The sequence below is a fragment of the Monodelphis domestica genome, chromosome 3, assembly GCF_027887165.1.
Source record: "Monodelphis domestica isolate mMonDom1 chromosome 3, mMonDom1.pri, whole genome shotgun sequence".
Taxonomy (NCBI): domain Eukaryota; kingdom Metazoa; phylum Chordata; class Mammalia; order Didelphimorphia; family Didelphidae; genus Monodelphis; species Monodelphis domestica.
The window spans coordinates 170,522,654-170,661,284 of NC_077229.1; the positions used below are offsets into that span (position 1 = coordinate 170,522,654).

At 37.1% G+C, this 138,631-nt stretch overlaps 1 protein-coding gene across 6 annotated transcripts; it reads left to right on the forward strand.

The window, feature by feature from the left end:
* The first annotated feature begins 44,360 nt into the window (after nt 1–44,360).
* Nucleotides 44,361–121,247, forward strand: RNF19A (ring finger protein 19A, RBR E3 ubiquitin protein ligase). 6 transcript variants are annotated; one of them, XM_007488160.3, is made up of 12 exons: nt 44,361–44,499; nt 47,948–48,106; nt 77,069–77,216; nt 88,599–89,361; nt 100,930–101,138; nt 106,587–106,731; nt 107,644–107,806; nt 112,808–112,922; nt 113,325–113,486; nt 116,523–116,736; nt 118,205–118,348; nt 118,997–121,247. In XM_007488160.3, the coding sequence occupies exons 4-12, from the start codon at nt 88,769–88,771 to the stop codon at nt 119,676–119,678; spliced, it is 2,427 nt and encodes an 808-aa protein (XP_007488222.2). In that variant the 5' UTR covers nt 44,361–44,499; nt 47,948–48,106; nt 77,069–77,216; nt 88,599–88,768; the 3' UTR covers nt 119,679–121,247. The 6 variants fall into 6 exon arrangements, with proteins under 6 accessions (XP_007488222.2, XP_056679241.1, XP_056679243.1 ...); XM_056823266.1 differs by lacking the exon at nt 44,361–44,499 and adding an exon at nt 44,864–44,975; XM_056823267.1 differs by lacking the exon at nt 44,361–44,499 and adding an exon at nt 44,996–45,275.
* The last annotated feature ends 17,384 nt before the right edge of the window (nt 121,248–138,631 follow it).

Consider the following 138,631-nt stretch of genomic DNA (forward strand, 5'->3'; position numbering starts at 1 on the left):
CAGAATCTGACCATAAGGCATCCCAAGCTGAGAAGTTAACCAAAGTAGCTGAGTCGTTGGTTAATCTGATCCATCCATAGCTGTAACTAGCATAGTACAAATAGGGCTTTTCCTCAGGGTGCCAACATCCAGGAAGGTGCTTTTCCTTCCCTCTCTCACCTTCCTTGGGCCTCAAAATGTGGACAGCTAGTTGCATAGGGTACATGCATCCTAAGACCATCACCTTATCACAGAATCTTAAATTTGGAAGGGACCTGAGTAGCCATCTAGTCCTTATTGTCGTTATTGTTGTTCCGTCATGTCTGACTTTCTTTGCCCCCATGGACTATTCGTGGGGTTTTCTTGCCAAAAATACTGAAATAGTTTGTCATTTCCCTTTCCGGAATATTAAGGCATAGGTTAAGTGACTTGCCCAAAGCCACACAGTAAGTGTCTGAGTTCAAATTTGATCTCAGGCTTTCCTGCCCAGTATTCTATCCACTGAAGCATCCTAAGCAAACAGAGGTTAAGTGATTTACCCAAGGCCATACAGGTGGATTTCAACTCAGTTCTTCCTGACTCCAAGGCCATTACTCTATTCACTGAACCATCTATCTAGGTACCCCTCATGTAGCCCTACCCGTATCTAAACAAGGATCTGTTGTAGTACCACTCCAGGGTTATCAAAGTAGTAATTCTCAGAGCCTTGCCACGGTAGCTTTTCTCTGATCCCTACCTCACATCAGCGAGTCTAGTTTTTCCTTTACAAGCACATAAACTGTCCTTGAAACTTAATTATCTAAGGCAACTAAACTTTGGGACACTAACAAAACTTCCTAGTCACAGGACTACAAAAAGGGGCACGAGGAGCTCCAAGGGTCCCCTCAGGCTTCTGAGCTATCACTGGCAATTCAGACAGGAAAGCTGCTTCTCAAAGGAACCAAGTTTGGATCCTTGTTGAATATCCTTTACATGCTTTGGCTAAGTGAACTTCCTTTTGTTCACTGCTTCATATTCCCCATGTAGCTCATTTTATTCTAATTTGAAGTCTGGGGTACCTGGCTGGACCAGTTAGGCTTGGTTTGTTGCCAGTTTGTGTTCCCCTCCCCCTTCTTTTTGAAGTCCTCCAATAAACGCCTCCCATTCCGCTTTTTGGATGATTGTTAAGAATTTCCCCTGACATCAAACCTACATTTCCCCTTAAGACAAAACTAAATCTACCACTGATAGTGGTACTCATCCTCTGGAGCCCCCTTCCTACTTTCTCCAAAGGGTTTAGATAACTGAGCAGTAGAGGTGACAGAGTCAGTCAATACATTCCCCTGCCTGGCCCCAGAAGAACAAAAGAAAAAAACAGTGATGGGGGTCAGAAAAATGGACACTGTACCTTTCTGAAACGGAATTGGGCAATCTCCCTCTTTTTGGACTCTGAACCATCCTTTGAGGGCAGAGAACCTACTGGTGTTGAAACAGGAATACCAAGCCTATTGTGACCTCCTATAACCTGGTCCAGAAGTTGCTATCAGAACCTGTTCAAACTTGCCAGAACTGGACCTGTCCTGCCTCCAGAAACCAGCCCTTCTGCTCTGGGTTCATATAGACATCCTCCTCACCCAACCCTAGCATTTCAAATGACTCCACAGTTAAAGCAGCAAACAACTTATGACCTGCTGTTCTGTCGACATAGCCAGCCACCCCTCCGGAGTTTTTAGAATCCTTGTTTTAGCTGGGTCTTTGGACACTTGGATACTCAGGTTCAGTTCAGTGTGCCAGCTTTCAAACTCATGACCTTAATTAAAGACATCTTTTTCCCTCTGGGAGTTGAATTTCACTTTCAGGATTGACACCTTGGTCATAGACGCTTGCCCTTCATGGCTTGAACTTCTGACTAGGAGAACATTCCTCTTTGGGGAATTAACTGAATATGGACAGAACTGTCCCTCTCTTAGGAAATGAGAAAAGTCAACAAGATTTCTCCCTTCTTCCCACTCTGCTCAAATCTGCTTGGTCAGGATCAGTCATCCTTTTGCAATGCTTTTCCTAAGCTATTCCTTTGTACTGAATTTGCTCTCTCTCCACATAAGATTGGGATTGACCCAGAAATGTGTATTTTTGTCATCTTCAAAGGGTTCAAATGGGGAAGCTTTTGACTCTTCGGCTACACAGAATTTAATTCTCTGGGAAGTTTCTTTTCTAGCTTGGCAGCTAAGGTACAACCAAGGGGTGTGACAAGCTGCTATTTTATTTTATTGATAATTCTACAAACTTCCAAGACTTTAAGCTAAATCATTAAAAACAGGGCTTTAAATTAAATCTGGAAACTCTTCTTTTTCTTCTAAAGGAATTATCCTGTTGTTGTAATATAGGTATAGTTGAGTCTCCCATGGTCCAAAGAAGAAGAGAATATGGTGTCCTTGGGCAAAAATAACGTCTCTGCCTCTCCCCTGAAAGGAGGGGCTTAAAGAAAGAGAGCTGGATAGCAGAAAGGAAGGTCCTGAGTGGAGACTCAGCTTCTAAGTGGTTGTAGGTGTGATCTGAAGGATTCAATTCCTCCCTCTCCCAGAAAAGAGGAAGGAAGTAAATACTCTCTTCAGTCTTCCAACCTTGACCTCCAAAGCAACACTTGCAGATCACAATACAATTACTATCCTAGACTTGTAAGATGGTTTACCTCATCACTCACCATCCTGCTTAAAGATAAAAGTTTGCCCTACAAGTACACATTTACAAAGACTGGAATATGGATAGACAGGTTCTTATTAATATAACTTTGACATTACATGGTAATTTCATATAATTATCTTATAGTAAAGCAGATCATAAAATCTGTAAACCAAAGACTATAAAACAAAGGGGGATACAAATGTATCCAAAGGTAAAATTGTCTGGACTAGAGACCTCACTTTCATACTGTAACACTCAAGGTTATTCTAGTTGATAGATCAAGACACTACTTACCACTCTGTATTCTAATTCAGACCTGTGGGTGCGTGCCCTTGCCAACGATCTTTCCCACCTTTCCATATCTAGGGCTGCCCAAAATACTCCCGACTCTGCCCATGTTCCCTGCACCTCTTCCTCTCTCCCATTTCCTTTTTTCTTCCTATTCCCACTAGCTCTACTCTGTTCAGAGCTATGCTCTCCCCAACAGACTTCGCCAGGAAATACCTCGATATTTTATTTCCCCCTATTTTCCACAAATATCCATGTCTCTTCTCATCATAGCTTTTCTATGGACTCCCCTGTGCTTAGGGATACCCAGTCCACTACTGGGCCAGACTTCACAAAGCTGCTCTCTCTGGCTTCACTAAATTTAGCTCAGGTCTTCTTTTAAGTCCTGTTTCTTAGAACTGACCTAACATTTCAGCCCAGGGGAACTGATCTCCCATTTATACTGTATAATTTGTTCCTGTAGAATTAGTCACTGTATTCTTTGCATTCTACTCATGACTCTCCACAGTAATTAATCTACCATGCCTTGGTAACCTCTTCACCCTGGAAGCTCCCTGGACTACTCACATTTGAAGTACCCTCCACCCCATGGCCTCTCTCTTTGATTAACTGGCTTCTCTCAGAAGCTCCATTTAAAAGAGGATGCCAAGGTCAACCTTGGAAAGAATGTCTTCTTTCCTTTCAAGGTTTGTCTACCATGCCTCACATCAAGTACCTTCATTTCCATCCTCCCTCACCCCCCACACCCTACCTTTCTCAGCTCCCTCTTAGTTTATCTTCCCCCTTTAGAATGTAAGCTTCTTAAGGGCAGGGATTCTTTGTTTCTGCTTATATTTCTATTCCTAGCCCTAGCATAGTGCCTGGTACATAGAACAAATTTTTTCCAATATAGAAAATTCTTAATAAGTACTTATTGACTTGACTTGACCTGCACTCACCTAACATTATGGCTTTATGGAACCATTCAGTGACATTACTTGCAGAGTGCCTGCCACACACTTTTCTAGTCAGATATCAGTAGTGCTCTAAAATATATGTTTTTACTTTGGGCTGTTGTTGTTCTATTCATCCATATATTTTGAACAAGAATAAGAGCAGCGTATACACAAACAGAGGTAGATATCTGTCAAGTCAAAATTGATCACCTTTAGAAAACAACAAAGCAAACACCAGATGTTAAAAGCCTTGGCCTGTGAAGTGTCCAAGATGGGTCACTTTTCATGTTTAAGATCAGAACTTGGAGTTGAGTACAGCAGTAACTAATCACTTCCTGTAAACAACAAAGACAGCTGGAACAGGAGAGGGGTGGGGGGAAGAGGTAGAGAGAGCCTGAGAAGAGCAAGCTGCAGTTAACTAAACCAATATTCAAATGGAACAGAAGAAAAGTGCTGATACAGCTCTTGGGAGATGGAATCGAAAATTCAAATGTTTTATCCATCCCTTTTCTCCTATTATCACAAGAGACAGTAGAAAATATCTTGTAATAACCTAATCACCATGACAAATTAAGCAAATCAATCATATATTTATTGAATATCTCTTGGAGTATGTAAGATATATCATTTGACCAGCATGATGATGGATCCTATGGAATACAGAAGTAGATAGCACATTCCTTCCTTCACAAAACTTCCATTATTAAACTAACACACATGAAGGATTTTAGGAAGTAAGTATAATACGGATTACAAGCGGGGGGAAGTGGAGCTCAGGACAGGGAGAACAGCACAGGTTAGAATTATTTAAACCCAAAGGACACCAGGATTTGAGGGGTTAACTGAAAGGCTGTGACAGCTGGGGCCCAGATGGGGACAGCAGAGGTCTGTACCTGCAAAGTCCTGATAGCTTCAGTTATTTTCAGCTTTATGGTGTCCACCATGGGAAAGGGAATGGATTATTACCAGATGTAGATGTGGCCAGACTAAGCAAGATCCATGTGCATCAAAGTTGCTCTTGGAGAACTGGGAGATCAAGCTATGAGAAAGGAGAAAGAATCTGAGTCATCAAATCTAAGAGACAAGTCTGAAGAAGGAAATGTGAGTCAGTATGTCAGAAATCAACCTGGAAGAGGCTAGAGGAAAAGATGCGGGATCCTGAAGTAAGAGCAATCAGAAGCAATTGACACTGTGAACACTACATATGGCGGCCATCTATTGCCTGCAAATGAATGTCAGGAAAACAGGAGAAATGGAAAATTGAGGATGTATGTTCCAAGAAGGGCCTGTTCATTAGTGGAAAGTGGACAGTTGGTGCAAGATGATGGCCCATATGGACAAGATCTGAACCATGATGGTGATAGAGGAAGTGCATAATGGTGCTCCTCTGGGAGGGAAATACCTGTCAAGACTTGGGGTTTAATATTTTAGCTGTGGAGCTTCCAAGAAAACAGTGTCCCCTGTGCAGAACTCTTTAGAGGCTAAAGATAGCAATCAGCCCTGACCTGTCCACAAAGCCAGATTGGGAACTGACTGCAGACAGATGAATCAGAGGAAACTAAGGGTAACCTAGAGAGGCTCTCTACTTCGGAAATGCTATGCCTGTATCTGGCCAGGACTCAGGCTGATAGATCATGCTCCATGGGTAATAAACAAATAAGTTAGACGTGTCGTCAGATATATGATGGGAGTTGGAAGGTAAATGAAAAGCAGCACATGTATTCATCCACCAGCCTAAGGAAGATTCAGAGGAGGGACTAGAATGTGTCCTGCAGCATACAGCCTATACTCTGGGCTAGGGAAGAGGTGAAAGGAATTCACTCTGACCCAGATAAGAGTGAGGAATTAGGAACTTTCTGCAAGGAAGAGAGGGGGTATTGGAGAACCCGGGTCTTAACAACCACTTGGCAGTGCTTTTGTGTATCAGCTATGTATAGTAGGGGCCTACTGAACTTAAGAGTTAAAGGTATGTTGGCTGGAGGTATGTTGGTTCCTACCTCAGGGCAGAGATGGTTCAGAGGATAAAGCACTGGGTCTGGAGATGGGAAGATCTGAGTTCAAACCAGACTCAGACACTTATTGGCTATGTGATCCTGGGCAAGGCCCTTAACCCTATTGGCCTTAGTTTCCTCATCTGTCAAATGAGCTGGAGAAGAAAATGGCAAATCATCCCAGTATCTTTGTCAAGAAAATCCCAAATGGGGTCATGAAAAGTTGGACATGACTAAAATGACTCAATAATAAGATCAACAGAATCCGTCAGTGAGCGATGGTGAAGTTGTAGATACTATTGGGTCATCAATAGGTATGGTGAAATGCTGAGGATGTTAGGGATTGAAACAGAGCAGAAAAGCATGAGCTGTATGTTCAAAGACAATACATAAAAGTAGAAATGAGTTCTGGGATGAGGTATTGGGGAGGAGTAATAAACAACCAAAGGATGGCAATCCAAGAGTTAATAGAGTTAAGATAAAGCTGAGGTGGGGGTAGCTAAGTAGCTCAGTGGATAAAGAACCAGGTTTGGAATTAGAAGGAGTCAGGTCAAATCTGACCTCAGACACTTCTTAACTGTGTGACCCTGAGCAAGTCACTTAACCCTCATTGCCTAGCCCTTACTGCTCTTCTGCCTTAGAATCAAAACACTGTATTGATTCTAAGACATAAGGTAAGGGTTTAAAAAAATAAAGCTGAATTTATCATACAAAAAATCATACAAGAGCTAGAATTGCCCAGGCTATAGAGAGAGGGTACAAGTACAGAGACAAGGGATAAGGTAACCATAAGTGTGAATGGAATGTGAAGATAGTGGTGGGAATCAAGTAAAGATAGCAGCACTGTGAGATACAGATATTGGGAAAGAAGGCTGCATTTGTGTGGAAACCAAATGGAAGCTCTATCAGAGGAGTGAGAAATTGAGGAGTGAAGATGTTCTGCAAGGTCAGAGTTGCCTCAGTAGCCACCTAATTAGTGTGAAACAGTATTAGAGTCAGATAAATAAACTGGGACTGCAGCAATTCATTTCATGTCTAGTTTGTGACTGCTATTACTTTGCCCTTAAAGCTATACTACTTGCTTTTTAGGATTTTTATAACAGCAGGTAAATGTAAATATTGTGACGCTGCTTTCTATTATATGTACATTTATACACACATTAGCTATTACTTACTGGCCCATCTCACTGATACACAACACCCCAGTACATGAAGCCCTAAACAAAAGACCCCAAATGAATGTCAGCCTCTTCACTACACCTTTTTTATTGCTTTCATGTCTAGAGATTGGCTCAGGAGAGTTGAGTAAAATCAGAAATTCAAGCCAAGAACAAACTTAAGGGCATTTTGAAGCCCCTTTATGCAGAGCAGTGAGTCTCTAAACTCTGGAAATATTTCAGAGTTCAATTGTGGTGTGAGATTAGACCCTAATTTCTATGACTTCAATACAGTTTCCTCTATTTCCCTTTCTCCTTCTAACATTTTGAAAACCAATTATAATTTTCAAAGATTCCCAAAGTATAGATCTGAGAATAGAGATAACAGATAGCACTTTAGTTTCCCACCCATCATGGCCCTAAAACCCCTAAGGGATGAGAACATCTTCCTAGCAAATGTCCAAGATAAGACTGGTCGTATATAAAAAAGGGAAAGAGAAAGTTTTTGAAAGCCAAACCCATGGTCTCCCAAAGTGCAGGGTCCTTCTGACTAGGTGGAGCAGTCAGGTGCATAAGAGATAAGAGACAGAGAAGACTGAGTGCTCAATCCTGTGCTTAGACATCATTCAGTCACTCTGCCATAGCATGAGGGTTCATTTATTTTATAGCTTTAGTGAGTACATGCTTTTCTGGCACACAATAATTTTTCAACACATATGATCTTCTACAGATAATTGGATATGTCATTAACATTAACAAATCACTTAATCAACATTCTGTGATCATTCACTATGTTGCTACAACAGAATGGTTTGTGATAGAGATGAATGACATGGACAGGGTAATCTGGAGGTTAGTTCCTCCTGACCTGTGGGATGACCAGCTAGGAAAATCATTGTTGCTTTTGATCAGCTTTTACAATCAATCACAATTACTTAGGAGATGGGTAAACAAAACATTCCATAGCTAGGTATGGGGTTAGAGGATAATTTAAGACAGATCAGAATCAGGAATTTCTTCAATTTCCAAGTTACATTTTTCTTGTGTTTCATTAGGGCACTTTGGCAATGTTGCCTGGTTATTGTAAATTTAACAAACCAGCAAAGTGTGTCAGTAACTGTTTCTAGAGAAGTGATGGATTGAGACTTGTGTGTTTGGCTAACAGTGGGTATGGGGCCTCTGAGTGTACCTCTGCTAAGAGGGAAAAGGAAGGGGTAATGGGTGATGATCTTTGGGTTTTAATTCTGTGAATGTAGTCTTTTTAGGGTAATAATCTGGTAATAATCTGGGATTAAAGTGGGGCATTTGTGGGCATATGTGTGTTAACCTTGTAAGTATTTGCTCTTATGTTATTTTTCCTGTACTGGGAAGAGAACAATAATCATAACAATTCCATTAGTAAGGGAAGTTAGAGGGAGAAGTCACACAGGGGAGGGGGTTCAGTGAATGCCACATCTTTTCTGAAGGCTGCTCTGCAGCTTTCATCATCCCAGACTGCGACTCTGTCAAACAGTGGGGGTATGATGGCTCCCCACAGAAAGCCAGGAAACTATTTTGGAAGCTGCTATCACTCCAAGTTGATTTGATATAAACCTAAAGAGTTACAATATTCCTTCCTTAGATATCTATTAGCTATAAAATATATTCTTCAATTCCTTAATAAATCTCATTTGGATATATAAAGTTAAATGTCTAGATTCTCTCTTTTTCTTTCCTAGGGTAGAAAATTCTGAATTGGCCTAAAGGGGCCATTCCATGCCCAGAATTCCCCCTGGAAATTTCTAGGGACTCCAAAGACATGATGACTCATTGTTTGAGCTTTTAGGGAATGACAAGCTTCATAACAGTGTCTAGTCATGGGTGGCCCTGAATTGAAAGAATCTAACATTTTAATATGATATGGAAAACCCATTCCTTGGTTTTTTCTTGAATCATGACAGGCACAGCAAAATAAGATGCTACATCTTTTAAAAGAAGAAATAGCTCCTGGTTGGTCATCTAGGCTGTAACTCTTCACTGTTATGAGTAGTGTACTCTATGTCTAGATTCCCTGAAGGGGACTGGGAGATGGGCAATAGACCCCCTACATAAAGAATGGGCATACCTAGGCAACCCTGGCTTCCTTTTCTGCTTTATGTTTTCCTTTCCTAAGATGGAAAAAGAACATGACTCTTAAGTGAACATGTCCAGACTTGGAAATGATATTATGAGTTTAAAAGGTCCAGAGGTCCTAGATCCAATGATATGAAAAGTTGATTTCAATAGATATGGAAATGGTTGAATGCAAAATTCAAAGGAAATTAGAGTTCAGAGTGAATTGATAGTGCAGAGTTGAGGTAAAATATTTTAAAAAAATCTATTATCTTAAAAAATGCTTTCGGCTCTAATGAGATTTGATAAGGCAGCCAGACAGCTCAGTGGATTGAGAGCCAAGCCCAGAGAGGAGAGGTCCTGGGATCAAATATGGCCTCAAACACTTCCTAGTTGTGTGACCCTTGGCAAATCACTTAAACCCTATTGCCTAGCCCTTAACCACTCTTGTGCCTTAGAGTATTGGTTCTAAGACACAAGGTAAGAGTTTTAAAAAATTGCCTAGGATGGATTCATGAGTGAATTCTGCCAAACATTCAAAGAACAACGAATTCCCATACTCTATAAACTACTTAGAAAGATAGAAGAAGAAATCCTTCCAAACTCTTATGACACAAATATGGAACTTAGTATACCGAAACTAGGAAGAGCTAAAACAGAGAAAGAAAACTATAGGTCAATCTCTCTAATGGACATTGATGGAAATTTTTTTTAACAAAATACTAGGAAGATTACATTATATCACAAGACTCTCACCATGATCAGGTGTGTTTTATACCATGAATGTAGGGATGGTTCAATATTAGGAAAGCCATCAGCATAATTGACTATATCATTAACAAAACCAACAGAAACCACATGATTATTTCAATAGATGCAGAAAAAAATATTTCACAAAATACAACATTGATTCCTTATTTAAAAAATTAGAAAACATTGTAATAAAGGGAACTTTCCTCAGAGTGACAAATGACATCTATCTAAAGCCATCACAGGCATTATCTAAAGTGGGAATAAACTAAAAATCTTCCCAACAACATCAGGGATGAAGTAAGGATGCCCATTATTAACACTTTATTTAATATTATTTTATTTTTATTTATTTAATAATATTTAATATTAAATTAAATAATATTATTTAATATTATTTTAGAAATAGAAATAAGAACAGAGAAAGAAATGGAAGGAATTAAAATAGACAATGAAAAAAAGCACTCTTGGCAGATAATATATGTTATAGAGATTCCTAAAGAAATTAACCAAAAAACTAATAGAAATAATTAACAACTTTGGCAAAGTCTCAGGAGACAAAATAAACCTGAATAATAATCAACAGTATTTCTATTTACCACCAACAAACTCCAACAACAAGGAAAAGAAAAGGAAATTCCATTCAAAATAACTCTACACAATATAAAATACCTGGGAGTATACCTATTAAAACAAACCCAGCAACTATATGAACACAATTATAAAACACTCTTCACACAAATAAAAATCAGAACCTAAACAATTTGAAAAATGCGGGAAGTCAACAAATCCCCACTGGCTGGCAAAGTCACAGTTTGGGAGATGGGCGCTGCAAGGCAGCTCCCTGAAAATGAGGCCCCCACTGATCCCCCTCTGTGACTTCTCTCTCTCTCCAACTTCCCTTACTAATGGACTTGTTATGATTATTGTTCTCTCCCCAATACAGGAGAAATAATATGAGAGCAAATACTTATAGGGTTAACATACATATATCCCACTTTAATCCTCCTATATTATTACTCTAAAAAGATTGCATTCACAGAATTAAAGCCTAAAGATCATTACCCATTACCCCCGCCTTTCTCTCTCAAGGCCCCACTGGCCAAATGCTTAAGCACCGTAATAAATCTTTCCTCACGCACTGATGAATTTGTTGGAGGACAGAAACCAGGCAACATTGCCAGGCACTTTAAAGTAACACAAGGAAAACAGAACTTGTAAATTGAGGAAAATCCCAAATCTGGTCTGCTTTAAGTTATCTTTTAACCCTGTACTTAGATACAAAATGTTTTGTTATTCATCTCCTAAGTAATTGTGATTGATTTTGAAAGCTGATTAAAAGCACAATGATCCTCCCAGAAGGTCAGGGGGTACTAACCTCCAAACTACCCTATCCATGTCATTCATCTCCATCACAAAGTTTCTGTTGTAGTAACATGTTAATGATCACAGAATCCTTTGTTGTAGTAACATCATAAGATTATTGATTAAGTGATTTGTTAATGTGTGACATATCCAATTAGATATAGAAGATCGTGTATGTAGAAAATTGATTGTGAGCCAAAGAAGTATGTACTCACTAACCTATATAATAAATGAACCTCCATGCCATGGCAGAACACTATGTGATGCCTATGCATGTGGGACTGAACACAAAGTGCTTCTCACCCCATTATTCAACCAAAATCGCCACATCTGGATAAAGTGGACTTCAGACCCTCAGAGAGAGACTACTGCATGGCTCTCAAAAGAAAAACATTAATTGCTTATGGATAAGCTGAGTCAATATAGTGAAAATGATAATCCTACCTAAATTAATTTGCTTTTTCAAAACCATACCAATCAAACTACTCAAAAGTTATTTTATAGAATTAGAAAAAATAACAACAAAGTTTCATCTAGAAGAACAAAAGGTTTAAAATATCAAGGGGAAAATGAAAAAAAAAATGATAGGAGACCTGGCTGTACCAGATATCAAACTATAGTATAAAGCAGGAATCATCAAAATCTGATACTGGCTAATATGTAGATTGCTGCATTAGTGGAATAGATTAAGTAATCAACACATGACCATTAATGTCCATAGCAACTTAATGTTCAATAAACCCAAACCCAAAGATCCAAGCTTTTGGGTAAAGAACTCATTACTTGACAGAGACTGCTTTAAAAATTAGAAAGCAGTATGGCAGAGATTAGGCATGGACCAACATCTCACACCATATACCAAGATAAAGTAAAAATGGATATTTAGACTAGACATAAAGAGTAACACCATAAACAAATTAGAGGAACACTTAAAAGTGTATCTTTCAGACTTATGAATAAGGGGAGAATTTATGACCAAACAAGATATAGAGAACATTACAAAAAAATAAATAAATAATTTGATTACATTAAATGGTTTTTATGCGAATAAAAGCAATGCAGCCAAGATTAGAAGGGAAATAACAAATATGAAAAAAAAGTACAGCAAATGTCTCTGACAAAAGCCTCATTTCTCAAATATATAGAGAACTGGGTCAAATTTATAAAAATACAAAGCATTTCCCAATTGAAAAAATGGTCAAAGGATATGGGCAGGCAGTTCTCAGAGGAAGAAATTTAAAATTATCCATAGTCATTTGAAAAAATGGTCCAAATTGATATTGATTAGAGAAATGCAAATTAAAACAACTCTGAGGTGCTACCTCACACCTACCAGATTAGCTAACATGAACAAAAAGGAAAATGATAAATGTTGGAGGGATTGTAAGAAAATTGAGACACTAATACAGTGCTAATAGAACTGTGAACTAATACAGCCATTCTGGAGAGCAATATGGAACCAAGCTCTAAGAGTCACAAAATTATTTATATCACTGACCCAGCAGTACCATTACTGGGTCTGAATCCCAAAGAGATCAGAGAAAAAGGGAAAGGACTTACCTGTGCCAAAACATTTTTAGCAGTTCTTTTTGTAGTGGAAAGATCTGGAAACTTAGGGGTTGTCCATCACTTGGAGAATGGCTAGACAAGTTGTGGTATATGGTTGTAATGAAATACTATTGTGCCATAGGAACAATGAACAGGATGAGTTCAGAAAAACCTAGAAAGACATATTAGCTGATACAAAGTGAACAGAGAACTAAGGACAACAATGTATATAGAAACAGAAATATTATATAATGATCAACTGTGAAAAACTAAACCATTATTGGCAAAGTAAGTCTCTAAGATAACCACAGGGGATTCATGATAAGAATGCTATCCACAGCCAAAGAAGGAATTATTGAAGTCTGAGTGCAAACTGGAGCATGCCATCTTCTACTTTATTTTTTTCATCAGATTTCTATTATATGTGTGATATGTGTCTTCTATCATGCCATGAGTAATATGGAAATATGTATTACATGAAAGTACAGGTATAACTATATTAGACTATTCCCTGCCAGGGGAAGGGAAAGGGAGAAAATCTGAATTTTAAAATGTCCAAAACAATTATAAAAAAAAAGTATTTCTACATATAAAAGAAAAAATTAACAAATAAAAATTTTTAAAATTTTAAGTTGCCTAAGGGGTCCAGAGAAATTAAGTGACTTGCTCAAAGCCAAGCAGGTGATATATTCCAGAGATGAAAATTGGATCCAGGTCTTTCTGGCTCCACAGCCAGGCTGTCTTTTTATTGCATCATGTTGCCTCTCTCTACCTCTTCTAATCCCTAGCTTACACTCTAATGATACAAGCCAGTTAGAGATGAAGCTCATTTTGTTGAGGGGTGGGAGGGAGATATTTTTTGTTGTTCAGTCTTTACATTTGTGTCCAATTCTTCATGACCCCATTTGGTGTTTTCTTGGCAGACTCTGGAGTGATTTGTCATTTTGTTCTCCAGCTCATTTTACTGGGAGAGAGATAGGTACATAAATATAGCTAGAGTGACTGTATCTATGACTGTAGCCCCTGACTCCAAAGTTATTCTGCCAACTCCCCTGGGCAGCCTTATCTGACAGTGGTCAGGCTATGCTCACTTTTCATACATGTGTAGCTTCATTTCCCCAGGCAGGCTGGTCAAAGAAGGATCCAAGAAATCAGCAGCAAATAGGTTCCCAGTATTGTAATATGTTCACATAGTCTATACATTATTTCTTAAATTCTGTAGATAGACTCTGCCTGAGTATGAAACTTTGTTTCTTATTTCTAATCAGACTAGCATAAATGTTGGCACCCTAAGTGACAGCAACTAGGTTCAGCATAAAGCAGAATCCTTTTTTTGCTGTAACTTGTTCACTACCCTGAAAAAACATTTTAAAATGTAAGGGTTAAAGTTATCTCCCTCCTGCCCTGCATCAGATATTACAGCTGAGAACCAAAGAAGCCACCATCATCAACATGAAGGACAATGGAAATTAGTTCATCACCCAGGAAAACTGACTCCAATCCTCTCAACTGCACAGATTCCATTACCTAGCTCTGTCACATCTCTAGCATCTCTGCAATCAAATAATTTTGGGTTGTAGCAGCAGAATGTGTCCGCACCACTGGCTCAGACATCCTGATTCCCTAGGCAGATCTAAGGCAGATGATAAAAACAGATCAATTGGTGATGCGATTGTCAACTTTCTGAATTTGTTTAGTCTTATGTCTATTCTGATTGCTTAAAAAAAGAAAAACCAGATGCTTTCCCTGAGAGAGGTATTTGCCACTCTCCTCCCTCTGACATGAAGCTACTAAGATATTATGAGATCTGCTTAAGATTTTGCAGAGATTTTGACCATAATGAAAAAATGATTGGCACTGACATATTAGAGAAAGCTGATAAAGAACAACATACACTAAAATCCCAGTACTTTACCCAATTAGTACAAATTCAGTGGATTCAATGATAAAACATAATTTATTTTTCATATACCTCACTCAGACCAAATATAAAGATGGACAATCCAAGTAAGACTGGATGTGTGGGACTGTTTCAGGAAGGAAAATGAGGGAGCTGACATCTAATAGCTTTGATCTCAATAAAGCAAAAATCAAGATCTTTTCTTCAGAATGAGAGGGACTAGAGCAAGAATATGGGCTTGAAAAGATAAAAAAGAGTTGGAAAACTCATTGTGGGGGGAAATATACAAAAGAATGATCAAGACATCAATAGTTGAAATTTTAAGTAGCAATGAGGGCCCATTTGAAGTTATAAAGCATGTACTTATAATAGGTTGGTAAAATTCCCTCACTTTCTCCTGGCAATGCTCTTATCCCAGAAAAATGAAGACAGAAAACAGATGATTGGAGTGATCCAGTTTGGAGATTTACACAGAGGGAAGTTTAATCTTTTAGGAGTATATTGGGGTAGCTATGCGGTTGAGTGGATAGAGAGCCAGGTCTGGGGTCAGGACAACATGGGTTCAAATTTGACTTCATACACTTCCTAATGTTTGACCCTGGGCAAGTCACTTAACCCCATGTGTCTGACCCTAGCCACTCTTCTGTCTTAGAATTGATACTAAGAAGGAAGATAAGGGGTGTGTGTGTGTGTGTGTGTGTGTAGTTTATGATTACTGATACAATCCCCATATGGAAGAGACTACAGAGAATGATGATGTATTATGGAAAGTCATCAAGCATTTATTAACTGTGTTAAGCTCAATGTGAAGTACAGGAAATGCAAAGTAAAAGAAATACAGTCCTTTCCTTTGAAAGGTTTACATTCCTCTGGAGGTAATCTGTAGATTCTTTTGGCAATTTTGTTTTTGTGTAGATGTTCTAAGGCAACTTTCTTGTATTGTTTCTTGATAATAGATTTCAGATTTTTTGACTTGTCATGTCCTTCTGGGAGATCTATCATTTTTAATTCCTTTCTTCCTTCAAGATCTGTGTGCTTAGCTTGTAAGAATATCATGTTTTCTTCTAAAGTTATTGCTTTTTGCCTTTCTTCTTCCAGATTGCCCTGTATTTCTGTATATTTTCATTCCCAAAAAGTTTTTCTCTTTTTAGTTTCTTTGGTGATATTTGCCACTATGGATTCAAGTTTTTCTACACTGCCAATTATGTATTTTGGGCACAAAACAAAATCTGTTTTCACGATGAATATGCCTCCACAATGTGGACCACAATGATTATTATGCTTTTTTTTTTCTTTTCTAGATTTGTGATTTCATCAGCATAGGGACTAATGAAGCTCAGCCACTAATCTGTAACTTATGCTGGTTTCTTCCAGGTAGTAGGCTTGAAACCAGGTCTTTCCTGTTCCAAAGCCAGGCTGCCTAGATATGAAATCACATAGCCTCTCCTTTCCTTTTCTAACCCCCAGCTCATGCCCTAATGATTTAGGCCAGTCAGAAATAGGATCCATTTTGCTGAAGGGAGGGAAGAAGTTATGTACATAAATATACTTAGAGTGACAAATGACTATCCATGATCGTACCCTTAATCCAAAGTAATTCTACCAACTCCCTTGGTTAGCCTTATCTGACAGTGGTCAGGCTATCTGGACAGAACTGGCTCCTGTCCAATGCTGGGTTCTTTCCCTGAGGCTTAGTAGAGTATAGCTCACCCAAATACAAGTCCTGCCGCAGCTCTCTCTTCCTCAGTTCTATGATTGCGCTCCATTATAGCAAAGTACCACCATATTGCCTCTCAAGCAGAGCAAGTTCCCACCTTTTGGATTTCTCTGGCAATGGAAGAAGGGAGGAGTTATTATCTGTTGCAAGCTTACTTATGTAGATCTGCCCAAGGGATTGAAGGAGCTGAAGGGGAAAGTTACAGGTTAGGAATTAGTCTTCTCCCCTGTTAGTTCATCAACTTACTACTTCATTTGGTTCTTGGTGTTCTAGACCATAGAGATAACTGAAATTGTTTTATTTCTTGCACATGATTCCGACTTTGGAGAGATAAAAGAAACTGTAAAGATCAGAGAAAATATCTATTCCTCTTTATTTGTCATATATTGATGAACTTGCATTCTGATGGAGAAAGACAGCACTTAAAATTGAGTTGAAAAACAGGGAGCCAAGTAGGAGAATGGTGGAGTCAGAAGTCTAAAGTCAGTAATTGAGCCTCTAGAAAGGAAGGAAGGGAGGAAGGAAGGAAGGAAGGAAGGAAGGAAGGAAGGAAGGAAGGAAGGAAGGAAGGAAGGAAGGAAGGAAGGAAGGATGGAAGGAAGGAAAGAAGGAAGGAAAGAAGGAAGGAAGGAAGAAAAGAACGAAGGAAGGAAGGAAGGAAGAAAAGAACGAAGAAAAGAACGAAGGAAGGAAGGAAGGAAGGAAGGAAGGAAGGAAGGAAGGAAGGAAGGAAGGAAGGAAGGAAGAAAGGAAGGAAGGAAAGAAGGAAGGAAGGAAGGAAGGAAGGAAGGAAGGAAGGAAGGAAGGAAGGAAGGAAGGAAGGAAGGAAGGAAGGAAGAAAGGAAGGAAGGAAGGAAGGAAGGAAGGAAGGAAGGAAGGAAGGAAGGAAGGAAGGAAGGAAGGAAGGAAGGAAGGAAGGAAGGAAGGAAGGAAGGAAGGAAGGAAGGAAGGAAGGAAGGAAGGAAGGAAGGAAGGAAGGAAGACAGTTTGGGGCCTGGGACTTTCTTTAAAATGGAATTTCAGGATGAACTGCCAATTAGAGGACAGATCCCCAGGGGCAAAGTGATCTTCCAGGGTGAGAAGATTTTTGTGGCATGGTGGAGAAAAAAGTCTGGGGAGTTAAGAATAGAGCCTAGAGATGAATGAAGCAGTAGAAGTTTATGTATAGAATAAAGGAATGGAAGAGTGAAGATGTATAGTGTAAAGGCCTTGCTCCCCAAATTGAGGAAAAACGTCCTATAACTGGCTCCAATCTGCTGGCCTTGTGATAAAAAGTAGTCTTTTGGAATGGCTGCATAGCTAGAACTGGGGTGCATTCAAAGGGCATTGGTCAGTAAGAACAGTCTCTAGATGAGAGCTTTTCCCAGGCTCACCTACATTGAAAGGCTGAAAGGCTTTGGATATGTGGGTCTGGAAGGGTATGGGAGGTCTTCAGGGCCTTTCATTTAGAGTTGGCATAAAGCAAGAGTATGGATATGGCCCTGCTATTATTTCTATCACTGTTTCTATCTTCTTGTTTTTTTAATGAGAAATTAAGGGACTAACTCCAAATTACACAGATAGCAAATGTCAGAAATAGATTTGGGACACAGATCTTTGGACTTCAGAGCCAATATTCTTTCCACTGTTCTACAGGGCAAAGGTTTTACCATTCTTTTATAATCATGGGAGTTAAGAAGAACAATACCTATGTGGTAATTTTCCATTACATCAAGTTTTGTTAAGGAAAGGATGGAATGGATATGAATTGAACTGTGCTATAACCAGTTCCATATAGTAATTAAGCAGTGATATTTTCTATTTAATCCAAGTGCAGAATGTGTAATCTAACGAGTAGAATACTTGAGGGGGGAAAATCACGATGAGCTTTCTTTTATCTCTTCCTATTTAAAAAAGAAAGGCATCTTGTTTTAGTTGCCCAAATGTTCTTTTTTCAATTATTCTTCTTGAGTTTTATTATATACATGTAGCAAGTTCTGAAATTGGAGGTACTTGACTAAAGAAGAAAATCTTCCCTTTGGCCCCAACTCTTGTGCCAGCAAAGCCAATTCTTTCCCAAGTCCTCCCTTCAGATTTCTCCTATGCCAAGGGTGACTTTCCCAGAGTTAATGGCTTTATTCTTCCCCTCCAGGAGGGGAATTTCTTTGACTTGGAGGCGGGAGTAGACAACAGAGGGAAAATTTGCCTGAGGGCTGCTGCTTGGAAGGAAGCTTCCTCCTACTTCTAATCATCAAACCTCCCACCACTTAAAACTGTTTTCTCTAGGTTCAAGTTTTGCCTAAGGTTACAGGTACAGATTCACTTAATCTTTCTCCTGCTTTGGGGAAGTTATATAATATAAATAAGATTCTCTTTCATTTAGCTCCAGAGCTCCCAGTTGGGAAGATCTTTCCAATTTCAACAGTCTATTTTCTCTTTTTATGTCTCTAAATAATAAGTGAGTTACTGCCTTCCTCTAACACATACTATTCCCAATAAGGAGACATATACATATCAGATATTGACATGGCTGGCCACACTTTTATATTGTCTTTCAATATTAAACAGAAATGTAAAAACCATTAAGGCAGAGGTAAGCTTTGGACCTAACATAAACTCTCTTAAGCAGGGAGAGAGGGGAGGAGGGATGCCTATTAATTCTATGGAAAATTTAGCAATGTCTGGTCTACCCAAATATATCTCTCATCATTGGCCTCAGGCTGTTCTCCCACCAGTTGAAATAAGCACATCTGTATTCAAGTTCTAGTGGATGAGCAAACACCTGCTGCCTTGCCCATCTCTACTCATTCCAGTCGTCTTCAAAATCTCTCCAAAACATGTCAGAGTTCTACCTCAATACGCTGTATACATCTCACCTTTCATATAAGGCACAGTCCCTTTTAATCAGTGGATCAAAACAAACTGAATGTCTATTTCAAACATCAGGCTTCATCCCAAAGCTCCAAATATTTTGGTAGAGGGTGGAAAAGGGGGAGCTGCATTCAGAATAACTAAGACTGTTTAGCTTTCTCAGAGGGAAATTCTTTATGTGAGAAAATCAATGAAAAGATGTGCTAAAAACCACATTAAAGACAATACTGTCTTATTGTATAAGCAGGTTGAAATAGAACTGAAAGAAACCTCTTAGGTTTCCTAACCTGTCATCGTAAATTGCATGAAAAATTAATACTAATTTTAGAGAAGAAAAATGCCATATTCCTTTTCCTGCAAAGCGTGTAATCCAGTAAAATGTTGAGAAGGCACAAGAATCATCTAATCAGGATGGATGGTCTACTTAACATATCTAAATTCCTGAATTTGATTATGATGCAGTTTTTTTCTATTCAAAATAGATTCATTTAAGTATACAGCCCAAGTCCCAAAATCTTTGTTACTAAATTATTTTGCTGAAGGTTTAAAGAGGGTAGATAGACTAAAAAACAAAAAATGATTTTTATGAACCCTCACTGGCTTAGCTGTAGGAACAATGGATTCCTCTTTCTGGTTTAAACTATGATCTTGATGTTTGGGGTAAGTAGGAGTATTCAGGGAAGACTGGTACCTCTGAGGTAAAGGCCTGTCATGCCCTACCCCACACCCCCACACCTTTAAGGTTGCTTTCTTTCTTTAGTGTCCATCTGCCAGCCAACTCTCACCTGTGGCTCCAAGAAGCTGTAGCATGCACAGCAGCCACTTCCCAGGAAAAGTGTTTTGGCAGGTGGACTAGACCAGGGTGAGGATTCTCAGCTTGGTAAAAAGGCAGACGAAATTCAGTTTTGCATTAAATGATCCTGGAGAGATGGACCGAACATTTCTATGGTATTCTCAGCAGATCATCATCAATTAATGCTGAAGCCACTGACTAAATAGAGAGATAGGTAGATGGATAGAAAAAGATAGAGATATACCACAGATTAAAGTCAATCCCTCTTTAGCTGAACTTTCAACCAAAAAAGAGGTTTTAAATATCATTAGGCTCCTCTAGTGTGATAAAGTGCCTGGTGCTGATCCCATTCTAATACAGATTTATAAGGCAGAGGGTCCAGTGCTCATATAAAAGCTGACTAAAATCCTTCAGGTTATATGGCAAGAGGAGATCATCCCTAAGAGATCAAGGATGTCCTTGATTATCTATCTCTATAAAAGAAAAAAAAAATAGGTTGTTCTGTAACAATCATACCTGGGAGAGAGAGGGGAGAGGGAGATGTCTCTACCTTAGTCATTGCTGGCAAGATTCTTGCCAAACTCCTCAATAGGCTGATCCTTCACCTGGAAGATGGTCACCTACCAGAAAGCCTATGTGGCTTCATAAAGGGACAAGGAACAGCCAATATGGTGTTTGTTGTCCTACAACTCCAGGAGAAATGGCAGGAACCGAAAAGATGTCTGTAACCAATATTTGTTGATCTGAACAAACATCTTTGATACTGCCAGTAGTGAGGACTTATGGAAGATCATGGCAAAATCTGGTCACCTGGAGGAGTTTGTCAATCATGTATGGCAGCTCCATGACAATATAGTTTCACAGCAGAACCAGGAGAACATTAAACACAGTAACAGCAATTTTGTATGATGATCATCTGTGAAAACTTGGGCTATTCTCAGCAATGCAATGAGCTGGAAAAAATCCTGAAAGACATGACAGAGAATGCTCTCCACCTCCAGAGAAAGAACTGTGGGACTTGAATGGATATAAATAAATATATATATATATTGTTTTTCACAGAAGGGTATTCATGGTTTTATTTAGGGGGTTAGTTTTTTATATGAATGTGCTCTTATAACAATGACAACTATGGAAATGTGTTTCACGTGGTAATGAAATAATTTTAAAAATAATAAAAATAACAATATGCTTATACAAGTTCTAGATAATGAATAAATGTTCTTGTGTTTTCCCAGTCATCAGTGGAGTGAAGCAGGGCTGTGTACTTGCTCCCATACTTTTTAGCATGATATTTTCAGTGATGTTGTAAATGAGGATGAAAATGGTGTCAATGCACTGATGGCAAATTATTTAACTTGAAAAGACTACAAACAAGACTAAAGTGGAGGGACAGTTAATACACAGCTTTCAGTTTGCAGATGAATACGTACTTAATACAGCCTCTGAGACGGAGATGCAATAGAACATGGATTGACTTTCTACTGCTTGTGAGAATTTTGGTCTGACAACACAAAGAAAACAAAGATTTTCCACCAGCCAGCACTGCATTATCCACATATTGGTAACAGCAAATGGAAAAATTCTGAAAGCTGTGGAAAAACTCACGTACTTTAGCAGTAAACTTTCCAAGGATGTCCACATAGACGATGAGATCGATATATGTATGCATTGCCAGAGATAGTTAAGTATTTAGGAGGCTCTGAAGGAAACTGTGGGAGAGGAGAGATATTGACCAAACAGAAGGTCTACAGAGCTGTTGTGTTGACTTCATTCTTATATCACTGTGAAACCTGTACACTATACCAATGCCATGCCTGGAAATTGAATTGCTTACATTTGAATTGTCTTAGGAAGAGTCTGTAGATCATATGGCAAGATAAGGTACCAGAAACTCAGGTCCTTTCTTGAGCTGAAATGTCACAAATTCAAACTCTACTTCAGTGAACACAACATTCATGGGAGGGTGAGCTACATTATTTGAATGCCAAATGTGTATTTGCCTAAAAGACTTATTTGAGAAAGAACCCACACAAGGCAAGTGCTCATATGAAGGTCAGAAGAAGTGATACAAGGACACTCTCAAGATGGCTCTAAAGAACTTTAGAATCATTGATGAGACATAGGAGACACTGGCACAGGATGCAGTGTGCCCGCCACAAAGAAGGCTGAATGTTACTCTATGAGCAGAGCAGAATTTTAGTAGCTCAAAAGAAACATGAGATGTGCAAATTAGAGACATCTCTATCCAAAATGTTCCCATGGACTTTTGGGGTAGAGACTTCAGAGCTCATATTGATCTGATCAGTCACAGTTGGGCACATTATACATGGACCCTGACATAGTAATGTAATTTTGAGTACCAAGGACAACAACCACCACCATGGTACTGATGTTTATTGCTTATGAAAGTTTAATTCTATAAAAACCAAGGAGTATTCATGTTCAGGTGATCAAAGCACCTGGGTGATTACACTGAAACTCTCCTAGTTTTCTTAAGATGTCATTTGAGAACTAAAAGCTTTTTTTCTTTTGTTTTTAACTTTCTTAGAATAAGGATCTAATAACGTAAAATGGAACTATATATATCTTGAATGGAATTCTTTAGGAGCTTTAGATTCTAGAGACATCTTCTAGTTATTGCTTATCTACTTAGTGTTATGTATGACTTTGGACTCATTTAACTTTTATGAGCCAAAGATGATTTAATTTTAAGTTTCCTTCCAGAAATAAAATTTTATTATTCTAATAATAATAGCATTTATATAACACTTTAAGGTTCATAAAGAACTTTTAAAATATTGTTTTGTCTTCATAACCACCCTGAAAGGCAGATGCTACTATTATCCCTATTTTACACATGAGAAAGATGAGCCAAACAAAGGTTAAGTGACTTGCCCACATTCACACAACTAGTTAAGTGTCAGAAGCTAGTTTTAAACTCTATTTATTGTGCCACCTAGCTGCCTCATAGATGAGGTCACTGATGATGTTTTCCTCTTATACAACTAACATCTTGTTCACTTTGATCACTGATTGATAAGCTTGTTGGCTTAGCACACTATTTTTTGTTCCAAGCTGGTGATACTTTTCTGTAACTACCAAATCTGGATTTCCCCCAAGTCTACACAGAGTTTTGAATTCTCTATTCTAATACTAAATGTATCTATTATTGCATCCATAGTATTTAAAGTCATCATCTGCCCCCTTTTTAATTGCATGAAGACCTTCAATATGCTGTACTGAGACGTGAACACATTTTCTGGGAAGTGACTGTTTAAACATGTGTTCCCTGGAGACATTTATAATGGGATTCCCCTGGCAAAAGTGGATGGGTTTTTTTTTAAAATTGGAACAATTCTAGAAATGAAATTACTTTGGGGGGTTTGCAGATGCATTTTCCTGAATGGTAAGGATGGGGCTAAAATGTCAATCAAAATGAAAAAGGGAAAGCAGGTGAAGAAGAGGGAAAGATGATATCTTTCCAAAACGTACTCTATTGTATCAGTTGTAAGTAGTTTCTGAGTTGCATTTTTCTTTCCTACTTTCCTCATTCTACTTAAATATTTCATGGCTCCTCTGTTTCAACCCAGTGACTGATGCTATGGTTTAAGATATATACATATATATAAAAATAAAAATTAGAAAATAAAAATGATGTTATCATATATTTGGAGATAGAACAATAATTCACAATGCTTTAAAGTTTACAAAATATTTTATAAACATTATCTCATTTTACCCTCAACAACTTAGGGAGGTAGGCAGATGTTTTTTCATTTTCCCCATTTTATTGATAAGGAAACAGATAGATAGAAGCTAAATGACTTGTCCAACTAGCGAGTATCTGAGGTCACATTTGAACTCAAATATTTCTAATTCCAGGCCCAACTCTTTATCCACTGGGCCACTGACCTGCTTCCCAGGCTCTCTAAGGATTTTTCTAGCAGCAGATATTCACATAAGGGACATCTGTTGGTATTGAAGTGCTAGGCTATTTATAGAAAACTTTTGGTATGGAAAATAATGTAATAGGGATTAATTCCTATAGGATTTCTGTAATATAATTAAGCAATATTAAAACTGGTATTTAAAATTCACTCTACAAACTACTTGTTTCATATAGAAAGACTGCTATCATTTTATAAAAATTTAAATTCACATGTTTCCAGGTATATAATCTAAAAACTAACATATCCATAGCCTGTTCCAGTTTGCAAAAAGCTTGCATAAATTAACTCATTTCATCCATCCATAGAATAATCCTTTGAAGTAGATACAAGTATTATCATCATTTTACAGATGAAGAAACTGGGGTTCAGAGAAATTTAATTGTATCATTGGCAATTGGCATCTGAATTTGATTTATTTTTCTTGCTTTTAAAGCAATACAAAACAGAACATTCATAAGCTGTTTCCAATCGGCACAAAGTTTTCATGAATATGGTAAATAATATAGATGGCTATGTCTCCAAGTTTATGGGGAGAATGTTTTATAGTATAGTATAAGCATAAATAGTAGTGTAGACAGATAGTAGTATATAGTACAGTAGTCTCTTGCTATATTGTGATTCACTTATCGCAGCTTCACTGTATCACTGGTTTTAAAAAAATCTAATTCTGTATCACAGAGTTTTCTCTATATCATGGGATTGTACAGATGAATATGTACTATACACAAGAGAAATGCAGTACACCACTGCTACTTGCCCAAGTTTGCCAACATGAGATTGTACAAGGCTGAACACTGTTAAATTTATTTGTGGTTGGACACTACATATTTAAAGTGGTGGTTGCCAGGGATTTAATTTCCAAATCCCAAAATTAATTACTAAAATAAATGAAATTTATGGTAGTTTATTTACAACAGAGGGAAGATATTAAGGAATGAGAGACAGAGAGAGACAGAGAGAGACAGAGAGAGAGACAGACAGAGAGAGAGAGAGAGAGAGAGAGAGAGAGAGAGACAGACAGAGAGAGAGAGAGAGAGAGAGAGGAAAACTCAGGCTTCCTCTGAGCCAGGTAGAAATACTAAGTGGGGTCACTAAGACAGCCTTTCACTCACCAACGGTGACCTTCTAAATGGAAAGAAGTCTGGGTGTCTGTCTTCCGGTCATGCCTCAAGTGTCTGTCTTCCAGTTTCTCCTCCAAGTCAGAGAACTCTTAGATCTCCTCGAATCGAATATATCTTCTTCTGGCCGCTGATCCTCTTTTTAAAGATCTTTTTCTCTTGTGTCACCTCCCCTAAATTTCATGTCTACCAATCACAGGAGACACTTTTTGCCAGGACTGCCCACTCTTTAGTTCACACCTTCTTTGGTTAGATTATACCTTTTTGGGTTACTTCAACACCTTTTTTTCACCTTTTGTACTTACTTAATACCTTTTTGCAGTTAAAATGGGTAGAGCTACTTACAATACTGAGTTATCACCTTTTTGGGGATTAAAATCTAAAAATGGATTGTGGATTACAATTTAATCTTCACAATAAAGGAAGAGCTAGGTATCTTCATTGTTACAATCAGAGGAGAGCTAAATCCAATCTTCACAATCTCCCCTGATGATCATTGGGAGACTAGTCTCCCCACTGATCATTTAGCAGAATCATCTTGTAGTCCTAAAACCTTCTAAAAACAAATGTATACAATATTTTACCTTCTAAGAGGAATTACAATACTTAGAGATAAATATAAAAGAGAGAAAACAAAGCCAATGTTTTCCTAGGCACCTTGACAAAAAGCCAATTTGGGGGCAGTTCCCTTTGGCATAAAAGTACACATTTACAATAAATGTTCAATCCCTTCTTGTTCAATTGATTTGCACCCAAAAGTTCATTCTTGATCTTCTTGATGCAGTGTAGGTTTCTGTAAGCATCTTTTTTCGAAGAGTTTATTCTCTGGGTTCAAGGAGTTAGCAAACTTCTTTTCCTGAAATTCTTCTTAAACAAAATTTTAAATCTTGGATTTTTAAAATAAAAATACAATATAATCCCCCCCCCCCGAAGAAGGTGTTCATCAACACCTAGATTAACTCAAAATGGTTGAGTTATGGGTGTATGAGTCAATTATCAAAAGAAAAAATCAAAAACATAAAAGAAAAATAGAGGAAAAAATTAAGCTTTTTTAGAAAAATAAAAAGTCAAAATCCAAATCAAAATATCAAAACTATGTATATAAAATTTCTTAACTAAAAAAGAATAAATTTATAACAGGCCCTTGTTATTAGGGTCCAATTAAAGTAAATTTCTATCCCACAAATCTGTAGAACAGAATACAGTAATATTTCACTTACCCATTTGCAGCCAAGACTACAGGAAGTTGTCATACTATAAGAGAGAAAAAGAACTAGATTTTTGTGTAAAAAGGGAAATGTTATTTTCTGGTCTGATATTTTTGTCATTTTTCAGGGATAGGGGAGCCAGACTAGCCAATTATTAGGTACTTTCATAGAAAATATTTTACAAGGAGTGTAGTTCAAAGAGTCCTGTGTCTTAACATATGTCAAGCGCTGCAACCTTGAATCTCACATTAGGTTCAAGTTCATTCATATTGGAGTAGAAGTTCATCAATACTGCACGGATTGGTTTCCTTTTGACCTGTGTGCTCTTTTGGCACTTTTCAGGTTAAATCTGAGCTTCTATGGCACTATATAGATAAAGTCTGTGCTCCTTTTTGATCCCTACAATAAGACACAATCATTAATAATAGTCCCATAACATTTATCAATAAATGGCAGGTTTCCATAGTCTAACGCTTTTGGGGTACACATTTTTAATGCTAAGCAAATAGATATCTTAGCTTATTGAAAAACTCAAAAATCATTAAAAGAAAATCTTTTCAACACAATTACATGTGCTTCAAATACAAAAAAAATGAGAGAAAGAAAAAAATAAAATACTGTATGGCACAAAGTGCAATAAAATATTATAGATCCATCAATAAGGAAGTCTTATCCTAATCAATTTCATTGTCATTGTTTTCATTATCAACAGAGGGTACTCTTTTTACATGGCTACAATGAATCCATGAGTCCCTCTCCCCAATTTTAATAGTTGTAGGACTTGGAATGGTCCTTCATAAGCAGGTTCAGTTGTCCCAGTATGTTTGAAATTATTTATATGCACACTATCACCTGCGTTTAAATCATGAAGCAAGAAAGAAGTCTATGAGGCCTGCTTGAACAGCAGCTCCAGAGTCATGTAGTTCTCACAATTTTGTTTGTAATTGTCTGATATATGTAGCAATGGTTATATCTCCTCCTAACAATGAAGTATAGGCAAGGGTAAATGGTTGTGTCTGAATAGGTGGATGTCCAAATAGCATCTCAAATGGTGAGATGTGTAAATCACTCTGGGTCTTCTTCTGAGATAAAATAGGGCCAGAGGTAGAATTTCAGACCATTTCAAATAAGTCTCCATGCACAATTTTCCAATCATAGTTTTAAGTTCTTTATTCATTTGTTCAACTTGGCCGGGGCTCTGGTGAAAATATAGTATATGAAATTTAGGAGTTATTCTCAAACATGAATAAATTTGTGATGAGACTGAATCAGTAAAATGAGTTCCTCTATCTGAGTCAGTACATGTTAGTAGGCCAAAGTGGGAAATAATTTCTTTTAAAAGGACTTTGGCAACAAAAGCAGATGTGGCCCGAGCAGTAGGGAATGTTTCAGTCCACCTGGTCAGCTGATCAACTCTGACCAGACAAAATTTATACTCTCTCCAGCTTTCGGCATAGAGATAAAATCAATTTGTATATGTTCAAATGGTGTGTAGATGAGAGGACATCCATCAAAAGCTTTACCACAAAAGGCATGCTGATTAAAGGCCTGGCAGGCAGGGAAGGCTGTACATACTTTAGAGGCTATAGTAGTTATACCAGGGGCTATTCATACTCTTTTAACAGAGTCCGTGATGCCCTGGATGCCAAAATGACCATTTTAATGAATAGATTGGCAAATTTGTTGATAAAAACTTCTAGGGAGCAAGGGTTTTCTTTCAGATGACACCCATACTCCATTAATCTGTTTTGCTTTAAATTTTTGTTTCAATTTTTCCACTTCCTTTTCATTATAGGAAAGTGATAAATTTAAGTCATCAGTGGTTGTTAATGTTAAAAATAATTCAAGCCCTTCTATGACTGCTAGCTTTGCAGTAGAATCTGCCTGGTCATTTCTCCTAAAGACAGGGTCATTGCCACCTGTATGTGCAGAACAATGAACTACAGCTATGGCTTCATGGAGCTGGAGAGCAGAAAGAACTTCATTAATACTTTCTGCATTAGCTATAGATTTTCCAGCTGAGGTTAAAAATCCCCATTGGAGCCATAGCATGCCAACAGCATGACATATGCCAAAGGTGTAGCAAGAGTCTGTGTAGATTGTGACTCTTATCCTTTGCAATGATACAGGCATATCTCAATGCTGTGAGTTCTGTACCTTGTGTGCTTACATTTGAGGGTAAGGAAACTGACCAAAGAATTTCAAATTCAATAACTACTGCAGCTCCTGTATAGCGCACTCCATTTCTCATAAATGAAGAACCATCTGTAAATAATATTAAATCCAAATTATCCAATGGGGTGTCCAATAAATCATTACGAGGTTTATCAACAATGGACACTAAAGATGTACAATAGTGTTAAAGGTTCTCCAGAAGTTAGCAAATCAGGAAGTAAGGTTGCAGGATTAAGTGTTCCACAGCATTTTAGTATGATGTGTTCATTGTTTAGTAGTGTTATTTCATACCTAGTAATCCTTTGGTCAGTAAATGCTTGTGTCTTATGACTTAATAACAATGTCTCAACCTTGGGTGGGCACATTATGGTGAGAGGGCATCCCAATACCAGATCTGCTGATTTAGTTACTATTAAAGCCACAGCAGCTACTCCTCTAAGGCATGGTGATGCTCTGGCAGCTACTGGATATAGCTTGGCTGAATAATAGGCTACTGGGCATTGAGTAGGTCCCAAAAGTTGAGTTAGAACACCTGAAGCTACCCCTTTTTGTTTATGTATATATAGGGTAAATGGTTTATCATAATTTGGGATGCCTAGAGCAGGGGCAAACAAGACAGTCTGTTTTAAATTTGAAAGAGCTGTTAGGTGTTCCTTTTCTAATTTAAGTGGTTAGGGACCAAGTTTTTTGTAAGAGATACAAGGGGCTTAGTGATCTCTCCATAACAAGGGATCTACTGTCAACAAAATCCTATTGCTCCAAGAATTGCCCTTAATTGCTTTTTAGCAGTAGGAGCACTTAATTTTTTAATGTTCTCTATGCGCTTAGGAGAAATTGTGTGGGCACCAGCAGTTAAAATAAATCCCAAGTATTCTACTTTTGGGAGACACCACTGAACCTTTTCCTTTGAAATCTTGTATTCTCTTTTATATAGTTCTAAGACAGTGGTTCTCAACCTGTGGGTCACAACCCTGGCGGGGGTCGAACAACCAAAACACAGGGGTCGCCTAAAGCCATAGGTAAATACATATTTCTGATGGCTTTAGCTGCTGAGAAATCGCACTACTTTACAGCAAGATCTCGGAAAGAACGGGGACCCTGCTGCCCGCACATTGTACTAATAGTAGTTACCTATCAGCAGCCCTCCCCCTATGAGGGGCGATGGGTTTACCCTGTTGCCTGGAGACCGGACTCAAACAGAGACCCAGAGAGAGCATCCGGGCACTGCCTCCGGGGTGGGGGGGGTCGTTATGAAGGAGTCCTGGAGCGGATAACTCCTGGAACTGATAATGGAGCCAAGTAACCCCAGCAAAGTGAAGCCTCAGCTCAAGCTGGAGGGAGACGACAGGAAGAAGGCAGCATCTGTGGACCCCCTCCCATGGCAGGATTTACCTCCTGCCCAAGCACTCAGGCTGCCTCCTGCTGGATTAATATTTCTCAACATATAATTAAATATTGTTTTTGTGATTAATCACTATGTTTAAATTATGTTTGAATTGTAGCAATGGGAATACATAGTGCATATCAGGTATTTACATTCCAAATCATAACTGTAGCAAAATTACAGTTTTGAAGTAGCCACCAAAATAATTTTTTGGTTTGGGGTCACGGCAACATGAAGAACTATATTGTGGGGTCACATCATTAGAAAGGTTGAGAACCACTGTTCTAGGAGGAGGTGCTTACTATCCTCTTGGCATGCTTTAGTATTTGTTGAAGCCAAGACTAGATCATCTACATATTTTATTAATTTGCTGTTTTAAAATTTTATATTGTCAGTGTCTTGACTTCAAATTTGTGCAAAAAGTCCTGGACATGGGGACAGCTGGGTAGTTCAGTGGATTGAGAGCCAGGCTTAGAGACTGGAGGTCCTAGGTTCAAATCTGACCTCAGATATTTCCCAGTTGTGTGACCCTGGGCAAATCACTTAACCCCTCCATTGCCTAGCCCTTACCACTCTTCTGCCTTGGAACCAAAAAAAAAAAAAAGACCTGGACTTTCCACCTAACCTTGAGGTGGACTAGTCCATGTTCTCTGAGAGCCCTTCCATGTGATGGCAAAAATGTGCCTGGAGTTCTCATGTATGGGTATGGAAAAGAAGGCTTTTAAGTCTACTATTGTAAAGTATGTAGCTGTGCTAGGAATGGAAGAAATAATACTATTTATATTAGAAACTACAGGGTGTCTCTTTATAACATGATTGTTCACTGCTCTCAGATCTTGTACAAATCTATAGAGGTGATTGCCATTGGGCCCCAATTTTGGTTTTTTAATGGGCAGGATGGGTGGGCTGTATTCAGATTTATAGGGAATTATGATTCCCTGGTCAATTAAAGAGTTTATTACCAGGGTAATACCCTCAATTGCCTCCTTTGAGAGGGGATACTGAGGAATGGAAATAGGTGGGTTAGATTTAGTTTTTATCTGCACAGGAACAGCCGACTTAAGTAAGCCTACATCAGAAGAAGATGTGGCCCAAAGAGATTCCAGTATATCTGCAGGTATTACAAAGGTGGGATGCTCTTTCCCCTCTTAACTCTCTGAGAGAATTCTAAGGAGTAAATTTAAAGATTCCTCAGGTACTTCCAATGATAAGGAACCATCTGGAGCACAAATTATTGTGGCCTGTAGTTTGCATAGTAAATCCCTCCCCAGCAAGTTTGTGGGGGCATTCAGGCATTAAAAGAAAAGAGTGTTCAATGGTTAGGGGTCCCACACATACCATGCAAGGAGAAAGTTTTGGGACCTTTTGAGATGTTCCTGATACACCTACTGCATTTATAGAGCCAATAGAGTCACATTTTGCATCTGGTTTGGTTATCAAGACTGACCTACAGACTCCAGTGTCCACAAGACAATCATAGTATAAATTCCCCACCTTTAAGGTGACATAAGGTTCCTTACTATGTAAGGAATGTAAGGGGGGAATGTACAGGGATAATTGGCATTAAAATATCACAGTCTAGAAAAATCAAAGAGTTCATTCTTTGATTCCAAGGCCCTTTCCCCCCATCACACTATCAGAAAGATGCTTAGGCAATTTTCTGGGATTCTCCACACTGATGGGGATTTTCACCCTGGGTATAGCATGGAAAAATCTCCATTTTTATATATTGTTTGGTATTTTGTTGTGTATGTTCTTTTGTCTCAGTTTGAGCATTGCCATTTTCCCAATTTCTATTTCTATAATTTTGATTTCTAAAATTTTGATTCCTATAGTCATTATTGTTATTTCTATCAGTTCTAAAGTTGTGATTTCTATGATCATTATCATAGTCATTTCTATAGTTATTATTTCTAAAGTTGTTATTATTTCTTTTTCCTATAGCCAGTTCCTACAGACCATTATTACATGACCTATCTTTCCACAGTAAAGGCATATTATTGATTTATCTGTGAATTCCTGCAAAGGGGTTATAGTCTCTCCCTGATTTTTCAGTTTTCTTTTTAACATTTCAATTTCTTTCTGTGTCTTCCACTGATTTACTGTTTTTCTCTTTTTGTATACATACATCTTTTTGTATGGCCCTTATAAATATAGACTACTACTCTCCTCAATTTTTTGAGGTCCATAGTCCCAGTTTGTGCAACTAGTTTTAAAGTATTCTTTTACCACTGAACAACATTATTCTTAACAAATTGTCTACATATTTGTCTAATGTCTCTTTCTCTGGAGAGATCAAAGTCCATATATATGTTCCCCATATCAATAAGTCTGTCCATAAACTGAGATGGAGTCTCATCTATTTCTTGTTTGGTGCTTTTGAATTTAGACCATGTATTTGGTCTATCAGAGCATGCTCTCATGGCTGTCAATAATGCTTTTCTGGCCTGGTTTAGTTTTGTATAATCTGGTTCAACATTGCGGTTCCAATGTGGATCTTCAGTGGGCCACTAATTTCCTCTCTTACCTCGCTTCTGATTAGCCAGAGATGACTTTATTTTTCTCTCTGTTTGTCAGAAATTTTTCCAATAAATTTTCGACATCTATCCAAGTGGGGTCAAAAGTTTTGAATATGTTCTCCAATCTTTTTTATGATTATTATTTGACTCTTCCTCAATTGAGGGAAGGTCTTCCTTGAATTTATTTAAATCCTCAGGCCTGAAAGGTGTATGTTGTCTTATAGATACCAAGTTCCCATTTTTATTGAAAGTTGGAATTTCCCTTAAAGGGAATAAACTTCCTTCTGAATTTTCTTGTGTTTCTGTCTGTAGGCTTCTTGCTCCATTGTCATTGGGGTAGGTATTAGAAAGGGAAGGGGTGGGCAAGCTGAGAGGGAGAGGTTGTTATCCCATATTACCAGAAGGATGAGAGTTAGGAGCAATATGGGAAATGAATTGGGCAGGGTGGCAAGGAGGGGCAAAGGAAGAAGGGGCAGTAGCTGGGGGAAAGGATGCAGAGGGATTAGGGCAGGAGGAATGGGCAGGGTGTGAAGTTAGGGTGGAGGGGATGGGGCAGTGAGTATGGGAGGGGATGGTTTGTGAACTAGGATTCATTTCATTGTTTTTTATAAAAGCCATGATCTTCCCCAAATTTTCCTCTATAAACTCAAGTTGACCTTTTTGTTCTGTATTTTGTTGAGTAGTAAAAGTAACAGTTGGTCAGTTTGACTGGGAAATTGGTTTTTCAAGGGGAGACTGACATAATTCTCCTATCTGATTCTCTAGCTTATGTATGGTATTTTCCAGTTTTCTCTTAAATAAAAATAGATACAACATTACAGCTCCAACAATTAAAATCCCAACCAGGAGCAGTGTGGAATGTAGCCATTTCCATACATTCTCTGGGATTATGAAATAGACAAAGAACAATGTTTGTCCAATTTTGGTCATTTTACTGAAAAGTCCATTGTTAATTAAGTTGTGTGCTGGCTGTAACCACATTTTTTTAGGTGTTTGGGTGTGGTCCTTTTAAAAATTTCAATCCAATTAACTTCTTCTGGGTGAAAGGTCAGACAAGACTAAAACTTAATACAATCACTCTCTCTAGCAGGGCTCCTTTTCCAGGTTTTTCTCACAGCTAGTTAACACTTCAGTCAGTTAGTATTGCCAGTAAGGATCAGCTAATTGGGTTGTTTGTTCCCTAAGGCAAGGGAGATTTAGAAACAGCTCTCCCAGCTAGGACCTTAGGGCCCTGTTGCTAAGATTAAAACAGCTGTATTCTATCTAATTTAAGGAGAGAGAAAAAACAAACAAATAAACCAAATATGAACTTACCTCTGCAGCTGATCAAAATAAGCTATTAAAAGCTGACTTAGGGATAGCCACAGTAATGAAAAAGTTTAGGAAAGTTAAGAAGGTTGAGGGTATTTTCTCACCACCCACGTGGTCAGCCAAATAATTAAATTTATTTGTGGTTGGACATTGAATATTTAAAGTGATGGTCACCAGGGATTTAATTTCCAAATCCCAAAATGAATTACTAAAATAAATGGAATTTATGGTAGTTTATTTACAATAGAGGGAAGCTATTAAGGAGAGAGAGAGACAGAGAGAGAGAGACAGAGAGACAGAGAGAGAGACAGAGAGAGAGAGAGACAGACAGACAGACAGACAGACAGAGACAGAGACAGAGACAGAGAGAGTGGGGAGAGAGAGACAGAGAGACAGAGTGGGGGGGGGGAACTCAGGCTTCCTCTGAGCCAGGTAGAAATACTTAGGCCCTAATTAGGGAAAAGAGTATCAAGATGATGGGCCTTTCCTGGAGGCTTCACAGGCCTCCAGAAAGTGGGGTCACTAAGACAGCCTTTCACTCACCAACGGTGACCTTCTAAATGGAAAGATGTCTGGGTGTCTGTCTTCCGGTCATGCCTCAAGTGTCTGTCTTCCAGTCTCTCCTCCAAGTCAGAGAGCTCTTAGATCTCCTCGAATCGAATATATCTTCTGGCCTCTGGTCCTCTTTTTAAAGATCTTTTTCTCTTGTGTCACCTCCCCTAAATTTCATGTCTACCAATCACAGGAGATGCTTTTTGCCAAGACTGCCCACTCTTTAGTTCACACCTTCTTTGGTTAGATTATACCTTTTGGGGTTACTTAACACCTTTTTTGGTTAGTTCACCTTTTGTACTTACTTAACACCTTTTTGCAGTTGAAATGGGTAGATCTACTTAAAATACTGAGTTATCACCTTTTGGGGATTAAAATCTAAAAATGGATTGTGGATTACAATTCAATATTCCCAATAAAGGAAGAGCTAGGTATCTTCATTGTTACAATCAGAGGAGAGCTAAATCCAATCTTCACAGAACAAAGTGGGCATTTCTGTAATGGCTGATGGAATGAAAGGTGATCAACCACAGTGCCGTGTTCTGTATCCTGGGCACTGATTGACTCAGTGTTTATAAGAGTGTGGGAAAGGTTAATAAGAGTGTGGAAAAGGTTTATAGGAGAGTGGGAAAGGTTTATAAAACCTTAATATATATATATATATATATATATATAATAAAATAAATATAACACCATTACTTCATGGATTTTCAGCTATGGGGGTGGCAGGTTTCTGGAACATAACTCCTGTGTTAGGTGATGGATCACTGTCATAGCAAATGCCTTTACTTTGAGCTAATTGTATTTATTAGTGGAGAATCAAAGAAAAATTCATTGGTGGGAGCTTCAAGAGGTATAGTTTTAGGAAGAGAAACCATAGAGTACTTTGAATATGAGAGTAGTCATCCCTTGGAGACACAAACTCTTAAGTACAAGTGCTGAATTGAGGAAGTAGCCACAGAAAGAAGCATTATAATTATTGCAATTATATCCATCCCCTCTTTGCCACTCTAATTCAGGCCCGTATCGTTTCTTAGTTAGACTATTACATAGACTATCTATCAGGTCATCCTACCTCTAGTCTTTTTCCTTGACAATCCATCATCTATGCAGCTGCCAATTGTCCCTGGTATCATATACAGACTCTGTCTGGCATTTAAAGCTTTTCACAATCCAACTCCAAATTACCCTTTTAGGCTCATTACACATTATTTAATGTTCTAGCCAAACATGCCCACTTGTGGTTTTCTGTACATGACATCCTGCATTCTGTCTCCATGCCTTTGTACAAGCTTTCCCCATGCCCAAAAAGTACTCTCCTCACCTTCACCTCAAAGAATTCCTAGCTTAATAATGTAAAGCTCAGTCAAACAGTTACCTCCTAAAGGCAGTCTGTTCTGATCCCCCAATTTATTGCTACTACCCTTGGAAATTACTTTGAATGTTTTGTATTTAACTTTCCAAGAACATGTTGATTCTCCCCAATAGAGTATAAATTATTTCATTTTTGTCTTGTTATCTATAATAGAAGAATTAGTTGGTGATAAAAGGAGAGAGGAAAAATGGATATCTTCTCTCTCAAAGCAGGGTCCAGGGGAGACAGCTGATGTTAAAATGGGCCAAGAGAGACGAGAGGGGGAGTGAGTAATTTCCTCCTTCAGCCTTCTCTCAGCTATGGCTGCACCCCAAACTGGCTCTTGTCTTTCTTTACTACTAATGTCAAAAGCTTTCCTCAGGGAGATTACTCTCCCTCTCAAGCTGATCCACTCACACTCAGGTCAGTTGTGGGAAAGACAACAATCTTTATTCTAAACTAATTCAGTTGGGGATAACAAAGGGAAATGGCTGCAGGAAAAGTTTGTGAGGAAAGAGGGGAAGGTGTCCCTATTTCTAACTACCCCTTCCTCCCTCCTCAAGTTGGGGAACCCAGGCCTTGGCAGCCTTGGGCCCCTGAGAGAGTCAGGCTTGCCCTGGTCTTGGCCCAACTGGCACAGTTCAGACCCAGGGCATCAGGAGCTGTGAGGTAGTCTTGTCAGAGGCTTAATGTGTTCTCTAGCTGGCCACTTCGGTTGGGAATTGATGGGGGAAGGATCTCTAGTCACCAGGAGAGAAAGACAATTCTTTCCCCAGCATCAAGTCTTGGTCAGACCTTCCCCTTTCCTGTCTCAAAGATGAGAGAGCTAACTGCCTCTCATCAGAATCTTCTGGCTTCTCAAAATTCCAGACCTCCTGGGGCCTCTCCCCCTTCAAGGTGAGAAGATTCAGAAGCACTTCAGTCTGTCACTCTTCCCTGAGTTCAGACCTCTGTCACATATGCCCACTATTCAGCATAGTTCCTGAATAAAGGCTTGTTGAATAGACATAGATTTAAATCCAAAATGTTCATAGTTACATTTAAGGCTCTACATGAGTCCATCTACTGAATTTCTCATTATCCCTGAAGAAAACTTCCATTCCAGCTAGATGATATCCTCCCTGTCTCCATTCAACACTATGTTCTTTCATAGTTCAAAACATTTTTGCTCATGCTAGCTACCTGGACTGGAATGCACCCTACCTATTTAAATCTCACCCATCTTTTATGACTATTCAAATATCAGCTTCCCTATGAAAATTTCCCTGACTTGTAGATCTCCTATAGTACTAATTGCCTCTGCCACCCATTTGGTCACTTGTTTGCATGTCAACTTTTTTCAAGTTTATATAATAATACAAACTGCCATCTATATAATACTTTAAAGTTTGCAAAGTGATTTATTTTCTTCATTTCATTTGAGTGTAATATTATCCTCATTTTATAGATGAGGAAAAGGGCCTAAGGGTAGATATGTTAAATGTCTTAATCATAATACCACAGTTGTCAGAGGTGGGATTTGAAACCAGGTCTTCTTCAGCCCCACATCCAATATTCTTTCCATCTTAACTTGAGTGACTTACCTTCCAAACTACATCATAAACACCTGAGGGGCTGGAATGAAATCTTATGCTACTTTTATATTTTACCCAATACCAGTACAATGCTGTCTACATACTAGGCATCTCATATTTATAGAATGAACAGTTAGTAAGATTCCAAAGACATTTGACCAATGAAGGTCAAATTTCTCTTACCTTGGGCTTAAGTAAATATGATCTCATTTTCATTATAACATGGAGGTAGGCAGGAATTATTCATTTCCTTTGAAAATTGACCACAAATTATTTTCCTGCTGAATTTACAAATATCATTGCATGTTACAAAATCAGTCATCCTATAACTAAGGGATGATCTTTTTCCTTTTCTATTTTGTGTGTGTGTATATTTTAATTTTAGCTTTAGAGTACTTGTTATGGTCAACTCAGGTAACTGAGCTGATTCATTCGAATGAATCACAGCATCCTTTAAGAAGGGAAAAAAATAAAGGGCAGTTAAGTGGCTCTAGTTAATAAAGAGCCAGGCCTGGAGACAGGAGGACCTGGTTTCCAATCTGACTTCAGATACTTCCTAGCTGTGTGGCCCTGGGCAAGTCACTTAACCCTCATTGCAAAGCCCTTTCTGCTTTTCTGCCTTGGAACCAATACTTAATATTGATTACAAGATGGAAGTTAAGGTTTTCTTGAAAATTAAAACAGAGGGTGGGTGGGACTTGGACTAAGTGGCCTTCATGGCCCCTTTTAGTTTTAAATCTATAATACTATACATTTTCTATAGTAGCCTAATTCTTTTAATTCAGTGGTTATAAACTCTTTTGAGAATGAATACCCTTTTATAGCAATAATCATGCTATGCATGTCTATTGAGAAAATAAGCAGTAACATAAAGCTATGAATCCAGCAATGGTTTTAAATGAATGGATATTTATTAATCATAGCCCCATGTACACATAACTGAAAAATAATTTTAAAAAACCATATAGGAAAACTTTGAAACTGCACTAAGACTAAGGGTATTATATATACATATACATACATAATATTTACATATAAACCTCAAAGTCAAGATAGCTTAGTTTTGAGGCTTACCTCTTACACAGATTTGTCTGTATGACTCTGTCCAAATCAGCCTCTCAGTGCCAGAAAACAATTCCCTCAGACCAAAAAAGTTACAACACAGATGCTGGTGTCCATGGTAGAGAATAGTTTCCTCACTAGGGATCCCCTAACAATAATGAAATGAAAGGCCTGAACTTTAAGAAATATTAGTAGATATATCTAATAATTAAACTGATTTAATGCCATTTCATGAAATAACTGTTGCAGCTTTCAGGGACTGGCTAGCATGGATGAAGCAATGATAATTTTAACATTGGTTTATTATTTTATTGTTTATTTATTACTAATATACAGGTATCCCTTCTACACCACGCTTTTTTCCCATCTTAGTTTCAAGATATCACAGGTTGGCATAATAAATTAAATAGGAGTTTGGGGGAGTTTTGCAAAAGCCACAGGTGATATGTGAAGCCTATCAGATGACACAGAGAAAGTTGAGAAACTCGGAAATGTACAAAATATATGTATAGTATGATTTTATCTTTTAATATCAGAAATATACAGAGTAAACACCCCATAAAAGAAAAAGAAACAAGTCAGACTTCTCTGGTATGAAGGGGGGACCAAAACATTTTATGTGAATTTTCCAGATTGGGATGGGGGGACCATTCCCCCAACTCCTGCAATATGGAAGGGATACCTATATTATCAGTAATTTAATTATTCATAATTAATCAATAAGAAATATTATTTATTTTTTTATAAAGAAATCAAGACCTGCAAAATTTAAGTAATTGGCCCATCTATCAAGTAGGTGAGATGCTATTTGAATCCTAGCTTTATTTGACTCAAAGTCCAGTGTTTTTTCCATATCACTGTGAAGTCAGTCAGATGCTTTTTGTTATTTAAATTTTTTCATAGTAGATGTATAAATACAATAAATACAAAACCTCCACACAAAATACATTATTCACACTATATTTTATTGGAGCTAAGTGAAGATCAAAATGCATGATGAACATATAGATTCAAAGACTTCATCTTATAACCCTAACACCTACCTCTTTCCAGAGAAACTGGGAGCCACAGTTCTTTTTTCTTTTTTTAGTTTTTAAAACATTATTTTATTTGGTCATTTTCATACATTGTTCATTGGAAACAGATCATTTTCTTTTCCTCCCCCCCTCCCACCACCACCCCTTCCCTAGCCAACGTGATTCGTCTGGGTATCACATGTGTCCTTGCTCTGAACCCATTTCCTTGTTGTTGGTATTTGCATTAGGGTCCTCATTTAGTGTCTCTCCTCAATCATGTCCCCTCAACCTCTGTAGTCAAGCAATTGCTTTTCCTCGGTGTTTTTACTCCCTCAGTTTGTCCTCTGCTTGAGGATATTTTTTTTTTCCCTCGTAGATTGCTACAGGTTGTTCAGGGACATTGTAAAGCCATTACTGGAGAAGTCCATTACATTCTCTTGTACCACAATGTGTCAGTCTCTGTGTACAATGTTCTCCTGGTTCTGCTCCTCTCACTCTGCATTACTTCCTAGAGGTTGTTCCAGTCTCCATGGAATTCCTCCACTTTATTATTCCTTTTAGCACAATAGTATTCCATCACCAACATATACCACAATTTGTTCAGCCATTCTCCAATTGAAGGGCATCCCCTCATTTTCCAATTTTTGGCCACCACAAATAGCTCAGTTATGAATATTCTTGTACAAGGCTTTTTCCTTATTATCTCTTTGGGGTACAAACCCAGCAGTGCTATGGCTGGATCAAAGGGCAGATAGTCTTTTATCGCCCTTTGGGCATAGTTCCAAATTGCCCTCCAGAATGGTTGGATCAGTTCACAACTCCACCAGCAATGAATTAATGTCCCTACTTTGCCACACCCCCTCCAGCATTCATTACTTTCCTTTGCTGTCATGTTGAACAATCTGCTAGGTGTAAGGTGATACTTCAAAGTTGTTTTGATTTGCATCTCTCTGATTATAAGAGATCTAGAACACTTTTTTATGTGCTTATTAATAGTCTTGATTTCTTTAACTGAAAATTGCCTATTCATGTCCCTTGCCCATTTTTCAATTGGAGAATGGCTTGATTTTTTGTACAACTGGTTTAGCTCTTTATAGATTTAATTAGACCTTTGTCAGAGGTTTTTGTTATGAAGATTGTTTCCCAATTTGTTGTTTTCCTTCTAATTTTAGTTACATTGGTTTTGTTTGTACAAAAACTTTCTAATTTGATGTAGTCAAAAGTATTTATTTTGCATTTTGTGACTCTTTCTAAGTCTTGCTTGGTTTTAAAATCTTTCCCTTCCCAAAAGTCTGACATGTATACTATTCTGTGTTCACCTAATTTACTTATAGTTTCCTTCTTTATATTCAAGTCATTCACCCATTCTGAGTTTATCTTGGTGTAGGGTGTGAGATGTTGATCCAAACCTAATCTCTCCCACACTGTCTTCCAATTTTCCCAACAGGTTTTATCAAATACTGGATTTTTGTCTCAAAAGCTGGGGTCTTTGGGTTTGTCAAAAACTGTCTTACTGAGGTCATTTACCCCAAGACTATTCCACTGATCCTCCTTTCTGTCTCTTAGGCAGTACCAAATTGTTTTGATGACCGCTGCTTTGTAATATAGTTTGAGATCTGGGACTGCAAGGCCCCCTTCCTTTGTATTTTTCTTCATTATTTCCCTTGATATCCTTGATCCTTTATTCTTCCAAATGAACTTTGTTATGGTTTTCTCTAATTCAGTAAAATAGTTTTTTGGTAGTTCAATGGGTATGGCACTAAATAGATATATAAGTTTGGGTAGGATGGTCATTTTTATTATGTTAGCTCGTCCCACCCATGAGCAATCAGTGTTTTTCCAAATGTTTAGATCTAGTTTTAATTGTGTGGAGAGTGTTTTGTAGTTGTGTTCATATAGTTCCTGTGTTTGTCTCGGCAGATAGATTCCTAAGTATTTTATATTGTCTCAGGTGACTTTAAATGGAATTTCTCTTTCTAGTTCTTGCTGCTGAACTGGGTTAGAGATATATAGAAATGCTGATGACTTATGTGGGTTTATTTTGTATCCTGCAACTTTGCTAAAGTTGTTGTGGGAGCCACAGTTCTAATAATACTTACTAGTTTACTCAAAATGCTAGGCAGAAGCAGAACCTATAAAACAAAGACAGAAAAGGTATAAATTGCCTTAAATAGGTGGCCATCATGACATATAACTACAACCATGATGAAATTAGAAAAGTGAATTCCAGGCTCTGTTGCCTACAACCTTTTTAGGACTCAGTTTTTTCATCTGTAAAATAAAGGGGTTAAATCAAGTCAACAAGCATTTATTAAATAAAGAAGGGACTGTACTAAGCACTTGTTAAGCTACATGACCTTTATTTAATATTTGGTAGCAGCTAAGTGGTTCTGTGGCTAGTGTTAAGCTTATAGCCAGGAAGGCCAGAGTTGAGCTTGTCTCTAAACACTTGGGAACACTTTGAAGCTCTGGAACCCTATGCAAGTCACTCTGTATCTCTGTTTCTTCATCTATAAAATAAGGACAATTGAACTTGGTGGTCTCTAAGTCCTTTCCAGCTCTATAAAGCTATTATCAGGGGCAGCTGGGTAGTTAAATGGATTGAGAGCCAGGCCTAGAGATGGGAGGTCCTAGGTTCAAATCTGACCTCAGATACTTCCCAGCTGTGTAACCCTGGGCAAGTCACTTAACCCCGCATTGCTTAATCCTTACCACTCTTCTGCCTTGGAACCAATACACAACACTGATTCCAAGACAGAAGGTAAGGGTTTAAAAAAATAAAAAGCAATTATCTTCCTGTTCTTAATTGTGCCTCTATACATTTATGTATAATATATAATGTACATATAGATATGAAATTAAGACCAGGATTTTAGATATCTAGATTTATAGGCATATTTCTATATAGATATATTTATCTAAAATTCTGTGTGGGTTTGCTTTCAATCTCAGTGTTAAGATTACATTATGTGTATGGAATGTGTAAGTGACATAGGTAATGTATGTCAACTATGGAAAGGCAAGGCCCTTTGAAAGCAAGGGTAAATATAACTTGGGGTCTGGACTGCCTCTGAAAAGCAGAGGAACAGTCACAGTGGTATCTGTACCACTGGCAACACCATGACTGAGGAAGGGCAAAGGGGCAGATAGTTTCTAGTATTCCCTTCAGCCAAGAAAGGAACAAGACTAGAATTATCTAGAATTACATCTGCCGCCCTAAATATTGGTCCAGAGGTACAGGTTTAGGTATTCAAAACAAAAGCCACACACTATTTGGTAGTTCTTAAAGGATTTAGCTTGCTCTTTCTACTCTATTTATAGCTCTAGTTTTAGAGGAAAAACTAAATGAATAAAGCTTACATTTGGAGCACTTTGAAAGTCCAGGATAAGGATAGAACTGCATCATTTAGATAGCAAGACCTCCTATACAAGGTCCTCGATTCTTCCCCTTAAAAGCACTCTTGAAATTTCTTTGCATCATTTGTGTTGCTTTGTATTTACCTTCACGTGTACCTGTTGTATTTCACAGTACAAACTATTTTCATTTTTTTGCATCCCGTGCCTTGAACATAGAATCCTAATGGACAAAGGAACTTTAGAGAGCATCCAACCTAGTCTAATCCCTTCAGGCCCCTTGGGCTAAACTGATTGCCAAAGTTCACAAAGATTGTAATCACCAAAGATGAAACTTGAACTCAGGTCTTTTGACTCCAGAGCTAATGCTGATTACCTTTATTGGGCACTGAAAAGACTTCCCTCTCCCCCAAAAAAGGGGTGGTTTGGAGCAAAGAGAGGTTAAGTCCAGAAGCATTTATAAGCATTTACTATGTGCTGGGCACTGTTAAGCTATAGGATACGAATAAATTCAAAAGATAGTCACTCTCCAGAAGCTTAGTCTAAGATGAAGACAAGATGCAAACAACCACGTACAAAAACGGTATCAGGATAACTTGTGGGTGATTTCGGGAAAAAAAGGCACTGAGACTAGAGAATAAAACTGAAATGGAATTGATGATGCAAAGTGCAATGAAAATGACTAAAAAGGGAACAGGGGATGGATTTAACAGAGCAGAGGCGTTTTAAAACTAAGAGCTCTTAACCTGGAATCTATGAACTTTTAAAAAATTGTGGTGAATGAATTGCAATATGATTGGTTTCCTTCACTGTACTACGCATTTAAAAACATCATTTTGGGAAGGGATGCAGAGGCTTCCCCAGACTGCTCCGGGTTTCTCTGCCGCAGCCTGGACTCAGGTCCGCAGGCCCTGCTAAACTGGTCGACCAGATCAATCTCCTTCGGAGGCAGCCGGCAGACTATGCGGGTGAGTGAGCGGCTCCGCCGAGCTCCCCCTGGTGAGGAGTCAGGCGCGTCCGCCCTGCTTCTGCAGCCAGGCAGGAGCTATACCTCCCGCACCTGCTAAAATCGCAGCAGCAGGTCTGGAGAGCCCCGGCCTAAAGCTGGGAAATCCGAAGGTGTTGGTAGGTAAAAAACGCCGCGGGCAAAGAGGGGGGAAAAAAACCAAAAAACAAAAAAAGCTGGACACCGAGTTCAAATGTGCCTCGCCCGCGGCCAAACCGCAGCACCCCCAGATGGAGGGGCTGCGTAGACCGGCGCCGCCAGGTGGGGGCGAGGCTTTGGTAGGCGTCAACAGTCTAGAGCCACCACTGCGGGGTGGGGGAGGGGAGAAGAGGGGGGGTGTGATAGAGCTGGGGCGGCGCCCCGAGATGCACCGCGGGTTTGGGGGAGGGGAGAAAAGGCGTTAACGGCACTAACGGTGTCTCAGTACAGCGGGAGGGGGCCAGGGAAGGGAGAGTGATAGAAATGTCCCGCGAAGTGCACCGCGAGGACGGGAGTGGAGTACCCCGGGAAAACACCGTGTTCTCGAAGCTCCAAGGCACCCGGCCGGGTGGGCGTGGTGCCGCCATGACGCAGAAGCCGGGCGCGCGGGGCGGGGCCGAGGAGGAGGCTGGAGAATGGCAGTTGTCGGGAGGAGCCGTCGAGATCGGGCCGCGGAGGAGGAGTCCGGGAAACGAGTCGCCTGGACCCCTCCTCCGTATCCACCCCTCTACCCCATCTGAGAGGCGCCTCCGCCCGCCGGACCCCTCCCCCCGTACTTCCTCCTCTTACTGCTGCTATTGCTGCCGCCGCCGCCGCCTCCGCCGCCACCGGGAGATGGGCCTGGCCCCAGTAGGCAGCGGTACCCTGGCCCTTGCTGCTGCCGTCGCCGCCACGCCTGAATTGAAGGTACCGGGTCTCCAGGAGGGGACAGAAAGAGAAGGGAGGGAAATCAAAAGAAGGGCGTTCCTGGGACTGCGGCTCCCTCTCGGGGCTGAGGCCGCTGCTCTTTCTCTCTCCGGGACACCCGTAGATACCGAAACCTTCAGGGAGGGCGAGGCCGGGGAGCGCCCGGCCGACCTCGGGTTTTGTGTTTTTTTTTTTTTTTGTTTTTTTTTTCTGGGTCTGTTCTCCTTGGACCGGGCCGACGCCCTGCCGAACTGAGGGGAACCGGGAGGAGGAAGGAAGAGGAGATGGGGATCCGCCCCGCTGTTCAGTCCGTCCTCTCCGTCCGTGCTTTCCCGGGGGGTCATCCCCGGCCAGTATTGTGACGGGAAGGGGGGGCGCAGCGTCTCCCCTCGAAGCACTTCCCCCAACCCTTAAGGGGAGGGGAGACCGGAGCGGCAGCCGCCGCGGGGAGGCGGCGGGGGCGGAGCACATTCCTGGTGGGTGAAATCGGCTCTAACGGGACCGTTTTCCGGGTCTCGTCGTAAATTCCGAGAGCCGGGTCCACCCTTCTCCCCTTGCTTCTCTCCCCATCAGCCGGCGGGGGACCCCGAGGGAGGGAAGCGGGGGTCAGAAGGGGAAAGTCCCCTGAAGAGGAGCGTGCTGAGAGCCGTCAGCGGCCACGGAGGTGTTCTATGGGGGTCCTGGAGTTCTGTCCCTCAGCCCCTCTCCTGTTGAACCTTGAGAATCGGGGTTCCCAGCCCCAGGTCCCACCGTGCATCACGCCTCTCTCTACCTTGGTGATTCTCGTTTTTCCTACCCGCTACCCTAACATTGCTTTCGTTTCCTAGCTCCGTTAGGGGGAAGAACACGGCAGTAAAGTAATTTTGGTACATAGTCAATAGAGAGGGGAAGTAGTTTAGGTTATCTATACATAGGCGAAGTGTTTACTTTTCTCCATTGAGATTCAGAGATGGGAATCTGTAGGAAAGAAGCCATATTCGATTTTCCCACTTAACTACCCTGAATTTCTCATGTATTCTACTTATTGTTAACCTTTCAAAGTGTTTATAGTGCTCCCATAATTTTCAAACAGGTTTTGAATAGAAATAGGAGCAGCAAATGTTAGTAAACAATAGAGAAATAGTCATCTATCTGATCAAACCTTCTTCTTTTTTGGTTATCTTAAATCAACTGAAAAGTTTTCTCCCCATGACGTTTTTTCTTTGAGAAAGTTACAAGCCATTTTTTGTCTTTAAACATTCATGTAGATGTACAATCCTACTGGTATCCATTTACATTTTTTAGTTTTATGAACAAGGACATTGCTAAAGTTTTGTTTCCAATTTTTCCACTCATATATTAGGATCACAACCTGGGCCTTGCCTTTCTTGCAAAAAGTACAAACAGTACACTGTATTGGTGAGCTCACAAGGGAAAGACTTCAATGACTAGCTGGCTACTTTGAAATAAACATTATTATTAAGCTATTCATTACTCATTCTGTATGAAGTTTTGTTATTCAATACTAGGAGTCCTGAGTTGAATTAAGGTTTAAAGGCATACCTACCTGTTTAGAAAGTGAGGACTCTCTTATATTGAATTCATTTTCAAACACTTTCTATAAAAACTCAGTCCTTGTCAGAATATAAAAAGGTAAAAAAAAATTTTCCCAGATAGAATTTTCAATGAATATGATAGAATTGGAAAGGTTATTAAAAAGCAAAAACAAACAAACAAAACTCTGACTCCTTCAAGAAAAACATGTTGGAAGAATGTAAGAATTCTTTTGTTAATTAAACTGAAATATTTGGAAGACAAGCTGATTTTACTTTTTTATTTCTTTTTCTTTTATTAGATTAATCTATCCACGTTTAAACTTTGTTTCCCTTTTCCTCAACCCCAGTTCTAAATAGAGGAGTCTCTGGACTCAGCAGCTTCATGATGCATCTGCTTTTGGGGATTAACCTGTAGTTCCTTTTTGGATTTATAATATAATATGATATGGTTGAAATATTTAAATTTTAAAGTCTTTAAATAGACCACTTCTAAGGGAAAATGTTTTGTTTTTAAAATCCCCTTATCTAAAAATCTTCACATTTGAAAATTGGTGTTATTATCTGGTAAATATTTCTGAATTTAATATTGGAATTTAGTCATGTTAACTTTACCCTGTGACTTAAAAAGAAAAAATAGGCAAATGAATTGAAGGACTGTTACTTTTGGTTGCTTCAATTGGCTATTTTAGTACAAAGAGACAGTATTTTCTGTTCTTAACATCCATTGAAATATCTAATGTTGAAATTTGTTTCTTGAGTTTGGTGCTCAATGTGAGCTTTTTTGCACATCAGTTAACTTTTGAGTGGCTTTTCATTTACTGAATAGGATTATGTTATTTTTTCCATTGCATACGAAATGTCTTAATAAATGTCTGGTTTTTTATAAAATACTTAGAGAAAAAATTTCATGAAAAGAAATATGTAGTTCATAAAATTATAGTGTTAGTTGGTTGGAATCTTGTAGTAACATTTTTGCTGTTGACAAGCCAACCCCCTGAGGCTGCCTCCTTTTTATGTGACTAAATTTAAAAATTGTTTGTATTAAAGGATTGCTCAGTGGGTGGTTTTAGAATAGGTCTTTTAAAGGAAACATTCATTTTTTAGTATTTTTGGGTAGTTCATACTTTGATCTTGTAAATTTAGGCTTACACTAGATGTATATTTTGATTCTAATTATATTTTGTTTTGTTTTGTGGCAAAGAATGTTAAGTTCAAAAATTGGATGTTGGTTTATCTTTCTGAGTCTTCCATAAAATTGATTGATAGATTAAAAGGTTTCATTCATGTAGCTTAAATTTTCTTAGTATTTGTACTGTTACTTAACAGAACAGCTTTGTTTTATTTCTTTTCTCAAATAAACTTCTCCAAAAAATAGTACAGCATTTTGTACATAGTAGGCACTTAACAAGTGTTCATTAGAATAAATGGATTTCATTTTTTTCTGCAGGCTGTTGAGAACATAGTAATTCTTGGAAAATATTTTTTATATATCTCTGAAGCTCCTCACAAGGGCCTTTTCATTTGTCAAAGGTATCCTGGTTTCTTCCAGACAAAGCATATGTTTTCATATCTTTAAGGTCTGGAGACAAAATTAGGCCACTTCTGAGTATAAGCAGACTAAACTAACCATTTCTCAATTTATCTTTAGTAGCATTCTGCATGTGTTTTGCAAACTACCATGTCAAGCAGAAATACCTAATAATTGACTAGAAAGAGAGTACTTTCATATATGGAACACTTCAGTGCTTAGAAGCTTTCATTTGACTCCTATTCAGCAAAATGTTAATCTGATTACTGATAAACCCTTCTCTACTTCATCTAAATTCTCCATACTTATTAAGCTGATGGCTTGACTAGGGCTTTTTCCCTATATCAGAGGCTAATTTTTACCTTCATTATATTTATATTTTCAGTTTTAAGATGTCACTTCTTTGTTAGCTGAAAGAAGATGCATAAGATCAAAACAATACACATGCATAATTATACCTGCACAGCTGAAGACAGAGGGGATGATATTGCTTTGCTAAATGCATCTATATATTCCAGATGGTGGTAGACTTCAACCAAAAAAGGTAATGAGATATTTTGAATGCCTATCAACTTGGTTGCTGCACTTTCCTTTTGATAACTTCCATATTTATATTTTTTGCATTTAAAATATGAAAAACTTGTGACTTTTCAAATACACCAATATTAGTATTTGAGTTTGCTTTTTTTTCATAGCTTAGATAGCTGAGGAATAATCAGTTTGTTCTCTTGCTGGCAACAGTATTCTTTTAGGATATGACATTGGCCTTGAAAGCATTCTAGAAACCTTGGTGCTATTGATAACAATTAATCTTTTGCTTTAAAAAGCATTCACTGAAATATTAGTTAATTATAATTATTGTATCTCTTTGGAGAAGTTTATATGGAAGAGTTTGAGAAGCCTAAGAAGCATTACTTGAGACTTTTAATGTATTTGTGTATTGATTTATTGTAAAGCAAAAAGCTGTTTAGAAATTCTCATTAATAGAAACATAGAATATTGAATCTGAAAGGAACCTTAGATGGTGTAGTCTCTAAGTCCTTTGTTTTAATAGGAAGCTGAGACCCAGAGAGTTTAAGCAACTTTTCCATGGCCACATACAAACTTAGTAGAAGAGCTGGAACTAGGACCTGCTTTCTCTCCAGACTAGCTTTTGAGCCTAAAAGGTAGTATGTACATTATACCAACTTGCTGTTTTCAGGCCCTTCCTTGTTCCTAAGACCCCTGGATTATAAATAGCCCTGGTGTGATGCCAGGAGCAGGCAGACTGCTTGAGCAGAAGAGGCAGTCTGATGGAGATTAGCCATAGGGAAGAAACATGTTAGTCATGGTGTTAAAGAGAATATAGAAAAATTAGGGAAGTACAGTAGAGGAATCTTTCAGCATTAGACTTCTAGATAACTCTTGTGTTTGTACAACATTGGGTCTCTGCAACTGCCTATAGGACAACTGAGTTAGAGAATGCCTATGTGTGTCTGAAGGATGTCTCCTCAGACATTAAAGTTGCTATTTGGTTTGTTTGTTTTCTAGGATGTTGCATCCTAGAATCAATAGTGTGTATTGGTTCCAAGTAGAAGAATGATAAGGAATGGGCAATGGCAGTTAAGTGATTTGCCCAAAGTCACAGAGCCTGGCTCTCTATCCATAAAGCCACTTAGCTGCCCCCTTGTTAACAAAGTTTTGAGGCTTCTTTTCATTCTTTGCACTGTGCAACTTTACCATTATGCCTCAGCCACCTCCTTTCTCCACTCCTTTGGATCTCTTCTTCCCTTGGTGAGTTCTTCCTAGAACCTTTGTTTTGAGGGAGGACCCAAATCAATCTTTCATTATCCAGACTGTCACCATTCCCCCATTACCTTCTATATACCTTCTATCTTTTCCTTTCAGTTTCCTTCTATGTTTGATCTTATCTCATCATAATATAAGCTCCTTAAGGGCAGGGGCTGTTTTTCTTTTGCTATTTTTTGTATCCCTAGCATCCATTAGCACAGTGCCTGGCACATAATAAGTATTTAATAAATGCTTCTTGACTTGTAACATGTTTTGAAACAGAGGAAAGTAGGAACACCAAAATATTTTCATTCTTAATGATTAAATTATAACATGCATTATGAAAACAAGTCCAAATCAGTCTAAACTTTGTGCAGTGTTAATTACATTCCCCAACAGAAAGTACAATTTGCAACAGTAATTCAGGAGGGCATATTTAGTTGGTAAGCATTGGTTTTAACCATCTAGCCCAGAGATCTTAACCATTTTTTGATGGCATGAATATAGTAAGCACTTATTCTCTTCTACTTTACTTTTGATGGTTTAAAAAAAAACACTACATAAATGCTAGCTATTATTTTTCAGGGCCTTTTAAAATTCTATTTGTATATTATGCTAAATGCCAATGAAATATTTAATCTGGACTGATGGTTTGCTGAAATTTCTGGAACCATCTCCCCCAAATCTTCAGAAAGCAGAAAGAGTTTGTGTTGATCACACAATCCACATTAATAAGTTTGTTAGGTATCTGAGACAAAGATACTTTCATTTTGAATCTTAGTATTCTTCTAGGATTACCAGGGTAAGTTGCCTCTAGGATCAGTAGAACTGAGAAGTAAAGATTATATACGAATAAAATAAAATTTCTCCTCTCTATTCTTCTGACCTCCACTACTACTATCTTAATATCTAGAGTATATGTTTATACTTCTTTTTTATTTTGTAAGTGAAATCCTCACTGAAGTGTTGATAAAAGCCTTAATTTGCATTTCTGTTCTTTTAAAAATGTTTTAGAATGAAAAAGATAAGTGGAATAATTTTACCTTGCCTATAGTTTGATTTTTCCCCCCAACACAAATTCTTCATATAAAATCTCATAGAGTTCAAGGGAGTTTTTTTGTTTATTTTCAATACAAATATGAATTGAAGTTTAGAGAAAATGTTTCACGCCCTAAGATCAATTTATGAGAAGACATGAAGGAAGGATTCAGGGCAAAATAGGAGTGTGAAAATATTATCTATTAGAAGTAATTTTCTGCAAGAGACCTTAGTCCTGGGGTTAAGTATAACTTGATAATAGTGTCTATCAAAGGAAACTAGAAAGCTGTAACTCCTTTCATAGACTTGGGGATTCTTTTTCTCATACTGTGTTTGGAAGGTGATAACCCATTTCTAAAAATCAAGAGACATGTTAACTAAAACACCTAGTTTATTTTATGTATTTTCTCTAACAAATACACATATACATGCTTTAAAAACAAAACATGTTTTTAGATTTTTAATTAATTTTGGTGATGTGGAAAATGTTTGCTGTGCAAATCAATTTCTGTAAAATCCTTATGAGAAGATATAACCTGATTAAAATATTCAGGGAATGGGTTGGAGTATTTTGGATAATTGCATTGTTTGAATAATATAAAGTTAACCAGTTTTAATTCTTGAAACTACTCATTCTTTTAGATTTATTAATCTAGTATGTTAAAAACAAATACTTTGGGTAAGGGATATTTTTCTCAGTTACAGAATAAGATTTTGTTTAGGTAAGGTTAGATATTGATCCTGGGCATTTTCTGGTTTTGTGACTGTTGTTCTTTGTTTATTTGAGACTGTTAGATGGTACCATGGATAGAGTGATAGCACTGGAATCAGGAAAGACTCAAGTTCAAATCTTTCCTTAGAGATTAGCTGTATGTCCTTAGACTTAGACAAGTCACTTAAACTCTTTCACTTTAGGTTTCCTAATCTCTAAATGAGGGGGTTGTACTCAATGGCCATCTCATTTCCAACAGATGGTACCCACCTGCCCTTTTTTTTTCTCTCATTTTCAGTCTCTTAATTATTGGATACTGTTCTCTTCTGGATTCTTCCTTACTCTCTACAAACATACCCATCTCTCCCTTACCTTCAGAAAACCCACATTTATCCTGTCCATCTCCACTAGCACTGATGATTGTCCCATGTTCTTTCCTCCCTTTTTGTGGCTCCTTGAGAAGGCTATCCACAATAATGCTTCACTCCCCCTTTCTTCTCATTCTCTTCATATCTTGACTTCCTATTTTCAACTGAAACTCTTCTCTCCAAAGTTTTTCTCTATTAACTCCTAACTAGTGATATTTTTCTTAATCTTCATCCTTCTTGACATTTTGCAGCTTGGGTACTCAGTTTCCACCTCTTTCTACAGAGAGGGAGGGAATTTTGTTTCATTAAGAGTAGTTTGGAACCAAGATTGGTCAGTACATTCCATCTATATTTTTAAATCTTTGAGTGTTCTTTTAATTTACACATTTTAGTTAACTGGGAATATTTCTTCTGGTTCTGCCTTTTTTCATGCTCTTATTTCATATACACTTTTCTGTCTTTCTGAATTCCTGAGACTGACATAAGAAATGATCGTAAAATGTATCACATTTTATTGATCCTTTCATCACTTGATGAATACCCACTTTTTTTCTGTCATTTGTTATTGAGGAAATTTAGTATTTACAGTAATAGATTCTCAACTATTAGATAATTTTAAGATAATTCATCAGATGATCATTGATTTTTAATGTATTCTCAGTTAAAATCTTTATTTTTAAATAGAAATCAGTTGTGTTTTTTTAACCTATTAAAATTTTTTTAATGTTCTTATATGGTATTTGGTACATTACATTGCCTCTTCTTTATCCTTTAAATGTTAGGCCTTCTCTTTTCATTCCTTGCTGCTTCTTTACTTTTTAAGCCATAAAGCCCACATTCATAATTAATATCTGGTATCAAGCTAGACCAGTCCAAAAATGTCCATTATATTTTTTTTTTGGCATTGTAAAAGCTAAATTTTGTACCCTATATATTGTGTGTATTCCTATTGACGTTCTCTTCTAATGCTTTATTGTGGATGTTGGAGGGACAAGGGATTTTCTTAACTTCTGACTAGTAGAGTGTAAACTATAGAGAGCCTTTCCAAAGTGGAAAAGATTCATTTCTAGTGTGAAGAAAAAAAGGCTTAATTGCTACCTTCTTAACATTTGAAGAGTTTCATCATCATAACACTAGACACCAAGTGATTGTTTTTCTACAATAATCTAATTAAAAAGTATTTATTAGGTTCCTGGCTAGGTAGCACAATGGAAAGAGCATCAGACCTGGAGTCAGGAAGACTCCTGAGTTCAGATCTGGCTTCAGATACATTGTGTGACCCTGGGCAAATCACTTAACCCTGTTTACCTCAGTTTCCTCATCTGTAAAATAAGTTGGAGAAGGAAATGGCAAATAACTCCAGGATCTTTGCAAAGAAAACCCCAAATGGGATGTTGATGAGTCAAACATGACCAAAAAAGTGACAGAACACCACCACTTAAGTGCAGGAAAGAGAGTGAAGCTCTGGGAATGCAAATACAAACTGGAACAGTTCCTGCTGTGTATATTCTTCTGAGGGAAAATTACATATACAGATAAATGCATATGAAGTAGATTAAAAAAATAACTTCAGGGTGGGGGAAGTACTTAACAATGGGCAGGACAGGAGTGGAATAGATATTTTGGAAGTACAATTAACTGGATTTAGGGAGAATGAATGATTAGATAGGAGGGGGTCAGTGAGAGTGAAGGATTAAGGTTAACTCAGAAGTTATATAAATATTGTGGCTGGAAAGATTGTGGTGCTTTTTATCAGAAGAAGATTGGGCTTTGCGTAGAAGATAATGAAGTTCTGTTTTGGATATGTTGAATTTGAAATGTCTGTGAGATTCAAGTGATGCTTGAGATAGCTGAATATGCCAATTTAGGACATCTGCACAGAGATAGATGGTAACTAAACTCATAGGAACTGATATCACTCAGATAAAGTATTATAGAGAAAAATGTACAGGACAGCCTTAGTCTGTAGCTGCACATAGAACAGGACAACATGGATAATGAACCAACAAAGGGTGGTGGTGGTTAGTTTTTTTTTAAGTTATTTTATTTTCTCAATTACATGTAACAATTTTCTATGCATGTCTTCTGAAGTTATAAAATACAATTTGATTTCCCTTCCTCCCTTCTATCTTCCCTCTTGGAGATGGTAAGCAATTCAGTCTGGGTTATACATGTATTATCATGCAAAATATTTCCATTTAATTTGTTTTAAGAGAATACTCATAGAAAACAAAACCCCAAAATAAAAACACAAATTGTGTTTTTATAGAGAAATAGCATGCCTTGATCTGCATTCAGACTCCCAACAATTCCTTCTCTGGATTTGCCCAGGGTCACACAATGTATCTGAAGCCAGATCTGAACTCAGGAGTCTTCCTGACTCCAGGTCTGATGCTCTTTCCATTGTGCTACCTAGCCTAGGGTAGATAGCATTCTTTGCCATAAGTGAGGGGGTGTTTTTAAAGTTCTTCAGGTCAACCTATAGCTGCACAGGAAACCCATCACAGTATATATGGCATGATCATTGGGTCTCTGCTTGAAAACTGAGAGGGATAAGGGAATTCAGTACTTTCTAAGGCAGCCTATTCCACTTTGGGACAGATTAATTGGAAGTTTTTCCTTTCCTTTTATGGTGTGGAAATAATCATGATCTGTACTCCACCAACCCCTGTCATCTTCCTATCTCTAACAGAACAAGGTCTGGCTCTTCATGAAATTCCACAAACTGATTTTCTTTCTTTCCTTGATTAATGTCCCCCAAATTTTACCTAGGTTCCAGTGATCTTAATTATACTGGAAACCATGGTCATGGACCCCAACTGACTTAGTTTTTGGAGTTAAGGAGCATATTATGGAGTAAAAACCTGGGTGACTAGAAGGTCAGTAGTACCTTTGACAGAAACAATTAAGTTCTGAAGAACAGTTCTATGGGAGAAGATAAGAGTTCTGATTCAGACATTTTGGGTTTGAAATTCTAAAGGACATCCAATTAGAAATATTGGGCAGTTGGCAGAGTAAGACTGGAACTGAGGAGCCTAGAGCTGGATATAAAAATCTGGGAATCATTTGCATATAGATTATAATTAAAACAGTGGGAGATGATACGGTCAGTAATAATAATATAGAGAAAGAACAGAAAAGAGGACCCAGGACGGTTGAGGAATAGAAGACGGAAGATAATCCTGCAAAGAAAACTTAAGATCAGACAGATAGGAGAACTGAGAACAATATCATGAAAATTTAGGACAGCAGTGTCTAGTTCTGCAGATCAAGAAGGCTGAGTTTGAGAAAAGACGACTATATATCAGGTTATGCAGTTATGGGATTGTTATCAATCTTGGAAAGAAATTTCAGTTGAGTGATGAAGTCAGAAACTACAACACAAAGAGTTGAGAAGTGAGTGAGTAGAGGAATGGCTTTTCCTAAAAGTTTGACATTGAAAGAGAAGGAAAAGTTGGAGAGTAGCTTGAGGAGTGTAGTGTAAGGTTAAGTGAAGGTTTGTATGAATTTGGAAACATTGGAATGCTTGTGGGCTGCAGGGGGAAAAAAGGTAGGTAGAGAAGGCCTGTAGATTGTGTGGGCAGTTGGTGAGAAGAGGGAGGGGATGACTTCAGCAAGGAACTGGCCCATTCTTCATCAGATTCTATAGGAAAGAAGGAAAGAATAGGGAATGACATCAAAGGGTTTTTAAAGTGTAGAAGAGAAGAAAGGAATTAAGCAACTACTTTTGAAGTTCTAACTAAATTCCAGTTAAAACTACATAAGAGATCTTGAGATTGACTTTTTAATGTACCATTAGGGTTTTCTTTGCAGTTGCAGAAAGTCCAACCATTTTTAAAGCATCCCTAATAATTAAGAATACACCTTCACATTCTTGATTATTTGTATCACTTCAGAACAGAGGTACCCCCCCCCCAAAATTGCAAAATTATATAATCCAGACATCTGTTTTAAAAATTTGGGTGTATCAAAAATTTTAAATTTATTGATACAATTAATTTTATTTTAATCTTTGAAATTCTTACCTTCCATCTTAGAATAAATATTGTGTATTGGTTCCAAGGCAGAAGAATGGTGAAGACTAGGCAGTTGGGTTACACAACTAAGAAGTGTTTGAAGTCATATTTGAATTCAGGATCTCCTATTTCTAGTCCTGACTGTCTTATCCACTGAGTCACTTAGTTGCCCCAATTAAATGTATTTTGACAAGCTCTAAATAATCAAGCAAATTGCTTTATAAGGAATATTTTCTGAAAGTATTTGGTTACACCATTGTTTAAAAAGGAAGATGTCTTAATTTTCACAATATTACCATTGGCTGTGATATTTGACCAGTGGTATTTGTTTTGTTTTACATCTCCGTGTTGATGTTGATTTAATTGTTATAATGGTTATATATATATATATATATATATATATATATATATATATAATGGTTATAGAATTATTCCTTTTAACTTGAAATTAACAAAAATATAATTCATAGTTAACCACATACACATTAAGTTAGGACAAAGAGTGTCAGTGCAGTTTCTGACATCCAGAATGGACAGGGGAAGCGCTCCCCCCCCCCCACTTTGGCCTGGACACCAGAAGAGAGGACCAAGGCTGTCCAATCAAAAGCCAACTAGGTGTAACATCATAGGAGAAATAAGAGCTAGGACAGGTGGGAACTCTTGGCTTTGGTCCCTTCCTGAACTCAAGCCTGCTCTTTGCCTGGCTTAAATTGTTTGACTCAACCATGTGGTTAGCTGGGCCCCTTTGCATATATTTTGTTTCCAGATTTTTATCATAAAGAATGCAACTATGAACATTTTACACATAAAAGTCTTTTCTTGCTACCGTTAACTTCCTTGGAATATAACATCAGTTGTAGAATCTATGGGTTAGACCGTAGGGCCAATCTAATAGTTTCACAGATCCTTTGTTAGTAAATCAGTATGCCTGTCTTCCCACAGCTCCTGCAAATATGAGTATTCCCACCTTACAACATTTTTGATGGCTTGATGGGTTTGAGGTAATACTTCAGGGATCTTTCAATTTGCATTTAGTGGTTTTGAACATTTTTTTTTCAGGTTGACATTAATTGTATTCTTTTGAAAACTTCCTGTCCTTTTAGAATGGTAATTTCTTTTAAATATATTTTATTCATATCTTTTGTTTTTATGTCACAATCATATTTCAACATCCACTTCAGAATGAACTTTCCCTTGCTACAAAAGAAAAACAATTAAGCAAAACATCAGATATTTGCCACAAGAATGAATACAATATGTTCTAGAGTACCCTGCCTTTCTGTTTTGAGGGAGGAGATTCCTTTCATTATTGCTTCTTGGCCTTCATTGATTTTTCTGTTATTCAGAGTTCATCTTCCTTTTGGTGATATTTTCCTTATATTGTTCTAAGTATTAATCACTAAACCGTAATTAAGCACTTACTGTGTGCCAGCACTGACCTGATCACTGGGCATACAAAGAAAGGTAAAAGAGAGAAAAATATTTCCAGGTCTTTTGAACTACTATAATCTACTTCAGGTCCTAGATTCCTAGCCAGTCCTGGCCTGTTTTACAAGTGGTGAGGAGGGGTCCCAGTAAGCCACATGGTTGAACTAGATAAAGAGAGCGTTTGCATTCTAGAAGGCACTCAAGCAAAAAAACAAACAAAAAACCCTTGAGGTTTCCTGCTCGCCTACCTCACAGTACAATACCCTGATACCCATTTGATGTCTAGACCTCTGTAATCACTGAGTCAGGGGCTTCTGACAGCCCATTCAGGAAGTCAGGGCTCTTCAATTGGCCATGTGGTGGTCTCCCCCTCATATAACTTGATATTCTTTCTTAGTGTGAGCGTGCCAGTTAATGGATTATATTTTTGTTAATTTCATACGGGAGACAATAGCTATTTACCAGCAAGTTATATATACATTAAATTGGAGATAATCAGCAGAGGGAAGGTACTAGAATTAAGAGGATATGGGAAAGGCTTCCTCTAGAAGGTGAGAGTTTAGCTGGGATTTAAAGGAAGCCTGGGAATCTTAGGAGATAGAAAGTAAGATCTGGGTATTCCAGGCATGAGAGACAGCCAGTGAAAATGCTTTTCCAAGTAAAAGCCATGAAGCCAGTGTCACTGGAAAGATGAGTATGTGGAAAACAAGGTAGGTGGAATGTGAAATATAAGGAGACTGGGTAAGGTAGAGTGGGTAGGGGCAAGTTATGAAAGTCGGTGAATGCTAAACAGGATTTTATATTTGATTCTGGTGGTTATTGAGAGCCATTAGAGTTTATTATATGGAGTAGGGTGGGGGAGTTGACATAGTCACACTTATGCTTTAAGAAGATCACTTTGGCAACTGTTTGGAGAATGGACTGGAATAAAAACAAATGTGTGGCAGGCAAATCCACCAAGAGGCTGTTGCAGTAATCCAGGCTTAAGGTGATGAGAGCCTATACCTCAGGATGATGTCAGTTATTAGAGGAGGGAAGGGGGCATATATAAGATAAAATTGATCAACTTTGGCTTATTGAATGTGGGAAAGTGAGGTGGAATTGAGTGAAAAAAAGTCAAGAATGACACATAGGTTGAAAGCCTAAGTGACTTGTGTTACCTCAACGGTAATAAGGAAGTTTGGAAGTATAGACACTTTGGAGGAAAAGATAAACAATTGGACATATTTAATTGAAACTGTGTAGGAGACATCCAGTTCTAGAGGTCAATAGGCTATTGGAAATGGGGTTGAGTAAGAGAGAGGGGTGAGGATTAGATAAATAAATCATCAGCATAGAGATAATTGAGACTTTGGGAGGTGGAGATCATCTAGTGAAATAGTATAGAGGGAGAAGAGGGCCCAGGACTGAACCCAGAAGAAACCTACTTTTAGTGGGCCTGACCTAGATAAAGATCCAGAAAAGGAAACTGAGTTGAAGTACTAGATAGAAAAGAACTACAATAGAATAGTGTCTTGGAAACCTAGAAAGAAGAGAGTATCAAGGAGATATGCTATAGTTTCTTAAAGACATTCCCTAATGAGTAGGTATCCATTTTCTTTCTTTCTTTTTTTTTTTAAACCCTTACCTTCCATCTTGGAATCAATACTGTGTATTGGTTCCAAGGCAGAAGAGTGGTAAGGGCTAGGCAATGGGGATTAAGTGACTTGCCCAGGGTCACACAGCTGGGAAGTGTCCTGAGGCCAGATTTGAACCTAGGACCTCTCATCTCTAGGCCTGGCTCTCAATCCACTGAGCTACCCAGCTGTCCCCTCCACTTTGTTTCTAGTTCTTTTGTACCATAAGAATGCCACAGTTAATATTTTGTTAAATATTTGGACCTTCGTTTTTCTGTCTTTGACTTTTTGATGAGTTATATACACCCAGTAGTAGAATTGCTAGGTCAGGATTTGGAAAGTTTTGGTCACTTTTCTTGCATACTTCCAAATAATTATCTAGTACCATTGGATCATTTAACAGCTTTACCAACAGTGGAATAATAGTTTTCCTATAGTTCCTTCATCATTGTAATTTTCCTGCCCTTTTCAAGTTAGTCATTTATCTTGTAATCTCTTAAATAAAGTAAGAAAGTCTATTTATTAGGTCCTACTACTAAAGAATGTCAGAGGATTAATACAGGCTTACCTATAGAAAGATCCAAAGAGCTCTAGAGAGCCCAGATAAAATCTCATTTCAATGTTTTAAAAACTGGTTAAGTCTTAAGGGATAGAATCACTGAAAACTGAAACAGACTATTTTGACTGCAGCTACAGTCATCCTCCACCCTAATAGAGTAAAAGGCTTCAGAGAGGACAACTAAAACTCTTAGAATAGATGGAGTAACTACTAAATAGTGACATCTTAAGAAGATTAGGACTCTTGAGTCTAAAATTTTATATATAAAAGGATCAGGACATGAATAGGGGTGAACATAGATCTGTTTACCAGATCCTAGGGCAATAGAACTTGGACATTGGACTGAATTCCAGGCATGGAACTGGTACTATTTGACTCTGGGAAAGTTAATGAAATATTTTTAAAGCCTTTATAACCTGACTCCTCCCTGATTACACTTTATTCTACAGAAACTTTTTGATTAAACTATACTGCTTTACTTGCTATTCTTCATACATGATACCCTGTACCTGATGTCCATGCCATTTCATATCTCCCTTCTTACCCCTGCCTCCTGACTTTTTTGCTTTCTTCAGAACTCAGCTCAAATTCCACCTTCTATAGGAAGCATTTCCCAAAGCCTCCAATTGCTAATGCTTTCCTCCTAAGGCTACCTTCCATTTATACTGTATATATCTAATATCTATAAAGTTATTTACATGCTATCTCCTTTCCTTAGAATTTGAAGTTAAGAGCAGAGACAATCATTTTGCCTTTCTTCTAGGCACCAGGCCTGGCACGTAATAAGCATATAATAAATCCTCATTCATTGACTGGTTCTTGATTTTATTGGAAAAGCTCTCAGTTTTTCTCCATTATAAATAATGCTCATTCTTTGGTTTTAGGTAAAATGCCTTTGATTGGATTAAGGGAAAGGACACCCTTTTAAAAATTCTCTTTCTGTGTTTTTAAAATAAATGGGTGCAGTATTTTTGCAAACTTCTTTTCTGCATCTGCTGAGATAATCATGTAGCTTTTATTACTTCCATGCTAGTTGTTTTCCAGAGAGACATTGTGTTATATAGCTAAAGGACTAGTCTTGAAGTAGCCCTAGGCTCAGATCCTTTCTCCCACATGAAATAGTTGTGTGACCATAATAAATTAGTCCTTTAACCTTTCTGTGTCCCCAGGCAATTCACACCAGGAATTTCCCATATAGCGGTAAGATCTCAGACCTAGAATAAAAAAAAAGAAAGCTTTATCTTTGTTTTATTTCTTCCTGGTTTGAGAATTAATATTGCTTTTATTGAGTTTTTGATAAGGTGTCTTTTTTCCTTTGGGAAATTATAAAGTTCTTTTAACGACTCCACACTTTTTTGGTAGTAATAACATTATCCTTTTGACATTGTATTGCTGCCAGACATGGAACACTAATTTCCAAATGATTGAAAATGATTATCAATCAAAGGGTAAGGAAAAAATGTAATGTTGGGTGTGAATGGACTATAACATATTACTGACAGAAGTGGAGTAAAAGATCATATCAAAGAAATGGATGATGAAAAAGATGAACTGGTCATAGGGAGATAACTGGTAAACCCCTTGGGTGCTTTTTCGTGCCCTCTCAACATTACAACAAAGTACAGAAGACTCCCACAACATTAGGCTGCCACTCTGTGGCAAACTTGTGAGACGGCATGAATAAGAGTTGTATAGGTATGTTTAGGTTGCAAACTACACCATTTGAGGGATATACAAACAAGATCACAAATCTATTTGTGTCAGATTTAGGATGAATTTATAATTACCTCCTTTCTTAATTTGTTTGAATTTATTATGCTCTAGCACATGATCAGATTTTAAATTCCATAGAAACCCAAGAATAATATATATTCTCTGAGATTCCCATTCAGAAGGCGTCTCAAATCTAGTAAATCCAGGGAAATTTTTTTCAACCAAGTATTTTTATTTGTAATATAAATTTCCTGTTAGTCCTCAATTACATGCTTGTTTTTATTTCATCTCAATAATGATGGTAACTTTTTTGGTGTTTTTGTTTTGTTTTTTATGAGCATAATTTTATTCTAGCTCTACACTTCGAATCTATAAGTCCCTATGCTTAGGCACATATTTTGTAAGCATCAAATTATTAGGGTTTAAGTTCCTAATCCATTTTAGAGTTTACTTCCTTTTTATTGGTGAATTTGTCCCATTAACATGGTTATAATTGCTACACTTGGTTTTATTCCATATGATCTAGTTTTTTAAGTATTCAGAATATTATATACATAGCTTGATTTGTTTTCAACAATTCAACTTTATTCCCTGCCCTAAAACAATCATCTCTCTCACTTGCCCACACCTCTTTGCTCCACAATTCATTAAGCATTTATTAAGTTCCTTTTATGTACCAGTCACTGTTAGTCAAAATAAAACCTCACTGCCTTCAAGTTCTACTAAAGGAAGCAATTTTATACCTAAGTTAGATACAAAATATATATGAAGTAATTTCTGGGAGAAAAACTTCTTTTCTTGAGAAAGGTTGGAAAAGCAGTAATACTGGGTAGATAAAGAATGAGCTTTTGAGCTGGAGTTTAAAGAAAAGCTAGGGATTCCAAGAGGTAGCAGCAATCTGAAAAGGTGGCATTCCTGGAATGGAGCACAGCCTATGAAGTATAGATATAGAGGCAGGATGTAAAATGTGTCCTATACAGGAAATGTCAAGTAGGTTGCTGTATGAAAGGGTATAATACAAATTAACTGGAAAGATTGATTGGAATGAGATTGTAGAAGACCTTAATTGACAAACAGAGAAATTTCTATTTTGTTTTAGATGTATTAGCCACTAAAACTTCTTGAACGGGGACTTAAAATGGTTAGAACTATGCTTTAGGAATATTAATTTGGGAGTTATGTGGAGTATATGTTGGAGAAGGAAGCAGCTAAGAGACTAATGAGCCTATTGCAATTGTCTAAACAGGTGATGAAGATGTAAATTAGTGGCTTTGTGAGTTGAGAGAAAATGGATGCAAAAGATGTGGAAAAAGAAAATGACAAAATCTAGAAGTTGATTATGTATGGGGAATGAGGGGGAGGAAGATTTGAAGATAACTGAAGATGCAAAATGAAGTGATTGGTAGGATGTTAGTGCTAGAAAGAGGGATGGGCTTAGATGTGCTTTGTTTTGGAATCCATTACTTAACGTGAATTGCTTACTTCTGGCTATTTACAACATTTTCCTTGTTGAAGGCCTAGAACTTTGAACTGTATGTATTTCAGTGAGTAGTTAAATTTTGAGTTCTTTATTAGTGTCTCATAAATTCTACTAATTTCTCCTCTTTTTAATTCTTCTAGATAATTTCCTCTTTGACTTGCTAGAATGTGGTTTCCATGCTTTTTTTCTTTGTTCTGTACTTTTTGGGGTGGGGAGAGTGATATCTTAGTTTTAACATTGTTTTCCTTGCTTATCCTCTCATATTGTTAATTCTTGCATTCTTTTAGCTGTCTTGTTTCCATTTTTGTAGATGATAGAATCGCAAAATCCCAGTTTGAAAGTTGGAAGTGTATAGGTTAAATTTAATGGTTGGGCGCAGTTTATTTATCAAAATAGAGAAAGGAAACAAAGTAGAGAAATGTGAAAGAAGTTAGAGAAAATACCTATATTAGTCCTCAACCAGGAGGGCCAGTAGTGAGTAATAACATGACCTCCTCCAAGATGGAAGCTAGTCTCTTAGGTAACTAGAAAGGGAATCAGCCTTTTCACTCACCCAACCAAGTAGTCCAGGAATCAGAGTCTTAAGTTGAAGTCTGAATCCACGCTGCAGTCTCCAATGAGGTTCTCTCAAAGACTATCTCCAGGAGACACTCCACGATACTCAACTTCACCAGACTGCCAGCTTGAAGGATTTTGTGGCTTTTATGGTGGTTTCCTATCCCTGTCCCTCTTCACTGGGGCCAATCACAGTTTCTAAAATTGTGACACCTCTCATCCTCTGAAGGTGGCAACTCTCCTCCTAGGATTCACACATTTCTGTGTTGTTACCTATGGATTGATAGTCAGGTTCAACAATTGTTGGGAATTCAGATTATGCTCTAGGATTGCTTTTGTGTCTGAAACCTTTCTCTAAAACCCATTTCTTCAGACAGTTTATACTTTTTCCTCCCAAGATATCATCATCATCATCATCATCATTAATGCAATTAGGTGGTACAAGTTGGAGTCAGGAAGGTGATTTGACTTAAATTCAACCTTGGACTCATACTATGTATGACCCTAGGCGAGTTAACTTTTGTCTGCCTTAGTTGCTTCTTCTGTAAAAAAAAAAGCACTTACTCTCAGGTTTGTTGTGATGGAAAATTCAAGTATTTGCAAAGCATTTTACAATTCTTAAAGTGCTTTATAAATGCTATTATCATCATCCAGTTTTCCATGTTTAAATTCAACAAACATTTACAGCATACCTACTATATTAAAGTATTATATATTTCTAACCTTATAGTTATCTTTGACTTTTTTCTTCTCCTTAACTCATATCTAGTCAGTTGTCTGACAACTAGCATTTTTTACATGCCTCCTATGTGCTAGGTATTATACTAAATGGTAGGGGATACAAAGAAAGGCAAAAGATAGCCCCTGTTCTTAGGATGTTCACAGCCTAATGGAGAAGTCAACATGCAAACAACTCTGTACAAACAAGATACACAGAATAAATTGATCCTGCTTTAGTGGCTAAAAGTGCAATACCTAGACTGGGGGCAACCTTGGATTTAGATACTACCTCAGACGTTTAACTGGCTATATGACTGGGTAGATCATAAATATCATAGCCCTGGTTTCTTCATCTGTAAAATAGGAATAATAATACCTCACATCTACTTCGCAGCAGGGTTAGGAGAATCAAATAGGTCACACACACACACACACACACACACACATATATAATGTGCTTTTGCACACTGTAAGATGCTATATGAGTAACATGATTTCTCAGATTTTGAAAGTTTAAAGATCTAATTCTACCAAATAACTTTGATATGAAATAATCACATTGCTTTGTGTATTTGTCTGACAGACATGAAATTGGGTAGATTCAAAATAAGCATTTAAAAGCTGACTTAGGGATAGACTTAGGGATAGTCACAACCGTAAAGGACAAGTTTAGGAAAGTTAATATTTCATTCATCACAACTGACATGGTCAGCCAGATTTTTAAATTTATGGTTGGACTGAATATGTTTAATTGGTCATCAGGGATTTAATTTACTAAATCCCAAAAATGAATTACTAAAGTCAGCCTTTACACTCACCACGTGTCAGTTCAATCAGTGGATTCTTTATCAGCCTCAGCTCCAGTAGAACTGCTTCTTACAGGAGGTTCCACTCCAAGTGTGTCTCTCTTTACTTCAAGTGTCTCTTTACTCTGAGTGTGTCTCTTCACTCCAAGGGTCTGTGTTTCCACTTTTAAAGACCTTTTTCTCTTGTGTCACTTCCTCTAAATTTTTACTTCTACCAATCACAGCCGACGCATGACTCTAGGACTGCCCACTCTTTCACATGTGGGGCACAGACCTCCCACTCATGAATGAATGGTATGAAATGGGTGTTCATAACTTTTTGTGATTAAAATCCAAAATGGCTAGATCTCCATACTCAACTTTAAGTACTGTGCTTACATTTTTGGGTATTAAAATCTAAAAATAGACAGGGGATTACAATTTAATTTTCACAATCAAGGAAGAGCTAAGTACCTTCATTGTTACAATCAGGGGAGAGCCAAATTCAATCTTCATAAAAAGGAATATTTTAATATTAAAAATTTGAGCTCCAATTTGTGAAGTCATTAGATAAATGAGTTCTTAATAGAACAAGTAGCATGCTTTCTTCTGTGATGCTGCACATTTAAAGTTACCCATTTTGAATCCCTGCTATGAGTCCATCTCTGCTGGTGTGTTTAAATAGTCTATTTGAAATTCAGGTCTCAGACTAATCAGTAAAAAATTTTCATAGTGAGCCTTTATTTTATCAAAGTTGTTACTTTTATTTCCACTCTGCCTTTTAAGCTTCTTTGGTTTACTATTAGCATTCAGTATTTGCCATCAAGAATATTCCTAATAATAATCCCATCCTTTCTTACCTTTTATGTGTAGCATCAGGTTTGTGAGCTTAAATTGTCTTGTTTAATCTATAGAAAGTTTTAATTGTTTCATCAACACAATACAGATATTTTCTTAACCCCAAATGACCATATTTCAGGAGTAAAGCATGGTGTCAGTGATTGGGGGGGTGGGGGAAGGATCTAAAAGGGAGAAAGGATACAGGACCTCTACTTAGCTTTTTTAATTCATTGTGACAACTGATTCAGGCATAACTGAATTTGGTGTCCTAAAATTGATTGATAGGTATGCCTGATATTCCTGGGAACTTTTTCTTTGGAAAACCTTAGTTTAATATTTATTGCTGAAATTTGTTCTGAAGGTTCTAATCAGGATTGTTTTATAATGACCTATCAACTACCAGGGATTGTACCTATGTGCCAGGCAGGCACTATGCAGCTGTTATTTTATTTGATCCTCAAAACAACCCTGTGAGATTAGGGTTCTGTTATCCTATTTTAGAGTTGAGGAAACTGAAGAGGGCAAATGACTTGCCCAGGGTCTGTCAGCTAGTAAGTTTGAGGTCAGATTTGACTTCAGATCATCCATACTCCAGGACAGGCACACTATCTACCCTGCTGCCTAGCTGCCTTAAGGAACTATAAATTCTCTTTTTACAAAATATTATAGAGGCATTGAGGTGAAGAGAGTACCACAAAAGTAGTAGTAGTCTTTTGGTAACTGAGGATGACGATTGTCTTTGTGCGTTTTCATCTATGATAGATGAGTGTGCACAAAGACACTTGTGCGAGAACGAGATTTAAGTGGAAAAGCCGATGCACAGAGACAGTCCCACTCTCTCGGCGTTGGAAGCCTGAGTCCAGTGGCACAAAAAGTCGTTACACCTGGAGACTTCCTCAGCTGCATTGGATGGCCGTGTTGTCCTTTGTGCTCCAACATGCCCTAAGCACTCCACAGTGCTTTGCTGCGTCGCCCTCTCAGCCATTGAACCTTCTTATTGGTTTCTTCTGCCTGTTTCGCCGAAGCAGTCTTCACATGCTGGGTGAGCGGTCAATGACCCGATGGCTACCCTCACAAGGTTTGGCCGGCCTGTTGAAGCCATTGCCCAGGGTGTGGCCGCTGCCACATGCTAGCAGCTACTAGGAGCCACAAGTGAGAGCTGGGTGTCAGGTGGGGGTCAGAGGCTGGAGAGCTGCCCTAAGAGGGCATGACAAGCCCTCCATACCAGAGATACTACTCCTCCCTGAGCACCCCATATGCCCCAAAAAGGAAAATTTATCTTTTGGTATTAGGCTAAATTCTGGAACTCAAATGTTATCTACTTAGTTTCCTGTCATCTGAAAATTTAATAAAATATGCCATGTCTGCCCTGTATCCAAGTTATTGATAAATGTGTTCAAAAAGAGCCCTGGGGGCATTTTTGGTAAAAGCTCTCCCCACCCTTCCTTTGAGCTTTACACCATTCACTGCTCTTGAGGTCTCATTCCATTAAATCTTAGTGATACAAGATCATATTTACCTTCCTAAGTTAGTATTTCTAAGTTTGCTTCGTATTTATATCTTGATGATAACCAATCACAAGAGTCATTTCTTCCCCTTTGTTGCCATTGCTCCTTGTGGAATACTGAGTCACCTCTCTTGCTATACTTGACTTTAGCCCTCTATGTTTTCTGGTTTAATTGCTATGTCTGGGCATTCTTTTTCCTTCTTTATTATTTAAAATTTCTAAATATATTTTTGGTCTGAAAGAGTAACCCTGAGTATATTGCCAAAAAACATTCTATCCTCCTAATCTCAAACTATCTTTTTGTTAATAGATCAGTTCACAATTCCACCAGTACTGTCCCATATTACCTCCAACATTTGTCATTTACCTTTCTATCTTTTTATTTAGTCAGTCTGATAGTTGGGGGGTGATATCTCAAAAGTTGTTTTTAATTTGTATTTCTCCAATCAATAATAGAACATTTTTTCATATGATATCTAGCTTTGATTTCTTCCCAAAACTGCCTGTTCATTTATTATGACCATTTATTAATTGGAGAATGATTCATATTCCTATAAATGAGACTCAATTCTCTATATTTGAGATACAAGGCCCTTGTCCAAGAAATTGTCTATAAAAAATTTCCCCAATTTTCTGCTTTTCCCTCTAATCTTGACCACATTGGTTTTATTTGTACAAAATAATTTTAACTTATGTAACCAAAATTATCCATTTTACTTCCCAAAGTACTTTCTTATTAATAAATTCTTCTGACTTATAAATGTAATAGATAATAGATTCCACATTCTTCTTTACTAATATCTCTCTTCATGTCTAGGCCATATATCCTTTTTGACCTTCTCTTGGTAAATGGTGTAGTTGCTAATTTAGACCCAGGATAACCAGCCAAGTTCTCTTTTTTATGTTATATATTTTTTCCACAGACATATCATGCTCCTTTATCTGATATCTCTCTCATCTCTTAAAGAAGAGGATATGAATTGAGGGAGCGTTATTGAGTGGTGGCTTCTTATGATTTAACTGGAAAGGTGTTTTTTGGGGAGATGGAAGATATATAATCTATATCTTTGGGCAAAAGCCTGTGGTACTTGAAATAATTCTGGGATACCACATAAGAACATGTATTTGTGTCCTTTTGCTTCTTGTGATACTTTTTCAAATTCTTTCCTCCCCATAGCATCTGCATTTGACATAGGCTTCCCAGCAGGAATAGCACCTTTCTCAGCATCACAGGTAGTACTCAGGGCCAGAAGGAGAAGAGTTGCTAGCCAATATGTTGAACATTTAAAAATCTATATGATTATGATGTAAATAAAAGTATATGCTGCTTTCATTTTTATGTGATAATCTTTGGCCAAACTCTAAATTTGGAATATTGTTGGAATATTATTGAATGTAAAAAAAATGGCTACTACTTGAAACTATGATGCCATTAGTAATTTAAATTCAAAATCTGATTATTATACCCAGTTGAACATAATATTTTAAAAACTCTCAGAGCTTCAAACTGATTGAAATTTAAGTTCAAGTTCTACTTCATTTCAGGATAAATATCTAAAAGAAAACCCAGGTTTATGATTAAATTCTCTTTGTTCTTTTTTTTTAAAAACCCTTACCTTCTGTCTTGGAATCAGTACTATATATTTGTTCCAAGGCAGAAGAGTGGTAAGGGCTAGGCAATGGGGGTCAAGTGACTTGCCCAAGGTAATATAGCTGGGAAGTATCTGAGGTCAGATTTGAACCCAGAATCTCTCATCTCTAAGCCTGGCTCTCAATCCACTGAACCAGCCAGCTGCCCACCTTTTTATGTTCTAATTGTTTTTTTGAAACAAGTACAATCAGTTTTTTTTTAATATTTTATGTGCTGTATCTGTTTTATTTATTTATTTGGAATATTTTTGCATGGCTATATGATTCATGTTCTTTCCCTTCCCTCTTTTCTCCCCCTTCCTGACAAACTGTTCCACTGTCAGTGGAACTGACAAACAGTTCCACTGGGTTATACATGTATCATTGTTCAAAACCTACTTCCATATAGTGATCTTTTAATGCCAGATCCCCTTTAGATCCTGCTCTGTTCTTTCATTCTGTTCCTCCTCACCAGTATTTTGCTTTTCATTACCCCCTCACTTCTTCTTCTTCCAATTATCTCCCCCTCCTCTTGTCTTATTTCCCTTCTATTTCTCTGTATGTGTGTCTCAACTTCATATATTGGTGTGACAAAAATGGTTACTCTTCTAATTGACGATTAGCTAAGGGAAAGGATAATGTTACAACATTTTATTTTTCTTTTTTTTCCCCCAGTTAACAAGCATTTCTTTTCTATACCTCCCAAACCCCATTCCCATTGGAACAGGGAGGGAGGGAATTAAATGTTTGTATAACAAATATGTCAAATAAAACAAATTCCTATATTGACCACATCCAGTGTTTGTTTCATTCTGCATATTGAGTTCATCTCTCTTCCATGAGGTGTTTGGTTAACGGACTGTAGGAATTGTAATTTGTCAGAGTTTTAAAGTCTTTGGAAGCTGTAAGTCTTTAAAATGGCTTTATTGAATAAATTGTTCTCCTGGTTTTTCTCACTTCACCCTTTGTCAATTTATACATGTCTTCTGAGGTTTCTCTAAACTGCCTCTTTTGTCATTTCATACAACTTTTAAGTAGTATTCCATTACCTTCATATGTTACGTTTTGTTCTGACATTGCAGAGTTGATGATTTACTACCTTTATTGGCTTTTCAAGAAATAAAACAATCTTGAGTTTTCATTTTAGAAGCAGTCATCTCACAGACTGATCTAGAAACTAGAAATGATTTCTAGCCTTTAAATGCTAAACAATTTCATTCTGCTAGCCAAAAGAATTATGTCTTCTCTGTTTTTAGTTCTCATTTAAATGTATATGCTTGCCAACTATAAAGTGCTAGTATTTACCAACATTATCTTTCTAAGGTGTGACTTTGTACCTATGATTTTCCAGTTTGTGAGGTTGGCAGTGTAAAGGGTGATTCAGATACAAAAGCAGCAAAAGTGCCATTATAGTCACCTGGGAAACTCACAGGTGTCTAGAATGCTAACTAAATTTGCCCATCTTTTAGTCTTAATGAAAAATTGTGGTGAGCACCTGGTAATCTCGCCTTCCTTTATAAATAGATAGAAAGATCCATTTAAATTTGGGATGTCCCTTAAGAAAAGCCATCATCTCCTTACTGGCTTCCTTTATTGACCTGTTATTTTAATAAATTTACATAATTTTATACTGGGCCCTAGCTTCTAAACAGGTTAAGAGTAAAATTTGTTTTTTTCAGTTATATTTGAGTCCAAGATTTATAGTTTGATATTGTTCTTAATTGTCTTTTTGAGATATGATAGAAAATAATGATTAATCCTGAAAAATATCATTTAGGAAGTTGAGACAATCCAGATATTAAGAATATTCTAAGATTACTGGGCTGGATGGAGCAAGAAAAGTTATATACTGCTGCCTTTTTTTTTTTTAAGTCTGCCTTACAATCAATAATAAGTATTGGCTTCAAGACAGAAGAATAGTATAGGTTAGTCAATGAGATTGACTTGCCCAGGGTCATATAGCTAAGAAGTATCTGAGGTCAGATTTGAACTCAAGGACCTCCCATCTCAGGCCTATGTATCTACTGAACCACCCAACTGTCCCAGCACTGCTCCCTTTTATATGTAGTTGACCAGTGTGATGGTGTTTAGGCAAGATCTAAAAATTATGACATTTGGAAAAATAAGTGACAAACTCTAGAATTAAGCATTGAAATCAGTGACAGTACCCTGATATTAGGGATTTTTAATAATTTTGGTATACTATTTTAACTCTTTTTCCTACTTATGGCATTCTGCCCTCTCACTCCACAGTGTGTTTACATAGGCTGTCTTGCTCTTAGGCCTAGAATGTTTTCCCTCTGCACATGTCTTGAATCCCTAACTCTCTTCACGGTTCAGCTTAAGCAATGACATTTAAAGGTTGTTGTTTATACCCAACCCCCAAGTTATCAGTGTTGTCTTTATCCTTCACTCCTGCTTCTCCATTACTTATTTGTATACAAGTTGTTTTTCCCTAACAGAATATAAGCTTGAAGGCAGCAACTGTTGTTCTGTTTTGTCTTTGAATCTTCAACTCATTCTTGAAATAGTGGTGGTAGTCTCTCGGTGACCGAGAATGACTATTGTCTTTGTGCAGTTTCATCTATGGTGTACCCTCATGTGGCTTTGGAGTCCAAAGACTGAGGCGCAGAGTTTGTGGCACATGGGGCCTGGGACGCCAGTTGTTACAGGAGGTGCGGTTGTGGCCTGGTGTCGGCGTTCACGCACAGCGGCAAGACGTCGACGTCGCTCATCTTCAAAGGTGGTGGCGGCCTGGTTAATGTGGGTTCACCAGCTGCTTCTGACAGAGGCAGCGAGTTCTAGTTGCTTTGGTGTGATGCCAGCCCACTTCAAGTTGGACTTGAGCTGATCCTTGATTCTTTTCTTGGTCGGCCTTGTTTCCTGAGTCCAGCTGACAGTTCACCATAGAATACCTGTCTTGGTATTCGCTGTGGGTCCATGCGGATGATGTGTCCAGACCATCGTAGCTGGGTTTTGAGGACCAGGACTTCGATGCTGGTGGAGTTGGCTCTGTCGAGGACTTCCTGGTTGGTTCTTGACATAGAAAGTACTTAAATGCTTGATGAATTAGATTAAAGTTAATAAGGGTCATACCACTGTTGTAGATTACTGCAAAGAAGGGAAGGCTGAGGCACAAAGTAAGCAGTTTATGTTATATAATCATAAATGGACCTCATGTCATCAAAGTAGCTCTTTTATTCCTTGCCATGCCGTTTTCTATCCCATTCTCCCCCAATGACTTTCAAGCCTAGATATCTTATCAAACTTCCCAAAGCATGTCATCGTCTCCTTCACCTCAGCTGAGATCCTAATTTCTTTGTTGATGCAAAAAAAATTGAGGCCATTCACTAAGAGCTTCTTCTTTTCTTATCTTTTAGCCCCTTGACATCACCCTCCACTCTTTTTATTCTGGTTTCTGATTAAAGGGAAAGACAATGAGAATTTATATAGCTCCTCCTATATGCCAGGCACAAATAAATATAAGGTAATTTGAGGAGAAAGAAGTACTTTACACAAACAGCAGAGGAGGCAGGATTGAGCAACTTTGTGAAGGAGGTAAACAAGCTAAGAAAACTGTTAAATTGAAATGGAGTATATTTAAATCATGGAAAATACATAAAAAGGAATTGGAAAACTTCATCTCCATGCCTGGGGCCAACCCTTAAGCTGGGAAAATATCCCTTCTTTAGCTTTGTTCTAAGGCATAAACATTATTGCATGTTTCTTCATCCCTTTTTGCCATTTGGAGTTTTGTTTGTTCCATATATGTGGGCAAAGAATTCTTAGTTCACAGGTTGTCCATATACTTTATAATATTTATGCAGCCTAGAATTACGTTTTAGAAATTATTATTTTTTTGCCTTATCAAACATAATTTCATGGTGCCATTGGCTTTTTCCTCTTCATTTTTAGGCAAACCTGATTTTCAGCTCTTTAAATCTAGTGTCTTCCCAAGATAATGACATATATATATATATGGGAATAAGATATTTTCATATGAATACTGATTAATGAATGCAGATGTGTTTTACAAAACTGATTAATGCTCTGAAAAATACCTTTTTGAGTTACTATTTACAAGTTTAATTAGGGTGATGAGGAAAGAATTTCTTTAAACTGCTGGCTTTACAAACAAAAAAATAATCTTGAATCCATACTTTGAAAGAGAATTCAGATTTTTCCATAAAAGTCCATTATATACAAGAAATCATAGCTTATTTCTACATGTAGTAAAAAAAAAGATTCCTAAATTGAGAATTGCAACACTGTATATAAAATAATCATTGAGAATTTTAAAATAAAGTTTTGGTTTCAATTTCCACAGCTGCCTGATGCCCTGAGACAAATCAGAACAAGTCAGAACATATTTCTGTAAACAGTGATAACCTACCTGAACTCATTCCTCAATGATTTATATACTTGTACCTACCATACTCATCCCATCACTGTGATTCTGAAGCACTGATTGCCACTGTCCAAATTTGGTTCTCTACCTCCCATTGACTACTCCCTTTTTCCGATCTCCCTCAATCCCTGCCTCCCCAACCTCTCATCCCTTCCACTATGTTCTCTGCAATGCCTATGCCATAGTTAAAAAACTAGCTTTTATCTTAAATGTTCTCCTTTATAGATTTCTCAATCTTATCCTTACTGAGACCCTCTTGATTGCATAGCTTCCTAACTACCCAGCACTGATCATACTTTCTCATTCCCTCCCTCCCCTGCTTCCTTTTGAAGGGAATTTGGATTACTCTTTGTTCCTCTTTGCCACTTCTGGGCTCTTCCTTTACCACTGGTATTCAGTAACTTCTGTTCTTCTGAATTTCATTCATCTGTGTTTATCACCCAATCAAGATTCTGGCAGTTGTCTTCATTGCACTCTCCTTCAGTGACTTCAGTATTGGCTAAAAAGACTTTCTTTTCTCCATAACTCCTCTTCTCATACTGAGGAACTTCAGCATACCTATTTAGATGATAATCTGAATACTCTAAGCTCCCAGTTACTCAATCATTTCTCATGACCTATACATCTTTCCCACTACAGCAATACACAAGGTGGATATATGTTTGTCTTTCAACCCTTAGTCTACCACAAAATCCAATCCTTGCAATTCCTTTGTCTGATTATAATCTGTTATTCCATCTCTCCCTCTGCCTTGCAACTCCAAACCCTGATCTTCAGCTTCACTATGACCTCCAATCCCTCCACCCCCAGTTCTTTCCTAGGCCAACCCCTTGCACATGCTTATACTCCCTTCACATCCTCATCTTGACTCTCCTTCAGCTCTGTACTGTTCTCTTCTTGCCCCTTTATCCAGTCAGATATCTTGCCCTTCCAAACTCTAGCCATAAATTACTTTCCCTATTGTCTGCCTTTCATCTTCTCATGCCCTACTGAACAAAGCTAGAACAAATCCTGAAACCATGCTAAATAGGTCCACTACACATTTATACCATGTAATCTCAAATGGGTCCTTATTAGAAACAAGGCAATCCTTTTATATTTCCCTAATTAATCACTTTTCACTCATTTTTCTAGACCTTTTTATCCTTCCTCAAACTTTCTATATCTTCTTCCTCCCCTTTCTTTAGCTGAGAACCTTACCTCATTTCACCAGAAATTTGAGGCCGTTTTTGGAAAGTTCCCCATTTCTTCTCTGTTCCTCATCTTATATTATTCAAATGCATTCTGCCACTATTTCTTCATTCATTCCTGCCTCACATTCAATCCTGTCTCACATAATAAGATATGGTCCTCATTACCAAGTACATGCACAAATAATACCATTTCATCCCAAGAAGTTGCCCTTTCTGGCACCCTAGTTTCTTAGTATTCTTCAATCTCTCCTTGTCTACTAGAACCTTTCCTTCTATAAGCACGCTTATGTCTCTCCTGTCCTCTAAAAACCTTCACTTGACCAGCCTTCCACCAGTTCTGGCATGTCTCCTCCCTTTTATTGCCAAACTCTTTGAAAAAGGTCTTCTACTATAGGTACCTCCATTTCTTTTCACTCACTTCTTATCTCTTTGCATTCTGACTCGCACTCTCATCAATTCAACCAAAACTGCTGTCTAAAGTTACTAATAATCTCTTAATTGCCCATCCTAATGGCCTTTTCTCAATTTTCTCTTTGACTTCTCTAAAGTCTTTTTTTCCCCTTTTTTAAACCCTTACCTTCTATCGTTAAATTGAAACCGAGTATCAGTTCCAAAGCAGAAGGAGTCACAAGGGGGCTGGGCAATTGGAGTTAAGTGACTTCCCTAGGGTCACACAGCTAGAAAGTAGCTCAGGTCAGATTTGAACCTAAGACCTCTTGCCTTCAGGCCTGCTTCTGTGGCCACCAAGCCATTAAGCAAACTGTTTTGACAGATTTTTGAGTCAGTTCAGCAATTATTTTTTTACATATCAACAAATGTCCAAGGTCTACAGATGTTTAAGGTGCTTGGCTAAGTGTTATAGGAGTACACAAATTTTAAAAGTTTATGTTCACATAGATCTTATAGTGTAATAAGGAAAATAGGACATGCTGCAAATTAAATGTCATAGCAAAGGAGAGATCCTAACAAAGTGCTCTAGGAGAATTTAGAGAGAGTAATTACTTTCGGTCTTAGGTGATCAGGAAATTCTTCCTGAGGTGATATCTGAACTGAGACTGCAAGGAAGAGTATTCTTGTGATGGAAATGACAGAGAAGGGATATTTTCCCAGCTTAAGGGTTGGCCCCAGGTATGGAGATGGAGCTTTCCAATTCCTTTTTTCTGTATTTTCCATTACTTAAATGCACTCCATTTCAACTTAACAGTTTTCTTAGCTTGTTTACCTCCTTCACAAAGTTGCTCAATCCTGCCCCCTCTGCTTTTGTGTAAAGTACTTCTTTCTCCTCAAATTACCTTATATTTATTTGTGTATATGTTGTATACTTGGTGTGCTAGGCACCATAGCCTGTAAATTTTTTGTGGGTGGTTTTTTGCTTGTTTTTATCCAGACCTGTGACTTCACAAGTAGGTAATGTATGTGTAGGTAACTGGCAATAAGAGAATATACTCTTATCAATATAGATGAGCCCTGGCTCTGCAACTTATGATCTAAAGGAGTTAGCTGCTACATTGTGACTTTTAAGTGGCAAGTCCATCAGCCAATGTGATCCAAAAGGATGACTTGAGCTCCAGGCTTCCTAACTCTTAACCACTCTCTCTAACTCTTAACTACTCTCTAGAAGTTAGAGAGTGTAGCTCGGTAGAAGGCCAGTTCTCGAGATGGAAGATCCTGAGTTCAAATGTGACCTCAGACACTTCCTAGCTGTGTGACCCTGAGCAAGTCATTTTAACTCTTGTTGCCTAGCCCTTACCACTCTTCTTTCTTGGAACCAATATTTAGCATTATTTCTAAGGCAGAAAGTAAGTGTTTTTAATTTTAAGAAGTAGCAATTATAGTTATGTAAACAAAAGGTTGAGATGAGACTGCCTGAGCTATGGTTGGTGGCAGCATAATTGGAGAGGGGAAAGGTTGATTCAAGACAGTGTAGAAATATAATTAATTGACAGGATTTGACAAGTAATTGGAATTTGAGTAATGTGGGAAAGCAAAAAGCATAAGACTTTAAGCTTGGGTCACTGGGAATTAAAAGGAAGGACAATTTTATGGGCTGTTTTAGACATGTTGAGGTATTCAACTACTAAATGAATCTATAATCTTGCCCATAATGGTAGTTCCCTCCAGTAATGTGGCTCACAATCTTCCTTGATGGCAGATAGTTATAGAGATTTAAGAATGTAAGGACAGAGAATTCATACATTTAGGATTTGCAAAGAATCCACAAAGACATAGGAATAGATGAGAATTAAGGGAGGAGAGTACATAGAATGCTATTATCTGAAAATTCTTTGAAAAACTTATGTTATACACATTGAAGAAAAAGGTGTACCAAAAAGCTAGTTTTCTAGGTAACTAACGTCTATACCTCACTGTATAAAACTTTAATTTTAACCATTTTTGGTAGAAATATTTCTAAATTTATTATACTTTCCCTTGGCTTTTCAAACTATGTATGCCAATCCTATAATTCATTTGTGATATCATCATCATAAATGTACTTCCTCTAGTGTTGCAGATTACAATCCATCCATAGTATACATGACTTCTTACCCATGTTGTCCTATAAATCCTCCAGAGAAAGGCCATGTAACATGTGGGGGACTTTCAATCTCTTGACATTATGTAGGAAACTAGTGTAGCACACAGGCAACATTGTTATTTTTCCCTTCCCTACATAATCATTCCATCTCATTTTCCAATCATATCTCCTTGAGAACTTTAACCAAGACTCTTAGTATTATTTATTGGAAATATGTTGCAACCTACCCATTCTTAACCATGTGTTGCTCCATTGCTCTTTAAGTGACCTGCAATTTAGATTCTTCAGAGGTTGTGGAGATTCCATGCCTTAAAGTCACATAGCATAATTGCTAAAATATTGGTGTTAAGTTGGGTTTTTGTTTCAAGTAGAAACTTTAAGCTTATTTTTAAAAGCACTGTATAGTTTCCCAGAGGCAGTCTAATGCATGAATTTCCAACTCTTCAGTTTTGGACCTAACTTATTGTCCGTATTATAGTGCCCTCTCCAGGATACAGGTGCTGATGGACTAATTCTCTGGGCTCTGAATTCCAATTAATATAATAGTTTGGACAATAAACATCCTCCATCCACTTACTTCTTCTTGTGTGGATAGTTAGGCTGAACTCTTGAGTGATTGTGAATCTCATTTAGGAGGCTCAGCAGTGTTCCGGGGCTTGATGTAATCAGCACAATGTCACCTGCAAACAGGAGCATCTGGAGGACCTCACCATCCATAGGGAATTCCTTTCCATTTGGACTCTGTGCTGGACATCCTCCATGACAGTGACAGACACCTTTGGTGAGCATATGTCTCCCTGTTTTATGCCTCATTTAATAATCAGAGGATTGTTAAATATAGTTCTGTTGCATCTTTCAAAGGATCTTGTTTGATTTTAACATATGGGAGACACTTTTGAGGAAAGCCTTTAAAGTCTGCATTTTATTATTCTACTGAATTATGATGGTTTTTAGAAAAACTGTCAGTGAACATTAAGCAGGGTGGAAAGATTAACCTTTTAGTCAGTTGTGTGACTATGAGGATGTTGTTGCCTGCTATAGTATTTATTTTTTAAATCCTGCCTCTTCCTTTGTTATGTTTTAATCAAAGATAATTTGATTATGATAATGCATATGTAGATCATTCTCATTAAGATTTTTTTGGGATGAGAAGGTAGGCATATAAATCATTAGTTTATATCTCTCATTAGTTATATTGCCATATGTTCCCCAATCATCTGTTATCTTCCCCTTCTTTCAGATAGTCAGAAAATCTACTTAATGATTTCAAAATTTTCACTCCCAGCATGGATTTCTTCTATATAGATTTAAATTTGGTATGGTTCAGTTTTTCTTTCTGTCTAATTTTTTAGTGTCATTTCCACTTCCTCATCTGGTATATTGGACACTTAGATGTTAGGGTACAAATATGGAAGTTCTGCTGCCATCAGTAATGAAAATAGCATAAAAACACTTGACATATTTTTAACATTTTTCATGTCTTCCTAGTTTTAATCCCTGAATGTCTTGCAGTAATCTGGATTAATTTGGTCTTATGTCAGGCTTCTATACATTTGTTTTTCTTTCTTCTACTTTATTATAACCCTTACTTTTTGTCTTAGTACACTCTTAAAGGCAGAAGGGCAAGAGCTAAGCAAATAAAGTTAAGTGACTTGCCCAGGGTCACACTGTTAGGAAGTATCTTGAGACCAGATCTGAGCCCAGATCCTCCTAACTTTCAGGCCTAGTGCTTTTATTTACTGAGCCACCTAGCTTCTCTTCTTCCTGTACTCTTTACTATTTTATGGAATAGTACTGCTCATAATCTTTTACTGCCCTCTGTAGAGTTTTCTTGATAAGAATTGTACCTTTCTCCCCCAACAGAACCATTTCTCCTAACAATTATATTTAATAAAGAAAACTGGCACATTGACCTTGTTGAACAACATAGGCTTCATTCTACACCTATCTAAAGTCTTCCACCTCTCCTCTAACAGGATAGGATAACTATTTCACCAGTCTTCTGAATTCAGAATTGGTCTTTGTATTTATGACATCTTCCAATTCTTTATGTTATTGTGGTCATTGTATAAATTGTTTTTCTTGGTTCACAATTTGTTCTGTAACATCTTTTCAAATCTCTTTGAATTTTTCATATTTGTTTTTTCTTAAGGCATCCCATTACATATTCTATTGCCTTTATTGGCCACAGTTTTTTCATTGATTCCCTAATTATTGCCCAGACACATGGCTTATAATTCTTGGCTACCACAAAAAGTGCTGCTATGAATATTTTTGAGTATGTGAGACATTTCCATTTTACTGACTTTCCTTAGTACTGATGTGACTTGCTTGAGGAGTAAGTACAATGGTAGTAACTTTACTACTTAGAATTCAAAATTGTTTTCCACCAGAGTCAGAGCTCCAACACCAACATAAAATAACTTCCATAGTCTTTCCAATAGTTACTATTTTTGTCTTTTGTCATCTTTGGTTATATCATAATTAGATTATGAAAACTCTGTTATCCTACTTTGCTTTTCTTTTATTAATGATTTGAAATATTATTTCATATTATTGTTGATTACATGCATTTCTCCCTTTGAAAATTGTCTATCCATGTCTCTTGAATACTTAAAAATAGAGAGATATATTTGCAGAGTTTCTGTCCTAAGACATCGTTCCCTTTGGTAGCCATAGTCTCTTCTTGGTATAGAAATGAAGTAGTGAAGTGTTTTTTGTATACTTTGGCCTCCTTTTGGCAGTTGCTCTATCAGTTTAAAATGCTATGAGAAATGGTGATGCTTGTCAACAAGCCTTGTATCCTTTCAATTTATTATTTATTTTTACCTTTTGTCTTATAAGTTAGTCTTTATATATACAGCTGATGATACATATGGATATAGGTGACATAGTAAACTTGAAGGTCAAGAAGACCTGAGTTCAATCCTTCTTAAACACACTTAATATCTTCATAGAATTTCTTTTCTTCATTATCATCTGAAATAGATATTGGTATGTTCATTGCAGTTATCTTCATAGTGCCCTTTTTGCCCATGCTCAACAAGAGCAGGAAATGATTAAGTGGCTCATGGTTACCTTAGGTATGATTCTCTTGTTTCTCCAAAGAAAGTCTGTGACCCGTCTTTTAATTTAACTGCAATTTCCTTACAACTTAGGTTCCACTTATACAGAGAATGTCAGTGCTTATATGGTTCAATTCTTTTGGTCACTGGGGAAAAATGTGACCTTAATTGGGTAATTTGGTACTTAGGAATTAGTTACAAAGGTATATAGTTACATAGGTACTTATGAAGTTATGTACTTAGGTATTTATTAGGTAATTATTTATTTGCTGTTCTTTGTGGCCCCATTTGGAGTTTTCTTAGCAAAGATACTGATGTGACTTGCCATTTCCTTCTCCAGCTCATTTTATAGATGAAGATCTGAGGCAAATAGGGGTAAGTGACTTGCCCAGGGTCACATAGCTAGGAAGTGACTGAGACTAGATTTCAATTCTCTAGCCACTTTACCACATAGCTACACAAATTCATATTGTTTAGGTCATAATTAGATACACATTGACTTGATAATTCATTCTTGGGTCCTTAGTAAAGTTTTTAGATTCTTTGATTAGCTATTTATATGAATAAATACTTAGGTTCCTAGATACTGAAGTACTTGGATAATAGGATATTTAAGGACATATGTATCTAGGTAATTGGGTACTTAGATAGTCAGTTAATTAGCTATATAGCTCTAAAGGTATTTAGGGAGATGGGCACTTATGTATTTTATGTAGTTAAACATGTGATGTAGATGCTTAGATACAAAAGCATTTATATATTAGGTAATTAGGCATTGTTGTTCATTTGGTGTTTGATTGGCAAAGATACTGGAGTAGTTTGCCATTTCCCTCTCCAGGTCATTTTACAAATGAGGAAACTGAAGCAAACATGGTTAAGTGACTAACACAGGGTCATAAAGCTAGTAAGTATTTGAGGCCAAATTTGAATTCAGGAAGAACAGTCTTCTTAACTCCAGATCTAGCACTCATATCCACTCTGTGGCCTAGCAGCCCTAATCAGGCACTTGGGTACTTAAGAAATTAGTTAATTAGATATTTAAATATATAGGTGCTTAGGTTCATTCTTAGGTACTAAAGTGTTTAGGTATTTAGATACTTACCAAGGTTTGAACCGGTTTGAACTGATTTTTAGTCTGGATTTGGTTTAAACTAGATTGAACCAACACTAGTAGTTAAGTTAATGTTTACAGCTGATATATATTTAAAAAAAAAAACCTAAATTGTGCTCAGCACCTTATTTTTCTGTATCACCATTCTGCCATTGTTATTACTGCAGAAACAGAAGGGATCTTCACAGGACTGAGAATCTTGTAGTGTTTTTGTTTCATGGATTACTTTGACCAAAGAAGTCATGATCTAAGCTACTAGGGATGAATTTCTCTACTTGGATAAGTTGGTCTTTGGGGACTGTGTTTGAAAGATAGAATTTTGAGTTTGGGTTTGTTTTTTTGTTTTTGTTTTTTAATCGACATTTTTTCAAAGAGCAGAAATCCACCTTGGCTCCCACTTATCCAATTCATATCCTCTTCCCCCCTCCTCCATAGAAAAACAAAACTCCCCTTTCAAACATGTATAGTTGAGAGAAAAAAAAAATTTTGTCACTGACCATGTCTAAAAAAAAACTAGCCTCATTCTATACACTAAATCCTTCACCTTTAATTAAGGAATTAGCTAGTATGTTTTGGTTGATCATTATGCTGATTTAGAGTTGTTTGTATTGTTCTCCTGGCTCTGTTCTGTATCTGTTCAGAAAGTTCAATTAAGTTTTCAAGAAACCTCCCCTTCATCGTTTCTTATATTATACAGCGGTATTTCACCATGTTTATATTCTTTTGTAACTTGTTGAGCCTTTCTTCAGTTAATGGCACCTTTCAATTTACAATTTTTTGACACTGAAAAAAGAACTGCTATGAATAATTTTGTGCATCCTTAGTTTGTTTCATTTAGGATTAATCCCTCCTTTAATTTTCTCTCCCTCTTATTCCCACCATATCCCTCCTTTTCCTTCTCTCTTTCTGTTGAGTAAAGTGTATTTCTATACCAGATTCTTCTCTGTGTGTATTCTTCCTTTCTTTGAACAGTTATGAGAGTGAAATTCAAGTGTCACCCTCTCCTCCCACCCTTCCCTCCTTACTTGTATAGACTTCTTGTATGTCCCAATTTATGTGAAATAGTTTTCCTCAATTTTACTTTCAATTTTGCCCACAGTGTATTCCTGTTTCCTTCTCTTTCCATTCTTTTTAAGCTCATCAAGCCATAACTAAAGTACTCCCAAGGCAGCTCTCTAATTAGACTCTTTGATCTCTAATGGTAATATTTAGAGGGAACACATGCATCATCACCCCACATGAGAATGTAAAACAGTTTATACTTTTTTAAACTTAAAATTATTCATGTTTACCTTTTCATCATTGTCTCTATTCCCGTGTTTGTATTGCAGAGTTTCTGTGCAATTCTGGTCTTTTCTTTAGGAATGCTCAGAAGTTGTCTATATTAGAGGTGTCACTCACTGAAGAGACTCCTGAGAAATGTTTAACAATACAATGTAAATAATGTTGTGGTTTTCCAAGTCAGTATGCAGCCCACAGGAATTAATTTATGTTTTGAGTTTGACACTATTACTCTGTCATTAAAGGCCCATTTTCCCTCAGTATCATTTTCTATAAAATACAGAAAGAAAGTGGACTTTTAATGACAGAGTAATGGTGCCAAAATGACTATACCCAGTTTTTGCCAGATAAATTATTCTTGGTTGTAAGCCCATATCCTAGAGTTCTCTTATTTCATATTCCAAGTTCTCTTTATAATGGTGAGTGTTAAATTGTGTATAATTCTGACAGTGGCTTTTTGGTACTTAAATTATTTATTTTGGGCTTATTTTTCTTTGACTTGGAAACTGATTTTTGTCATAATGTTCTGAGTGTTCTCATTTTGAAGTTTCAGGAACTGTCTAGTGGATTTTCTTTTATTAATATATTGTTTTCTATTTCTAAGAGATCTGAGCAGTTTTATGACTTTGAGATGACTTAGACCTTTTCGTCTAATGATTATTAAATTTTTCTTTCCTCAGTCTATTTTCTTGTCATTTATTTTTACTACAAGATACCCTATATTTTCTATTTTTTCCCAGGCTTTTCACTTTTATGTATTTGTTGTTTCGTGGAGTAATTAGCTTCTCTATATCATTCCATTTAATTTTCAGAGAATTTGTTGCATGTATCTATTTTGCTAAACTGTTGATCCTTTTCCCAAATCTTTCTTGTATGACTCTTGTTTAGTTTTTAATTTCTTCTAGTAATCTCATAAAAAAATTTTTTTTTAGCTCTTGCTTATTAATAATTTCCAGGAATTCTAGTTGAGTTTGTGTCCAGGTTGTGTTTGTTTCTGAAATTCTGCTTGAAGATGTTTTGGAGTTATTTTCTTCCTCTAGTTTTATGTCTTGAATACTGCTATCACTATATAGCTTTTTGTGGTGAGCTTGGCTTGGGGGTGGGCGTGCATATGCACTCATATTTCTACTTAATTCATAATTTCAGATTTGTTGTTAGGATCAGGCTCTGCATATCTGGGCTGATCTTCTTTGTTTCCTTGTGGTATTGAGTATTGCATTTTTCCAGGGCAAAATCTTAATTGCTATGCCCCTATAGGTACCTGAATTGCATGTGGAATCCACATTTGGTTTGGATCTGTACTTTTGTAGACATGCCATTGGTTGGAAGTTCCAGTAGATTGCTGCTTCATTCAACCACTGTCAGCCAGCTAGAAGATAGAGCTGTATCCTTCTCTTTGGTCTGGGATTCTGCCCTAGTTATTTCTGTGCATGTTTCCAAACTGGGTTTGAAGTTGAAATAGAGATCCTACCCTACCTCAGGAGTCCAAGCTACATATCTCCTACTTGCTCCTGAACTTCCTTCTTGCTTGTTACACAGTATAGGTCCCAAGACCATCTCTTTCTTTTCCTGAAGGCTTAGGAACCCTCAGTATGACCTGGATCTGTGATCTAGAACTTTGTAGTGAATGTCAGAACTGTGATTTAATGTCTTAAACTTACACAAATTTAAGTCTGTCCATCTGTCCCATGCTGAATCTGGGACTTCTTTTTAATTGATTTCCAAGTTCTCCCTGAGTTGGAATATATACTCTGTACTTGCAACTTTTTCCGAGTGCCCATAGACCTTTTTTTAATCTCCTTATCATACCTAGAAATGAATATATGGTTCACTGTACCTTTTTTGTTAGATTTCCTAACCAGGATTTCTGGTCCAGTGCATTTTTTATATTTGGAGTAGTTTGGGGATCAGGATGTGATGGTATTGGGAGATTGGGAGAGACTTGAGTCTCCTAGTTTTGTAGAATCTTACGAAGCTTTCTTCCCACTGATATAACTTTTAAAAGAACCCAGGTTATCTCTAAAGCATAAGAACACATCAGAGCAACATTTTTATGGCATTATTAATGTGACATAACAATATAAGATATTTCACAAGGTAATATCTGATTAAATTCCAAATGAATGGTATTCAATAAATATGAATATGCTTTGAGCAGAAGCATAGATGTTGAGGAATTACAAGTTTGGGTAGGACATATGTAGACCCTGTCCTCAATGAGTTTTCAGTTTAATATGGAGGTAATACAAAAAGGAACAACATAGTATACTACATTGCATGAAAAATGTTAGTTTTGTAGTATGAAATGTTATAAATTCAGAAGAGAGAAATATTGTTGGTTATCAGAGAATTCTTAATGAAAGAAATTTTTAATGTATTTATAGAAATGCATATGGTATATATTTTTATTTTTTTAATTATTTTTTCATGGTTACATGATTCATGTTCTGTTTATATTATTTTTAAAAATATTTTCCATAGCTACATGATTCATGTTCTCTCCATCCCCTCTTTCCTTCCCCCTCCCAGTGCTGACAAGCAATTCTACTGGGTTATACATGTATTGTCACTCAATCTATTTCCATATTATTCATTTTTATAACAGAGTAATCTTTTAAAACCCAAACCCCACATCATATACCCATATAAACAAGTGATAAGTCGTGTTTTTTTCTGTACTTCTCCAATCTTTTCTTTCTCTTGATGTGGAAAGCATTCTTTCTCATAAATCCCTCAGGATTGTCCTGGATCACTACATTGCCATTAGTAGCAAATTCTATCACATGTAATCATTCCACAATGTTTCAGTTACTGTATACAATGTTCTCCTGGTTCTGCTCATTTCATTCCACATCAATTCATGTAGTAGAACTTTCCAGTTCTTATAGAAATCAAGCAGTTCATTATTCCTTATAGCACAGTAGTATTCCATCACCATCAGATATCACAAAATTTGTTTAACCATTTTCCCTTTGAGAAACATGCCCTTATTTTCCAATTTTTTACCACCACAAAAAACACAGCTATAAATATTTTTGCACAAACAGGTCCATCTCTTTTAAAACAAAACTCTTTGGGGGTATAAACCTAGTAATGGTATTGCTAGATCAAAGGACATGCAGTCTTTTAAAACCCTTTGGTCATGATTCCAATTTGTCTTCCAGAATGATTGGATCAATTCACAACTCATCAGCAATGCATTGTGTCCTAATTTTGCCACTCCCCTCCAGCATTTATTTTCCTTTACTGTCTTTTTTTTTTTAAACCCTTACCTTCCGTCTTGGAGTCAATACTGTGTATTGGCTCCAAGGCAGAAGAGTGGTAAGGGCTAGGCAATGGGGGTCAAGTGACTTGCCCAGGGTCACACAGCTGGGAAGTGTCTGAGGCCAGATTTGAACCTAGGACCTCCCATCTCTAGGGCTAGCTCTCAATCCACTAAGCTACCCAGCTGCCCCCTCCTTTACTGTCTTATTGGCCAATCTGGTGGGTGTGAGGTGGTACCTCAGCGTTGTTTTGATTTGCATTTCTCTAATCAGGCGGGATTTAGAACACTTTTTTCATATGATTATTGATAGTTTTCATTTCTTCCATCTGAAAACAAGCCTATTCATATCCCTTGACCAATTTGTTAATTGAGGAATGGCTTGATTTCTTGTAAATTATATTTGAGAACTCCCACAGTTCTTTCTCTGGATGTGGAAAGCATTCTTTCTCTTAAGTCCCTCAGAATTGTCCTGGATCATTGCATTGCTACTAGTAGAGAAGGCCATTACATTCAGTTGTGCCACCACAGTGTATCAGTCTCTGTGTACAATGTTCTCCTGGTTCTGCTCTTTTCACCTTGCATCAATTCCTAGAGGTTGTTCCAGTTCACTTGGAATTCCTCCGGTTCATTATTCCTTTGAGCACCAATAATATTCCATCACCAACAGATACCACAGTTCAGCCATTCCTCAATCAAAGGGAATCTTCACTTTTTCAATTTTTTGCCACAGAGTACAGCTATAAATATTTTTGTAAAATACTTTTTCCTTATTATCTTCTAAGATGATTTTTGACAGTGAGGATTACATGGTATTCAGATAGATGTACTGAATGTTTGTTCTCCTTTAACCCAAAATTTGTTTAGGCATCTAAGAAATACTTGCTGATGATGAAAGGCAGTTTTAATTTTCTTCAATGAGCACTTGCCTTTACTCCTTTCTCACTCTTGCTCAGTTGTTAATAATCCGATCAACATTGCAGTTGCTACTCTGAAGAGATGTCCATCTTTTCTCCAGTGACTTAAGAGTCCTAGAAATTATTTTGCGCATATTCATATTTGATTTCTTATTCACATATAAGTTCCCCCTAATAAAATATAAACTTGTGGAGGGCAGGTATTATTCCTTTTTTGCCTTTTTCTAATGCCTGACTCATCATTAGATATTTAATAAATATTTGTTGAATTGATTTCTAAAATATTGCATGATGAATTTTTATTTCAGAAAGCCAGTTTTCAGGAAAAGTGATAATTAGAAAGAGTGTTCAAACCACCATGTGCAGAGGAGGAACTTGAACCCAAGTCTTCCTGGCTCTGAAGTTTCCAGATTGTATTCACCATACCATATTGCTTCTTAATGAGCCATTCTCTCTCATAATGCCAGAAATTGTCCAATCTGCAATAAAACAACAGAGGCAGAGCTCCAAGCCTAGTAACTATTTATTAGAGAGACCTGGCCTCTTCCAGCAGATAGAATTCCAGACCTTCCTCATTGTCTGAGATCCCCACCTTCTCCCAAGTACACCTTTTATTCCCTTCAGTGCCCAGTCCTTACCCTTATATGTGTAGTCAGTCCAGGTACCAGTGCATTATCTCATTGATGGACTCCAAACTCTTGGTTATGCCCGCCATGGTCACATTGCTACCAAACAGTAAGGTGGACATCTACACCCCATCCTCAGGACAACCACTCCATTTATCCACTTCATCCTCAAAACATCCACTCTTAGCAAAGTGCCCTGGATATTTTGGTGATGGTCCCTACATTGATAGACTTGGTATTATCAGGCTTCTTGTCCTGGCCTTCCTGGTATGGGTCATGAGGAGGAAGTGATACAGGGTGGAGGGACTTTGAATATATCTTGCGACTTTTCGCTGAAGTTTGTGATATCTGGGTAGAGACCCCATTCAAGCTAAGCTGGCAAGTTAAAGTTTAACATACTATTTTTAGAACCTATTCAACTATGACCTATAACTAGTTTGCTTTTTAGTCTATTAATAAGTAATCACTATTCTTAAGGAATCACATTAAACTACATAATACTGATTAGAACTAATCATAGGAATAAAATAATTTAAAATGGACAAGGGACTACAAAAATAGGATAGGAATAAAATTATTTTTTCTCCAATTTTATAACCTAATAAAATTGGCATTTTCTCCAAAGTATTCTTTCTTCTGTTTCAGCCATTTTGATTATTTTACTTTTACAATGACATTTCAAATGAGCATTTTAATTAAAAGTTATTTTAATTATGGATCCCCTCATGTTATAGTGTTATTACTTAGAAAATAGTAGAGCTTGAGAGATGTGAAGTAACTTTGTCACCCGTTTGCTATTTGGTTATGGATAATTCAGATTTTAGTTTTATTATTTCTAAAATAGGATGGAAAGACAATGGAAGATGATACTAGATAATTTCCAAGGCTCTTTCCAGGCCTTAGTATTTTATGGTTCTATTTTATTTTAGTTTCATTTGATTTTTTTCACATTCTCTAGCTCCATCAGTATGCCAAAATAATTTATTTTAAATAAATACATTTCCATTACTTTAAACTGAGGGTAGAGGGATTGTATCTAGACAAGTATTTCATCAAAAGTGGAACTACAGATATAAGAATTCCCTCTACTTGTTTTGCCTAACATGGGGTTTAGAGAGTGATGTTTTTGAGACAAAATTTGAGTCCAGGTCTTAACATCAGAGCTAGTTCTCTAGGTCCTAGATCTACATCCTTGTCTCTCATACCATTTGTTCTTTTTAGAAGTGCTATAGCTTTCCCAATTAATCTAGATTTCATCTCCTTATTGTCTTTGCAATTATCTTCATATTTCCATTTTTACTAGTATCACTGTAGTTTCCTTCTATGTGAAAGAAGGACACCTACCTTGCTTATTGTTTCATAGGCTTGTAAGGATTGTATGAAATAATGTAGCACTGGAATTCAGGTTTAAAGAATATTTGCATAATTCCTTCTATTTACATTGTTTCACAACAAATAATGGAAACAATTACCAAATATTTCTAGAAATTAATAAAATTGTAAGAACTCATTGACAATATAGAGAATTTTGTGGGTACAGAAAAATATATTTTTCTAAGAGCGTTGTAAGAGAGCTTTTCCCATTTTGATTAAACAAAATAAAATCTTTAAAAATATTTTCTTTCATGAATGTGTTATAATATCATAGCTTATAAATAAGACTTCTAATTTAAGTAATTTTAAAAATGGCTATTTTAGCATTCTTCATTTTTCTGTGCTTCTTTGTATAAACTACTCATTGAAATAGTGACTTTAAAATATGTAGGATGAGTTTATAGGTTAATTTTTTTTAAAACAAGATTTAGATATATAGTTTAATTTCCTTAATGGTTTTTGTTTTTTACTTTAATTTCCATAGTGACTAACTTGAAAAATCTAATTCCTTTTTTTCTCCCCCACAGAACATCTGTAAAAACAATCACTTGGATATTAAACAGTTGTGGACGTTCTTCAGCAGAAACTAAGGATTATCTCACATCATGGCCAAATCATAATGCAAAGACAAGAACAATGACTTATCGCTAATGATGATGGAGGGTTGTGTGTGAACACTGACCCTCACTCAGTTGTAATGAGTATTCTAGACATGAGTTTGCATCGGCAAATGGGGTCAGATCGGGACCTTCAGTCTTCTGCCTCATCTGTGAGTTTGCCTTCTGTCAAAAAGGCCCCCAAAAAAAGGTCATTTAGGTCATTTCTATTTAGGAAGAAAAAGGACACCAAACATAAATCAAAGGATCTCAATGGCGGGGTGGATGGAATTGCAAGTATTGAAAGTATACATTCTGAAATGTGTACTGATAAGAACACAGTTTTCTCCACATATACCTCTTCTGACAATGGAACAACCATCAACAGCAAACAGAGTGGAGAGTTTATGGAGTGTCCTTTGTGTCTTTTGCGACATTCTAAGGAAAGATTTCCTGATATAATGACTTGTCATCATAGATCTTGTGTGGATTGCTTACGACAATATCTGAGAATTGAAATCTCTGAGAGTAGAGTTAATATCAGATGCCCTGAATGCACTGAACGATTTAATCCTCATGATATTCGCTTGATATTAAGTGATCATATATTGATGGAAAAATATGAAGAATTTATGCTTAGACGGTGGCTTGTTGCAGACCCTGACTGTAGGTGGTGCCCAGCTCCAGACTGTGGGTAAGAATATACTATTGGAATTTTTCCTCCCCCCCCCCTTTTCCTACATACCACATTAAACTTTTCTATGGATGAAATTTAAATTGCTGAATAACATAAGATGAAAATATCCACCAAAGATGTCACTAAGATTTTATTCCATTTGAAATGAATAGAGGACTTTACTTCAGTATCTACACAAGGTTTCAAAAAGGTTAAAGGTTTAAGAATCCTTACATAAACAATACTTTCTAACTTGGAAAGCACTTCAGCAGTAGAAGGTGAAGTGGGGAAAGCAGAAGATGCTAGCTGAAAGAAAGGTTTCCCTCTGCCAGCCTCATAGCAAATTGCAAAATATTACTATTTAAATTATTATAAGAGATGGGAAGATGAAGTTGGCTAGGTTTTAAGAATTGATAGTGATACTACTAAGTATCTATACAATATAACCTCAGGTATAAGCACTTCAAAATAAATCCTTGTACTTTAAGTGTGTTTGAATGTTTTATATAGTAGTACATTGTTTTTCATTGAGAATGAAATAAAATTTAATACTATACTTCTAAGTGTGTCACATTAAACATGTTAATATTAATTCACTATAAATTAAAAATAAAATCCAACATGACATTGCTTATCTAGGTGTTTGGATGTATCTTTATATTCAGAGAAATTTCATGTACATAGATTTACAGTCAAGTATCATAAAAGTTAACTTATCTGACACTGCCAATTAGAAATTTTTGTTAAGTAGATAAATGTATTAATCTTGACAACCCATTTTAAGACCTCATTCAGTAACACAGTGTATATGCTATAAAGTTGCATGCTTTGGTTCTCATCTGTGTTTTTTTGCAGGGGAGGAGGTAGTGTGTGTTTACATTGTATGTTCTAGAGTCCCATGCTTTCTTGTGTGGGTGGTGAGGTACATAAAAATCAAGAGAGTGACAAAAATTTTTTTGGCTGTTTTTTTAACATAGTCCACACTGAATATTTCTACAGATTTTTTCTTTCAGATATATAGCATTTGTCATGTCAAATATTGTAAACACCATGGGAGGGGTAAATAAGGAAATGCATGAAATTATTTTAGCATATTTAGAATATTCCTAGAAAATGAGTCAATAGCATTTATTGATTCCTTATTGTCACTTTACTAAATGCTAGGGATATTTTTTCTAAAAAGAGGCAAAAACACTTGGCTAGAAACTCGCATTCTAAACAGGGCCTAAATAACCATCCATACACTTGGAAGAAATAACTGCACATAGACTCAACTTGTGAGAATAGTCTTTTTGGTTTTAATAGAGAAATTGTCACTATTAAATGGTCAATACAAAACTATAGCAAGTTTTAGTAATTTAATATTCTTGCTTTGATGAGGAGAGGAAGAATTATAGAGATTCATAACTTGCTATTTGTGAGTGATATAATGTTAACTACAGAGGTGGTCAATAATTAGCATTTATATAATGCTTTAAGGTTTGTAATTAAAGAAATGTTTTATACCCTCATATAAAGTCAAATGGTTTGTGTCTGTTACATGGAAAGATGATAACCCAGAAAAACTTTATAATATACATATGTATGGGATTAGAGAGGAATATGATATAATTATGCCCTTTATTTTATTTTTCTCAACAATCCCATTCTTTAAGGAGAAAATTTAATTTGTATATTTACCTAGTGATATTTCCATATGGTCTACTTTTTAGAAAGTGATGGGATCTTTCTGTTTTTAAGCTAAGGCATCTTGTCCTAGAGTGATTTTTTTTCCTCCCCTCAGCTTAGGTTTAATAATCAAATTTTAAGATTCCAAAGTAAATTGTCATATTCCATAGGGAATACTGTTAATTGTTTGACTAAATGAAAGTCAGGTTTCTTTGATGGAAAATTATAGAAAACCTCAGCTTTAATAGAGGCCTTGCCACTAACTGTACTATATTTTCAATTCTCAAATTTAGTACATTGAACTGAATATAGAAAGATCCTTATAAAGTTTGTTGGAATTGATTTTGAATTGAAGTAAGTTTTACATTCTTCTCAAAGAGTCAATTCTATTCAAGTAACTAAAACTTGGACTTAATTTTTTATATTTCCTATTGTCTTTAAGTCACCCTGTTAGAACAGTGAGTAAATTAATATGACTAAAGTACTAAAAATAGTCTTTTTAATGTCTCCAATGAGTCATTGATATATGGAAACATCAAAATATTAAATATTTGCCATAATTTTGAAATAAAATCAATAATAAAAAATTTGTAATAAAAATAATCCATAAAGTGACACTGAATTGATACTTTTGGAATAAAAAAATGGATTTAAAAATATTTCACAAGTACAAGATGGAGTATATCTGTTAGTTCATGTGAAAAAAGATCTAGGGCAGTATTGTTGAAACTTTTAGAGATCCTATGCTCAAACTGGACCTTTAAGCTGCCCATGAACCCCCTGCGTACTGCAGAGTAGAAGAAGGAAGTGCTCGCACTGGTCTGCTGGACAGAGGGGCAGGACATGTAAAAAAATGTCCTCAGGTGCAGTGGAGAAAAGGAATGAACAGAGCAGTCTCCTTCAGGGCATGTATTCCACATCTTCTCCAACACAGATCTATAGGGGGTTTTATGTGCTTCAGTATAGAAGATGGCAGAGTAAAAGCAGGGACTCCACTGAACTCAGAACCAACAAAAGAGGTAGGGTAAAGCAGTTCTTCAGTCTCAGACAACTTGGAGAGTTTGCAGGAAAGATACTATTTCTCTTGGGTAATAGTGGACAGCACAAGACCATGCCCTGGCAAGCCTTGTACTAGACCACTTTAGAATTTGTTTTGACAGGCTCTTTTAAAGTTATTTGGGAGAATTCACCTGAAACTTGGGCTAGTGACCCAGAAGCAGAGCTCAACATTAGCATGAAGTTAAAAGTGAAGAAAAAATCTGGGGAAAATGAGCAAATAACAAAAAAAGAATCTGATCTTATAAAGTTACTCTGATGTCAGGGAAAATCAAAACACAAATTGAGAAGATAACAGTCAAAAAAGCCACTGCCAGAGCCTTAAAAGAAAAATGTGAAATAGTTCTCAGGACCAAAAAGTATTCCTGGAAGAGCCTCAGAAAGGCTTTTTAAAATCAAATTATGAGAAGTAAAGGAAAAATTGGGAAAAGAAGTGAGAATGGTATAAGATAATCATGAAAAAAGAGTTTTAACAGTAATACCAAAGAAAATAGCATTTTAAAAAATAGAATAGATCAAAGAATAAAAGAGACACAAAAATCTCTTGAAAGAGAACTCCTTTAAAAAAAATTGACCAAATATAAATAGAGGTACAAAAGCTCACTGAAGGAAATTCCTCAAAAATTAGAATTAGGCAAGTAGAAACTTTTCTACAAGACGTCAAGACACAATAAAACAACTAAAAAGAATCAGTAGGGAAGGAGGGAAGAAAGTGTGAAATATCTCATTGGAAAAACAGCTGGCCTAGCAAATAGATCCAAGAGAAATAATTTAAAGTGTTACTGGACTGACATCCATGATCAAAAAAACAAACTATAGACATCATATTTAAAGAAATTATCAAGGAAAATTGCCCCGATTTTCTTCAAACCAGAGGATAAAATAGAAATCGAAAGAATCCACCAATCACCTCCTAAAAGAGGTTCCAAAAAGAAAACTCACAAGATTATTATATCAAAATTCCTGAGCTCTTCCTGGTCTAGGAGAAAATAAATTGCAAGCGGCCAGAAAGAAACAGTTAAATATTGTGAAACCAAAGTTAGGATCACATTAAAGGATCCAGGGGCAGCTTGGTGGGATAATGAAAAAACCTCCAGTCTTGGAGTTGGGAAGGCTGATCTTCATGAGTTCAAATCTGACCTCTGACATTAGCCATGTGACCCTGGGCAAGTCACTTAATTAACCCTCTTTGCAAAAAAAAAAAATAATAAAGTATCATAGGGCTCAGAATGTGATATTCCAGAGGGCAAAAGAGCTAGGATTACAACCAATAATCATCTATCCAGTGAAACTCAGTATAAGCTGGAGGTGAGGGGGATGATGGATAATTTAACATAATAGAGGACTTCAAGCATTCCTGATGAAAAGACCAGAGCCTAATAGAAAATTTGACTTTCAAATAGAAGTTTCAAGAGAAGTATAAATAAGGTAAATGAAAGAAAAGCCATAACAGATTCAGTAAAGTTAAACTGTTACATTGCTTTATCAGAAGATGATATTTGTAACTTCTAAGAACTTTATCATTATTAGGGCTCTTAGAAGAGAGTATACATAGACAGAGGGCCTGGATATGAGTTGACTGTGATGGAAATATCTTTAAAAAAAACAATGAAAATTAAGGAGTGAAAAAGAAGGATGCACTGGAAAAAGGGGGAGAATATGGTAGGTAAATTATCACATGAAAGCAACATGAGAAAGATTTTGCAGTGGAGAGGAGGTGGTGGACAAAAAGCAGGAACATTATTCTCATTGAAACTGAGTCAAAGAGGGAATAACATACATCCTGAGTTGCATATAGAAATCTTATCTTGAAGAAGTAGGAGGGAAGAGGGATAATAGAAATGAGGGGGCAAAGTAAGAAAGGAAGGTGGATTGGGAGAAGCCATAGTCAGAAGCAAAACATTTTTGAAGATGGGGGTAAAAGGAGAAAGAAGATAAATGGGAAAAATAGGATGGAGGGAAATACATAGTAATAACAATTATAAATATTTTTACAGCAAATATCTCTGATAAAGGTCCCATTTCTGAAAGATATAAAGAATTGAGTCAAATTTATGAGTATGAGTCATTCCCCCTTTGATAAATGGTCAGTGGATACGAACAGGAAGTTTTCAGAGGGAAGTAAAGCTATTTATAGCCATATATTTAAAAAAAGCTCTAAAGTATTGATTAAAGAAATGCAAATTAAAACAACTCTGAGACACTGTTTTATATTCATCATATTGGCTGATATGTCAGAAAAGAAAAATGATAGATGTTGGAATTAAACATTGGAAAGTTGAGACAATAAAACACCGTTGGTGGACTTGTAAATTGATCTAATCATTCTGGAGAATAATTTGGAACTGTGCTCAAAGGGCTATAAAATTGCTCATACCTTTGACCTGGCAACACAATTACTAGGCCTGTATCCTAAAGAGTTTTGTGGTTTTTTTGTTGTTTTTTTTTTCAGGAGGGGAGAAAGGAAAAGGACCTATATGTACAAAGAATTTTTTTTTTTATAAATAAATGCCACTTTTTGTGGTAGCAAAGGTTAGAAATTGGGAGGATGCCTATCCAGTTGAAGAATGACTGAACAAGTTGTGGTATATGATTGGGATGGAGTATTACAATGATAGAAGAAATGTGATGAGCAAGATGCTTTTTTTAAAAACTGCAAATACATGAACTGATGCAGAGTGAAGGGATAAGAACAGTGTGCACAGGAACAGTAGTATTGTATAATATCAGTTAAATAATTTGCTAATCTCAGCAATACAGTGATCCAAAACAACTCCAAAGGACTTCATCTCCAGAGAAGGAATTGATGTAGTCTGAATGCAGATTGAAACAGACTTTTTTAAACTATTTTTCTTGGGGGGGTGTTTGTTTTCTTTCACAATATGATTAAAATGGAAATATGTTTGGGTGACTGACTATACATGTATAAGCTGTCAAATTGCTTTCCTACTCAAGGTGAGGGAGAGAATTTGGAATTCAAAAAATTTTTTTTATTTTTAGAAACCTAGACTTTCTGATTTAGAATTGACACTAAGTTTCAGTTCCAAGGCAGAAGAGTGGTATGGTCTAGGCAGTTGGAGTTCACATCCAGCATCACACAGAGAGGACATGTTTGAGGCCGGATTTACTCCTAAGATAGCCTCTTGTCACTGGGTCTGGCTTTCTATTCACTGAACATCCTACTACCTAGCTGCCCTTGAAACTCAAATTTTTAAAAAATGAATGTTAAAAATTTCTTTTACACATAATGGGGGGGGGCACTTAAAAATCCAAACACAATATGAGTCAATCATGTGAAATGAGAACCAGGAAATGAAAATGTTAAGTAGTTTTATTAATTTTTTTTATTTTTTCCATTATTACATTATTCATGTTTTCTCCCTCCCCTCTCCTGGAATTGACAAGCAATTCCACTGGGTTATACATCTATATATACCTGTGTGTGTGAGATCACTTAAATTCATTATGTTAAGTAGTTTTAGAGAAGCATAGTTTTTAGAACCAGGGAGGGGATAATTCTATTGTTTTCTATTCTGATTAAATTACATCTGGAATTGTTCATTTCTGGGTAACTCCTCTTAGGAAAGACATTGATAAGTCAGAGAACATCCTAAGAAATGTGAAGAGGCTGGTGAAAGATCCAGAAATAGGAGAGTCTATTGAAGTGAACATGTAAGAATATCAGGGATGTTTAGATTTGAAAGAGATGAATAGGGCAGCTAGGTGGCTCAGTGGTTTGAGAGCCAGACCTGGAGACAGGTCCTGGGTTCAAATCTAGATGTAGATACTTTCCAACTGTGACCCTGACCCTGAACAAGTCACATATTCGCCTATTGCCTAGCCCTTATTGTTCTTCTGTGTTGGAACCATTGCTTAGTAGTGATTGTAAGATGAAAGGTAATGGTTTGAGGGAGTGGGGGAGGACCTGATAGCTTTACATTTTTTTTAAGATTCCCCTATATAGAAAGGAAGTTAGATGTGTTTTCATCATTGTTACTGTCCATAGAATTTTCTTGGTCAAGATACTGGAATCAATTGCCATTTCCTTCTCCAGTGGATTAAGGCAAACAAAAATTTAAGTGAATTGCCCAGTCACATAACTAGTGTCTGAGCCTGGATTTGAACTCAGGTTTTCCTGATTCCAGGTCCAGCGCTCCATCCTTTAGCCAGCTAGCTGCTTCATAAACATGTTCTGCTTGATTCCAAAGGGCTGAACTAGGAGCAGTGTTTAAACAGTAAAGGCTGGATAGTAGGTAGAATAGCTTATTAAAAGAAAAGGGGGGAAAAGGAACTAAAAACGACCATATTTAAATGTAATTTAATACTATAGGTAAAAGGAAATGGGAATAGTATGTAGGTTAAAGTCTGGGTAAGGAAGCTTTATTCTTTGAATTTAGGTTAAATTACCCATACCTTTAGATTATTTAGAAAAGTTGGTGTGGAATGGTACAGTGGAAGGAACACAGATTCCAGTCAGAAGATCTGGATTTGAATCCTGACACTGCCATTTAAAAAATCACTTATATAACCTTAGAGAAGTCACATAAACCTCATTGGTCCTCAGTTTCTTCATCTGTAAAATGAGGGGAAGGTAGTACTGGACTGGATGGCTTCTGAGATCCCTTTCCAAATATGATCAATCCTATGATCATTCTCAGGAATGAGTCATACATGAAATACATCTCAGAAATTGATGCCCTAATTTATTATTTTGGCATGGTGGGGAGGTTTTATTTAAACTGTCCTGAATTAACTAGGCCTTTCCTAACTTCTGTCTCCAATTTCTAACTTAGCTTAGAGGTTTTGAACCTGATCTTTTGTCTACCAGCACTCTTTTTGGGGGCTTTAGTTTTGAGGAAAATTAATGTTGAAAAGTAATTGTTTCCAGAAGAAATCTTTCTTAAATCTTGGGGGTTTGAAGGTCAACCAGCTTCCAAGCTAAAGTAATTTATTCCTGGACCTCAAAGCATCTCACTGGGCTGGCTTTGGTGAGAGGCAGAGTGGAGACCTACTCTTCATTTATCTGTAAAAAAGAACTCTTACGTAAGGGAAGTTGGCAAGCTGTAACTATCGAGCTGTGCAACTGTTAGAAAATGATTTAAAGTACGATGATTGACTAAATGTATTTCTATCACACTACTGATTGACTTGTAGGGATGAGAGACAGAGTTTGGAGGTTTCTTAGAGACCATCTAGTTCAATAGCCTGTTGAAAATGTTAAATACCACATATAGAAAGAGTAGCTTCAAGTTTTCAGCACAAAGGAACTAGCTCATGAATATAACATAGAAATAGCAAAAATAAACAAGACAAACCAATAAACCATAATCCTCATAGAATTGTATTTAACAGTTCCAAGTCATCAGGAGTATTTTAGCAATTGGAAGAGGAAATTGTAGTCTCTACATTAATTAACTCTATACTTTAAAGAGAGTATTACTTTCAGTAATCTTAATTTACCATAAAATTAGACCAAGTAAATATTACCAAAAGTCAAAGTACTTTTAACCAATTTTTTTTGTAAATCAAAATAGAATTCTGATAGAAAGTATGTTTTTTTAAAAACTCCATTTTCCCACCACTTTACATGTTAAATAACTGATATTTCTAGTTATTTTCTTCCACAAAGAAAAAATATTGTTTCTTTGTTTTTCTATTGTTTTGACAAATCTTTTTTAATCCTCCCAATTATGTGGAATAATTTTCATTTTAACTTTTTGAGGAATCTTGAGTGTCTCTTCTTCCTCTGCCCTATCCCAGTCCCTTATTCTAAAAGGTACCCGTTCTATCCCCTCAGAAAAGAATGAATAATCTAGTTGTTGGAAATCTGCTAAAGAATAGGTAAATAAGAGATAAGAGACATCAGCTGAAGAGCTAGATTCAGCATTCTTTTTTTTCCCCCCTTCAAATAGAGGTGGGAGGGAGGGATATTAAAACCAAACATCAAAGTCCCAAGGGACAATAATTCTGTTAACTAACATTGATGGTAAATATCTCTACAATGGGCTGAATCTATGGGTTTTTTTTTTCAATTTTCACATTTATGAATTAGATTATTTCTTATTTCTTTACACATAAAATAGAGAAGGTATATTTTTAAAAATAAACGTTAAATGTTATATATCAAATCTACAAAGAATAGCTTCCTGTGTTTAGCACAAGGGTCGTACTTTTCTCCTTAATTTTATTTAAATTAATTTGTGATAAATTAATTGAAACTTAGGGGGTAGCTGGGTAGTTCAGTGAAATGAGAGTCAGGCCCAGAGACAGGAGGTCCTAGGTTCAAATCTGACCTCAAACACATCCCAGCTGTGTGACCTTGGGCAAGTCACTTGACCCCCATTGCCTAGCCCTTACCACTCTTCTGCCTTGGAGCCAGTACACAGAATTGCCTCAAAGATAGATGGTAAGGGTTTTTTAAAAATTAATTGAAACTTTAGGGAATTTTAAATTTAATTTGCCCATTGATTTCTATCTATAATGAGTTCTATTGCCACAAAATTAACCTAGCCCCAGAATCTGATTTTTAAAAAGAACATTTAGAAATCCTAACATTGTCCAAGAAGTAATCAAAGAAAGATTGTTTTCATCTGTTTTGTCAGTTTTTGTATGTGCAGGTCTTGCAGAAACCTTTTCCAAAATGTCATCTGTACTGTCAGTTCACAATAGCTTTGCACATATATTAAAACTACATATATATTTTAAATTTCACATACATATAATTTTAATAAATATATAATTTTAATATTATAGAGAATTACTCTCTGGGGAATTCCTTTCCGACTTTGTAGGACTTGATTTCCATTACTAGCTGGAGCAGTGATGGCAAACCTTTTAGAGACTGAGTCACCCAAACTGCATGGAGAAGGGGGAGGGAAGTAGCCCCACCTTGTATTCCTCCAGTTTTCTAGTAATGAACTCTGTTGAACTCTGTGCTGGGGTAATGGTGGGCATGCCCACAGTGAGAGCTAGTTAATCTTAAACATTCATTAGTTTCTAGGGTTTTTACATTTTTTATTTTTAGATCTAACAGACACTATAAAGCTAATTCCTACTGATACTCTTAATGTCTGCTCACCTTTCTTAACTGGAAGAGAAATACCATCACCTATTGTTTCATAGAGGATCTAGTCTAGAAGTCACTGACAGCTAGTTAGCTGAAAATTTGATAGCATAAGCCAGTTATCAAGTTTTTTTGAAGATTTTAATAAATATTGAACCAGCAAGCATGGTATCATCTTTTTTGGTATCAAGGAAATAGCACTTGATTTCCAGTAGATATTAATTGAATTTGGAGTCTTTTGATTGGGTAACTCACCTTATAAATTTGTATATTTAACCATCTAAAGTTTCCTAAGAACAAATTTGTTGTTATTCGGTCATTTCAGTTGTGCCCATCCCTTTGTAACCCCATTCGGGTTTTTTTGTTTTGTTTTGTTTTGTTTTTGCAAAGATAATAGAGTAATTTTGCTATTTCTTTTTCTACCTCATTTAAAGATGAGGAAACAGAGTTACATGACTTGCTCAGGGCCAGATAGTTAGGTGCCTGAGGCCATATATGAACTTAGGTCATCCTGACTCCAGGCCCTTTATCCATTGTCACCTAGGTGCTGAGAACAACTCAGAACTTCGCTAAATTGTTGTTTAAATTTAATTGAAATTAGGGTGACCTGGGTATCTGTCCTGTCTGAAAATAACCAAGAAAGGTAGTGAGTGTCAACTAGTATTAGAGATGGACTTTACCTATCTAGGAGTTCTCTCATCAATGAAATCACAGATCCAGTTCATCTCTATACTATAGAATTCAGACTCTTTTCTTGATATTTGAAACATTCAAAATTTCTAGTTATTAATAGAAGTGGTAGGGAAATAGTAGACTTATACATTTGGAGTGGAGTTAACATTTTTTTAATGGTGTACTGATTCCTAAATCATCAGTTATTAAGAGAGAATCACATTGATACTTATAAGAATCAATTGCAAAAATAAAATAAGCTTTTAAAATTGATTGTTGAGTACTTTTATGAAATTTTCTTGAAAATGTTATGCAGGTAAGATAGAGGCTTAGAAAGCAACGAGCTTTTCTTTTCAGGTCCACTTATTCAACATAGCTTCTTAAAAGAAATGTTCGTGTTTGTTAATGTGATAATCACAGATCAGTTCTTAGAACCATAATGACACAATTTTAGAATCGAGGTTGAAAATAGACAAGCTTACTCTGGCCTCAAAAGAATGGGATTGAGAGTAGAGTGGGAAGGGGAAGATGACATAATGGAAAGAGCCCTGTATTTAGAGTCAGATGTTGTGGGTTCAAATTTCAGCTCTTTTTGTTGCCTGCTTTTCCCTTGAACCAAGTCACTTAACCTCTCTGAAATTTCGTTTCCTTATCTGTGTAGAGGGGTGTATGAGCTAAGCTAATCTCTTATGGGTCTTTGCAGATCTAAATCTATGATTATGGGCCTTTAGGATATGATTGAAGGTAGCATTCATTCATTTACTGTTTTGTTTTGTTTTTTAAACCCATACTTTCCATCTTAAAATCAGTATTGTATATTGGTTCTGAGGCAGAAGAGTGGTATGGGCTGGTCCATGGGGGGGTTAAAAGGACTTACCCAGGGTCACACAGCTAGGAAGTATGAGGCCATACTTGAACCCAGGACCTCCTATCTTTGGGTATGGCTCTTATTTACTTTTCTTAATAGATAATCATCTGACTTGAGCATTTGTTTTGTGGACAACTTGCTAAAAATGAAAATTGTTGCAGAAGCAAAACTGTAATTAGGCAATTTTTTAAAGTATTGTGAATTTATCTTGTATTAATGTATATATTTAATCCCCATCTTGTCATCTTGATTCTTCAAGATATGCTGTGATAGCATTTGGCTGTGCCAGCTGTCCAAAATTAACTTGTGGACGTGAAGGCTGTGGAACAGAGTTCTGCTACCATTGTAAACAGATTTGGCATCCAAACCAGACCTGTGATGCTGCCCGACAGGAGAGAGCCCAGAGCTTACGTCTGAGAACAATACGTTCTTCTTCTATTAGTTATAGCCAAGAGTCTGGAGCAGCAGGTATTTATGCCGACTCATTATCTTTAAGATGTTTAAAAGATACATAATTAATATTTCAACAAAAAGCAATTTAGTCCAATATGAATTTTCTGTTCCCCTTTTAAAGTTCAGATTGTTGTGGTGTGTCATACTTGAGAACATTTTATATGAGGAAACATTTTCATGATTTAAGAGTTATGACTTTTAAATTAAGAAAATTGTTTTTAAAAAAAATAAAGTCCCATGACAGTTTATATAATTGGTAATTAAGAAAATGGTCATATAGTTTATGTTGGTCTTTTGGTTAACAAAAGTACTATTTAATTGAAGAGAGAGATTCTGCATATGACAGTTAACAATTAAATTTTTTTAACAGAAAAATGTTAATTATTGTGTTTTATAGGCCTAAATTGTATAAAAGATATTTTGCCTAACTTTTAAAGTACTTCAGTAATTACAAATTTACACATATGTGTATATATATTAATTCACAATTGTCTTATATGTATGCAAGGCTATTTAAGCATACTTTTAGGTTGAGAGTTTAAAAATCCGAACTTATTTTCAAGTCATGATTATGAAATTTTTTATAGGCCATATGTTAATGTATTTAATCATCTGTGCCCAGTAAGAAAAACAGTTTCACAAGCCACGGAATCCCAAATTCAAAATCTCTGGGTCATTTTAATGTTTATTCTGCAGGTCTTTGTTAGATGCTTAAGTTACTTAAAACTCTTAACGCTTTCATTGGGATTTCAATAAGGCAGACCAAGGAGGAAAAACTTTTTACTTGTGCTTTTGCGAAGTAGAAATCTTTAAAAGTATTTTGGCTTTTTCTTGTACTGAAATGTAGAATGTAATATTAGTAATTTTATAATCATATGTACCCAGATATTTTTTCGTTATTTGTGAATTTGCTTGATTTATTCCCTTAATTTAAGTGTGATAAAACCTCAAAGTATTGATAAAAAATGAGAAACCTGAAAGAGTTGTTGAAAGAAAATGTACTGAAAACTATCTGTTTTAGGGGTTGCTTGAGAAGTGACTTATTCCTCAGAATAGGATCGAATCCATCAGAAATAATCATAGAATTTGGGATTTAGAAGGAACTCCAGTGGCCATTTAGTCTCCAATCCATATACTAAAAGGGATCCAGACTATATAGCATATCTGACAAGTGATCTCTCTCTTTCTCTCACAAAAACACATACACATACACATAATATGATTTTTATTTTTAATAGAAACCACAATTTATATATCCAAATGCATTAGTCCCCTGTAAAGTTGATATCTTAGAAATCTAGAAACTTGTTTCTAAAACTGTTCTTTTGAGATTACATTCAGAATTTATTTGGGGATTAAGTGTTATCCTTGGAGACAAATTTCATCCTTCATGAATAAACTTAATTGTTAGAAATAGGCAGCAGTAACTTAGTGTCAGATCTGTTTAATAAAGACTGCTTAAACTGAATACACTAATTCCATGCCTTGGTTATAAAATAAGAACTGGCTTCTTTTTATGGCAAGTTAGGTGAGCTTGAAGACAATTCCAAGAAGTCATTAATTTTGAGAAATGACAGAATCATTTGAATAAACTTTTAAGGTAATTTTGAAAGATGTGATCATGCCACTTCCATATTCAAACTCCAGTACCTCTCATCACTTCCAGTTTCAAAAACACTACTCTATTAGCCCTTAATAATGTAGATTTTGATCTTTGCTCTTAAAAGTTGGTAGTTTGACTTTATACAGTTTATTTAGAAATAATTCCCAATATCAGTAGCAAGTCTTTTCCTGTCTCTCAAAATATAATAGTATCTTTTTTGTAATTTTATTTGGCCCTCAGCATGTCCAGTATTTTCCATCTCTTTAAAAGAGAGTAGTCTTAATATTTAGATATTAGGTTATATAAACCCTCTTATTCCTTAACCATATTTATTGACAAATTTGACCATCATACCCACCTTTGCATTGAATTAGAGTCTTATGGTATATGGGTATATGCTGGTTTAATTTTTTTTTAATCTTTACCTTCCGTCTTAGAAGCAATAATGTGTATTGGTTCCCAGGGAGAAGGAGTAGTAAGGGCTAGGCAATGGGGGTTAAGTGATTTGCCCAGGGTCATACAGTCAGGCAGTGTCTAAGGCCAAATTTGAACCCAGGAATTCCTGTCTCTAGGCTCTCAATCCACTGAGCCACCCAGCTGCCCCCTATGCTGATTTAATTTGAAGAATCCTTTTGAATTAGTTCAAATCACACTGGTAGTTTGTGACAAGGCAAGTCACCATCACCTTTCCCAACCCTTTTTTTTGTGTGTGCATGGCTTAGTTTTCTTCTCCACCCGAATGTCTTATGCTTGAGGACTTCAGTACATATATCAATATTACTTTAACTACCATGACCTGCAACTTAACACAGAAACTATCCTAGCTTCAATCTCATCATCATCCACAAATATTCTTCTATCACTTAGAACTCTGAAATTCTTTTAGATGTCCAAAATCTCCTATTCTTTTAATCTTGCTGTGCACCTCATCCCTTCTAGACCTCTTCATCCTTACTGCAACTTTGTCATTTTATACTTTTCTGCTTTCCCAGTATTGCTCTGACCTTCCCAACATGATCTTGATTCAACTTTATTCAGTTCTCTTCCCTCAAATTCTTTGCCTCCTTTTTCTACTACTTTGTATCCCTTTTTAAACCTCAATATTAGATTACTTCCTATCATCTCTCTACCTTCCTTGTTTCTACCTTCTACTTGCTAAACCTTGCCGGAGGAAGTCACAAACTGTGCTGATTGATTCCAATACAGTTTTTTAATATCTTAACTGGATCTTCACAATTACATAGTAATCATTTTTCTTTTCTGTGATTATCATATTTCCCACAGTATATTAAATCTTTTCTTCTTTCCTCTAGTCACTGAGGCTGCACCCTGAGTCCTTTTTCAGTTCTTTCTGTATGTGGATAGCATGTTTCATCATGAGTCTTTAGGAATCCTGGTTGATCAGAGTCCTTAAATCTTTCAAAGTTGTTTATCTTTACAATATTGTCATTTTTATGTAAATTGTTCTTTGCATCAGTTCACACAAGTATTCCCGGGTTTTTCTGAAACCAGTTCAATTCAGTACATTTTTATAAAGTACCTAATGTGTGCCAGACACTGCTAAGCACTAGGGATTCAAAGAAGAAAAAGGCACCGTCCCTTCCCCTTAGGAATTTACAATCTAATGGAGGAAGACAACACACTTAAGGAAATTAAAAAGGGTTAATGGCCACTGGCAACCAGCTAGAGGGCACACTGTTCCCTGGAATTGAATGCAAACAGAGTAGCTGATAGAAAAAGGATTACCAAGAAGGTTGGGAGCCCTTTGTAAAGGAGGACTTTGAAGAAGGAGGGAAAAGGCAGCTGAAGATGAGTTAAGAAAGTATAGAGTATCAAAATCTGAAGCATCCTTTGTGGTGATCTCATATAGTACAATAGTATACCATCACATTCGTATACTCTAATTTGTTTAGCCATTCCCCAGTTGATGGGCATCCAATCAGTTTCCAATTCTTTACCACCCCCAAAAAGTGCTGCTATAAGTATTTTTGTACATGGAATCTTTTCTTTCTTTGATCTCTCTGAGGTATATAGGTCTAGTAGTAGAATTGCTGGGTCAAAGGATACACACAATTTAATACCTTTTAGGAAATAATTTCAAATAGTTCCAGAATGGTTAGACACACTTTCACAGCTTAACCAATGGTACAATTAGAGTACTTGTCTTCCCAAAGCCCCTCCTGCATTTGTCATTTTCCTTTTTTGTCATATTAGCTACTCTGAGTGTGAGGTGGTACTTCAAAGTTGTTTTAACTTGCATTTCTTTATTAATGACTTAGAAGCATTTTTATGTTATTGATAACTGATATTTTTCCTCTGAAAATAACCTTTTCATATACATTGATCCTTTATCAGTTGGGAATGACTTTTTAAAAATATTCAGCACTTCTCTACATATCTTAGAAAAGTATTAGAAGAGCTCACTGCAACGATTCTTTGCATTTAATTTAATCTTAAAACAGCTCTGATGCCTATTGTATATACTGTTGAGAATAACTGTTAGTTCTCTTACATTTGCTGAGTAGAGAGTCAACTCTGGAAAGACTTAAAGAATAGTATAGTCAGTCATCAAATTGGCTATGGGATAATGAGTTGTTTTACCCTAACAATTTTTTTTAAAACCCTTACCTTCTGGATTAGAACCAATACTATACTGTGTATTGCTTCTAAGGCAGAAGAGTCATAAGATCTGGGCAATGGGGGTTAAGTGACTTGCCCAGGGTCCCACAGGCAGGAAGTATCCGCGGTCAGATTTGAACCCAGGACCTCCTATCTTTAGGCCTGGCTCTCAATCCACTGAGCCACCAGTTGCACCCTATCCTAACAACTTTTAAAAGATGATCTGCTATACCGTGCTCTTTGTGGTGGCAAAAAAAATTTTTTTGAAAAATGAGGGCGTATCCATTGATTGGGGAAAGGCTGAACAAATTTGGTATCTGTTGGGAATGGAATACTATTGTGCTGAAAGGAATGATGAACTGGAGGAATTCCACAGGAACTGGAAAGACGTCCAGGAATTGATGCAGAGTGAAAAGAACAGAACCAAGAGAACATTGTACACAGAGACTGATATACTGTGGTACAATCGAATGTAATGGCCTTCTCTACTAGCAGCAATGCAATGATCTAGGACAATTCTGAGGGACTTATGAGAAAGAATGTTATCCCCATCCAGAGAAAGAACTGTGGGAGTAGAAACACAGAAGAAAAACATATGATCAATCATGTAGTTTGATAGGATTATGATTAGGGTTTTGATGTTAAAAGATCACTCGACTGCAAATATATGGAAATAGGTTTTGAACAATGATACATGTATAACCCAAAGGAACTGCTTATCAGCTTCAGGAGCGGAGAGGAAAAAGGTGGAAGAATCATGAATCACATAACCATGGGAAAAAATAAAAATAAAAAAATAAATATTTCTGTACACATAAAAAAGATGATCTAAAATAAGTTATAACTTATGCTCTACATTGTTGGGGGGGAGTGCTAACATCAATCAACAAAGTTTATTGAAGTAAGTTTAAGTTCTTAAGAAACCTCACCTTCTCTATAGCCATCCCTAGGACTTACCTTCATTGTTTTGTTCCTGTTCTTTTTGCTCTTGTGTTAATTGTCATCTTTTATTGTGTTTTGAGAAATGTTTGCTTGAAAAATCTTGTCTTTTAAAAAAGAGAAAAAGTACTTTATAAATTACAAAATGGTATTGGATAGTACATCAGTACAAAGATTTAGGGGTATGAGTAACTGTCAGTTCAAATAGTAATATTCTAGAAATTTTAACAAAAATGATTTTATTGGTATAAAATTAGAGTACTTTTCATATTGGTAAATGCTTCTAATTTTTTCTTTAATAGCTGATGATATAAAACCATGTCCACGATGTGCTGCATATATAATAAAGATGAATGATGGAAGTTGCAATCACATGACATGTGCTGTCTGTGGTTGTGAGTTTTGTTGGCTGTGTATGAAAGAGATCTCAGATTTACATTATTTAAGGTAAGTTTAAGATAATAGTTTTATATATATACACACATACATATATACATACATACATGAGTTTAGATTTGAACCCAGGAGCTCCTGTCTCTAGGCTTGGCTCTTAATCCACTCAGCTACCTAGCTGCTCCCAAATAGTTATGTTCAAAAAGAAAATAACATTAGATTTTTTTCTCATTAGTGTTTTAAAATTTAGATTTTAGAACATGCTTAAAGTGATTAATTTTGCTCTGATTCAATAAATGTAGGATAAGCCAACTTTTTTTGAGTAGCATTAATAACTAGTAAAATTTCTGGGAAGGGTATATTTTTTAATAGAAGTAGTACTGCAGAGTGCTAACCTGAAAGACAGAAAGACTGAGTTCACATCTGTCTTCTGGTACTTACTAGTGTGTGATCACTGGCATTTACTAATCATGGTCAAATCTTTTAAGATTAAAAGTTGTAAATAAGGATTTTTTCAAAAATCATGAAAAAAAAAGAAAAAGAAAAAAAATCATGGAATCCCTACTCTGTGATTCTATTAGGTCTTAAATGTCTTTTAAACATTTTTGTATGTAAATTATAACTGCCCACAAAGAGGGTGTAACATGTATATGTCTTAATATGTGAATATTTACTTCCTTGTGTAATAAATAAAGGTTTTTTGGATGTTTGCATACTAAGGATCAGTTTCATAGCCTTCCTTCCCCCAAACCCCTAAAAAAGATAGCTTATTGATATTTTCTTTGTGGTAACTCGTGGTTATACAAACTAATTTTTTGTTTGAGAAAATCTTTTGGTTGTACAAAGAAAACAAAACTTTTAAGGGAAAAATTTTATAACTTGTCTGATAGTGCTTATAATCTTCTCTGATAGTTATTCATGGGTTTTCAAATTAGTGTTGGTTTATTTTTAAATTCTTTTCATTAGCCCATCAGGATGTACTTTTTGGGGAAAGAAACCTTGGAGTCGCAAGAAGAAAATACTATGGCAGCTAGGAACACTTGTTGGTGCTCCTGTAGGAATTGCTTTAATAGCTGGCATTGCTATTCCTGCAATGATTATTGGAATCCCTGTGTATGTTGGACGTAAGGTAAAATACACAATTGTTTATTAGATGTATTGCTGATACAATAACTTTATCTTTAAAATGGAGCCTCTGTAAATTGGTAGTATGTAGAGTTTTTTCTTTCTGAGCCTCAAATTTCTCATCTGTGAAAAATGAGGGAGTTGGCTTCACTTAGTGACATCTAATATCCCTTCTAGCTCAAAATTAAAAATGCAAGGTTCCATGCAGGGTTCTGGGAAACAAAAACAGAAATAAAACAATTCCTGCCTTCAGGAGTTCATATTCTACTGGGGAGCAGAGCAAGTATACAAATATAGGAAAAATGTTTTATTCTTTTAGTCATTCAATAAACATTTATAAAACACCTACTGCATGCCAGGAACTGTGCTAAGCACTGTAAATACGAAGTTACAAAGGAAAGCAAATGACAGTTCCTTCCTTAAAAAGCCTACAGTCTAATGAGGGAACCCATCACTTAAAAAGAAGCTTAAAGGAGGTGGAGGGAGAGGGTAAGGAAGTCCATGCAGCACCTGGGAGGAGCTCTCTGATGTCTGTCTTCTCTAGTTAGAGAGAAGGAGCAGCTCCAGGGCCAAGGGAAGTATGGTTTAAGAATTAATGTGATTTTGCTGGATGATGAGTTTCTGGAAATAATGATGAAGTCCAGGAGAGCAGCCAGGTAGGAAACCATGATATTTCATATGGTCTTTTTTATCACAAGCATTAGCATATGAAAGTTATAACTAGTTCTTCTCTCTACCATACCCCAGGTGAATTTTAAGACTTTTGTGTAATTTTTAAATGGTTGTTTTGGTCTAAAGTGTTAGGTAAACCCTATTACAGAACTGGTAGAGCATGGCCATGAAACCTCAATGTGAGTCATCCATATGATACAGCAACCAAAAGGCTAATGCAGTCTTGAGGGCTGCAATTGGCCTTGCAGTCTGCATTAAGAAGCATCGTTGCCTGGAATAAGAAGGTATCACAGTTCTTTGTACTGGTCACACTACATCTGGAATATTACTCAGTTTATTGACAGTAAATTGGGGAGCAATATATAGTAGAGAATAGCAAAGGGCTTTTAGTTTATCCTCATCTAAAGACTGGCTCAAGAATTTGTGATTCTGTTGTGTGGACAAAAGGAGGCTCATAGGGAGCAAAATAGTTATCTTCCATCAGGTGGAAGAATTAGAATTATGTTTATTTGAGGACATAGAATCTTAAGAGTTAGGTATGACCTTAGAAGTCTTCTAATCTGGCCCATTCCCAAGGAATTCATTCACACAATGTCCAACAAGCAATCTGTCATCCAGCCTTTACATAAAGACCTTTAATGACAGAGAATTTACTATCTTTCAAAGCAGATAGTTCCATCTTTTTGACAGCTCTGATTAATAGGGAGTTTTTTCAAATTTAAACCTAAATCTGCCTCCTACTTTTCCTGGCTCTGCTTTTTGGAGCCAAACAGAATAAATCTAATTCCTCTTTTCCATAATAGCCCTTCAGATACTTGAAAATAGTGATTATGTCTCTTATAAGTTCTTGAGGGCAAAATGCCCTGTTTCGGTTTTTATATGGCATGCTGTTATTTAACCCTTACTATTCTTGTTGTGTCCCTTTACAGCCTTCAGTGCTTTTTAGTGCCTGTAGTATTACACTAAGATCTAAATACAATATCCCAGTTATTGTTTCACTAAGAACATAGCTATATTCTTATTCATCAACTAAATAAATAAATAAATGATAATGAATTATTTATGTATATATAAAAATAATAAATTTAAAATAATTAAAAAATAAAGGAATTAAATAATTCCTACTTGATACTTAAATTGTTCTCAGTTATGGCTTTTTAATTCCATGTGTAGGACTTTTATGTTTATCCCTACTAATTTTTATTTTATTAGATTCAACCCAACTTTCTAGCATATTGGCCTTTTTAGGTAGATCCTTATTCTGCCAACATGTTCATCCCAGCTTTGGGTTGTTTGCAAGTTTAAGGAACTATAATGATCTCCCTTGGTTTGTATAGTGCTTAACTGTTACGGTTACTTTTTATACTGTTCTCTTACTGAGTTTATCGTCCCCATAGTCTTTTTCACATAAACTGTTGTTAGATTGGTTCCATTATTCTAGACTATTGAAGGGTTTTTTGTTTGTTTATTTTAGATCCTTCCCTGCTTCAGTTCATGCCGTGCATTAATTTTTGCCATGACTATGTAAAATCATGACCATAATGCCTTTGGTTCTAGTCTTTTCTTATTTTTGAAATTTTTATCTTTTGTTCTGTAATCAATATTGCATATTGGTCCCAAGGCAGAAGAGTAGTAAGGGCTAGATATTTGAGATTAAGTGATGTCCTGAGGCTCTCAGATAGGAAATGTCTGTCACTTAGCTGCCCCCAGTTCTAGTCTTCTATAAGAATGTTGAACAAAATAAAAAATTTCCAAGCAGTTCATTAATTACCAGTTCCTGAGTTATTGTTCAGCCACTTCAAAATCCACCTTAATTGTATGGCCATCTGGCTTTTTTCTAACTTGTCCCAGAGAATATCTTAAAAATTTTTTGTCAGATAAATTTTTTGTCAGATGCTTTGCCAAAATGTATGGCTTGATAAGTCTATCCTGGCTTGTTCTCGATAAAACAAGGCTGGTACATAGGGAGCACTGATTACCTTTTTGAGTATTCACAGACTATTCCTTCACTGTAACCCAATTTAAAATTCTACCAAGAATTCCATTTTATCTTAGTTTGACAAACACCTAATATATGCCTGATGTGTAAAGCATGATACTCTGCATAAATCCTTGCTCCAAATCAGGAGTTTACAGTCTATTGAGGAGAGAAAGAAGGCAAATACACAAATAACCATGATAGAAAGAAGAATGAGGTGGGTGCAGAGGGGAGGATGAGTAAACACTGTACTGTAAAACATTTGAGGACCACTTTCACTTGCAGGTATCAGGGATAGCTTTTCATGGAAGAGGTAGCATTGAAGTTTAGCCTTGAAAGAAGAGTAATTTCAGTAGAGTAGAGTAGCAAGGAAAAAGATACTCTTGGGATGAAAGAGCATCTTTTCTCAGTATTAAAAATTGCAGAGAAAGCAAGAATAAGGACAGAAAAAAAGGGCTATTTTACTTGGTAATGAAGTCATTAGTTGCTTTGGAAATGACTCAATCAGTGAGGGGTTGGCAAACGGATCAAAAGGGGTAATGGACAGGAAAAGTGGTGAGGAAGTAGAGGTAAGGAGCATGAACTAAGCGTTTAGCATCAAAAAGAGAAGAGGCTAACTGATAACCAAGTGGCAGCTAAAGGCGGCTTTTAAAATGGATTATTAATAATAAAACATTTATATGGTGCTTTATGGTTTGCACAGCACTTTTATATAGGTCATTTCATTTTATTCTGACAACAGTCCTGTCAGGTAGACACAACAGGTATTATTATCCACATTTTTACAGATGAGAACACAGAGGCTCACTTAATAAGTGACTTACCTAGTCACACTGCTAATAAAAGTATCTGAGGCAGGATTCAACTTCAAACCTTCCTGTCTCCAATTTCTTTATGCATTATTACCACCTCGAGAAGATTTGAGTATGTTTATAGGCTAAATAGAAGTTCATCATCCTTAGTTTAAAAATTAGAACATTTGCCCTGGAGCATGTCCTGAAATACCTTTCCCACTCATCTTTTTTCTTTTTTTTAAGAACATTAACAATGACTTATTAATCATATCCAAAATTCTTATTACCCTAGCATGTAGATCATCTAGGCTTAGTGATTTGAAGAGCAGCTGGGAGAACTTTTGACTTATTTTAGGTTCTAATCCTCATTAACTCTTTTTTGTGATCCTTCCCAATCCAAAGGTTAGCCATCAGTTGATAAATTTGACCACAGCAATTCAAGAATCTTATATCATCTGGGGCATGAAGAGTTTTCTTCTATGCATTGGTGAAAGGGAAATAGCTATACTGACAGAATCACACATTTTTCAAATTATTGAAGCATATAGTTGAGGATTTTTGAAGTTTAGTGCTATTCTTTGACTTTTCAAGATCCCAGCCCATTCCTTCTTACACACTTCTCCCCCTAAGTCAAATCCTCTTAATTTTATATACAGGGCTAGTAGTGTTGTTATGCTTTTTTTTTTTAACCCTTACCTCTTGTCTTAAAATTAATATTCAGTATTGGTTCTAAGGCAGAAGAGTAGTTAGGGCTAGGCAATTAAGAGTTAAGGGACTTGCCCAGGATCATACAGCTAGCAAATGTCTGAGGTTAGATTTTAACCCAAGTCTCCCAACTGGCTCATGAAGAGCCACCTACCTGCCCTTTATGCAATATTGTACACATCATAACATGGTTTATCCTTATTCATCAAGACATCATGGCTGGGGGGGGGGGAAGCGGGGGGCTTAGTGAATTGAGAGCCAGACCTAGAGGTCCTAGGTTCAAATGTGGCCTCAGACACTTCCTAACTGTGTGACCCTGGGCAAGTCACTTAACCCCCATTGCCTAGCCCTTCTAAGATGTGTAAGAGTTATTAAAAAAAAAAAAAGACATCATAACTTACAGTTATTTATGAGCTGTAGATAAATCTTTATGAGTACATAGCAATAATACTATTCTAGCTTTGTTTTTTCACAGTGCTTGCTGGATGCCTGGCTAAAGTAATACTATCCTTAAAAAGTTATATGGCTCACTTTTCATTAGAGATTTCATTGAGAAAAAAATATCTAGGACCAAATTACATGGCTGTGTGATAGGAGATAAGGTGCATGGACTAGTATAAGTAAATAATAAATGTTAAGTCAGTTTTATAAATTACTTTTTGTAAAACATTAAGACCAAATTAAACATTTGTGAAAATGCCAGAAGAGCTTTGATTTGCTGTATATTAGACAATCTTTTTTTATTATTATAAAAATGAGAAAATATTTTTAACTTTTAAAGCAAATTTAGGTCTAGTTCATCTACACAGAATATATAATGTATCTTTTCTCAAAACATTTCTCCTTTCTACTCAAGATTCATAATCGGTATGAAGGCAAGGATATTTCAAAGCACAAACGGAATTTGGCCATAGCAGGTGGTGTAACTTTGTCTGTAATAGTATCTCCAGTCGTAGCTGCAGTAACTGTAGGTAAGCAAATATTGGATATCTTCAGATACCTTGAACTCCCTTTTCCTTGAAGTTTTGAGGAAATTATAAAAGAAGGCATTTACAAGTTAATGCTAAATATGAACGATTCAATTTGAAAAGTATAAAATATGCCTTTGCATAAAAATTAATACTTTATGTGTTAAAAGAATGCTTACTTTTTCCTATTTAGTTGTGTAGTTTAGAGACTGAAACCCTAACTCCAGTGCAGATCATTAAAATTTTAGAAATTAAGTTTTTTCTGTATACATATCCATGTTTGAATTCTGGCACTTTTAATTTGTACTCATCATCTCTTTAAAATGCTTTCCAAATCTCATTTTTTTCAGTGGTTTACTTTTTGGTTCATAATGGCATTTAATTTAAATTCTCTCTTTTTTTAAGGCATTGGTGTTCCTATTATGTTGGCTTATGTTTATGGAGTCGTTCCAATATCTCTCTGTCGAAGTGGAGGTTGTGGAGTGTCAGCAGGCAATGGAAAGGGAGTCAGGATTGAATTTGATGATGAAAATGATATAAATATTGGTGGAACGAATATAGCAGTAGGTAAGCCTCTTAACCAAAGGAATCATATTTGTTCAGTCGTTTCCGACTCTTTGGGACCCCATTTGGGGTTTTCTTGGCAAAGATACTGGAGTGGCTTGCCATTTCCTTCTCCAGCTCATTTTACAAATGAGGAAACTGAGGCAAACAAGGTTAAGTGACTTGCCAAAGGTCATATAGCTAGTAGGTATGGGTGGCCAGATTTGAACTCAGGAAGATGAGTCTTCCTGACTCCAGACCTGGCATTCTAGCTGCCCCATGTATAATTTACCTTGATAGTAAATTAACATGAAAGTGATCCAAGTATGACCTAGAGTCATAAAATGTGGATTTGAATTCTGGCTTTACCATTTATTTTCCCATTTGACTATAGACAAGATACTTAACCTTTGAGCATTGATTTTTCTCATCTGTAAAATCTGGAGGATTGAACAAAATGAACTCAAAGATCTCTTTCAGCTCTAAATCTGAGATTCTATAATCATAAATGATAGACTCCTACTGCTTCCTGTATTTATTTGGACTGATATGAATTCAGGCCTGTTTTATAAGTAGAAATAAGTTAAAAATAAAATCTCCTCTTAGGAAAGAGGCATGCAGTGTAGCCCAGGCTTGAATCACCTTCTAAGCTTCCATATTCAATTCAGCAAACATTTATTAAACACCAAGAATATGCCAGATTCAAGAATAAAAAGAAAAAAACACAACAGCTTCTTCCCTCAAGGAGCTTAATAATCAACTACATATCACATCTTACACTGACTTATTGAATTTGTACTTCATTAGAACTCCCAAGGTCTATTTCCTCTATCTTGTATTTCTGAAGTTGCTTTTTTTTAACTCATCCTATTAAATTCCATCTTATTTGATCAGTTCAATGTTCTATCCTATCAAGATATTTCTGAATCCTGACCATCATTGTCCAGTGTGGGAATTGTTTCTTCCAGCTTTGTATTTTCTGCATTTCTTTTAAGCATGATGCCTATTTATCAAAATCATTAATAAAAATATTAATAATTGTATAGGTCTATCCATTCAATCATCTTCAAACCTACATAATTACATTATCATTGATTCCACATATCTCTACATTTTTTCCCTTTTAGAACCCTTCCACTCTGTCTTATTATGAGTTCTAAGGCAATGGGGGTCAAGTGACTTGCTGAGGGTCACACATGTAGGAAATGTCTGAGGCCAGGTTTGAACCCAAGTCATCTTTTCCACTTTTTTTCAAAGAGCAGTATGAAGAACTTATCAAGTTTTAATTTTCTAGTTTAGAGGCAATATCAAAAAAGGAAGCAAGATTAATGTGGCATAATATGACCTTGATGAAACCATTTTGGTTTTTTGTGATCACAATTTCTTTTTCTAGGGGTTCACTAATCTTTTTAATAATATGTTCTCAAATTTTGCCAAGAATAGAAGTTATACTTATTGGCCCAAAGTTTGGATTCTTTGTCCTGAATTTTTTTTTTAAAGGGCAACATTAACCTTTCTTCAATCCTTTGATACTTCTGTTCCATAGTCATTGGCACAGCAATCATATGTGTTACTTCTTTCAGGACTGAGAATATAGTTAATAGTGGACAAGGTGATCTAAATTCCTCAGGGACAACTAAGTTCTCTTATCTCCACACTCATCTTGGGTATCACCTCCCTATTTCCTTTCCAGTTTATACTTATCAGAAACATAGAAGCAAAATAAGATTCTGTCAGCTTTTCTCTCCGTTGTCAGTTATTGCTCATCTATATCACTGGTGTTTCTTCAGACTTAATGATCCCTGGCATTTCTGCAGCATTTAACACTGTAAACTTCCACTCCTTCTTTGATCATCTCTCATCCTTTGGCTTTTGTGACACTTCTCTTCTTACGGTTCTATTTCTACTTTTCTGACCTTTTCTTGGATTTCCTGAAGTGCTTTCTCTTCCCTCTGTTCTCATGCTTTCCTTTGCTCTTGGTCTCTCTCTCTTAAACCTCTCTTCACAATCAAACCTGCTACTTCAATGGGGTGTTCCCCTGGGTACACATGACTCACAAATCTGTGTATCTCCAGCCTCATCCTCTCACTTGAGGTCCAGTCACACACCAAATTCTAATGCTTTTTATATTAATGCATTTCCTGAATGTGAGTGATAATCTATACTTGGATCTCTTGCTATTGCTTTCAACTAAGTTAACCTTCTGCTCCATAAAACCTGGCATTTCCAACTTTTCCTGTTGTTTTTAATAGCACAGCTATTTCTCCCATTCACCCACACTAAAAATGTCAGTCATATTTCATCTTCCTTCTCTTCCTCTGTCCAGTAATTTCCTAAATCCTGTCAATTGTGTCTCTAGTTTCCTGGCATCAGTGACCATGCCTGTGACTCACCTGCATAAACTCAAGAGATAGCAATAAATTGGCCAAATAAAGTAAAAGAACAATAATAAAAAATGGGAAAGAAATCTAAACAGGAGAACCCTCACAGAAAAGCAAGTGGAGAATCTGAAGAAATATAATTGAGATCCTCTTACAATGAATTAATACTGTGGGATAAAATAAATAGAGGAAAAATCTCTTGCAGCAGGAAAGTATAATACTATAACAACTATTGAAAACCCCTCCAGAAGAAATAAGAACTTTTCAGGGAGGTTTTTAAAATGCTCAGTAAGAGAATTAAAGGAAAAACAAAAGTATAGAAATTAGATCTTTTAAAGAAAAATTTACCATTCTTCCTTTACCTAAGTAAATTAATTAACTTACTATCAAGTATAGTTGTATCTATAAACATGTGCTTCATGTAGACATGGACCTCTTAAAAAGAAGTTGAAAGAAGTATAACTTTTCATTTGGATTTAAACCAGTTAGGTCTTTTGAGAGAGTCAAATCCCATCTTGTGACATTTTCTTGATTATATGTTAAGTAAATGTTCATTAGTTGTGCTGTTCATATAAGCATTTTATCTGCCTCCATCTATCTTGGAATTTTGTTTTTAACTTGAAATTTTTCAGAAGTAATCATTAAACTCATTTCAGCTTTTTGAAATGTTTTTATTTAGATGCAACTTCAGTAGCAGAAGCACGTCACAACCCTAGCATAGGAGAAGGCAGTGTTGGTGGCCTGACTGGTAGTTTGAGTGCAAGTGGAAGCCACATGGATCGAATAGGAGTTATTAGAGACAACTTGAGTGAAACAGCCAGCACCATGGCACTAGCTGGAGCTAGTATAACAGGGAGTCTATCAGGAAGTACAATGGTCAACTGTTTTAACCGGTAAGAAATGTTGTCTGCTCTATGATAAATGTGTAAATTATTTAAGTTGGTTGTGGAATCATAAGAACTTAATGTATTATCATTGAAAATTATCTCCTCAAATTGAACCTCCCTTCAACCTACAGGTTTTAATTTGCTAATGACATGATCCCAATAGATTGATTTTTGTCAAAGTTTTTAGAAAATGACACTAGTTGAAACAACTCATCAAGATTGTGATCTGACCCTTTCATAGATCGGAGAAAAAATACTATTTTTGTGCTCTAAATCATAGCCATAAAAGCTAGAAATATAAAATATAATGTGCTGCTAGTTTCTAAAATAGACACCTGACATTGAACTAGCCCTTTTATATTGTGTCTTCATTCTCAGTGATTGAGTGAATATCACAGACTAACTAAAATATCAAAGTATGAAAAATTTTCTAGCTATTTTCTCTTTGATTATATATGGCTAGTTCATTATTCATTGCTTGTGAGCTTACTAGGATTTATTAGTTATAATCACATGTAAATTTACCTTTTAAATAGTAGTGTTATGAGAATTAAAAGGCAATGTAGAAGAAGTCAGAGTTCTTGTTTTCTTATCAGAGTTCTTGCTTTTACATACAAATATTTCTTGCTATAGTATATATCATTTGGGTCTTGACATCTTATTTGTAAAATACATATATTCATTTGGTCACTTTTAGCATAGGATATTTTGGCTCATTGTTTCTATAAAATATTTTTATTCAAAATTGATTGGAAATGAAATTACTTTGAAATAGAAAGATAAGATTCTAGATTCTGAAAATGAGAGTAGACTAATTTAAAATTTTGTTAGAATTTCTTTCATGTTGCTATAAGTGACTATCCTCAGCTATTTAGTTTATTATCACCATTAAGTCTGAACTGATAATACAATAAGTAACCAAAAAGAATACCCTTTTAAAACCAGAACTTTGGAAACTTAAGTTGGTAGTTATTTCTGTAGTCATGGCTGAATATTTTTCTTTTAAAAAGGTTACTAATAAGCAAAACCAGGAAAGTATAGTAACAGCAGTGATGAACTGTGATAGATTTAGCTACTCTCAGCAATACAATGACCCAGGACAGTTCTGAGGGACTTAGGATGACAAAGAATGCTCTCCACCTCCAAAGAAGAACCACTGGAGTAAGAATGTAGATTAAAGCATTTGTTTATTTGAATTTATGTTTTGGGGTTTTGGTTTTATAAGATTACTCACAAAAATGAACAATGTAGAGACACGTTTTGCATGATAATGCATGTATAACCCAGATCTAATTGCCTGTCAGCACCAGAAAGGGATATAATTTAGGAAAACTTATGTGGAAATTTGTTATTTTGTGGAATTGGTAAAACATTTTTTTAAAAAGTTACTAATTCTTAAACACATTATAGTAGTGCTAATATTTCATTTAATTTTGAAATTTTCTTGTTTGTATTTTTTCCCCACCTCCCCAAGGTTGGAAGTACAAGCAGATGTACAGAAAGAACGGTACAGTCTAAGTGGAGAATCTGGCACTGTCAGTTTGGGAACAGTTAGTGATAATGCCAGTACCAAAGCAATGGCAGGGTCTATCCTGAATTCCTACATCCCATTGGACAAGTAAGAAAATTTTAGTTAAAATTAAGAAAAATGAATTTATTTCATTAATTTTAAAGATGAACTAAGTCACATGATCATTTTTGGATAGTGATTCTAATAAAAAATTTCTTACTTTGGAATGGAAATAATATGAAATTATATAATAAAATTGCCCAATGAAAAATTATTTAATTATAAAGGGAGTATGCTGATAAGGGAACAAAGCTTTTTTAGATAATTGTAGAATAGAAACAATTGTTCTCTAGTCTTGATAACATTGATTTGAAGGGGAGTAGTAAGATTTGGAAAATGAAAGGTCTTATTTAAGACCTTATTTAAGAGGGGACTTAAAATGGGTTGAAAATAATTTTCCTTGCCCCCACCCCCCATGGTATTCAATTTTAAAAGGAATCCTTCATTCATTTGGATCAGTAGCTTTTATGATACTTTTGAAAAAAAATTTTAACACTAGACCTTTGGTATCAGCTGAATAAAAATAGCAAAAGTATAAAACTCACTTTGATTTAACTTTTTTTGTGTTGAATCTAAGCATTTATTGTACTGAAGTGTGATTTTTAATAGAATAAGGTTTTATAGCTAATTTATTGAAACAAATTTCTCTTAGTCTTAAGTCAGATGTTTATATGCATCATAAATTTTATATTTCAGAGAAGGCAACAGTATGGAGGTACAAGTTGATATTGAATCAAAACCAGCCAAATTTCGACACAATAGTGGAAGCAGTAGTGTGGAGGATGGAAGTAGTGCTCTTGGCCGAGGTCATGCTGGTGGTTCATCTGGTGGCATGTCAGAAGGTAAAGCCAGTGCCACCAAGTGGTCCAAAGAAACAGCAAGCAAAAAACCTAAAAGTAAACTGAGGAAAAAGAGTAGCATGAAGATAAATGAGACCAGAGAAGACATGGATGCACAGCTATTAGAGCAACAGAGCACGAACTCCAGTGAATTTGACTCACCATCTCTCAGTGACAGCATTCCATCTGTAGCTGACTCCCACTCAAGTCATTTTTCCGAATTTAGTTGCTCTGACTTGGAAAGCATGAAAACTTCCTGTAGCCATGGCTCCAATGATTATCACACACGTTTTGCTACTGTTAATATTCTTCCTGAGGTAGAAAATGACCGCCTGGAAAACTCTCCCCATCCCAGTGGCATTCCTGTGCTGACTACCCCAGCTGAAGTTCCGCCATTGAGTTATATTGCTGAAGAGCGTGGGAGCTGTGTGACAACAGCCAGTGTAGATCTCTGTTTTGGTGAGGGACTAAAGGAAACAAATAACAATGATTCACAGCAGGTTATGGAATTAAATACTACAATTCAGACTGAAATTTAGACCTTTAAGTGCTGCAAGATATTTACCACTGAACAGCCCTGTCTGGAGCTGGTTAAACTACCTGTGACTACTGTAAGTTTCAAGTTACCAGCAGAAGCCAGGTTTCGTAATAATGATGCAATCGTATTTTATATGTAACAAGGCAAAATGCTTCATGTGGATCTTAGTTACCAAACTCTTATGAAGTGAAGTGAAGCTTTAAATGTACTTTACAACAGGACAATAAACCATAAGATCAAAGCTGATGTTTTGTGTGTTTGCCACAAAACTTTGCTTTAAAATACATACTTGTGTATTCAGATAGAAATTTGGCTTAATTTATAATGGATATATAAAATACTAATGTAATCCTACAACATTCTCATGAAAACTTGAGACTTTCTGATAAATGGGTAGTGGCAATTTATGAAAACCACTAAGGGAAACTGTTTAAAAGAAACAGGAGTCTCCCATGATCCTTGCAGGTTATTCTACAATAGCTGATGTCCTTTATAACATTTCTACTCATAACTGGGCACAAATTTTTCCCCCCCATCTGGGGTGAATCATATGCAATGTGGATATTCAGAGCTTAATGCAGCCCATTTACTACTGTTTGGATACTTGTACACTTTGAGCAATGTTATGGCAATTTTTGCACAACTTTGAAATAGAGAAACATGGTACGTGGTATATCTTGTATAATGTTTATATCCCTTTACTAGAAAGCTGTAATGGTAATTAAGTAGACAGACAGCAACAGATAATGATAAGATATATACAAAATGTAAAATAAGACTCCATTGGTTTATAAGCATTTTAAAGAAACAGTTACTTTTTTTTCATCAAGGGGAAGAATGTGCCCCACTGATTCTCGGTGCCTTTGGAATAGACTGGGTTTTAAGTGCCTGGTTGTTTGAGGATTTTACTGTGTTATTTCCTAGAACATCCTCTGTGGCCACCTAGGGTTAGAACTAAAAACTACAGATCACAAAATGACCATGGTAGAGAGGAAAACACATAATTCTTATTGATGATGATAATGAAAAAGTATTAGCCGACCAAAGACTCACTCAGGCTTCAGTGGACAGCTTTTACAAAATAGCAGTTTGCAAAACGCATGCCCATCTCCCATCATTGAATTAAAGCACAGTGCAGTGCTTGCAAAGATATAAAAAAAAAACAGTTCCCAATATTGTCAGCTTTATTACTTTTAACTTTTGCTCACAAAAGGAAGTTGACGTTGGTCAAAGTGCTTACATTGTTAACTCTTCTGTCTAATTCACTAAAATGCAAAGCAAACGACTGAGAAAACCGAAGTAACAATGTTCCATCTTCTTTGTTTCATGTAAGTATTGCCATTATGGTGCTACTGAGAGTTTTGGTTTGGTAAAAAGAAAACCGCCATGGGCTGCAGTCCTCTTCCATGACTCTTCCTTACAAGTTCCATTAATATGCTTATAACACTAGTGCCAGTTATGTTATTTGATAATGCTTGTTTATGATATTTGTATATTTGTTTGCAATCCAATTTTGCTCAATAATATGCGTGTAAACTGCATACCTGAAATAAATGTGTAAGTACTAATATTTTATTGTCTTTTGATTTTTGCACAGGCTTCTTTTATAAGGGCAGGAATATACATTTACTATATAGGAGTTTTCATAAAGATTGCCAGCTATCAACATGCTTATTCTGAGCCCAAAATTATTCATCTGATTTCAGCAGGTAGTTAGCCAAAAGGATACAAGATGAGAGATGTAATAATGTGGGCATTTGAACCTGATTGAAAAAATGTATTTTTCTAAACATCTCCCCCAAAAGCCTACTTAAAAACAGATGTTGACTGCAACAAGTTCTGAACTTGAATTTCCATATCTGTGAAAAAGAGGTAATACCTATCTCCTTTACAGGTGCATTATGAACAAAGTATCAAATTATCATCCCTTATTTCCTGTGCCCTTCACCATATTCACACAAATAAGTATTCACTGGAAATACAGAAGTTGACTTAAGTGGGCTTAAGTAAATCGATCATTAAACTACAGTTAGAAATCGATATTCTTCTCATCTATCTGAAAGATAAATGTATTTGTTAGTTACCTTAAGGAATTCAAATGTGGGCACATTGATTACAACTGATCCACTGAGGTTCAATCAAGTTGGTGGTAATTAAAAGTTGACAATTTCTGATTACTTTTATAAAATATATAGAATGACATCCATGTTTTTTGTTGTTGTTTTTTTTTAAAATTAAAAACCCTTACTTTCTGTCTTAAATTCAATACCATATATGGGTCCAAGACAGAAGTATGGCAGGGTTGAAACAGTGGAAGTTAAGTGACTTGTCCAGGGTCATACAGATAGGAAGTGTCTGAGTTCAGATTTGAACCCAGGACCTCCCCCATCTCTAGGTGTCATGCTCTTATTTGCTGAGCCACCTAGCTGCCCCCTAAATCCCCCCCCCCATTGATTCTTGGGGTAAAGTTACACACATCATCAAAACCACTTTTATACTTAATTGATATTAATCATTTTATTGGCGTTTTCTGGGGGGGAAAAAGTTCACCTTTAGCTTGAGAAACCAAAATATCCTAGTAGTCCTATACCAAAGCTGATTTGTAGGTTTAAGACACTGCATGAATGAAGTGGTGTTGTTAACAGTACTATTGGATTTTTGAGTTGGAAGAAACCTCAGAAGCCATCTAATTCAACCCATGTCGGAAGAAAAGTCCTCTCAGGCTAGGCCTGACCAAGGGATCAAATAGCGTTTAGTCAGAGACCACTAATGAAGTAGAACCCTTTCATTCCCTGGTTTCCATCCTGTTCACTTTGGGGTGGTTATTCCTGCGTTTAAGTGTGCCTATTTACATCAAGCCACTGTTCCTAGTCCTGCCCCCGGGGTGGGAGGCCAAACAAAGCATATTGAATACATCAAACCTGTGATTCTTCTTTGGGATCACTATCCCAAGTTTCTTCAACCAGATCTTCTTTGTCATGATCTCCAAGCCCTGGCTGCCTGGCCGGGTCCTCTAGATGGGGTCTGACGGGGCGGAGAGTGCTGGAGCTGTTGCCTCCCTCAGTCAGGAGTGCCACCTAAAACTGTATTCCCTTTCTTTACGTCCGTGTCGCACTGCTCTGCCCACGACACTCCTAGATCTCCGCTGGACCAATTTCCTGCATATTTCCTCTACCTTGTATCTGGGAAGTGAATCTTTTTTCAACTCAAATTGTCTTTACGTTTATCTCTGTTAAATTTCATCTGGTTTTATTCTGGCTCTTTAGCTTTTCAAGACCTTTTTAACCCTTGGCTGTTATATCAAGTGTGTTTGCTATGTGAGAACCTCATAATCTACCTTTGTGCAAGTACAAGTAAATTAATTTATGCAAGTAAAATTGTTAAAACACATAGACCCAAGGACAGATTTGGGGCCTTTCGGTGGACGACTCCTTCCAGGGTGATGTTAAACCACAAATAATTATTTTGGGGTCTAGTCATTTTTTAAGGCTTGCTTTATTTGTTTGTTTGCTACTGAATGAGGTTTTTGTAAGTCATTATTTGCCAATTGATTTTTATTATGCTTTCAAGTTTCACTTCAGTTAGTTATGCCATCAGCTGGGACTCGGAAATAGATGTGTGTAGTGAACTTCTGGGAAAGACACTCATGTCATGGGACGTGATCCGTATTCCAGCAATTCTCCAAATCATTTCAGCCTTTTCCACCAAATATCTGACTCAAATTCCATTTTAAGTTGTTGCTGTTTTCAGCTCTTTTGTTGTAGAATGTTGCTATTCGCCTTAGTTGTTTTTCTGTTCATCAAAAAGTTTCATTGCTGCCTCCCCCCCCCCCAAGTGTACTTGCCCCTTCCATGTCATTCCTACTCAGCCTCTCTGACAAATCTTTGTGAAGCACATTTTTTAGACTTCTTAGTATTGGTGAATGTCTATATTCATCTGAAACTTGAAATGCTTGTCTCTTAGTTGATTTTTAAACTTTTTTTCTCCAGTATGTTACGTATATTGTGTGTGCTGTTTTCTTAAATTGAAGTTTTCCTTAAGATCAGTGCTGTGAACAGGCATTTGGACTTGCTACATAAGAACATCCTGTATGTGGCAACTCTTATGGATTAATAGCACATCACTTAAAGATGTATAAAACAATTTTCTCACAATATTTGAGGGTAGGTAGTGCAAACCCCATTTTACTGCTGATAAAACTGAGGTTCTGAGGATTTAAATGATTTGCCTAGGTGAGGTCACACTACAAGTAAGTCTCAAGGCAGAATTTGAACCCAAGACTCCTCACTGTTGAGCCTGCGCTCTTTTCCATAGCACCCCATTGGCTCTCTATAAAACAACATGAATGTGCTGGGACAATACCATCATGTCTCTGAGAGTCTGTCAAATCTATTGATAATCATTTTTTTACATCTTTCCTAGAATCTATTCCACCCAGTCAAAATTTATTCTTTACTCACATCCAGTCCAAAGTCTTTCCAGATGTTTTTGTTTCATTTTAATTTGTCTCAATACTTGAGGCTTCTTTGACCTTGAAGCTTGAAGGCTATCGGGAAGTCCTGCTGCAAGCCAGACATTTCTGTGGTCCTCCTGCCTCCTGGGAGGCCTGTCTTGTATATGCAATATCTAGCCAATAGCAGCTTTTGTTTTGCCATGAACACTTAGGCTTACAGAATTCTATACAATTATCACAAAGCTATCTAGTCTTGCATCAATACAATTCTTTTTTAAACCTTATCTTCTGTCTTGGAACCCATACTGTCTATTGGCTCCAAGGCAGAAGAGTGGTAAGGGCTAGGCAATGGGGGTTAAGTGACTTGTCCAGGGTCACACAGCTGGGAAGTGTCTGAGGCCAGATTTGAACCCAGGAGCTAGGCCTGGCTCTCCATCCACTGAGCCAGGTAGTTCTCCCCCAGTACAGTCTAAAATGGAAGGAATTGTTCTCTTGCCAGGCAAGTGTAAAGTATCCTTTGTGGTATTTGCCTAATGATAAATCCTTAACAGCCATCAGTGCTGGCTCCTTGTTGGGGCAGGGACTGAGGTAGACAGAGACAGACCCAAGCTGGAGGTCAGAAACAATGCCTCGTGCTCCTGAGGACTGCAATATAAACCTCACGGATGGACTTGGGAAGGAAGAGAGGACAAATGCCAGGGTCGGGGGGAGCTGTATTTGTGAAGAACGGTCTCTAAATAGGCCGTCGGATCACGTCAGAGGAGGGTGCTGCCTTCCAATGAGTTCTTTAAGCGTACTACAGAGCAACCGAGGCACCGTACCGAGATGTGCGCGCCTCCTAGGATGGGGCACGTTTTGTTTCCTTCGGAGATCTTGTTCTTTCAGCTAGACGGAATTTCAGCAACGCGTTCCCCACGATTATTTTGCAGTTAGCCGGCGAAATGATTTTTATGCTTTGTGTTCATTTTGTATTGATTACACAAAGGTCACAGGATGGCCATAGAAAAGGCTTTCGAGGGATTTAGTTCAATCAGCTCCTTTTTCAGGTGAGGAAACAGACCAACAGGTCCCCCAGAGACAGCAAATCCTGGAGCTCCAAATGCGCCGCTCCAAGGACACCCCCCCCCAACACAACTGTTAGATGTTTGTGAATGTACTTGAAAGGAATTGGAACGTGTTTGGATACTTTTTGGTGCCGGCCAATGCCAAGTGAATGCCATCAGCACGCTGCCTTGAGTGGACGTGTCTGTTTTCTTCCCTCTTACTGTAAATGTCTCAGGAGGAGCGGCAGCAGGGGTTGGTGGCTAAAGGGGCTCGAGCCCAGGGCCGGCACAGAGAGCAGGCAGCCCTGAGCGATTCACACCCCCGGGGGGCCCAAAGGCATCCCGGGAGAACGGCCTTCACCTCTCGAGGGCCCAGACGACGCTCTGAGACCCTTGTTACCGCGTGTCACCCAAAACAAAAAACTTGTGTTTTCAGAATATTTCACTCTAATGAGTCATTGCTCAGGTGATCCCTGAGCCTCAGTTCCTTCATCTATCTGAGCTGGTTGGACTAAATAAGGTCTCTTTCAGCTCCAAGTCCTGTGATAACCAGATCATAACTTAGCAAATAAAGAATTGGGGCTCATCGACCCCAATTGGGATTGTTAGGCAATATAGTTTCCACCCAGAACATTTCCTTAACACCTCACTGAATTTAATCTAGAACCACAACTATTTTTGGTATGGAGGAATGAAGGTCCAGGCATCATCCAAGTGGAATGAGCCAGGGTTCTTGGGGTATATTTTTTCTCTATTCAGTTCTTAAAGAAAAATATTTGTTTCAGATTAAAGAAGTTTTCAAGCAAAAATCACAACCTCTACAGTGAAAGAAAAATCAGAAGAAAGCAATGTGTTGTGAGAAACTTTGGTACATAGGGTCATAGATTTAGAGTTGGAAGATTTATTGGCCATCTAACCCAACCTCACTTTGCAGTAAAGATGAGGCTGAGAAAGGGCTTGAGTGCACCCAAGACCACCCAAAGGCTGGGTTCAAACCCCGTCTTTGCCTCCATAATCAGAACTCTCGATGGTCCCAAACCTTGACCTGTAGTGGTTTTTGTTGTGGTTTGGTTTAGTTTGATTTGGTTTTGGTCATTGATTTCCTGGGTTTCAAAAATCAAGAATTTGCAGTATTTGGGGCTCTTTGCTTCTTAGATCTATCGAGTATGACAGGAAGTGCATTGTCTAATTGAATTGTGGCACAAAGTTGTCAAGTGAGGGACCTAGGAGGGGGTAAAACTAAAAGAGACACCAGATGACCCTTGTCTTTAAACTCAGGACACCAGTATTGGGGGCTTACCATGTTTCTAGGGCTCTGACGCGCACTGACCAATTATACAAAGGAAGAAGCCATTAGAGGTAAAGCGAAATAGCTTACTTTAGCTTAGTTCTCCGAATAAACTCCAAGTGAGAACGATACTGCTTACATAGGGAACCTCTGCTTTTTCAGTCAGCACCTGCTAAAGAATGTGAATCATGAACACGACTTTCTTAAAAAAGAAAGAACTAAGGCAGCCAGGTGGCTCAGTGAATAGAGCAGCAGCCCTGGAGATGGGAGGCCCTAGGTTCAAATTTGACCAGACACTTCCTAGCTCTGTGAATTTGGACAAGTCACTTAAGCCCATTTGCCTAGACTTTGCCCTTCTGTCTTACAGTTGTTACTAGAGTAAAAGGGGAGAGGGGTGAGAAGAGAGATCCAGAGACAAAGCGGGACAGAGGGGTGGAAGGAAAGAGACATCAAGCTATGGGATGGGCTTCTTTTCTCTGAGGGTTCCCTTTCCTAATAGCTCTTATTGACCATAGACTTTCTTCAGTCCTTGGAGAGCTCCCAGTCATCCCTCCTCAAATGGGATGTAAATTAGTATGATTCTCCTATTTCATATTCATGAACTGGACCTGCCCTGGTTTGTATAGGAAAACAGGAGAAGAGCTAGTGCTAACATGCTCAAATCTTTCTGAATCCACTCTTTTGCCAGCTCAAGCTGGAGGATCTGGAAAGGAGAAATGTGAACTGTTGGTAAGTTCAGAAAACACAGCAAAAGAATTTTTCTTTCCTTAGTGTTTGTGAGGATAAGAGGACCTAGAGTTTTTGACTAAAGATCTCACACCAGGACAAATGTAGCACCAGCCCCTGAAATGAAACTATCTAGTTCTAAAATATATCTTAAAATAAGTCTCTATTTGTTTCATTAAATATTAGCCAATTGCATTAAAAAGTTTTTAATTCTAGAAATTTTGAGTTCCAAGTTCTGTCCTTCCCTCTGACCTCTTCCTCACCCCTTGAGAAGCAACCAATATAATATTAATTATGCATGTGAAGTCATACAAAGCATTTACATTTTAGCCATGTTGCAAAAGAAAACATGTATGTACACACATACAAAAGAAAATGTAAAAGTGTGCTTCAATCTGCACTTAAAAGTTCATCAGTTCTCTCTGGAGGCAGATAACATCTTTCATCATGGGGTCTTTTGTCTTGATCAGAAGCTCTAAGTTTTCTACAGTTGCTCATCATTACTGGATTGTATGCAACATTCTCTTAACTTGGCTCACTTCATATCAGTTCATATAAGATTACTTGGGTTTTTCCAAAATCATCCTGCTCAATTTCTTATGGCACAGTAATATTCCATCACAATCGCGTAGCACAACTTGTTCATCATTCCCTAATTGATCTCCATCTCCTCGATTCCCAATTCCTTGCCAACACAAAAAGAGCAGCTGTAAATATTTTTGTACAAATAAGTCCTTTTCCCTTTGATCTCTTTGGGGTACAGACCTAGTAGTGGTATTGCTGGTCAAAGGGCATATATTGTTTCACAACCCTTTGGGTATAGTTCCAGTTGTTCTCCAGAGTGGTTGAGCCAATTCACAAGTTAACCAACACTGCATTAGTGGCCCAATTTTTCCATATCTCCTCCAGCATTTGTCATTTCCTTTTCTGTCACGTCAGCCAGTCTGAAAGTTATTTTAATGAGCATGTCTCTAATCAGCAGGGCAACTAGAGAGCGAAGTGGTTAGTGCGAGACCCAGAGTCGGGAAGAATCCATGAGTTCAAGTCCAGCCTTGGACATATACTAGCTCTTCAACCCTGAGCAAATCACTTAAACTCTGTGCCTCTGTTTTATCATCAGGAAAGAAGCGATAATAGTGGTTGTGAGGATCAAATGAGTTAACATAAGCACTTAGCAAATCTTGAAGTGTTACACAGATACTAGTTATTAATATTTTACAGGTGATATTTTTATAAATGAGAAAACAGACTGAAAGGGTCTAAGGTAAAAAAAGATACATTTCTGAAGCAGGATTTGAACTCAGCTTTTCCTGTTTTTGAATCTAGCATTCCATCCATCATACCACCAAACTGTACCCCCTCCCCAAAATGTTCCATGCACAGATCTTTTACTTATTGTGGCTTTCTCCTCTGCAGTATACTGGCCACAGCCTCACTGGAAACATAGAACAGAAGGAACAACCGACAAAGATTCTAAAATATTGGCCACTGAAGACCAAGCAATCCCTAGACAGGCTGAAGTAGTCAAATCTGAAAGAAATTTCCAAACCCCCCCCCCAATCCCCAGTTGAGCAGCCCCAACAACAGCAGAAGGTGAAGGGACAATGATAGAGGCACTATTTTCAGGTCCTTATTCATTTTCCATTAATCATTTCCTCCTCTTTGTCCTCAGCACCAGTTTTTTTCTAAAAGTCATTCTCTAGTCTCAAAAATAAAAGGGAGTGACGGGAAATGGAGGAAAGATTAACGTTTTCTTAATTTACCAAAACTCTCTTCTTTTGGATTATAGCTCAAAAATGGTCAATCCCATTAGGAAATCACTCAGAGCCCCATCCTCACTAAAGGGAAACTTTTCCCTTTCTAATAAAGTAAGATCTTGAAAGGGTTGGGGATGATTTTATTTGTATGAAGAATTCTTGGACAAGGAAATTCTAATGCAGATCTTCTCTTTCACTATAATTTAGATACTGCGATACTGAGTGATTTTCCCCAACGTTCTGAAAAGTTTAATTTTCTACCAGCACTAAAAAAAAAAAGTCATCACCACTCTGTGTGGTCCAATGCCCCAAATGGGATGGGTTCTAGGCCAAAAGGAGGTTTGGAATGAAAAAAATAAGATCTTTATACCTAAAACTGACCGGTATTTATTCAACAGATGTTGTTTATTTCATCTATATTTGAGAAAAAAGTGCTCTTCATTGTTATCATCAGCCTGTAACCAAGCAGGAGAACCCTTAAATGATGCATGAATTTTCCACAAACCAGCTGGAGCTACTTGTTGGAGGGATTTGCAGGGCCCAGGCGGAAATGGGATGGGAGGAGGAGGAAATCTTACTCCGTTGTTTGAGACAAAGGTTTTTGATCTAGGATTAAAATTTACTGAATCTGGAAATTGCCCTCTTACCCACGCTTTTAATTATATCGAATTTCTCTCATCCTGGGGTTGTGGCCTACCTACAAAGTTCACTTAATCCTATTATGACAGGTGGGAAAGCTCAAGTTAAGAACAGGTCGCATAGCCACTAATCAGCACCAGGACCAGACTTGATTTACGGTTTTAGACTCATGGGTACTCTGGTTTTTGTCACTAATAAAACCCTAAAAGGATCAACTCAAATAGCAATATTTTGAACCTCCTGCTCTTAGCTTCCATTCTGCTACAAAAGGGGACAGCAGAGAAGAACTTGTAGTTAAATGGCTATTACCCATGGGTACTGTAGATTTTTCTACAGTAAAATAAAAACAAACACTCCATCCCTCCTTCCCCCCGGTCTGTGCCTCCCTCTCAGATAACCCATCTGGGAAGGCTTGTCTGATGAACCCTGCCCAAATGCAACAGCAACATTAGCATTTACCAATTCAAAATAATAAAATATAATAGATATCGTACGTTATATTTTATCTTTATCATGTTATCTATTTCATTCTTTTTCTGGCACTGACCATATGGAAATTCTTAGGGGGCTTATACATATATGTACATGTGTATGTTAAGCTTATATGTATGTCAGATCACATATATGAACATATGAAAATATGCCCCATAAAAATATGTAACAGAATCATAGATCTAGAAGGGTCTTCTAGGCTAATTCTCTCCTTTTACAAATGAGGAAACTAAGACCTTGAAAGGGGAAATCACAGGTAGCCAGCCACAAAGCTAGAATTGAAAAACAGGGCTTTTGATTCCATATGCAGCATACTGTCTCCTGGACTGTTCCAATTCCCCTATAATGAATGAGTGGCAACCACGACTCCAGGATTACTTCCTGTGTATTTATTAAGCACCAAGCTTCTGCAGGTAGACTAACTTCCTCCTATGAAAGGGCTGGGGGAGTGGGGGGGGGGAGCAGCTGAGTGGCTCAGTGGATTGAGAGCCAGGCACAGAGATGGGAGCTCCTGGGATCAAATCTGGCCTCATACTTCCTAGCAGTGTGACCCTGGGCAAGTCACTTAACCCCCATTGCCTAACCCTGACCACTCTTCTGTCTTAGAACTGATACAAAGTATTGATTCCAAGCCAGAAGGTAAGGGTTAAAAAAAAAAAAAGGACCTGATCTAAACTCCAGAAATCCCAAGAGCCTTTTGGGGGGAGTACAGCATCCTCTGGATGGTGTAGACATTTCAGATCCTGTTTATCCTACAACCTCACCAATCTTTATACTGCAATTGGGAGATGCACTGATAAGCAAAAAAAACCAAGGCAGAGTGGGGAAGATGCCATTTTTCGTACATTAGGAATAAAGGCATCACATTTGAGGCATTTTTTCTAAGCTACTTAACCTGTGAAGAAATTTCTTGTGATTGTAACATGACTCTTTACCAGGAGATGGCACCAGAAATCTTCGTCCATTCTCCTGGAGCAACTACTTCCATGATTTTATTGGAGATGTTCTGAAAGATGACTTTTCCAGCTGGGTAAGTAGATTTTGGCTTTAGAGTCTTTTAAAGGGCCTCTTCATCCTTTTCTTCCTATTCTTAACCCTTACCTTCAGTCCTACGAACAACTTCTAAAAAAGGGCAAAGGCTAGGGAAAGGGGGTTAAGTGACTTACCATGAAGGAGTATCAGAGGTCAAATTTGAACCCAGGTCTTCCTGACTTGTGGCCTGCCTCTCCATCCATTGGACCACTTAGATGCCCCATCTCTGTATCCCTTATCGCAAACTCTCCTTTAATGGAAATGACAGAGGAGCTAAATTTGGGTGCAAAAAGCTAACTGGAACCAGTCATCTTCCTTTCTGCTGTCTCCTTTCCTTTCCTCAATTTTTTCTCATGCATTTCATCCATAAAACAACTCAATGAGCCGAGCTATCCAATTTCCAGCAAGAAGTCACCTCTTCCAAGCAGAAGATTTAGCCGCAGAAGGTAAATTAGCTGAAGAATTCTACTTTGCCAGTGAATATCCTATAATTTGTCAGGGCTACGAATTCCAATTCCTATTCACTGGGATTCATATTGTAATAATGAAGGGAATTGAACAGGATTGAAGAGGTACTGGGGATATGGAATAGAGGAGATGAAAGGACAGAGGGTTAAAATGGAGGAAATACACTCTGTGGCCAAGAGGCTGTCTTTGTAATTTCCTCCCACTCAACCCACAAGAGAGGGAAAGGTTAGGTTAAGGATAACAGGACTTGTTTTGAGTGACTTCTGGGAAATAGTGGAGTTTACTCCTCAAGGCTTGACTGGTAGTTGAACCCCAGTCTGGCAGGCAGACTGTCACTGTTGGCTCTCCTTTACCTAGGCTAATGGCTAGCTTAGCCACTAGCCTCTCTTGCTTTGTTCTCCCTTCAATATAAATCTGACTGCGATTTTCAGTTTCTCAAGTAGTTTAATAATTTTAGTAAATCAAGAAAGGGGAGAGGTTTGAGGGAAGAGGAGACCCAGCTGGGTTTCTAGTTTTCTTCAGCTGAGCCAATCAGCTTTAACTTATCTATCTTCTTCTTAGCTAATCAATGTCTCTCTCCTACCTTAACAAGTGGCAAGTGTCCTTCTTGGAAGGGTCAAGGGATAGAAAGGATCTTCAGGGTGACCCCTTGGAGTTAAGTGATCAGCCCCTTCTCAGCAGCTGTTGTTGTTTATTCTTCCTCTAATGGATGCTCTCAAACATACAGGAACCTTCTTTTTCTTCTGGGTAGGGAAAATGGAGGCAAGGTTTTCCACATGTTGGGTTATAGAACTCCAGGTCTTTGCTCCATACTCAGCCAAGTTCAGAGGGTAAAGACCCTTCAGTTAGCCATTTTTCCCACAATCCTCTTCTCTCACTCCAACTGCCACTCCCCCTCCCATCACATTCCAACCTCTGTTTGCTCTACCTCAGTGGGCAGAAATGCAAAAGCTCGATTCATAGTTTTCCTGTCCACAATATTTAGCTCGATGGGTGTTTTAGCTAGAAGGGTGTTTTCAGGTGAGTTTCTTAGGGTCCTTTTAGTTTCCAAATTTGGGCTAGTGCAGTGATGGCAAACCTTTTAGATTTGAACCCAGGATCTCCCATCTCTGAGCCTGGCTCTCAAACCACTGAGCAACCCAGTTGCCTTTAGGATCATAATTTTAGACTAAGGTAGAAGAGACCATAGAGATCATCTGGTCCAAGACACTAATTTTACAGGTGAAAAGCTTGAAGCCCAGAGAGATTAAATAGTGTCACAGTAAGTGACAGGAGTTGATTTGAGGTCTCCCGTTTCCAAATCCAGTGATGGCGAGCCTATGGCATGGATGCTGAAGATGGCATAAAGAGCACTCTCTGTAGGCATGTGTGCCACCCCCAGCCCCACCCACCTCCAGCCCCCTAGAAAGGCAGAGGGACTTGGTTAGAATTTCTCTCCTCCCCTTGTCTGCTGTGCCTGAGAACATTTTTTCACATCCCCACCCCTCTTCCTAGCAGCCCAATGGGAGCGCTTCCTCCCTCCCCTGTATGGGGAAAAGAGGGGCAAGGTATTCCCAGCACTCATGGAGGGGGGGAAGGACATGGCACTCAGTCTCTAAAAGGTTTGCCATCACTGCACTAGCCCAAACTACCTCCTACTAGCCATGTCAAAAATGTGTTTATCATCCTATATATTCACTCAAGGACTTTTCATTTGATAGGGGAAAATAATATGTATATACAAAACTCTGTAGAAAATTAGTATATTTGTAATTGCCTCCATTTCATAGAGCTCTTCTGACCAGAACCAACCTGTTGAACTGATGTGCCAAGAGGGTGGTAGGAAGGGTTTTCATTTAGAGTATGAAGGAAACTTCTGACCTCTTAGCGCTATGCTTCCGTAGAGATTCTAAAAGAAATTCTGAAAGTTCTGCAGAGCTCCCTGAAAATCCTAGCAAGGGCTGAATGAGTCATTGTTCCAAGTGAGTTTCCAGAATTGAGCCTGTTCAAGTTCCATGAAAACATAATCCAGGTTTGAGGAAATTAGGCCCTTAGATGGAAAAGAAAATTAATTAAACAGATTTTTAAGATGAAAAGATTCCTTTGGAATGATATTAACAATAATAAAAACCATAACAGACCTTGACAGAAAAAAAAGGATGGCAGGTTTACAAAATGTTTTTCTTTTAACAATCCTACGAGTTAGGTAAAATACTGGATGCTTTATGTAATTAAAAAATTTGCAAACCATCTCTAGAGAAAGAACTGAGGAATAGAAACATTCATAGCAGTTTTATATATACTTTTTTATCTCTAGTATGAAATGGGAAGGGAGGGAAGGAGATACCTGGGAACTTTAATGTAACAAACATAAGTTTTATTTTTAGTTTTCAAACCACTCTTTATCAATTATCTCATTTAAACCTTGCAACCATCCCAGGTTAGTTATAAGAGATCTTCATTTTACAGATTATGACAATGAGGTTCTGAGAAGCTGTGACACACAGACAGTATAAGAGGCAGGATTTAAACCCAGATCTTTAAGAATTCTAAGACCATCACTCTTTCTATTGCCTCCATGCTGCCTTTGCCCAGAAATCATTTAGTTCAACCCAACCAGTGAAGAAACTGAGGATGGGAAAGTATCACACTATGCCCAAAGTTACAGAATGGCAACTTTCAGATCTGGATCTAGAATTCAGGTCTTCTCACTTCTACCCCAACGATGAGGAGGCATGATGGAAACATTGGAGAGACCACTGGACTTGGAGTCAGGAATTCCTGGATTTTAATTAGTGCAGTGGGCAGAACAGCTGGCCTAGAGTCAGGAAGACCTGAGTTCAAATATGACCTCAGATACTTATTAGCTGCATGACCCTGAAAAAGCTACTTAACCCTTTTTGCCTCAGTTTCTTCATCTGTAAGATGAGCTGGAGAAGGAAATGACAAACATACTCTAGTGTCTTTGCCAAAACCCCAAATGGGCATGTGAAGAGTAGGACTGGACTGAAAATGACCTCACAACAAACAACACTTACTGGTTGTGTGAGCTCATTGGGCCTCATTTTCCTCATCTGTAAAATGGGGATAGAAGGAGGTGTCCCAGATAATGACCTCTGAGATCTCTTCCAGCTCTAAATCTATGATCCTACCTTGAATGACATGCTACATTATACAGACTGGCTTCACAGATAGGTCCACGTGTTTATGAGACTAGAAAGTATACATACATAGATGCCTTTGAGCTGTATCTGTTTCTTGGGAGGCAAGAAGGATCTATCCAGTTTAGCTTTATATCATCATATGAAAGTTCTCACCAATTACCCACAGTCTAGCTCAAAACCTTGAGCTGTAAATGACCCTCCTTAGGCAGAGAGAACATAAGTTGCTCTGATGTTAAGAATTTATTTTATTATCTTTAATAAAGCTATGATGAATAACCAATTGTTTTCTATTGTTTGTTTTTATAATTTTATTTGTTTATAATTTGTATCTTTACATATAATTTGTAGATATATAATTTATATTATATATATAATTTATAATTACCATAGTAAAAGGTGTGTCAAAAGGTGAAGAGAGGAAATGACAATTGTCTCAAGAAGCTGATTTAGATACACAGAAAACTCATCAACCAACTTAGACTTGAAAAAGAGGTAGAGAAGTAGAAGCCAGGGCAGGAAACAGGACAAATACAAAAGTGGGGGGACTGAACTAGGAATGTCAGGACTGAAACCAGCATTTATTAAGTGCCCACTATGTGCCAGGCACTCTGCTGAGAGCTTTATAATTATTATCTCATTTGATCCTGTCAAAATGCCTCAATTTCCCGTGGCTTTGTGTTGTTTAGATTTTGATGAGAAACATCAGGATTAACCGGATAAAACATTTGCCCAGAAATAACCCTGCAAATATTCCTACACAAGAACAGTTGAGACCAGTCCTGAATAGTCCTCAAGTCCCTACAGATAACAGCAAAGCTGTCTTCTTCCATATTATCCAAGTTAGGTCTTGGTCTACATTCCAACTCCTGTTGCTAGGTAGAAGTCTCTCTTTTGATGTCCAATCCCAGATATCTCCCTTCTCTCTATTGAAGGTGAACAAGTTTCTAATGGCTTTGTGATAGTTAGAATTGCCTTGGAACCTCAAGGTCCATCTGAGAAGGCAGTGATGTATGCCTTGTGTAATAATTAAAATTATGAGGCTGCTAGTAAAGAGAAGGAAAGGTAGGAAAGAAGTAGAGAAATACTCAGCTTCCTAATCTATTGGCCACCATGATGGATTGAAGCTAAGCACTGACAAGAGTTCCTCCAGGTTCCTTGGCTCCACCCAGAAGACCCCAAAGACCTCTTGGTCACCCCTTATAAGCTCTTTACTTTACCCACTAGCTCTCACGTGCCACATCTCAGGGACCAACCACAGTTTCTTGAATTGCCTGGGCTGCCCAGGGGGGCAGTGCCTGTGGAATCAGTTTCCTGTCTTGTTGGTTCCTTGGTTCTTTAACTTCCTTTCTATGAGGGCTTATCTATACCTGAATTTAATCAGTGGTCTTTGACCTTCAGGTCACTGAGAGATGATGTTAAACAAAGTGACATCATGGAGAAAGAAATTCTCTTCCAACACTTGGAAGGCACTTTGCAATGTTCCTGACCCCCAGGAAAGGTCTGAGTGCCCTGAATACTGCCCCGCTTTCCTCTCTTACTGAAGTCATCCTGGTTTACACTCCAAGCATACCTCCTGTTGTTGGGCAGAATTTCTCCTTTTTGCCCAGTCCTAGAAGACCCCCTCCCTTCTTCCTTCAACCATTACGAAAGTTGTAATGTCTCCTCCTCAAGCTTGAGTCTCTTCCACCCCAACACATGTGACTTCTCTCTCTCCATGGAAATAAATACCTTTGCTGCAAAGTTGTTGTTTGCCTGATTGATGTATTAGAATAACATAATGGTTGCTTGGTTGATTTTAAGGTTGATATTTCTTTCTTAGAGTACCATTAAAACCTGTAACCTCCTCCTCCTTCCTGGACTTGGTTCTATCACAAACCTCCACATTTGCATTTATTTCCTCTCTCTTAAAGGAAATGAAGCTTCTGAGCATACTGTGGCTGGTTTTTCAGGGCTAATAGGTATAATGCCTATGGCTCTTTGATTTTCAGGGCAACAGAATAACTTCTTCTTTCTGGTTTTTAAGGGTTAATAATTCTCATATTAAACCTGAGAGGTAGGTGCTATTGTGATCTCTATTTTGTAATCTAGGAAACTGAGGCCTTACAGACATTAAACAACTTGCCCATGGTCACACAAGCTGATGTATGAGATGAGGTAAGGCTAGATTTGAACTCAGGGCCTCCAGGCATACTATCTCCTATACTACTAACTGAGGCTGGTGAGTAAAACTAAGGAAAACAAGGGTTTGTGGGGGTTTTTTTTTAATTTGTTTTAGAAATTGCACAAAAAATGCTACCCTGCATTGGTAGAGAATGTTTCCTCATCTGCCAGTTCTCTATTCTAATGTACACAGAGATCTAGTCCTTATCCCTTTGGTGCTGCATTGGTGAAAAGAGGGTCAAAGAAAGGTGAGGATCCCTATTTGGAATAGATAGGAGGCGAAAAGGAACCACTATTTTCATTTTGCCATTTTCCTGGGCTAAGGATGATGATCCTAGACTAGAAAGAAAAGAATAACAATTACTAAAGGCAAATTGATATGCAAGTAGGGAGAGGTAAGAGAGCATTTGGCTGCCCTAGATTAATTCAAATCACCTGAGCCAGATGAACCACATTCTTGAGCCCAGAAAGAACTGATGGGTGTGACTGTCAATGATATTTGAAAGATAGAGAAGAGGAGAAATATTGTTGGATTAGGGAATGGCCAATACCTAGGTTTAAAAAAAATAAGAGGGAGGAGGAAGAAGAAAAGGAAGAGAAAAAGAGGAAGAGAAAGGAGGAAGAAGAGGAAGAAGAAAGAAATAAGAGGAAGAAAAGGAGCAGAAAAGGAGAGTATGATGGCAATGATAGTGTAAAACACACTTCCATGAGGGTCAGGTATGCTACATTTCATCTTCTTCTGAGAAAGCTAATGTTACCCAGGCTGCATTAGGAGAAACATAGTTTTCAGGCATAAGGGGCTTCTGTGACACTTTGTTCTTCTCAGACCATGTCTATGATGATGTCACTACAATACACCACTATATCAACACAGAAGGAAATGAACATATGATCAAGAAAATTCAAAAAGCAAGCCGACTTTAAATATTAAAGAATTAGCACACATGCAAAAAGCATATGCAAAGCACACATGACATGGGTAAACAAAAGCACGACAATTTGGCCACATGTGTAACCATTTTCTCAGTTTCTACTGGAGCATCTTGTTAGTCTGGCCACTGGTTGAGTTTGCCTAGTTTCCCATGACCTGCTGAAATGTCTGCCCCATACTTCTGTTGACTGATGATATTGGCTTATCAGAATCTTCAATGGGAACTATAGTCCTGCCTTCCAAAACCTGGACTTGGAGAAGACCCAGGCTGGGTATCCGTAAGGGTGGGGATGGGATGGGGTGTCACACTGTCTTTACTCTAGCTTAAGTACTAGAAAGAAAAGGTGTTGCCTCAGGTTGAAACCTTTATTTGAATTAGTTTTTGATTTTTTCTCATTTATAATGTCAGTTTTTGAGCTATTGTCTCTATCTTGCATCCTTTGTACCAATGGAAGCCATTCTTGTTTAGTACTGGCTAATGTGAGTGTCCACCAGGCTTTTACTTGCTCATCAAAGAGTCTATCTATCTATCTATCTATCTATCTATCTATCTATCTATCTATCTATCTGTCTGTCTGTCTGTCTGTCTGTCTGTCTATCTGGCTGGCTGGCTGGCTGGCTGTCTGTCTGTCTGTCTGTCTTTGTCCACATATCTATTTATCTATCCATCTATCTATCTAATCTTGTTCATCAAAAACATGTTAGGCAATTCCAAGAAATACTATTTCTGAGAGAGATTAAAGCTGTAATTAGATATTGTGTAGAATCCCTGCAGAATATTGCAGCATAGGATACAGATATGTCTACAAAGGGAACTCATTG

Bases quoted from the DNA above. Each gene is read 5' to 3' on its own strand.
- RNF19A (XM_007488160.3), top strand. From the start codon at position 88,769: ATGAGTATTCTAGACATGAGTTTGCATCGGCAAATGGGGTCAGATCGG. The intron at 112,923-113,324 runs GTAAGCAAATAT...TCTTTTTTTAAG, and splicing joins CGTAGCTGCAGTAACTGTAG to GCATTGGTGTTCCTATTATG. The intron at 118,349-118,996 runs GTAAGAAAATTT...TTTATATTTCAG, and splicing joins TCCTACATCCCATTGGACAA to AGAAGGCAACAGTATGGAGG.